The sequence below is a fragment of the Tubulanus polymorphus genome, chromosome 2, assembly GCF_964204645.1.
Source record: "Tubulanus polymorphus chromosome 2, tnTubPoly1.2, whole genome shotgun sequence".
NCBI lineage: Eukaryota > Metazoa > Nemertea > Palaeonemertea > Tubulaniformes > Tubulanidae > Tubulanus > Tubulanus polymorphus.
The window spans coordinates 28453991-28598169 of record NC_134026.1 but is presented as its reverse complement, the minus strand read 5'-3'; the positions used below and the strand labels follow the sequence as shown (position 1 = coordinate 28598169).

The window sequence follows — 144179 nt, the reverse complement described above, 5'->3', positions numbered from 1 at the left end:
AGGGCTACTTAACTTTACCCCTCTAGACACGGAATAAACGATAAAAGAACGATGATAATTTTTAATCTTTTCGTTGTTCAGAAAATAATCTATAGAAAAGTTTTGTTATTAGAGTTGTTCTATGGCTTTAGTTTGGTATAAGGATGCGGTTATTGACGAGCTGTTTGTCATGTCAAGAGTTTTACAAACCATATACATGTATCACACGATACTTGACGTCACTCAGTTCCACGCGATGGCTGATGGTTATCGCTATATATATGGCTACATACTGATCATAGTCTAATTACTTGTCCTGGTGACAAGTTTTTCACCACTCGAAAATTCATTTCGCCTAATTTGGCTGCGCTCAAGTGGCAGCGACTGAGCTTCGAGAGGATAGTAAATAGATGGAGCACTTTCAGGGTTCGTTCTGTCTATATCGACGAACAATATATGTTTACTCATCGCACTGGGAAGATATGTTAAATTCAATATATCCCGCTCCTTACCCAAGGCATCCTGACGTCATTTGTACTTCTGCATCTCCTTGGCTGTCGCTGATGTTGATGAAAGATTTAAGATCGCATTTTTAAAGCAAACAGTGAAGTGAAGAACTATATCGTTTATTCTTGGAAGAACTATAATCTATCCTCTTAAAAATCACTCGTATATGTCACAACCTTACGTGAGGTTTGGTGGACTTTAAAAGGCAATCGTAAGTAGATCAACACAGTTTTTCTATATTTGTGAAATGATAATTTTTCTTTCTGATTTTTTCAGGTAGTCTCCTGTTCAACCCAATAAATGCTTGGTTGGTGTCTACGTACGATTGGAGGGCAGCGTTTCGTGCTACTAGTGTACTTATCCTATTAGTAGGTGTAGTCACCTGTTCTACATTCGTCTCCAAAAACGCTCAAATGGAAGCGAACATTCAATCAGAGATAACACAGTCACAGACTGATATCAGTCAAAACGTAGAAACGGATGAAAACCCTAAAAAACCATTATTCAAACGAATACTTGGTTGCTGTGACCTACGGTTATTGTGTAATCGATTAGCTAGTGCCTGTAACCTACAGGCAGTAAGGCAGCGTCCTGAAATAGTTTTATGGCTATTCGGGAACTTTCTCGTGTATATAGGCTTCTTCATGCCATTCCTAAATCTGGTAAGTTCAAAAGTGTTATACGTATTCAATTTGCACGACAAGGTCATCGACAAAGACGTTATTTCTATATTTCTGATGAGAAATGAGATGAAAAGCTTGATTAATTATTTCGTCCAAGAAATCATATGATATAACTTTTGTTTGATAAAGATCACCGCTAGTAATGCGTGTGATTGAATGACGGTAACAGTGTTAATCTACTATACGAATCACAAATCACAAGCATTAGCCTGCCCTTCAAAGACTGCCTGATTACAAAATCAAAAGATATCCACCCCTACGGCGAGAAGTCTGGGTGTTTAATCAAGACATGGTTTTAGATCTAGACATAACAAGATCTATAGTGACTGTGATCTACGTGAAGTCTGATTTTATCCGCAGAAAGAAGAAGTATATCCGGTCGAATTCGTAAGCAGGACCATCACGGTTGAATTAACCTATAGTTTAATCATACGGAAAATATCAGAGATACTGTGCATGGTTTATTCGTTTTATATCTCTAAACACCGTCTTGATAATCTATAATCGGTAAATCATAAAGTCGACTTGATGCCAGCTACGATGCTCGGTGTCAAAACTGATCAGATTTTTTATCATTGATTTGTTAAGATCTCACGCTTGGTTATGCTTCAGAGAATGATCGATTCATCGGTTCGTCGATTGCAAATTTCCAATGCTCTGAACGTCATCGACCTACAATAAGTCCAAAAGCAAATAATCTAGTTTCTTCATTTATTAAAGTGTTTTAACCGACTTGTTTAGGATGACGTCATAAAAATCCATAATAAGAACATTTTTAATCAGATATTTCGTTTATATCACCGTAAATGATACGATTTTCGAAACGGAATTTATGAAAAACAGATCCAGGCTTGCCTATCCCTTTAACCTAATTATCTATTCGTTTCGGTCTGAATTGTGTTAGCTCATTAATATTGTTGCAGTTTCTCTCACGGTAACCGATCCAATTTCCGATTTTGCGTTCACGTCGATACTGATATTCAAAAGACCTCAGATAACTGTCAGAGTAACATATATTTCCAGAGTCGCTACTTTTAATCGACCATTGAGTAAATGCGCGTAAGTTAACTGATTATTTTTCGCATTGTTAAAGGAGGAAATGAAGATGTTTTTATATGAATCAAGAATGTATAGCCACTCGCGCTAAACATCAATCAACCATACAACATAATCCGTTTAGAAGATCTAGACGTTTACAGCGCCTACGTAAAATCTTCATCTTCAGTCTACAAACATTTTCAGGAATTTTTTTTCATGAAAAACTAGCACATTTGCCCGGAATGAGGGCGGAATCTGTATTCGAATGATGAAAACCAGTCTATAAATGTCGAATGAATGAGAAAATGTCTTTTTAAATTCTTGAAGCCGTCGGGATAAATGAACGGTCGATTTTGACGTGTAAATAAAGACTCTCCGAGCGCTTTATCCACTTTATCCCAGTCAGTCGAGGGAAGCCGAGTTAATTAAGATTTATTGTGTGCCCCAGTGATTATAAGGATAAGTAGTTTATCAGGAACAAACTGATAAGTTAACAAAACAAACTCGGTAGAAGAGATTTTTCCTACGGAAGCTCGAGTTCATTATTTTCACGTTAATACCATGCATTAATGCAACGCATTAATTCAAAAACGGGAAGTTGAAGTAATTAAGGAACTGGTAAAAATGAGATTTCCTCTTTAGACGATTACTATACGCGCGAAATTTATCATTTCCGTCACTAGTAAACGCCGTAAGAATGCGTACATTTTTGGTGGCGAGATTCTGCAAAACAATCTTTGAGGATCGTCATAAAACGCTACTGTTTCGGATGGATAGATGGTCAAATATAAACCAATGATTAATGTACTTGGCGGTCAGTGCTCATCGTCAATTCGGACGTTTGGCCGCGTTTGTTATTTTGGACGCTATCATGGACAGCGGTCATCAGTCCGAGAAAATCTTATCACTGCAGTAACTGCTACCGACATAATTACCATATCCATAACTAACCAACCGACAAACCATACACTAAGTCTTCACCGAGTAGCATTAAATCCCAGAAAGTAAACGAACTGAAAAATCGTTACAATCCCTTAGATTTGTTTGCCAGAAAGAAAACGCATCAAAGAATTGTAATCGACAAAACAAAAATCCCGATGGGTTTCTGATTATAAGCGTCGATATGGAGCTAGGTGTATGTTCATTCATTCTGCGTAGACTTGACGGGGCTATTTAGAAAACAAAACTTATCACCTTATACTCATCGAAGCAAATTGCCGCATTCATCGTCTGTTTATTCCTTCGAGATCGACTAGTTGTATAGAAATGTATGAAAATTATTTGATTTACACAAACGGGAATATTACTGAACTTGTCGACCTCGTAATTTACTGATTTACGAAAAAACAAATCATCTCACTTGAGGTTAGCTTCGAATTGTCACTGGTTTCACTTTGACTCTTTTGATCTGAAGATTGAGTTGCGAATAAATCAGAATCTTATAGAAAACCGATGCAAAATGACACAAGAAATATAAATGCAACTTCGTAACTTTGAAAATTTCGATGGCAAAGAAATATTCAACTATTTAAATATTTATCCCTAGGACAGGGAAAAAAAACTTTGCGGTATATATTCAGAAAAAATCTGGTAATTTGTTCACGTCTCTGTGGTAAATCGTATGACACATAATCAGGGATTTTTAACGGTCAAATCACGAGCTGATTAATCACGGAAAGTGCCTCCATTTAGATAATTATCGAAACATATGTAACAACGCATCCTATACTGCCCCGTACTGATCTCTCGTGATCTGCTTCATTTCGTGTTGTTTCTGCACACGAGGCGAAAAAAACGTCGTATGTGCAGGGAACTCGTGGAAACGTGAATATATACTAAGAGTGATAACATAATAGAATCGTAGAACAAATTATAGACCATCGCGCTATTGTGATTATAGTATAAAATCATTCACAATCATCCATTTTGATTAGTTCAAGGATAGATAACGTCAATATGTTTTTGAAACTTGGCTCATTAGGGAGATGAATAATTTCAATTGCATGTTAAGTACTGTATATTAATGTTTAGTATATGTTGAGTTTGGGATGATGATATTTTCAGCGATGTGTGATGTGACGGAACGCGTGTCGATGTGTAATCAGCACTGAAATGTGTATTGCGAATCCCCGATGAGATTATTGCGTGTTGAAACAACGTCTTGCACACCAATAATACACATCAACATTTCTGATTTCTAACTAAATTATCAGTATTTTATTGCTGTTTCCGACGATATCTGACGTTCATTCTCTTTTGAGTGGTTTCTTCTGAATTAAATCGCCGGATAAAATTTTCTGCAATCGATGTTTTGCATGTTTAATTTGTCCAAAATATGAATAATATTCGAAAAAATATTAACACAAGTTGCCGAAAGTGGATTTGAGAATGGTGAATTTTGCGAAACGTTTATTGTTTTATGCATTCATCATCGCAAAAATCCCACGATGAACTTTTCTTTATTTCTAGGCATCCTACATGCAACTGAAACGCATATCTGCTCAAGATGCGTCTTACGCCTTGACAGTTCTCAGCCTGCTAGAATGTATAAGCTATGTTATAGCGTCGTTCCTGGGCGATTATTTCAAAGGATATTTAGTGATTGCTAACTGCATCGCCTGCTCATTTTTGGCAGTTATCTGTTTCATATGGCCCGCAGTAGACATTACTTACACGTTGATAATGGTTATAGCTGGCGGTAAGTACCAAGCGCGTATATACATATTTTCCATCGCGTCCAATAGCGTTGAGTGAGAAAACTGCCCAAAGAAACTGGCTCGGAAATAAAACATAGCGATCGACATCGGGATGGACCGAGATTTATACCAAGGTTTTATTAGTTCTCTAGATAATGTGTGTATCTATTTAGCATCATGGCTCGGTTAATGACAGTTTCATAATAGGTCAGTCCGGATCGCGGTGATACATTTAGCTATCGGTATCAAAAAAAGGATATTTCCAGCGGCCAATCCATCACCTCGATTAATGAATAAAATATAACGAGTAGTGCCACTTGGTCTGACAACACCTCGGGGGCAATAGAAACCACCACACGTCACATAGAATTCTAATTATATCATTCCACTTATAAGCAAAATGACGTACAAAGCGGACATTAATGGCATGATCAAGCATCAGGAGTACGTGATTTATCATGAAATCTTGCTCTAAGTGGTAACAAGAGTATAGTTTCTAGCGCGTTATCTGCAATTACACCTGTCCCTGGTCAAAACCAACGTCAGTTTACACTAAAGAGTTATGGCAAAAAGTGGCATCACCGAAATTGCTTCGTCTATCTGTTGATTATGCTAACTGTGAAACCGTTTCTAAAAATACTTACAATAAACGATGCTTACGCGACTAAATAAATCATTGCTTTTTTTCAGCGATGGGTGCCTTTCTAGGCTTGAATATAGTATATACATATGCAGCATCGGGTGAGGTTACCAATCTACCGATTGATGTCGCATGGTCTGTAACTAACTTATGGTCAGGCATTGGAATACTCTCCGGACCCTTATTTTCGGGTAAAGTTTTTTAAAGTGCTACTTGAGAGTTGATCGTATTCATTATTCATTCTAACCATTGATAATGAATTCAAGCCGATTATGGAAGTAGTCGGCGCTAAAAGAACGATAATCCTATGCCATTACCCGTTAACATCACTACCACCAAATCCATCAATAAATGTCATTTATGACATGATATTGTTCGGTGATATGCTACGAAACTTCGGCTTAAAAAATACTTTGCATTCTTGAAATTTGCGAATAGTGCGAGAGGAGTCAGTCCTTCCTTGTCGATGACGTATTGATACCGATGGTATCCCCCCGACTTGTTCTCATTAAATATTCATAAAATCTCATTTGTTTCGTTGCGCGCGAACTTTGCGCTGAGACGTTGATCATTATTAGCCACATTGATACATGTGTCCCTCGTCGGCCTGGTTCATACTGGTCACAGTGTAATGAATTTTGATCTCGTCGAAATCTCTTTTTTCGAATCAGGCGGAATTTTTGTCACTTGTACAAGGGTAGATTTATGGAAATATTATGGCTAGGCCACCCCCTCACAATATATGTTCGTAGATCGTTTCCAAGTTGAAAAACACAGGAGATTGTTCAATTTCCGGACAGATGAACGGTCTGCAGTTTCTAGTGATTTATTGACTCTTGGCAATCTAGCAACTTATAACCACAGAGTGATTTGTAATCGTTGTATATCTTTTTCTTATTTTTCAGGTTTAGTGTATGATATGCGACGTAATTATGACGATGTGTTTTACGTCACTGGTGGTGTTTACACTGTAGGAACTATAGCATTTGCCATTATACCATTACTGCGTAGGTGGCGCCAGGGTCGCGGCCGTTTCGAATACGAGGACCTCGACGAATCCCCAGAAAAGGTGCTGCCCCCTAACGGTTTCCCACCTGCTCCAAATGAAACTACGAACATTTGCGAGTACGAACAAGAATTCCGCTCTGTTACGAAGTCACTTTCTAAGTCATCATTTAGTAGCGACAAGGCACTGGATCCACCATTACAAGATTTATCTGATCCACCTATCATCGGAGGCCGACCATTTTCCGATCCTCTTACAGATCCTTGGAAATAGATTCGTTGTCAATATGTTAGGATGTTGACGTTATGTCATATATATTTTTCAATGATAATTGGAATAAAATACTCATGACGTGCCATGATTGTAACTGACATTCGATATGAATTGGTCTCGGTTGACCTGGCCATTTAACCTATTTACTCAGATAAGAAAGAACTGGTTCGAACCCATGCCTTCTTGATCCGCCGAATAGTGTTCAGTCATTCCAGGGACAATTCCTAGTTATCTGATGTGTATTGAAAAATCTAGAATTATGCATAAGGGAATAGAAAGGTGGCATGTAATACACTGAAACAAATTATATAATTATAATAATACATATACAGGTGATTGCGTGATTAGGATAGTTTTAACTCTATTAAGATATTGTTCATATACGAATATATTCGATGTCGTGAAATACTTAGAAAAATGAGGGATTTTATAGAAACACGAATGAAATGTATTTGAGTCATTAGAAAATTCGTTTATTTTTAGTTCAGCGCGGTACGTAGAGACAAATAAATGAATTCTATATCATACCTCGTTCGAGTGCATATCTAGAAATCATGATCAAAGTTTGTGTTGGTCTGATGATCTCATCAATAAGTTACAATGATGATAGAGGTCGCGCTATTTGACACAAGGGTGCCCGTAAGAATGTATTACTTAGAATGATATGGGTTCTGTATCTTTGAATAGTGACTGAAATACATTAAATTCCATTAAATTAAAATCATTTTCTAATATTTCTGCACCTACAGGTATATTTCACTTGATCTCTTTAAATATATTTGTAACTTAAATTAGAACGGTACCGTATTTGAAGATTTTTGTGATATGGTATATATCTGACTGTTTTTTTGTTTTGTTATGTTAAGTTTATGTTTGTTCTCATTTCAAGTGTTATAAATGTGAATAGGGAATATGCTTTATTGTTGTAAATAATAAACTAGGTTTCTTCTTACTTTTTTTGTCATCGGGAATATCTTTAGATTGCCAGGCATCATCAGTGAGAATGGAATTTCGTTTTCGAGGACTTGATAGGAGGATGAGGCTTCGCTCCCTTATCTAAATGTTACAACGCTAGATATCAGAATCAAGGAATTTGGAAGATTAGACCCATATCGGAAACAAATATGACCACTAAATGTTCCTGATAAATGTAAACTTAGCCTGAAACTATAAACATAACTAAAATGGCATTATCAGCTACTACGTCGATGAAACGTATTTACACCAGGGAACATTTTCCTAAAAGACATCGCCCAAGATGACAACCCACCTCATACGTCATAACCCTTCCCTACTTTACAAAAAAAAATGCATTGACTACGAACGGGAATCTTCATCTCGGCCAATCATACCAGCAGAAAACTTGGGTGTAGATACAGATGACGAGATAAAAAATAATTTTTTCATTCAATTCATGCGTTCATATCATTTTACGACCGACATGATTAAAATTACCATCACGCGATGAGACCTTATTTTTGAAAATACACTGAAAAAATACTATTTGATTCTCATCTGGGAAAAATAGGCTCAACCATTATGGCACTATGTTTTTACGGCATCAAAAAGAAACGAATGTAAGACATCCAAAAAATGTTTACTTCACTGAGTTATTTCGATGATAAAGCATTTGGAAGGACAGTCACTGGCAATAAGGTTTGGAGTCCATCCTCATTTTCTATTTCTTATCGGAATGAACATCGTCAATTCATCACATATCAGTTTGCTGTAGGAATAGATGGTACAGTAAACCTTGAGTAAGTCGGATAATCGCTGATATCGGATGAATATTGATGGTCCCGATATTTCCGTCTCTTTTTCAAAGGCATTAATACATTTGTAAGTCGGAAATTCTCCTATCTCATAGAACTTCTCTTTGTCAAAAATTAAAATTCAGTAAAATCTCTCACCGAGAGTCAGAGGGCTATTTTCTGCCCATTGCAGATTGAATTTTAAAAAATGTCTTCCCTGTTCCTGGATCGAAATCGACGATACATGTCAATCAGTCGTTACTACATTAGTTGTGGTTAAACCCAAAATATTTCAGTAATTAAAATCATTTCTTGTAGATGTTGATTTAATTTTACTGTTTACAGAAAGTCGTGTTTTCGTGGAAAAAGGCTGAAAATCCGACTCATCATAAAAGTAGGACTTTTGCTAACTCGGGAGAAATTTTCTCGCTTCCAAAAGATCCGACTTGCGCATGGTTTACTGTAAACAAAAAAAACTTTGATTTCAGGTTTGCCAAGTGTCACTACACTATTATAGGAGGGTCACTGTATTGTGTTGCCACAGCCGCTTACTAGGTGGCAGCACCACTCGGTGACCTAGGGGAATCTTTGTGAACTAATAAATAATGCAAACCGGAGCCAATTTACGACCGGTACCGGTAGACCTACTGTCTTCTCTACATCCTCGCTTGCCAGGGGTCCGGTATCACTCCCGAACTCGCTTCCACCAGTTCGGCGAACAGCTTTAGCGTAGTGGGTTCGAATCCCTTGACGGGTGAAGATGTCTTCTCTAGTGCCGGCACCGGCAGGTACCATGGGCTGTAAACCATCAATATCCAAACTCTAAACTTGGAAAAAATCTACCAGGCTCAAGTTGCCTCCAAGAAGAAAGCTCCACCAATTCAGAAAACGCAGACACGTATAGAGCGCGCGTTCCGAGAAACACTGCCGCAACTAAGATTCAGAATAGGCCGATAAATAATACAATAAAAATTTCAATGTACTGTGCTGCATTTATTCATTCATTCGATAACATTAACTCGCGACTCCCGTTAATTTAGCTTGCAATCGAGCTAATTTTGCTTCTTTTTTCCGCTGTTTTGCTAATTTCGCTTCTTCTTTATCTTTGAGTTCTTGCAGTTGTTTGAATCTAGCATCTCTGGAATCGATCTCGTAACCGAAAAATTCGTGAGCCTCTTCTAATAATTTCTGTTTTTTCTCCTCTTGTTTCTTCATCTGTTCTTCTTTGGCTTTTAATCTTTGTTCATAACCTGCAATCAGTTCTGGCATCTTAGCCATAGCCTTCTCCACTTTTTGGATTCTGAAAATAAGACAATATCAAGACCTTGAAATACAAGAAAATGCGCTTGGTATTAACTTTTACTCAGTTTTAGATCATCTTATCCAGATATGATATAAAATGATAAAAAATCCACCAAAACAATACAAATACAATATATAAATGTATTCAAGATGTTTAAACCCAGATTTCTCATTCATAAACCGATTAAACTAATTTGTCCAAAATGATTGAAATTAAGTGGATTATACTGGAGATCTTATCCACTCCTATGCTTTTCGATTTCTTACCGTTCTTCGCGTATCATTCTTGCATTTTCTTCATCTTTTCTCACTTTCTCCACCAGCTGATCAAACGTCAGGTCCCATTCCATTTCATCGGCTTTCATATCGGCTAATTCTTGTTTCGTCGGCCACATTATAGCCGGATCAATTCCTGACTCTCGTCCGAACTGAGCATATTGTTGTCTCTTAAATTTCAGTGTTAGTTCATGTTCATATTTAGGTGGGAAAATTTTAGCCCGATGGTTGAGTTTTGCAGCTTGTCTTTCCGATAATCCGGAAACGTCCCTTTTTAACTCGATTTCATCGACGAATTCATCACTATTTGCAGCAGTTTCATTATTTCTAGCAGTTTCTGTAATAACTCCATCAGCTGAAACGCATCTCGTTGTTACTAGATTCCTGGTTTGAGATATTTGTATAATTTTTCGCCGGCAAAATTGTAAATTTCTCGCTAAGGCGGCCATATTGGAAGTTATGAACCGGCCAGTGGCGCCACCACGGTACCACTGATTGATGCTAGAATGTATAAACAAACAAGGAACTATAACAGTAAAACTTCTGGATTAATTTATGTTACTGCACTACATTTGCGCTTCGTCAACTGCGTTCGCTATCCGTTTAATCGTAATTGAACCTATCGAAACTTAAGGTTTTGGTTCTTAAGGTAAAATATATGTTTTTACAGAGGTTTTGGTTATATTTACTTAGTCTGGTTGGAAATCGCTTGAAGATTTTTTTCAAGTAGGTCTCGTTGATTCATTAAAAAAGCAAAATAGCAGATGGGGCCACCCACTTTCCACCAACACCAAGGGTAAGCGTTATGGTGAGGTCAGGGATTTCATCAATTGGGATGTTGCAATTGGGATGTTCCACGGCCTTCGGCTTCGATCCACATTAGCAGCTCTCAGTCTCTGTATGAAATGTCGAGAAACTATGAAACAGGAGCTGATATGCTTTAGTTGAACAAGGAGTACAAGCTGACTGTGTAGGCCGAACCCCAGATTTTGATGCATCGGTGAACGAGAGCTAGGTACTAAGTGTATGGATTCTAAATCTAATTGAATTGTTTGTAGGCCTAATGGGTTCTACTAATTCCCGGGTACTAGTTTGAATATCAGACTTGGTTTGAGTATCATGTTTTCTGTGATAGCCAGTTTCATTAATTCCCTTATTTGTCTCCCTCTAGGTAGTAGTAAATAATGTTGTTTTCATCAAACAATTTAGCCTATTTTGTCTCACTGATTACAGATGTTTAGTTATGATAATCAGGAATCTGCCTTGGTTATTAATAATTATAGACCTCATTCTTAATGAGCTGCAACAATTTCTTTGTAATTGAGGTTACCGGTAGTAGTCTTAAAAGTTTGCCTTAAAATCAACCTAGGCTTATTACACTTCAAAAAGAACAGATATTATGGGCTAATTTCAGAGTACAATCTGTACAAAGGTATTCTCAATAACCGATGATCTTATTGGTTACCTCTGTGTCTGAAACAACAGAGAGATAGCAGGTTAACTCTACCCTGTTTGGTCGACTTATCCCAGTTTTTGGCAAAGTACACGTGTTCTGTGAAAATGATTTTCCTGTCCGAATTTTCAATCAAAGATATATTTCCTGTTTGAAATTAAAGCAAGAAACTTGAATGGTTATTTTGTATCAGGAACGCGCTATGGAACAAATACTTGTCTTCCGCGAAATAACCGTGGAACCTCTTTGCCACGAACTTCAGGGAACAAGAAAATATGTTGATTATAGTTGATAGTTAGTTTTATCCAGTACGAAATTATTCCAATTGTACCTATTGGGAAGAAATTCAAACCAATATATCGTTTTAGTCTTGATTCATCTGTGGTATTGTTTTATTTCGAGCACTAGCAGTAACGTATGTAATGTCAAGAAATTCATGGTTTCCAAGTTGACTAGTTAGGTAGATTAAAACACCGATAAATTCATAGATTTAATGGGCAAAAAAAATTATGTACGAAACATCTCTAGGTAAGTGTTTAAAAGATGGAAAAGCTTAGGACAACTCGTTTATTAGATGTTTAACGTGTTTTGTGTTATTTCGGATTTTTTTTCAGACTGTAAATTGTTATATATATATATATATATATATATATATAAATATATTAAAACTTTAAACATGTTGTCCAGGAATAGATTGCCTCTAAATCTTGTAGAAGGGGTCAAATTTCTTTAAGACTTCTTGGATGAATATATTGTTACAATTTGTATCATTCTTAGAATCAGTTTCTGAATATCATCGTAATACCGTAGTCTACCAGTAGAGGGCCACCATGATCTGCTTTTCATGTATTAAGCTTACTTTTAATATGAAACAGTTTCCATGGCAACGGCGGTGCTGCTGCGTTCCGGAGTGCAGGTCGGGTTGGTTGATTTTTAATACTGAACGCTAGGAGTAAATCGTCGTCATAGTGCGATATTATTTATTATATCAGAAACGCGAGAGAGGTCCGTACTGAAAACTACAGGTTGTTTATTACTAACTAGCTGGTTATCGTGTTGTACAACGTAAATACCCTTTAGAAGGTAAGAAATAGAGAATTGATTTTAATTCTATAGGAAATAATTACATTTGTTGATGTATCGACGACAAGATGCATCGGCGTGCATCTCTCTTGATACTTACAAGCCTCGCATTAACTACTATCAATTAAACATGCTGTCTTCACGTCGTCTAGGCCTCGCTGTATTAGACATTGCAGTTTCAATTGTATCGAAATATTTCAATCTACAGCAGTTTCTATGGTGATTACGGTTTTTCTATTTAGCCGGTATTGATGACGATAACGTCCGTTCGCGCGATAGCGTTTTATATCCGATGAACTTCTTCGCGTCGATGAAAAAAAAAAAGCGCCGTTGTTTACGACGGTCTTTGCGGGAATAATTGATGAACTTGTTTTAGAAAACGTTCGCTCAACGTCCGGCCTTAATGAATGAAAGTTTGATTTTTTTTTTGATTGAATAGTTTAATCGGTGGCTAGGGAGATCATGAATACGATATTTTTTTTTTTCTACTCCGAAAGATATTAGCGTAATTTCGCAGATGTGTTTCTCACAAGTCTGATATCATTAATCCTCTTTTATGGTTGAGTTAAGCGGCTTATTCACAGCATGCAATATTGTGTTCGTAGCTCGGTTGATACACAAGATTGCCCGGGATATACGGGGTTCGCAGGATCTAGCTACGATAAGTTCTTTTCAAAAATGACATCGCCGCCTCCCGCTCCATCGGGGTAACAATCATGAGTTGAACTACGCTAAATTTTTAGTCAAAATCACATTCACAAGTACCAGTACAATAAACCTCACCTAATTCGGACTAACTGGGATTGGAAAAATTGGTCCGGAGTTAAAGATCAGAAAGAATGAGACAAAAGTCTGACTTAGGCATGGCTGAAAAGGCAAGGTTTATATGGGTATAAATCATTAAAATATAGTTATATCGTGTATATTGATTGTGAATTTCGCATTCAAAGTCCACTTGTTCCTCTGTTCCATTATATCGTGTTAATGCGTGCTATGCACTTGAAATTGATCGCAGACGTATTTTCTGTTGTTTTATATTCTATGCGTTGTAAGGACTTTTCCAATATTTCGGAATGATTTTTTCATTTGAATAGCAAATAATAGTCGATGCATTCAGCTGTATATTCAACATACGCCTGTTGGAACTATCAGTGTTTGGTATGAAATCATGAGAAAAAAGTATGATCTCAGTCCTCAATGAATCGGGTCCCAAAGGCATTTTTTTTCAAAAGCGACACAATCTTGTCAAAAGAATCTATGAAGGGCAATTTCTGTGAAACAAAGGGTAGATTTTGTATGAAATTCTGTTGGAAAGGGGGGTCGTAGAAGCACTGTCTGAATGCCTATTCGCCCTAAAATACTTGATGCGATTCTCAGATTGTACCCCTGGATCGGCCCCTGGAACTCAGTATTGAATTCACGGAGAGTTTCCATGTTCCGCCTTTTCCGGAGCCGATATAGGATGTGAATTGTTATTATCGGTAATGTTACTGTTCGCATTGACCTTTCTAGAAATCCGCTGAAGATGATGATAATGTTCTATTATTGATTTGATGACGGTCTCTATTTCTGTTTTTTTTTTTCAACTTAATTGTCGAATTCGTGATGTTAGGTTTTGATCTTCTATCAATGACGACCAATTTCATGCGACTTCTTAAAGTTTAGATTTGAAAAATCAACATAATGTAAGCGCGTATGAGAAATCCTACTCGGTACAATGCTCAACTAGAACGCAATTTCCATAAAGTGTCGGGATGCAGGCTATGTTTGTATATTTGCCGTGCTTCCAATTTCCTGATCATATCCCATAAATCGCTTTATCAATTCGAATTTAATTCACATCCTCAATAAACGTTTTATAAATCATTCGCGTAACCGATGTATTCAGTGAAAAACCAATTTCAGTTTTAATCGGCGAGACCCGGTTTTTTGGAGATAAAAAGTAGCAAACGAATACAAAAGAATGTCGGTAGACCAGGAAATCTGTTCGCGGTGAAAAATAGTTCGTTTTCCAGTATGAAATTATTCAAATCTTCCTTTTTGGGATGAAATTCTAGAAACTGATAAATGGTTAATAACGAGGTTACGCTGTATTGCGGTGAAACAGGGGTTAAAATCATGGAATTGATTGAGCTGGCAGCTAATCTATAAACACAACGACGTAAAAACTGCCAACTTAAATGCCAAAGGTGAATCGGAGAGAAAAGCGTTTCAGCGACAGGAGTGCGCGTATGCAGCTATCTGCTGCATAGACGTGACAACAATTGTACTTTATCTGAACGGTTGCCACGATATTAGACAGTGTATAGTTATAGTTATATCATCTTCCTATAATTACTCTCATTGAATGTGGTGTAACTATTCGTTTATTAGTATTGATCGCACTGTCTGGTTGGGTGTGGCCGGTGGATAATTTGCTAACCAATGCGATGATGAAAATGACCCCTTATCACGCCAATACCGAACTGGTTGAAGAATAACCAGAATGAGGAAATAATTACGCGAGTATTTCACGTTTTTGAAATTGAATCAGACAGACTCTTGTCTATAGAAATCAACCAAACCAAACTAATGAACATATCATCGCTGATGAACTGTTGATAAATACATCAAAATTATAAGCTTTATTAATTCTAAATTAGGCTAATCGGTTTATGACTTCGTCGCTCATATTTTAGCCGCGTATGAAAAACCGACTTTAGATCTTTATCAGACTTGTATAGTTTTGGACGAAAGAATTATTAGTTGGGTAATGGTAAACATCGGGATAGCAGCCCGGGGATGCCAGACATCAATACACAATGAAACATAGCGTCTCGTGTCTCTCCTTCCCGTTAACTGGTGGTTACCATGGTAGTTTGTTAACAATGGTTTATCGCCCAGTCGAAACTATTTGTTCGACAATTATTGGCGGCCAACTTAAAATAAATAAGGTCGGGCATTATTTCACTAGGGACTAATGGCGAATATGCGTTAGTCTCAGTTGCGCAGGAGTAGTTCCTAGCTGGTTGAGAATTTACTGCGGTTTTGTTTAAAACATTTAGAGAACTTAGAACCATTTGTCACGATAAGAAAGAAAAACGTCCTTTACTTCAGGGCTATTTGTATAGATTAACACGTGAAGAATTGTCGAGAGCCGATTCCATTTCATTTTGTTGGTATACCCCTACCAGTTTACACGCAGACATATACACAGGTGGTGAATTTATTCAAATTGCAAAAATCTACATCTTTTGCATTATTAATAAGTAATGAGCGCATTTTTATTTTGTAGGATGGATTGAAGTGGTGAACCTCGAGTTAGTTGTGTGTGTGAACTATCCCGTCACCATGTTGGTGAAGGAATATAGGATAGGTCTACCGATGACTGTAGATGAATACAGGATCGCACAACTATATATGATACAGGTACGATTTATGCTGTAATGCGTAAAACAGTTAACGGATGAACACCTTTAATCACCATCTATTCATTAATCAGATGGAAGAAATGTGTTTAAATGTGGTTAAAGCTGATTTCAATATTCTTTTGGATTGAAAATTTGATAATTTGTAATCAGTATGCAGGCTATAACATTGTGTGTATATCAGGAGCGTACCTATAGGGGGTTTCGAACCCCCTTTTTCTGACCAAGTGTCCTTTTGAAAATCACTGTGAAAAATTCCACCTGACATTGGTTTATGACGAAATTCCCAGTCTAGGCTGTATCAATAAAGACATGCCCGGGAAAAGTATAAAAGAGTAATTTAATTTACTTATAATTATGATGCATAATAGAGCAATGTTAGAAATGCGTTATGTATGGAAAACACTAGAAAGATAGATATACAAAAATAAAATCGAATGAAATTATTTTATAGTAACGAAGATCTCCTTTAGTCTCGCAACCATATGTCATATAGGCCTACAGAGAATCGCCATCATCATTTCCATTAGACGGACAGAGAGAGAGAGAGAGGAGTAAGAGGAGGGAGAAAGATATCTGGATATAAGGAGCTGGATGAATACATTTCATCGCTTCATATGTTACGTCTCTCATCTCTCCAGATCGATACCGATATAAATATTTCCTGACTAGCAGACTTTGTCACGAGAGAGAGAGAGAAGACTGATAAATCAACAAGTGTTCAGCTTGCAGGGGTTTGCTAAATATAAAACCACGCTATATCTCACTTAATATCAGATATAGATTGTAATGCATTCTCTCTGTATTCAGCGTGCATAAGAAAGTGGAAATCGTTTTACTGAGTTTCTGTCAACGTGTCACGCTACGATGATTATTTTCGGCTCCGTTCAGTCGTCGGATCATCGACGTTTATAAAGCTGTTATGCATGCGGCTGATACTTACGCGGGACCTGCGTAGAATCTACAGATAATCGCAGCCTGACGCTGCCTTCGTCGTTTTATCATTGAATTGATCGAAAATGATTTATATTTTTGCGTAGGCGGGATACACAGATATAACGGATAGATTGGCTGCATATTAGCGATAATAATAAATATTCTACTGCAACCATTGAAGGCATTTCCGTGCTTGCTTGCTTTCCTTGTTGTTGTTTTTTTTTTTGAAGCTGTAAAAACTGTGTAATAAATGAGTATTACCTGGTATGCATTATTTAAGGTTTTCTGTATGAGTCGATGTGCACTACTTTGTACATATGGTGTTTATCTCTTAATTAATCAAATTTCATTACTCTTATTTTGTATTCAATTTTCATTTCATTATGATATCGAATTTTAACGGCAACGAACTTTCGAGTTCTGGTTTTTATTCACTAACTAGATTCATACAATTTACGTAATTATTGAGTAGTATATTATAATTCTTCATCCAGTGTTAATACTGTCCACATGCATTGAACTTGATTGAGGCATTTTAGCCAATATCGCAATTGATGAATAATGCCGCGCATTATCATCATCTGTGTTTCAGATGATATTTTTATTGAATTATGAGCATGTTGATTACTATTCTATTGACAAATCATATCGACAACAGATATTTGATGCACTGTGGCTGCGTCGTAGAAAATTAGATAGGTCGATTATATGATTGTAATTCGTAAGTCAGGGGATGAATTCTTAATGAAAAGCCTCCGATGCTTTAGGCTAAACAAAAATGATACCTTGTTTCTCCGCAGCGGCCGGGTCATTTTTATAAAATATGATAAATTTTGTAAACAGTTCATTTCTATGGCGGCCGGGTCTGTTATGGTAAAATTGATCACGATTTTTAAAAAAAGTAATGTATAGGGTAGATAAGCGGCCGGCCGGGTCAACTTTTAAGCTCAGCAGAGCGGAGAAACAAGGTATCAATTTTTTTTAGCCTTACATCCTGCAATATCTATTGAAGTCGTGTAAATAAATGATGAGACGAGTAATTTTGAATACAGATATATTTCTAGAGCTGATATAGAGCTGTCAATACTTGTATGAATTAGTGTTCCGTAGAATCAAGTGTTACATTTCACGTTCTTTATAGAGAATGTCAACAGTTTTGTTCCAAGCAACGCGTTGGATTGTACCGCAAGCACTCGCGGAATGTACGTCTGACAAAACTGTCCTTCAAAAAATGTCATCAGCTTTCAATGTTGTTTCTAGCCGAGGACTCTCGCTGCAGTGAATGCTAAATTCATTCAATTGACTGTGTTATATGTGTCTCGTGAGACTCTTCGCTCGAGGTACTTGACTGATATTCAGAGGCTTGTTTTCTTTCTTTGCAGAAAAAGAGTAGGGAGGAAAGTTCCGGGGCTGGTAGCGGTGTTGAGATATTGGTTAATGAGCCGTATAAAGATGGACCGGGAGGTGACGGCCAGTACACGTATAAAATATACCATATCGGCAGCCATCTACCAGGTAATTTGACTAGAGAACGATGAATAGTTGAACAACCGCTGAAATAAACCCATATTCAGTTAATGCTCGGGAATATCTTCCCATCTTTGTCGGACCGATATACCAGGATCCCTACGACAGCTTGATTCCTTAAAAACTAAATGGAAAATGTTTCTAAATGGAAAATGCTTTTAAAGATGCTTGAAACTCCTTTAATTTGAGCAAAATGCCTGAAACTCCTTTAAAACTCCTTCAATTTTGAAAAACAGGCAACTAGAAATTTTTATCTATGTAGTTTTATAGTTGTACAGTGGACTAAGCCTAGAAATCGGTAAAATTGAGACCAGGAATTTTTTCGCCCCATTTTGGGTCGTTACAAAATTAAAAACCGAGTTTAGTTAGTGTGTATGATCAAAATTTGCTTATAATACGACCGAATGAGATAAACAGTACTGATTTGGAAGTAGTGTACTGTAATTGGGATATGGAAGTGATGAGAGATGCTTCCTCGATAATTTGAAATTTCTCCTATAAAATCCTTGAAAACTCCTTACATCCAGGATATGACGTAGGGACCCTGAATAGGTCATTTATGTATGAAAGCGTTTGCTGGGGGGTTTTGCTTATATAAAAGATATTTTCTATGATGTCATAAATCAGGTTTACAACTTCTGACTGCATTTCCTTTGCACCAATTGTTTGAGATAAACCCCTGTGTAAATATAAATAGCACTATAAAGCAGCAATTGATCTAGTGATGCGGTAACTTATACGCTATCCTTCGAATACCAGCGGCAAAGGTTAAACAAAATAAAATCCGATAGTTGCAGGTAGATTAACTAGCTGTTGGATGGTATTACATGTACACATCATCGCGCTGCGAATGCTAATTTCAATTTATTATCAATTCTGAATTATAGAACGTAGTTACACGGTTCAAACATGTTTATGTTGATTTCACGCTCGCATTTTACATACATTTAAATTGGAAAATTATGTCGATTGATGACGAGAACGCGTTCGAGAGAGCGTCTCATTCCCGTATCGTGGAATTATCCATAAATGTAATGATTACTTAAGGTTAAACTGGAAGGTTTCTGTTGAAGATAACCTTGTAGTATATCGGCTCTGGTCTTGTTAAGTTTATCGATCAGATTATCAAGACCATCTGCAGTTAGATCGCATTCCTTTACATGTATATTGATCTCTCTCTCTCTCTCTCTTTGTTGGTCTCTTGGGAGTTTAGAATTGGTCAGTATTATAATGCAACTAAATACTTTTATGAAGCACCTGCTGTTGCGGTACCACGTTTCACCAGAGTTTCCATTTCATTATGTTTCGTTAATCATTAATCAATGTGCGGCGAGTTTTTTTTGTTCGCTCCTAAACAGGCACATAATTAAAGGCATTTGATATAAATTGAAAAATGACTGAGTCCCGATGAAATTGTTGCGTATTCACCGAGCTTTCAACATTGCGATCAATCATTTAAGAAAAACTACAATTGGAAACCGACTCGAAGCAAGTTGTCCATCTTATGTGTGACAGTGGTATTGGCAGTATGGCGTTGTCTGGTAGGAAACGCTCTATGCCGGCCAGAAATTGGTCATCAATTCCTTCATTTTACTAATCGGTGATTGAGATTCTCGGTAAACAGTGTAAAAAGAGCTAACCCACTGTATCAGATTCAATCTAGGGTTAGTTAGGGCAAAGCAGGGTTTACTCATCCAGAAAATCCTGGTTACAGTTTTATCGAAAGGCATTTCAATTTGCTTATCATTTCTTCATATTTCAATATTTTTGATGTGAGCAGTACATGAACAGTAAACCTTCAATTGATATACCGTTTATTTCTCAATTCAGGCTGGTTGAAAGCAATATTGCCGAAGAATGCATTGCGAGTGGAAGAAGAAGCCTGGAATGCTTACCCATACACAAAAACCCGTTATAGGTGTCCATTCATTGAGAGATTTACATTAGAGATTGAAACTAGATATATCAACGACGGAGGTGAAATAGAAAACGTTTTTGAATTATCAGATACAGATTTAAGGAACAGAACTGTAGGTAAGCGAGCGTTCTAAATAGCTCCGTTCAACTAGAATCGACCGATCTGGTCCGGCCCCAAAAAAACTGATCTACTGTTCTAGATTTCGCAACAAACCATTTCTCCGTGTGTGAATAGAAACTGTGCTTCTCAATCACAATATTGCATCTCTCGGGACCAGGAATGATAGCTAATTTCAGTGTATGAACGCGCAGCATTGATTTGGTCCGTTCTAAAAATCTAGGTACAGGCCAAATAAGAAGGGACTAACTAGCGATTGTGTGCACGCGGCTATGATATCATCTACCCATAGTTTGAGTTGTGCCATTAATTGTTACTGGGCATATTTTCATGCTACCTCATAAATATTGACTGAGCTGAATTACTATGGAGACACTGTCGTTGCTTTCAATAATTATGAACCATTAATGTACTGGTCGACTATGAAACGATTGCAGGATGTCCGATAGATTGATTGAAATGCTCTAGCAATGCAAGCACTTAATGTTTCACGTACCGGTACATGAAAAATCGGTAAATGTGAAGACAGATAGTACTTCAAAGTTTAACTAGATATTATTAAAAGTTCAAGCTTTCACTGTTAGTGTATATAGTAGTTGTGTTATGCTACTAGTGTATAGACTAGACTATATACTCGTAGGGAAAGCTTATACTAAAAATCTAGTTAACCCTCGAAGTAGTATCTGTCATCACATCGATTGATTTGATACCAGAATAACACGGTTTCTCCACAACTCGTTATATGAAAAGTCACTGTAATTTCAGATTTTCTGGATATCGTACTCGACCCAATTTCGAGTGGCGACTATCGCAGAGAAGAGGACCCAAAGATATTCTTTTCGGACAAAACCGGCCGCGGTCCTTTGACCGAGACGTGGCGACTCGATTACGTGAAAGAAATCAATGAAAATCCATCGACAACGAAAAAAATAATGACCGCTTATAAGCTTTGCCGAGTGGAGTTTAAATATTGGGGCATGCAAACAAAAATAGAGAAATTTATTCATGATATTGGTAAGCACGCTGAAGTACCGGGGTTATACTTATATTGTGCAATGTTAATCGTAGCAAAACTGAAATAAGTGTTTACATTAACAGCTGCAGATCCAACATCTATATTTAAAAAAATACAGAGCTATAACTCAACATGCATTTTCAACTCGATTTAAGAATCGTCAAAACCATTACATGTGTTATGTGAATGTTTTAGGCTTGAGAAAGACAATGTTGCGAGCTCACAGGCAGGCCTGGGCTTGGCAAGATGAATATTATGGCTTAACAATCGACGACATTCGTGAATTGGAAAGACAAACTCAGGAAGCTTTAAAGGAGAAAATGAGTCAATTCTTAGAGAATGGAGAAGTGCCCGAGGATCAGCTACCGAACACAGATGAAGAGCTGGTGAATCACAGTAGCGCCAGTCCGTCTGCGCTAAAATCATCCGAAGAAAAAGTTCGAAAACTCTCCGAATCAGGATCGACGAAGAAAATATCATGGGGAACGAATCGAATGAGAAAAGCAGGTAAGTAGTTCATCGCGGTTGAAAACTTACATTGAATACGGACAATGATGATTGTATCATTGTTTTACCGAAAAGTGCTGGGGCAAGTTCCATAATTCTTAAAATTTGATTCCCCTGTTTCATTCCTGGCAGACGCTGTGGGTTCGCTTTGTAAGTGGCACCAAATTAAATCAACCATCGAATAGATAAGAGGAATAATCCCAATTTTGAGTTTTCAAAAAGAAATTGAAAATTTACTTATTTCAACTATGGTAGTAGTGTACAGTTACTTAATTGTGTGGTTGTTATATATTTCAGGATCAAATAGAAATGTAGCTCAAACGATGGACAGAGATTGGAGAGTTGATAGTATCGAGAAGCTACAAGATTCAAGTTCTGATGATGAATTCTTTGATGCTGAAGGTACAGTAAACCGATTGATGACGATGTATTACGAGTTTAATCTAATTGCGAAAGGATTTGTTTGAATAACGTATTTGCCCGAATGTTTTAGATGTGGAAGATGCCGGTCTACATCGTACAGCTTCTAAACTGTATCGAACTTCGTCTATGGAAATGGTTAATGAAGCGTTCAGTGATTGTTCACCGGCAGATCAAGTTAAAGATTCTAGTGAGTCGTCACTTTTAATACTAGTCTTGCTAAATTTCGTTGTCATCTTTAGTGGTCTGCTCAGGGCCCAATGTCCAAAAATTAATTGCTGATTTTGCGGGTCATTTTTCAGTGGATTTACAATGTTTTCAACCATGGAAATCTTAATCATTGGCAAACATGCTTAAGGCATGAAAAGACTTAGATGAATTCCATTATCATTTGAAATCACTGATATTTGGTACAGGTAGCAAAAAAGCCTAGTTTTTAACAAACCACCAGCAATCTTGGCTATCTTGTTTATCAATCGCATCGATGAATCCTAATGGCAACTATTTGTAGTCATATTGTGAGTTATTTCGGATATAATTTATTTGCTGCGTAGTATTTCACTTGTCAGCAATCAATGGTCGATGTTGTATATAAAAGACACCTAACGCACATGAACTAATTGAGTCATATACAGCTGTGTTATAATCAGTCATCTGTTACAGTGTCACTGTATCTATCTATCACCGCAGTCTGTTGTTCATGAAAGTCATTAATTAATGAGTTCAACATTTCATCAGCTGTGTCCAATTATTCTATAGGTCATTCAGTGTATTTTCAAACACATCGATGCTCATTTCAGATATTTTTCACTTGAAATCTAATAGATTAATTCCTAATGAAGCCTGATATTTTCTACACGTATATCTATGTGTCTCAAAGCAACTTCGAGGTTCGTATGTCAATCCAGGGTTGATATGGGTTCAATTCCTGGTGACGGCAAAGTTTCATCTCAAGTCTCTTCCCACTTAATCGAGAAAAAGAGACTTCAAACCTGCTCACAGTACGCTAAGCAGGGATGGAAACTAAAACTTTTTAATACATTGTTATATTTCAAATTGAGAACTGGGCTCTTTTTAGGTATCATCTAACTTCACCAGTTGTCCTGTGTTTTTTTTTTTGTATTTGATTCTACTTCTTATTTCATATAGATTTTTTCACTTCATCGTTTGATCGGAAACTGGAATATTACCGACATCTTCATGGTCCGGCGTCGCAGAGCATCGATATGGGTCCTCCGCAGACCCCGTCGAATACGACGTTTCAGTGTAAAACTTCAGTTCTGTTTCTCGTACTTCACGGAGGTAAGGATGAATTTACGGGTACGTACACTATTTCACTATGGCCACTGTTTGGATGTTTTGGTGGCTGTCACAAAACTCAGTTCCACTGGCAAATCCGTTGCCAATTTTTGTCTTCTCTCACTGTTCACTGATTTGAACACATGTGTTGATGTGTAGATTTTATTGATTTTAGATTAAAATATTTGTTGTTTACGCGTATATCACAGACTCGGAGTGATGTCATAAACCAGTGGATCTGTAGTTTACATGTAAAGCTGGCGTCTCAGCTTTGAGAAAAAAATTACGGACTACAAAGACTTTGATTGAATATTGTAGAATCCATAGTTTAATCATGGATGTATAAACTAGATTATACGTCCATGGTTTAATCGATGTCTAATCTTGGAAATAGTGAAATCAGGGCTAAACCTTTTGAAATAGACTGTTGGCTTACTAGAAGTACAATGTATTTATTTCTTAATGTATTTTCTATCGTGGATTTCTGCTCGGCTAAAAATTTAGATTTCTAGAATCTTCAATTCCCGTAGCTGATAGCGATTTGAATAGAAATGTTGTCAGAAATTCAGTTTTTATGTTGTAACGGTAAATGATAATTCACTGAAATAATTGATTTATATTTTTTGAGTTTCACATTTGATATTTGAAATCGATATATGTTGTATATAGTATGGAAACATACTTCAGATTTTTTGGTCGATAAGACAAAGGTACTTTCTTAGATTAACGATATATTAAACACTGTCTGAAAACTTGCAATTATTATCAAAATCATTTGAAGCAATGCGTTTTACATTTATTTCTTCATACAATTTTGTAGGAAGTATTTTAGAAACTGGCCAGGAACAGACCTCCAAACGCACTGACATCGGCACATTTCGAACTACATTCGATGCTATTACTCGCGCTCATTATCCATCAGCTCACAGTCACATCGCCTTGAGATTGGTGCCCTGTCCTCCCGTCTGTACTGAGGCTCTCTCAGTTCTATCCAGGTGAATAAATGAATCTATCCAGTAGTTCATTCCTCGTAAATCTGCAGTAGATTCATTTTGCTAATTTCAGCACTAAATCTACAATAACATCTGGATTGCTATCTACGATTCAAAATAATACAGACATTGAACAAACTTTTGGTTCAATGGTGGATTTTAGACTTAATGTTTAAATCGTCTTTGACTTTTATTCAGAATCAGAACTGCAACTATTATGACCTGATTGCCTTTGAAATCACTTTTACCCAAAATTTATTGCTGAACAATTGTTCTCTTATTTTCAGTCTTAGTCCGTATAGTTTTGATGCTCAATCACCTGGTTTAACAACAGACAGCAGTGCGACTCACGTAACTAATGATTATATTCCTCTTGGTGCTATTCCTCTATTAACCACATCTGCTCATGATTATAGAGAATGTCTGTCAAAAGTTATTGTCAAAGCCAACCACGTGTATCATGAGTTTTTACGATCAGAAGAGGGCAGAGGATTCAGTGGACAGGTATGTACCGCAATCTTTCAATTTATTAGATAAAATCCACAATTGAATGAAAACTATAAATGTTATCTTAATATCTCAACTCTATTGCTACAAGTCAGTTTAAAAAGCTTTTTGTTATGATTTTTGATGGCTCATTGCAATTGAGATGTAACATTATACTTTTGATTGTGGGTTTTTCTCTAGTATATAGATGGACAGTGTTTCTATTGAAACTGATCTTTATCTCTAATCTATAAATTACTTTTTTTTAAATTTCAAGGTGTGTTTTGTCGGTGATTCAGTTGGTTCGATATTTGGTTACGACGCTTTGTGTCAGGCGATTAGTTTCAGTCGCGCAAACAGTCACAACAGCAGCCACGGTAGCATTCACGAGAGCGACCACGAAGACGGCGAAAATCAACCGGTATTCAAGAAATCGAACCTAGAGACGATTAAACAATTAAGCGTCAGCAATCCAGACCTTACGCCTACCGAGGAAGTGAAGGATATTACTAGTGACCATAGTAGAAGATTTCGAAGCGAGACTGTAGACTGTGAACGAACCCGTCATCAATCAGTGCCAAATTCACCGTATACTCGACATTTATCTTTACCGACATCTCGCGGTTTAGTTTATCCAGAAATCGAAAGGTTGGACTTCGAGGTTATGGACTTTTTCATGTTCGGCGCCCCGTTGGGATTAGTGTTAGCGTTCAGAAGAATTTTATCCGAAGACAAACATAGTAAGTTGTACCACGTTAAACAAAAATATGAAAAAAGAACCGAAATCACAGAAATCAAAATTCGAATTTGTCATCTATTGAGGTCTGGTAAGTCTGCAAGCTCACAATTCATCTTCGATTCTATTTTCAGCTCCTACGCGACCGCACTGTCATCAGATATACAATTTGTTTCATCCGACCGATCCTTCGGCATCTCGTATTGAACCGCTTCTGAATGAACGTTTTAAATACGTTTCTCCTCTGAAAACGGCTCGGTATAACCGTTATCCTCTCGGCGACGGTGAATCTATTCACGTCGGTAAGTTATCTAAGGCCATTCGATTTGATTTTGGTTCAGTATTTGTATGGTTGGAGATAATACGTTGTATCTACTGGAATCATATGATTTTGGCCTCTATCGGTATTCTAAACAGCAGATATCGGCTTTAGTTTAGCTTCGATTATTCTTAATGGTCGTTACGTGATTCGAGCAAATTGATTTTGTTAGCTTTTATTGTTTATTGAGATTAAGTTTCTTACTATGCATATCGTTGTTGTCATTTTATCAGTTGCCAGTTTGACTTAAGCAGGTTTCGATTGAACTTATTCCAGTTTAGGAGAAGCAATCCCGGATTATACAAACTCTATACCAGTCGCTTCTGTCCAGTTTACAGATTATGCTATTTCAGAATAGGTAGAGCATATTCTGGTCGAAACGAACGCGCCAGAAGAGAATTTGGTTGCAACCAATCAAAACCTGCCTGATCATAGTAAAAAACATTCATGGAAACTTTTTTTCAATGTGAAGATACATTTACATGTATTACAGATCTAGATTTTGACGTACTTGTGGAAGCTGAGAGCAAATACTTTTCTTGTACGTTAGTAAGTCAAAGCCCTAAATTGGCTTGAACCTGCTTCGCACCCTCTTCTGATTGGATAACTTTGTGAACTGCTGTAATTTGATATTTGAATCTTTTGCCTGAAAGAGCAATGAATGAAGTTTTCCAATATTTATATATTCATCTCACTAGCTTGCTACGGTCAGAACTATTCTAATCTATACTTTGCAAGTTGTGCTATGCATCATTTGGAAAAACTATGCATTAGTTTCAGCAAAATCTTCAAGAGTGTTTTTGTATAGGCCTAGTTCTGAAGAAATAATTTTCATTTGTTATGCGTGGGAAGTTGGTTTCTGGTATATACAGCTTTTGGATATCAGTGTGAATATAAAAACATGCATAGAAATAGAAGCATATTATGTTTATATATTTGATATGTGGAATGAGCCAAAACTTCTCTATTATATTCCAGTATGATGATGAGATTGTAGTGCTGCATGCTGTTAATCTGTATACAGCTGCTAGGCTTGTCCTGAAAATCTTGTCTTATCACCTGTTACCATACATCTGCCATCCGACGTATTATATATATATATATATATATGTCATCAATCTTTTTAATCAATTATGCATGGAATATTTAGAACTATGTAACCGGATATAGTAAAAAAAACCTATCATGTAAACTGAAATGATGAAAAATAAATTGCGAGATTTCATTGTTTGAGAAAATATACGGTATCTATTTGCAGTGGAGACCATTCAGAGTAATGCGGAGATGTTGTTCGAGCACAATCAAGATAAACCGACGTTAGAGAGAAGAACAAGCAATATGAGTATCGTAAGTCAGATCTCGGGACATGGTGAAATAAACCTGTCAAGTATAGCAGCTAGTAAGTAGTGTACTGTGTAATCATCCTGTCTGCCGGTTGTTATTTCAGTAATGGCTGTTTCAGTAATTGATGTATCTCTGTTTCAGTAACTAAGTGTTGGTGGGGTACTAAGCGTATTGACTATGCATTGTACTGTCCGGAGGCACTACATACATTCCCGACCAATGCTTTGCCACATTTATTTCATGCTAGTTACTGGGAATCAAGCGATGTCGTGGCATTCATTCTCAGACAGGTCAGTGTCTCGAAATATTAACCCTTCACTGCCTCTACGCCTCGGTAAAATAAAATTTTTGATTAATTAAAGTCTTTATTGAAAGACAGCAGCACCAGTCAAACATTGTGAAATCTTGGACATTGAATGTATCATTTACTGTAATGCGTTTGTAGGTTGTAAGACATGAAAGTGCCAGTGTTAGTCATGGTGGTAAAGAAGTGGCTGTTTTTACTCCTTCACAGCCGCGTGAGAAATGGATCAAGCGTAGAACTACAATCAAATTGAGGGTACGTAGAAGGGGAGGAATTGCAATCAACAAATGATAAAATCGAAATTGTGGTGCAGTTTCGCAGACTGGGTATCAAAGTTACCACTAGGGGTAAATCCTCAACCTGGGTTACACCCACCATAGTAACGATGTGAAACCATGGTAGTAACCGATAGATTTGGAAATGTTTCAAATTTTTCAAAATTATTTTGCCCCTACATCTCTGAAACTCGGCCTTAGATATTTGATCACTGGAATTCAAGTCCAAATCATCAGGGTAATGCCTGTATAGTGCAGAATTGCTATCATCTATTGACACAAACCTGAAGATTTGATTTGATCATGATAACATACATATATATTACAGAATGTTGGCCCGAATCATCGAGCTAATGACTGTATAGTGGTAGAGGATGCTCCTCAGATTTTGACCGCCAGGTTTATGTATGGACCGTTGGATATGGTGTCATTATCGGGTGAAAAGGTCGATATTCACGTAATGACCCAACCGCCGATGGGTGATTGGCAATATTTCGGTACTGAAGTCACTGATAGTAACGGACGTATAACATATCAAATACCCGATGATAAAAAACTCAGTCTCGGCATGTACCCTATCAAAATAGTCGTCAGGTTTGTATTATCAATCTGATTTTGTTGGTATATGGTACCTTATATGATGGAATGAATGACATAACTACTATCGGATGTTGTTTATTTCAGGGGAGATCACACATCAGTGGATTTCTATTTGTCAGTTCTGCCTCCTAAGACAGAGTCTATCGTATTTAGTATTGATGGTTCCTTTACCGCGAGTATGTCAATTATGGGTAAAGACCCAAAAGTTCGGGCCGGAGCTGTCGACGTTGTCAGGTAAAACATTGTTGTTCATTAGGTAAAACGCTCTTATCCATTTCAACTGTAGATGAATGAAAATTTTGAAGATCTGATGAAATGAAACCAAAACGTTTTGGCTATTAACTAACAGGCATCATCTGCTGATTATGGCTGTTAGTAATCGTTATGGTTTTGTCATAGATAATCTCTGATATTCGACAAGATCTTATAGTTTTAGTTGATTGTTTTAACTTTTTCAGACATTGGCAGGAACTCGGGTATCTTATTTTGTATATAACAGCAAGACCAGACATGCAACACAAGAAAGTTGTAGCTTGGCTGGCCCAGCATAACTTCCCGCATGGCATGGTTTCGTTCATGGATGGATTGTCTGCAGATCCACTCAGACAAAAAGGAAACTTCTTACGTGGATTAATCAATGAGGTTAATTCAAACGCTTTGAATTTTGCCTGCCGAATGTGAATAAATCTGGAATTAATTATGCAATGTTTGTTTCTTACAGGGTAAAATTGAGATTTGTGGAGCGTATGGGTCGGCTAAAGATATATCTGTTTACCAGGCACTCGGGTTACAACCTAATCAAATATATATAGTTGGTAAAGCGTCAAAGAAACAGCACAATCAGGCAGAGGTAAGATACGTGGTCATAATATTAGTAGAATAGCCACTCTCAGACATGGTTGATAGATAATATACTATATACAAAATTAGAATTCGTAAAGACAGTAAATTTTGTGAGGTATTTATAATTCTTATTATAAATGCCCAATATTTCAATGCCCAATAACCACAAAAAATTGTGATCAGTGACACTCGTAACATTGGCAATCTCCCCTAGCCTCTATCTCGAAACCTGAACCTGAAAATCTGAAAGTTTTTTAATAAGATAAAATACCACTATTTACAGATTAAAAGAATTTAAAAACCAGAATTTATTTATTAAATCTAAAATATATAAAAGACACGACGTTTCGATCTCACCCTAGAGATCATCGTCAGGTGTGACGAAAGTTTCTGAAAGTTTTTTCTCGAAGTACCAGGTGCATTAATATTCTAATTTCCAGATACTGTCTGAAGGTTACGCCTCACACCTCAGCGACCTAACTGCACCGGGAGGTTCACGACCCGCCATCGGCAACGCTAGGATGGTCATAAGGAAAGGATGTTTCGGGCTTCCCGGGCAGGAGAGACTAAAACGTGGTAAAAGCTCGAAGAAATCGGCAAAACGGACGACTTCACTTCCACCGGTTGTTTCTGAACCGTACGATGGCATTATCCGCAATGATCCAGCTTCAGCCGGTCCGGGTATATGTGTCAGTGAAGCAGGTAATACTGTTATAGATGCCGGTTTATTAGATAGCGGTAAAGCTGTCAGACAACGTGGAACATCTCCACGCGCAAAGATGCCCGAATTTCGTTACGAATCACGTGTGTGATGAGAGAATTAAAGGACCCCGCGAAATGGATCAGTGTTTCGAATTTTGAATTACAGCAGTCAAACTCGCTTATGGCATCTCAGTTGGGTCAATCATTATGTTAATGACTAATCCAAACAGCTGAATCCAAGTAATAACTTACACAAAATAGTTTGAATACAAAATACAATTTGGGAATAAAAAAAGTGACGATTTAAGCAACGCGACAACTTATCTGATGACAACATAAGAGAGTTTGAGTGTATTGACATTCATAGTGATCTAGATTCCTGAAGGATGTGCCAACAAAAATTATTGAAATATTTGTTACTTACGAAAACCAAGTGAAAAGTAATGGTTATCAATCAATGAATGTTTTTAACTTTTCATATCAACTTAATATCAGAATTAAGTGTAGATAGGGTTGTATCATTATACGCTTTCGACGAAGATTGTTTTTTTTAAACTACAGACAGATTTGAGTTTATCAAAACATCACTATGATAGTATTTGCTTTCAACAACGACATCTTACATCTAGTCAATATCCCCAGAATACAATTCACTATCAGGGTATATATGAATGTGCAGACTTATATTTTTAGTTTCATATCTGTAAATATTTTATATACCTACGTAATGAAAATGTGAGGTTTTTTTGAAGGCCACAGTCGAAATTAAGTTTCTTCCTTACAAAGTGCATTTGCAACATTTATTAGTTGTTTTTTTAAGTTATTACACAAAGTAAGAGTATAACATGCCTAATGATGACAATTCCTAGTCATATTCATAAGTACGTGTATCAGGGTTGTCTTTGCACTACAGAATGAACTCTTTACCTTTTATCTACAATTAGTTTTTCCTTATTTCTGGAATTATCACAACTTCAAATTTGCCATCATTCTGTCCAAGTAATGTAAAGATAGACTCGATGCTTGTTTTGTGATACATGATGTGCTGACAAAGTTTGTTTATTTGTTATTCTTTTTTACTTTCTTGTTCTTGCCTGTATCCCCCGAAATATCAACGGGCTAAATTTTAGTTAACGTATACTGAATATTTGTTGTTTATTCGATTGTTTTATAGTGATCTCAGTGTTATGTAGTTATACCATACATTTAGCGATTGTGGGCAACAATCAATCGTCATATGTATATGATCTATAAATGAATATATATGTAATCGTGCATCGACCCTCGAGGCAGGAATTTTTTCTTTCTATTATTATAGTTTAAATGATACACGCCGTTCACGAAGAATGGAATCCATAGAGATTGTTATAATATCCATCTTGTAAAGGTCCAGATACACGTACGAATATAATTTCCTTGTATGTTAGATGTATTATATCCTTTAAGGTTGTCTTTGAAGATCTTGGAAAGTGAGCTGGTAGGCCAAATGCCTTTTTCCAACGAATTTATGCTTTTCCCAATATAGTAAATAATACACTATTTATCTGATATTGAAATCTGGCCTGTGAAGATGGTACATGTACAAGAAAAATGTGTATCGCCTGTTTAGAATCATACTTGTGTATTTTATATATGTATTATTTATGTGTATAGTGTATATTCGTGATGACATGGTGCTGTTTGCTTTCACCCATATCAGCCTAAATAACTAGTGAAGTCTCGTTTAAAACCTGGAGTTACACTGCAATACATCTCCACTAGATACATATGACTGCTTGTAACAGGTATGACTCTCGGAAACCAAAGAGTCCAGAGTTTCCATCCCCATGGGGCGAACTGTTTTTAACTTTTATGCATGGTTGGTTTAGTTCGCGCTAGTACCAGTATTTTTGGCTGAGCTCAAATTTAGAAATTCCACCTCCAATTCTATCTAATGAATAACCGAAACTACAATTCGACCTCTTCACAAAGCGAACTTGAAAATTTGTGAACTCTGAGCCAAGTACGCATTTGTTTCTACGGAAGTTATAAACATTGTATGTAAATTGTAATTAATATTGTACAGATCGTTGTGGTTCCACAGTCAGCTTAAGTAATCATTTAAACTTTTATCGTTATCGTAATGTGATCTCCATCTGTAAAATCGCAAAAAAATGTTTATCTGAAACTCTGCGTGGAAACCTCAATTTTTGGCGTATAAAACGTATATTTTATTCGATATCGTGCGTCTCATGGTTATAATGCCTAAAAGAAATATATGATATATAACTGTATGATGAATTAAGTCTTAAACTAGTTTTGCAAGAAATATGCTTGGAAAAATTGTACAAAAGTAGATCTAGAAATATGTATATTTATCTCATGAAAATGAGCTATAATTATAAATCAGTTTTATTTTCCTACATTACTCGTAAAACGTCTTTGGAAATGTGATTGTATATGTTGGTGCTTTTGACTGTTAAGTTTATAGCATTAGGAATTGTTAATGAATAATCCGAGAAGAATTGGATAAAACCTGTCGTTGTCTTGAAATTGGGCATTAACATTTTGAAATAACCGGTACGTGATGAATGGTGAAATGGATAGTAAACAATTTGACAGGTAATATTCCAATTCTATAATACTGGTGTATGAAGTGGTGTACATGTATTATTGATTAGGTAGTCATTATCCAGTGTTAAAAGCTTCAACAATTATTGATACTAATCATGTTCTTATTTATTGAAATCATAATTGATTATTAATTATTGATATTCGTTATTTATATGATCAATATTATGACGTATGTATTAAAAGTTTATGTACATAAAACAATGTTATTACAGCATCCTCTGTTATTGTTATAAGCTTAATCCTAATGTAAATAAGACTTGCTTACCAGTACTACCGGTACTCAGACCTGTGTCATACCCAGTTACATCAGAATTATCATTTTTTTCAAGATAAAGACGCTTTATGCAAATCAACTCGAATTTAGTCTTAAGTAATAATTTGAATGCAGATTCATCGATAAAGCTTTCTATATATATATGTATATATTTATATGGCAGAGCTTGGAAACGTTCATATAAATTGCATTCATTACATTTTCATAAGAAAATATAATTATGTACAAAAACATAAACTACAGGTAATAATACTGATTGTATGGTATAATTGTCTAGATAATCATCAGCTTCATCTGAAATACTAATGTCAGCCAGAGTAGCCAGCAGTGTTCTATTAAAACTGCTTCTGTTATCCCTTGAAATCGTGTGTAAAAATGATGTGAAACTATTGTGCAACTGAGTCAAACGGATAAGTAAAAATTCTGTTTTCCTATTAAAAAAGTGTCTCTTCATTTTATTCTGCTGATTCTCGATTATGATATCACAGAGGTTAAAGCATATAATGACAATTGAAGTCTAAACCCATTATCCAACAATGAGTAATTTAGTCCATCAAGTTGTCACTCGATTTACAATCCATACTATCCACCGTATCATTACAGTCGCTAATTTCTGATTTGAATACATCTGACAAATTGCTTGTGTTTATAGAAGATCCATTGAAAAAATCTTCTCGTTCTTGTTCGTTACAAGATTCGATTCCGAAATCATCGTCGCTGTTTGTAGAATTATCCGTATTTGTGACCGCTATGATTTTGTTGTGAACCTTTGAGTGTCCGCCGTCTATCGTCACGCGCTGGCGGATATTCTGGAAACAACAGCTGCATTGTTTTTCAGGTTTTTTGTAAAGTTTATCTAATTCACTTTTCTTGCGCATTAAACGTCGTCTTTTTAGGGATGGTCCGTGTACAGACCGCTCTGAATCGGACTGCTCCGCGGCCTCTGAATCTGAAGACAGTTCAATTGTGATCGGACGTTTTTTATGAGTTGTATTTATCTCAACGTCTTCGAAATCTGGACTAAATTCGAAACGATTGCTAGTCGCTTTTCGCGAAGACAGTGATCGATGTATCCGAGTCCGTTTACCCATACTTATCATATCTCTGATTTCCCGCTTGGACATCTTGTCGGTTGAGCTCATTCTGACGAAGATGCCACCTATTAATAAAAAAGAATATGAAAATTCTATAAGAAAAAAATGAAATTGAAACTCATACGTTACGATCCGTTACGATAAGCCATGTCAAATACTTCGTGAAGACATGAAATTAAACTAATAGTATATAATTATGTTTTGAAGGGATAGCCGTGTTAACCATGAGTCAAATAAACGCGAAGACAGCTGATTCCATCTTAGATAAAGCTACTATATCATATGAAGCATATCATATATACTTGTATTTTTATTCTAGTAGCTCGTACTGTTGACCTCTACGACTATCTGTCTTTCGGAAACATTTAATGCATTGAATGAACGAAGGTGAGCCTAGCTACATTTCAAAGGAAAAATGTATATTTACCTTAGTTCTATTTCAAAATTCGTTTTCTCGTTGCGTGCTCGTAACATCCGTGGTGTCGTTAAAAATACTAAAAACATCTCATAAAACTCCCTTGCTTTATGTTTACTTCTAAGTGGCAAACTAAGGGTTATTAGGGATGAATTAGTTTAGGTTGTTTTAACTGGCCAAGTTGGGCTAATTTCGAACACTAGTGCCGGTAATTACGTAGGCTGATTACAGCATTCTTTCAGGTAGGATTAGTCTTCGGTCCAGTGATTTAATATGTTTAAAAGATGGAAAAACTTCAGTAAGAGTTATTTTTCTGGATAAATCTTTATCAATGTCGATGATTTGTCCAATGTTGCTTTGAAAATGCAGAATCAAAGTGCGGTGATGTTGTTTTGAGATTTAATTATAAGTTTCATATGAGTGCTGTTGTTCTGTGGTTCTATGGCTTGTATGTATCTTTTTCAGAAATGATTTATTTCATTCAATTAGTAGAAAATAACAGAAATTCCCTTGTTCACTTGCCAACAAAACTAAATAAATTGTGACATTTTTGCAATTCATGGCCTAATGCGCGATTAAAATTTAGACCGTCAAGTGCTGCCTCTATGTATATCATAAGCGGAAAACGTGTAAACTAACTCGATTCACAATAATCCTACTGCGGCATGCGAATAATAAATTAGTTCTTCTATTCACCGTCAACGATGCGTATAGGGGCACCACCTAACGATAAAGATTTTACGCAGATCGAGATTCCTACTTCGGCAAGCGAGTAATGAATTTACTTTCATTTCAAACAGCTTTATACGGATTCCCGAATATGACGTGGTGAAATGTTTAAGTACATACATTTTTTCTTACGCGAGGAAATATCTGGGTTGGAGTTCGAATAATGATACAATGATAATGTTATGTTCTTTATTCAAGTATTTACAAAATACGTTTTTACTGGACCCGCCGTGGTCAATTCTATCAGCCGAGGACGGAATATACATCATATCAGACGTCTTCATCTTGTGAAATATTCGCGTTGTTTTAAATCGTTGTTGAAGTTGTTACTGTTGAGCTTACTTCAGTTACATTTTTCAGCATCCATGGCGGTAATGTGCCTAAATCGAAATACTGATATCCCCACGTGTTAACAGCCAGTGTCACACATATAATTGCTGCTAGATTCATTAAAAATCCGGCTTTGGCCTGAAATGAAAGCGTATAAAGACATTCATATATCTACCGCGACTAAACCGATGATTTGAAAAGATACGATATTAACAGACCATATCTTTGATCCGTAGATGTCCCGACGAAAAGACAATCGCGTTTGGTGGTGTAGCAACGGGTAACATGAAGGCAAATGAAGCCGAAACGGCTGCAGGAAACATTAGATAGATAGGATGCACATTCACAAATATTGCCTAAAATACAATGATTGAAACGTGTCCATCAATTGTGCAAATGTTCATCATCGTTGACATACCCGGTACTAGAAATATCAGAACGTACCAGATCGGAAAGTATTGGCATCATTAGAGTGGCAGTTGCTGTATTACTGGTGATTTCAGTTAATGTTGCAATTAAAGCACATATGACTAATACGATAAACCAAGGTGGGAGAGCACCTAGTCCTGATAATCTTCTTCCTATCAATTCTGATAATCCCGATTTCTGTACAGAACAAGACAAAGTTGTTACTACTTTTGATTAAGTATATTTTCATTGAGAAATGCGCAATGCTCAATTTTGATCTTTGACGTACCTGTGATGCTGCTGCTAAGGCAAAACCTCCACCCAGTAGTAGAACTATATCCCAAGGTAATCGTAGAGATACAGTTTCCCAGTCTAACAATGGTTGTGGTGGAGATGAACCTTTACCTTCTGAAAACAGATGGAATGCGTTGCGATTCATTGTTTAATCAGTTACCTCCGATGAAGCCGATAATGAATTTGATTATGAAACTGTACTCACTGGTGCATGGAAGAAATGCCGGTACGCAGAACAGTAACACAGCTACAAAAATAGCTGCAGTTGCGTCATCAACGTAACTACAAATGCAAAATAGAACGATATCCGTAAGAAATGGGCGTAATGATATTGAATTGGGTTCTAATTTATTAGATTATTTCATACAGACCCTTCCGGAAACATATCTCCCCATCCAGTGTAGAATTCTGGACTTCGCGTGAACCACAAAATCGCTAGAAATGTGAACATTGCCAAACTTGCAATTTGAGGCCACCTAAAATGGTACAGAAATACATTGATTCATAAAGTCTCATACGAATCTATCGATAACTTCTTTTAAGTATTTTATGCTGTCGTTTACTTACGTCATTGAACCGAGTTCATCGTATTCTCTTTGTACAATGCCATGGACTGCTGGGTCCGAATGTCTGGGGTCACAGAAACCTGTGAAGGTACTGGATATATATAAACATTACGTCAATAATCTCTTTTACATTAATATCATACTCAACTTTTGATATGAAAAAAAGTTATAATCAACTTATCAATCAGACCATCCTACCGTTTGAATCCCATAAACAAAACCTGAAGCCACAACCAACAAAACGTAAACATGAGAACCGAGATGGGTAAACAGAAAGCCATCCATGAAGCGAATGTTATCCCGGAATCGCCGTCAAATAATCTGAAAAAAATATAATGATTTGCAAAACAACAAATTCCGCGAATTTTGATTTGTATAACCCCTTGACGATAGAACTTACTGGTCTAACTGTCCTTTCAAAACAAGATTCGGACCAGTTCCAGTTAATGTTGCTATACCACCAGTATTCGCAGCGTATGCGATCGACAGTAACATAGATTTGTAAAGTCGTTCCATTTCTGGGTCTTTGATGTCATTCATATCAACCTGATCGAAATCTGATGGAGGCTCATCCGATTCGTTTTTACTGAAAATACATCGATTCATTACTAACGATTATGAATGAATATATATTTCGAAGTGTTTGTGCACGTACGCTCTTTCAGTGGGATTTTTATCATCATCACATACATCGATATCTGTTTCTGCAAAAGGGAAGTATAAACGTCATGAAAGAGGCTTGAAGACTTCGATGAAGGATATTATTTTTCTTTTTTTCGCATCTATCGTGACATTTTGGATTTGAAGTCAGCGATGCAGTTTAATTGAAATGTTTCATTTTTAGATCACCTTTGATGCTACTACAGGGTTTTCTCTTCGTTGCAAGTTGCAGTTTCGTTTTTTGCATTTGTTCGAGTACGGCATAGGCCATCGGGGACATCATGGCTGTAGTTGCAGTATTGCTTATCCACATAGATAAAAACCAAGTCGGTAACATGAAACCTAACATCAACCTTAACGAAAACAAAATGCACAAACACTCAACTCACCTCAACTCAACAATGGATTCATTTCATAATTAGGCTTATACAATCATATCAATCAAATTATTCGAGCTTACCATCTCGCCGAGGTACCGACCAGAAGTAACACCCTCAATGCAATCCGTTTGTGCAACTTCCATTTCTCTATGCAAACCGCCATTATCAGGCCACCGATAAACAACATATTAACTGACTAAAATGTAAGATAGTGAGTAGGCTTACGAACAAAGCGCTAAGGATCCTTACATAGGTTTCATCAGTCACTTGTTAGTGACGTTTTCCGGGGAATTAGGTATTGTTACGCAAATCAGAACACATGCATTAAAACATTCAGTAGTTCAGAATGGTGTAAACCTTGTGTAGAATCAGTAAATGTAAGGACACATAAAGGTGAACTTATTCGAAAAATGCCAGTTGATCCATGCGCATATTCGCGTCGATGTATGTTGGTTGGTTCGCTCGCTCAGTTCGGCTTGCCGTCCACTGGGCCACGGCACACAGACGTGAAAGAACCTCGAATTTGCACGTTGAAACATGGCATGGGTATCACCTATCATGCATCTATTGAATTATCCATTACGAGCTCCCCTAATTTTTGAAATGATACCCCGGAATATCTCGCTGAAGATTTGCATGTCCTTGCGACTCGGATAAAAGGTCATAGCCATTTATTTCATGGCCAGATGGATTTCCTCGCAAATATTTACCTTGAAATAATACGGGCAAATTATCTTCGACTGCATTATTCCTAGTGCAGGTGCGAGTACGACAGGTATGAGTGCAGTAACACCGAGAGGAAGAGCTTCTGTCACCCAATAAATAGCCATCAGAATCATCATGTACGCGCATCTTGACTCCTGAAATCGTAGAATAATGGTTGCGCCGTATGTTAAGAGTGTAGATTTGGTGTTGATAAATCGGAATGAAAAAGATTTCACTAGTACATTGACGGGTTATTTGCGAATGGCGAATTAAAATCAGTAGACTTCCTTCAAATTCTTAGTGGTTAGTCCTTTGGATTGACTCTTAAAATTCCCCGAGATCTGATTGTACTTCACCCTTAGATTAATGATATATATATATATATATATATATATATATATATATATATATATATATATATATATATATATGGCAATAAAAATGTATCAAATTTTTTAACAGTTACGAAAACAAACATTAAAAACATAATCACTTCTGGTGGGCCGCTAGACTGCAATGAGATAATGTAAATTATCATGTTGTTATTTGAGATAATTCTATTCTTAATAGAACATCGAGTACGATATTTATCTTTCTAAAAAGACAGCACCGTTTTCTAGCCCCTGTGAATGTTTCGAAAATTCCCATCGCGCACAAAGGCCCATTATAACTTACGGCTACATTTCTTACTTACCGAGGAATTAAGAAAAATTGGCAGTGGTAGTAAAACTATAGGAGTCACAAGTAACACAAGATATCGCCACCAAATTAAAACAAACTTCAGTTCTTGTCGCATCCTGTGATAAAATGAAAATGAAATAGAACTACAACATTTGGATAGAAGCTGAGAACGATATATTTCATGAAACCTAACAAACTATATCAGTTGGGGGGGGGGGGATTTCGTGGTGAACTTAAGGTGATTTTTCGAAAATGCCTTAGTCCTTTAATTACTTCTGTCATAATACTATTGAATCTTTACCGTTTCTCCATAATATGGTCTAGGAAATGTCATGGTAATTTGTTCCAATGAAACAAAGGGATTCTTACCTGAATACTCGGAATATATTCACAAAGACAAAACTGAATTTCATACGTCCATATTTTGATTTAGATAGGCATTGAGATACTTGATTATCATTGACCCGTTTAACGTGAAATACGTTAAATCTCTTGACAGTTCAAATTCCAGCTATCTATGAAGGTCATAGTAAGAACAAAAACAAAAGGTTGTAGTAGAATTTTCTAAAATCCTATCGATGTCTGGGCTGTAAAAGAAGTATATCTGAAAGAAGTATCTACACTTTCGAGTGTGTCTTATCTGTAAACACTTTCCTTAGAAAAGTAATTAGACTATCTTCGCCCCTTGATTGATATCAAAATGAAACGATTGTTTGCTATCAAATCGCGGCTGATAACAAGAAAAATCGTTATTGTTGTTTTAATGTATCTCAACTTGTATCTCAAATTTGCTCACATTCTTGAAACGTTTTAACCAAAATAGACGGAGAGGGTTCGTCTAAGAAACTGGATCTACGGTCTCGTAATATCTCACCATTCTTTGCTCCATAAGTGCAATGATTTATCTTCACCATCATCGTCGTCATCATCAAATAATTCATTATTATTTGTGCTGCTGTGTCCAATCTTTACGTAACGAATTGGCATAATAATTCATAGTTACAACATTTCATGAAATACGGAATTCATGATTTGGGCCATGATTTGTTATATATACGATCAATGAGAATATATGCATAATGAAAGTATGAACACAGCACACGGAATAGACATATGTTTATATACGTGCAGATGTTTTATTTCAACATCAGGAATTGATATCTCAATGAATCAATATCAGAAATAGCAATATACCACTGCAAAAATATCTAAATATATATCTGCATGTTTACAGCTACTGAACCTTTCAGAAAAATATGCTGAAACGAATCAGTAGTATTCGCACATGGAATAAAAATGGAGTCCATGTTCAACAGAATATATGGTGGTTACCTGTTGAAAGTGTCAGGAATTTTGAGTCGTTAATCCAAGAATATCAAAGAATTTAACTTCTTAACATTATCTTACATTATAGATGCCACCATTTACCTTCTATGTGACTGGATTTCTAACCGAATTAACAAACAATGTACGTCCGTCAGTGCCAAATATGGGACATTTATAATGAAAGAACAATAATTAGCAAGTAAAAACGTTCTTGTTTTGAATATATGATTTATTCATTATCGTTTTATAATGATTTGTCGTGAAGTAACAGATTTTTAGCATAATGAATATTATATCATATACAGATATTCTACGAATATCTAATATAAATACTAGTCATTTATTTCATGTTATTTGGCTCAACATTTTCTTGAAAATATTACAATTGAATTAGGTTTATCTGTTGTGAATTGTCAATCGGTCGCTGATAAGCTTTTATCTTATAATATATGACATAGAAAATACAGTTTTAAAATGGTGACTGCGATAGTTGACAACAATTTAGAATTTCGGCCCAAGGACATACATGATTGCAAAGATCTTCAGCCGTTTTCTACTATTACATTAACGTTTGTATCCAGGTCTCGGTAAGTATTCTATGATGATGTGGGTTAATTATGTTACTCATCCTAAGCAAAATATTATCATACGTAAAACCAAGGTTCCGAACTTTCCGTCGTATAAAAATTATGCGAATCCCACGTCGCAAACACCTGCTGGCTATGACCTATTTTTATATGACTTCGGAATATCAGGCGATGAGCGGAGGCTCTATTTACTTTTTATCCGTCACTTTTGCATCATAGTCAACCTAGTAAACAGTAAGAGGCCTTTATTTCGGTGTTCTACTTTTTGTATGAACTATCACAAAGAGATCAAGGCCATCCATCGCATTCGTAGTCTTCAGCGGCCAGGAGTTACATGTATATATATACATGTGATCTGAAACGTGGATTTTCGTGCATTCGATTATATCTGATTTTTTAGCATATCTACATTATATATAAGTTTATTTATTCCGCAGTGGGAAGGAAGATGATTCTCGTTAAGCGGATTTTCAATTGGTGGAAATTATACGTGTTAATCTTGGCACCTCTGCTATTGCTTCCGATTCCGATATTGCAACCGTCTTCGGTACGTATGACCCTCCGACTTTCGTGGGGATTGCATGTTTGAATATCTCTTACCAAATATCATTCAAATGATCAATTTTTATAAGATTTTATTTTCCGTAATTAGTTATGGGTTTCCGTCATGACGCTCAGCATAATAAACATGCGAACTGTCGAAAGATACGCCAATAACTCTTGACAATTCATTCTGGCGACTGATTCATACTTATCCCATGAAATGAGATTTAGTGCTCTGTCGTGCGTGCATAGAGAAAATTATGACTTTGTCGTAATAAAATCTTTAATTCCGTTGTAGAAGCATTGTTTTCAGTTATATAGTCTGAAGTTGTATTCAGCCTGTGATAGTGATGCGTAGGTCTCCTCTTACTTCTTTTTCTACATGTCGATCGTAATTCCCAGGGTCTTTATAAATATAGAGTGTTATACCGACTTACGGCTGTTATTATACGAAATTATACGGTTGAGAGTCTGGTTTATCTGTTACATCGTTTTGATAGTAGTTATTTGCATTCTTATCCCGTGCGACAGAAACTTTCCTTTATTGACCTTTCCAAAGATTCTGAGGACACACTTTGATGTAAGGGCCAGTCGTAAGTCTATATGGAAGAAGGAAAGGAACATTCAAATATGGTTTAATCCTTATATAAAATGGATTATAATTCGAATTTATTAGGTGTCAAAATGTGCTTATTTGATGTTGTTGATGGCCGTGTACTGGGTGACGGAAGCCCTACCACTAGGAGTTACTGCCTTGATTCCAGTATTTCTATGTCCAACCCTGGGACTAATGAAATCAAAGGATATATGTCCAAACTATATGAAGGTAATGTACTTGTCACTGATTGTTACAGATTGAAAAAATACTATTAGCGAGGTCTCTAAAATCTAGGACTGCAATTTGACTATTAATTTCATAAAAAGTACATCTACTGCATCGAAAAAAAACTCGACAGACTATAGAATACCTAATCCGTCACACAAAATACTAGTCCTCGATCATATTAAGTAAATAATGATCTAAACCAGAACATCATAGAATAATTGTATTTGATTTTAGGATACTTGTTTGTTGTTTATGGGAGGTTTGATGGTAGCTGTCGCTGTCGAAAAATGGAACCTGCACAAACGAATTGCCCTTCGAGTACTGATGATATTTGGTACAAAACCGAAGTGGTGAGTTGTTGGCCGATCGTTTCTTATAGATATACAATTCATAAAACGTCTATAGAGAAAAGTCTCGTTCAACGATCGTATTGGTGATTCTGTTGAAATAAACCCTCCTGATATGCATTTACTGAATCTATATCACTCATTTTATCGATGAAGATATCTAACACTAGTAGCGAAAGCTCATACGTTTACTATATACACGTATATCATATCTAATTAATAGGTTGATGTTAGGTTTTATGATTCCAACTTGGTTTTTATCAATGTGGATCAGTAATACCGCAACTACACCGATGATGGTGTCAATAGTTATTGCAGTACTAGAACAAATGAAACATTCAAAGAGTAAAAATGGTCGAAAGTCTTCAATTGATCACCAGGATGGTAAATAAACATCTATTGATTTGAGAACTTACTGAAATTTATGCAATGAATTTTCCTCCTTTCATCAATATCTGTCATTCATTAGATCTATGAGTGATCGATTCAATGTTCTTATAAAACATGTTCTAAAGAACCTTTTTCAGCAGATGTGGCGCGTAATGAAACTGAAATAACCCTTTTATCCGTATCGCACTCTAACAGTAAGTTTAAGCAGCAGGATGATGAAAAATGCCATTCGCCCGCAGATGATAGGTACATTTCGTTGCAAATGAAAATTTGGAAATGAAGCAGAAAAGCTTTCAGTCGTTATTTTGGTTTGGTTATTTTCATTTAGTGAACCTACCGAGGGATCGCCGTTACTACCGCTGTTCGCCGATGCTGACCCCGAATTCAAAAACCTGTGCAAGGCGATGTTATTGAGTATCGCGTTTGCAGCGAACACCGGAGGAATCGCCACTTTAACGGGAACGCCACCAAATCTGGTCCTCAAGGGAATTCTGGATTTGTAAGTAGAAATCATTGTTTTTGGCTCTTGGTACTTTTCTAGTCTAAGATGATACCGTTTCTTCGTTCGTTAGATTATTTCCGGGTGAAAATGGAATAAGTTTCACTACGTGGATTGTCCTAGCTCTGCCATTATCAATCATCAATATGTTACTATGTTGGTTGTGGTTGCAATGTTTCTATATGGGATTTGCGAGGTATGTATAAAGTGTGGATCATGGTCACTTGTGTTTTGAGGTCACCGAAGTCAAACGCCAGTTAAATTATTTACTTTTCAGAACCTTTTGTGGAAAGGGTGATGCAGAGGATTCATCGGTGAAGAAAATAATGCGAGATGCCTACAAAGCTTTGGGTCCGATGAAGTACGGTAAATCGAATTAGAAACCTGAATAATCAATAAGAAACAACTAAACAATAAGAAATAATGCATCAATTCATCTTTAGGTGGCCGGAAATTAGTTGTTTGGTAATATTCATTCTACTGGCATTATTATGGTTGACGAGAGAACCTGAATTCATTCCTGGCTGGGCAGTTTTATTCCCCAAAGGGTAAAAGTCGATATACATATAGAAACAACTCATCTATACTGATAATGATTAAATGATTGAATGAGAAGTTTGTATTTTTCTATAGATACGTAACAGACGCGTCTGCCGGCATTTTCATTACAGTCGTCCTTTTCATGTTTCCATCTAAACTTCCGTCTTGCAGTAAGTCTGTCATTTTGATCATTGATTGTACATTTCTGTGTATATAACCTTGGAGTAATCATTTGTCAATTGATTACTCCAAGACATAACGTTGTATGCCCTATGTCCTATGTCCTGTTTTAGTCAATTGATGAATAATCCATCGAACTGAAAAATTGAGCATTCACACTCGCATTTGTCTGTTTTGTATTTAGAAGCGAAGACCTCTGCTCCACCTCTACTGGACTGGGAGACAGCTAATAGTAAAATACCATGGCATATTATATTACTGTTGGGTGGCGGTTTTGCACTCGCTGATGTATCTCAGGTACATAAATGGATAATCACGATAATCATCTCCTACTAGTTAATGTACACGCCGTATACACAATATTCAGTAAATGTATCAAAACACATTTCAGGCATCTGGACTTTCGAAATGGCTGGGAACGGTTTTGTCTGGTTTGAAGAATCTTGAACCGTCAGTTGTTATATTCATCTTGACAATAGTTATCGCCTTAGTGACGAATTTATTCAGTAATACGGCTACAGCTACACTTATGTTGCCCATTCTTGCAGATCTTGTAAGTTCTAATAGACCGAACGAATCGAAACGTATTGAAAAAAAACTCAAAACTTGTATTCGTAATAAAACCATTGAACTTGAATCATTGATTTATTTTTCAGGCTGTTATTATAGAAGTTAATCCGTTATACCTCATGTTGCCGGCCGCTATTTCTGCATCATTTGCCTTCATGCTACCCGTAGCAACACCTCCGAACGCTATGGTCTATGCTTCGGGTTACGTCTCCATAAAAGACATGGTAAGCATTTGAGTCGAATATAATTTAATATTTTCCAAAAAAATAAAGATAAAATCAGCGTTTATATATTTACTATATTTAGGTTGTTGCTGGATCCGTCGTGAATATTATATGTGTATTTACTATCAATTTTGCCGTTAACACGTATGGTTACGTATTCTTCGACTTGGGAACTTATCCGTCATGGGCGCAGCCAATCAATTCTACAGCAATCACACCCACTATAAACACGACCACTTTCCCAACAGTTCCGTAGATTTACCAAAAACATCAAATCAAATGGAGTTGTGCAGTATATATCGAAATTGTTGCTATTGCGTTACTTTATCATGGTTTCCGGATCAAACTGAGTTGTGAATATAATGGACGCGCGCATAAATCGTCGAACGGTGTCCTTTCGTAACAAAAACCACATTGAATATCATTATATTCAAATTAGCATGTAATTATTTTTATTGCTACCATGAAATGTACAATTCGATTGGTTTATGGTTTACCGAAGATAATGATTATTAACGTTTTTGTATATAGATATTTGTAAATTTGCAAAAATATGCTGTGAAAATGAAGTGTGAAGATTAAGGTTTTATCTATATGCTTTCAAGATTAGATGAAAGCTTATTAGGTAATTTAATGAATACCTTATATCATGCTATACACGTGTAGATGTTTAAAGAATACTAATAAACTCTTTTCTAAACTTATTATTTCATTGGTTAAAACGTAGAATAAAGGAATTCTCCCTCCATTGCACTATTTGAGGCAAAAATGTGCCCCCTAATGCGTGAGGACTACTCTCCCACTCTGCGCGGTGTCTTCCAATGCGTGGGGACTACTCTCCCAGTCCGCACGGTGTCTTCTAATGCGCGGGGACTACTCTCCCAGTCTGGACGGCGTCTGCTGCTAATGCACGGGGTAAACAAAAAATACGACAGCGTGGATTTTGAGGATAGTTCACGACGTAAGATTTATTCAATCATTTTAATAGAATCTTGAATCTGGAATCTGTCTCCAACTCGTCCGAACTGATCACATGACTGATAAGCGGTATCGTATGTCGCTAACCCGCAACATCCAGTGGTTCGATTACGTTCCGAAATCTTATAATTGCAGCAGATATGTGTTTCTCTGTTGTAGGCTTCTAATCCACAACATCGAACTTGATGTTTTTTGAAATCGACTTTATGCCTGACCCATCCTCCGCAACAGATACTTGTCAGTTCGTTGTACGCTTTATCACCGCAGCACCTGATAATATACAAAATCATTTTCATATAGGTCTAAATACATTCTATTCCCAAAACGTCGTCATTTTTCTGAACTTACCGACGAGATGCTGCATCTTTTCCTGGATTCTCGTTACAGCAAGCGTGATTGTAGGGTATATATGCATTTCCACAACATCGGAAGTTCTTGCGTAACATGTGTGTCTTTACCCCACAACAAGTGTGGGTACTTCTATTCATGTATTCTGAATCGCAACAGGAGTGCCTTTCTTTTCTTACGTATGATTCTACATTCTTACAACAAATTCGTTCCATTGAGTCGAACGGCTTGTTCCCTATTGGTTAATAAGAGAATTTGGAATACAGGGCTGATATTTTGAGGTGATGGGATATCACCTAAGTAATATTTCTTTACTCACCACAACAACTGTCTGAAATGCTCGATGTATTCTTTTTGTACACGTGTCCGTTACCACAGCAAAACTCAGTTTTGCGGTTGAAAGGTGTACGCCCACAACAAGAAGATTTGTCATCAACTCTAGGAGTAAGGGTCCCGGCACAACAGATGAAATTTTCCGTGGAGTAGGCCCTCGATCCACAACACCCGTCATTCTTTCCTTCTCGTCTAGAAATTAAGCTTCCATCCGTACAACATAGTTTGTCGTTACCGTAAGCTCGGTTTTTACAACACTTGAGACCATTCGTTTTTGCTAGAATAGTTGCTCCGCAGCAAAATTGACTTTCTTTATTGTAACCTGTTTTGCCTCCGCAACAGTTCTGCAGCGTTTTATTGAGCACAGTTTTTCCACAACAGATCTCCGTGTGCACGTTATAAGTTTTCAAGCCACAACACGAGCGACCATTCACTTTACCATGTACCGTATAAACATTCTGATTCGGGCAACAAATTTCTTTCATTACGTCAAATGTTTGGGATCCACAACACAACCTCCATTTTACCCTTCTATGGATAACGTTGTTGCAACAAATAGAGTATCGGCTATCGAATACATCTGACCCACAGCATTCCTTCCTTGGAGCGTAAATTAACTTCCCATTACAACATTTACTATGGTGGCTTTGAATCTTCTCAATCCTATTGCCGCAACACGATTCTTTATTGATGTCGTATAGAACTGAACCACAACATTCAAAACTGACGCCTGGTTTAGGAACAATCTGTTCTTCACAGCAGGCTTCGTGAAGAGCATCGTAAGATTTGCCACCACAACAGGCGTGCCATACGCCTGTTCTTCTCGTCAAATTTTGGCCATTGCAACAATTCAATTCTGATGGATTGAAAAGGGCTTGGTCACAGCATGCCGCTCCTGGTATGCGTACGTGACGCCTTTCCTTACAACAAATAGACCCTTCATCAGTCGTATTATCCAGACACATGGAGTCGCCTTCCAAATGTTCGTTACGGGTGGAGTATGCTCTTTCTCTTTTCACCCAAGGCCCCAAAAACTTTGACAGTTGACTCGTTGTAGCATGGCCATTTACAGGCAATGGTGTATCATACAGTCGGGCGGGATGATGGGTCGGTCGGGCGTGAAGATGGGTTGGTCGGGCGGGATGATGGGTTGGGCCTAGTCGGGGGGGATGATGGGTTGGTCTGGTGGGATGATGGGTAAGGCCTAGTCGGGCGGGAGGATGGGTTGGTCGGGAGGGATGATGGGTTAGTCGGGAGGGATGATGGTGATGGGTTGGTCGGGAGGGACGATGGGTTAGTCTTGATACCCGATGTGCGCTGCAAATAACCAATGAAATGGTGTTCAACAACTAATATAACTAGTACATCGATGAATATATGAAATCTTACCCAAAGAACTGGAAACACAATGAAAACAGGAACAACCGCAGAAAGACATCCGACATTATGAGAGAATCCGGAATGAATCCGACATTTCGTCTCTCGTATACATGTATATATGTATCAACCTTCGGTCAATATTTATCTTGAGTCATCTCAGTTAGATTAATTGAAGTCGTTAGGCGAAAAATTCCAGAAAATGTTTTTTTAATCTTCATGTTATGCGTAATGTTTTCTAAAAGAAATAACAAAATCATTTCTATATCATTTAAACTTATTATCTTTTAATTCAATACCAAAACATTTAGAAAAATGTGAGAAAAATGATAGATGACACAATAACATGAGAATCTAAGGGTTGTTTTTACTGGAAGGACGAGTTGTTGGTGTAACTAATTGAAAATATTAGAGGGAGAGGGAGAGGGAGAGGGAGAGGGAGAGGGAGAGGGAGAGGGAGAAGGAGAGGGAGAGGGAGAGGGAGAGGGAGAGGGAGAGGGAGAGGGAGAGGGAGAGGGAGAGGGAGAGGGAGAGGGAGAGGGAGAGGGAGAGGGAGAGGGAGAGGGAGAGGGAGAGGGAGAGGGAGAGGGAGAGGGAGAGGGAGAGGGAGAGGGAGAGGGAGAGGGAGAGGGAGAGGGAGAGGGAGAGGGAGAGGGAGAGGGAGAGGGAGAGGGAGAGGATGAGGGAGAGGGAGAGGGAGAGGGAGAGGGAGAGGGAGAGGGAGAGGGAGAGGGAGAGGGAGAGGGAGAGGGAGAGGGAGAGGGAGAGGGAGAGGGAGAGGGAGAGGGAGAGGGAGAGGGAGAGGGAGAGGGAGAGGGAGAGGGAGAGGGAGAGGGAGAGGGTATATTACTGCGGTATATTTCATATTAAATCAAACTTCTAATCCTGTCTCGACATAATAGAACCACATTGTTGATTGATGTTTGCAATTGATATATTCTCTAATCCACTAGATTAAAATTGTTATTCAATATTTGGCATCAACCAGAAGCCTAACACGGTTAACAGACGATACATGGGTCTGGAGTCAGCCGCCATCTCAAAATACGATTAACGCCACTTCAATGGACCATGCCGCACAATCAAAACACGAAATTCTCCGACATTCATCTGCAAACCCTGACAGGATTAAGAAGTGAACAATCCTTCGAAGTTGATACATCGCAATAAAGCAGCAGTACATCCTTCATTCATATCGTAATTGGTTTTTTGCCCGGTAAATGACCTTCTTACTGATTGTTACGACAATACGAGTCCGTTGCTTTTATTACCGGACGATTGAAGGGCAAGATCTTTTTTGAATCTACATCGAAACATTTTAGTCATATCCGATGAGGCTTTTATCCCCTGCATTGGAATAATATGCATCTGATTGTAAAAAGTAAAGGTTTTCATTTAAAATAAGTTTTATTGTGTCTTTAGCGGCACAGACAGACAAAAAGATGACATCAGATATGACGGTATACTGTGTTAGTTATTTGCCTAATCCGTTTGAGCGTTTGGTCCTGATCATTCCGGTTTGACCGATCACAGGGGATCGAATCGGATAGCTTTCAGCCACTCTCTCTCTGCCACGGCAGGAAACAATTTATGACTGCAGACGACATGTAATTTATGATCGAGATTATCGTGTTTCCAGATAACTTGATCACAAGTGAAGGACAGTGGGCTTTACGTCAACCTGGAATCACCTCGTTTATTCATGTCTTTACTGCTTTTAAAAGCCCAATTCATCTGGACGAGTATGCAGCTTACCGATACAAACTGCAGGATGAAAATGACCATCAACATATTCTATTCAGTTTCATACTTTATCCAAATTCATCGACGAATCCCGTTTTTGATCTCAGCAAAATATCTTAATTATCGAACTAAACATATTCCATTTCTCTCGATTGCCAGCAGCTATATCCTAATCGTGATAATTGCTGACATCGGATTTCATGACCAACGAATTAATTTGACAGTATCTACAAGGACAGTTAATGACCTTGGGTATATACATATCGATAAACTTTCATTGAAAACATGTTGATGTAATTCATTTATACTATAATTTGCCAATATGCCCATCTACACTTCATCCAGTGCATAGCCACTGGTCAGACTTGTGCCTTGATCAAACAAGTTGAGGTGAGTTGTGGTGAGGTTGACGAAAAGTTTTATCCTGCTTATTTGCAAATATTGCACCACAAACCATCATTTTACCCCTGGATCCATCCCTGTTAATTCTTATGATGGTTGGCCATATCAGAATTTCTTCCATGGACTATAGATACTAAAACTCATTCTTATATTTTCCTTCGAATATCAATTTTCGACTGAACACGCAGATATCGCGATGACTGGTCTGCCACCCAACACGAACAATAAGCTTTAATTAAATTTTTCGAACGGATCTGAGAAAGTTATTTCAGAAACCGTGATGCTTCGTAATTTGTGATGGGTATCATCAAGATTTCAGATTTAATAGCTACTGTTACTTTTCAACATGTTGCGTGTGTTACGAGTTCTATCGACATATCGCAACATGGTGACAGACAGACGCGCTGATTTTGCGCGTAGCTCGGTCAGTTTTCAGCGCGCTGATAGCCGTCCCGGAGCCATCCGTTGCTGCTTCTTGTCAGTAGCGCGCACACCTGTATCATAAGTACATGTTTAAATCGAAAGTCATCTGATTGAACCAGCTTCACCAATTATTGAAACTCATCGACTCGCAAGTCAAGTGTATTGGTTTTAGGAGCAACATTTCACGTGCGGATAAAGTAATCCGGTAAGTTGAACGATTTTCTTAAATGAAAGAAAGTAACTCGATTTCATAATTTCGAAAAGAGATACATAATTATCAAGAGATCCATTTATGAATGTATGACCATCAGATAATCGTTCGGGAGTTGCGTGATATTTTCTCATAAATCTAGGATAGAACGAAGAACAGATCTGACTGTAACATTGAGTTTGGTTGAGAATTAGAATTGCAAATAATGTAGACGATGTGTAGAAAATCGTTTTCTTATTGCGCGAATAATGCTTATGAATTAGATTACATAAGAAGTTTTTAATTTGGAATATCTGCATACGTATATATACATATATATCAATATGGCAATAGAACGATAACCACACTCAAACGTGGTGAACGGATAATAAGATAAAAACCCACTATCTACAGATTAAAAGAATTTAAAAACAAGAATTTATTTATTAAATCTAAAATATATATAAGACACGACGTTTCGATCTCACCCTAGAGATCATCGTCAGGTGTGAGATATAGACTAGTCTATATCTCAGCGCATAGTCTATATCCAGGAGATATATACTAGTCTATATCTCACACCTGACGATGATCTCTAGGGTGAGATCGAAACGTCGTGTCTTATATATATTTTAGATTTAATAAATAAATTCTTGTTTTTAAATTCTTTTAATCTGTAGATAGTGGGTTTTTATCTTAATATGGCAATAATTGAAAAAAATGTTCTTACATCTATCTTTAAAGTAAAACATTGTGAAACCGACCGATCGTGTTCTTTGAAAGCAATCAAGCACAAATCGCACCTTCACCGAAACATCGTGAGAAAGGTTGTAATTATTTTATGTCATAAATAATTCTTTATTTAGGTTTGGCGCGTTCGCGTGCGCTGATGTCATCAAGCCTATACCTACTAAAACCGTATAAATAATTTAGCCCTTTTGTTTTGCGTTAACACATTGTTAATTATAGCTAGGAAACGTGCAAATTGAAATACTTTTAATACCATTGACTGATTTCATAACATGATAAATCGATTATACGCCCTGCGGTATGTATCCGTAGTAGCGTTTGACTGTTCAAGGGAGTGACTTTCATCTTTATTATTTTGATCTATATATATATATATATATATATATATATATATATATATGAATGTGTATATATATCATACGCGGACTGAATCTCGTTGGGTTAGTCATTTTCAGAAGAGAAATCAAGGATCTATTTGAAATTCAAAAGAAAAATGCGTTGTATTTTGAAATCGTGGTTGGTCACGAACTGAAGCTATTTTGAACATTTTCAAAAAACCGGTGCTGGATAATTCTAGCTACGATCGCATTCCCGAATATGACGATTAACTGCAATCACTAATTTCTCCGCAACCTTCTGCTGCTATAAAAATGTAAACCAGTCAGACATTAATGTTTACATATCTCGGTGTAACAGATGGCTCTTACACTACGAGTGGTAGTTCAATCTAATCACAGTACAAATCAATCCCCAATACCATTCATTTTGAACAAATTCGCTTTGGCAAATATTTACCGACTGCATCAAAGATTCTTGACGAAATTGCATTCAATTTTTGCGAATTGTCCGATGCGCCTGTGATGTCAGTACAAGATCTTCGATAATCGTTTTCTCTGAAGAGCGTACGCGGAAATCAATTGCATATGAAACATTATTACTGGTTACGAGAAAAGAAGAGGTAGGAATAATTGGCTTGTCTTTCAACTTCGAATAGATATATAAACTAGACAGAAATTGGGACATATCCATGGTCAGAGAGCATACGTAACCTATTAGATAGGCTCGAAGGATCAAAGGCTCATTAAGGATATTTCTAGTAGTTACAGCGTTCAGTAATCAGCCACAGACAATTATTCCCGTTGAGTTTCACAGGTCCCTTATAAACCACTTTAACTCAACATAATAGCAATTCGTAATAAAACTAGCGAAATCACAATAATGAAGCATAACTATTAGGGATTCATCCATCATGGCCCTAATTGACATGTCAATAAAGACACTGACCGAATACCTTTCACTGATATTTATCAAAGCATACCGTTTATGCGTGGAAAGTTCCATTCCAAGTAGAATCGAAGAAATAATTTTGTTGAAATCAATTTGGACCGTACTGATTCAAAAACAAAACAACAGGTCAACAGTTACAACTGCTTCATTTCCAAACACTTACACTGCACGTAGAGTCAAGGTCAGGACAATAATACTGTAGCACTGGCCATATTTGAAAGACTATTCGATATGTTTGATCTATCAGTTCTCAATCTTAAAAACTAAATAGAACAAATCAATCTTATATAATTCATGGATTAATTTCCCAAAAGACACTGAATATGGGATTGATAATGTCGAGCAATTCGTTTTATTTGACAACGAACTATTACGAACAACGGAAAACCTATTTCCACAGGTCTTTCTCAGCGATCATTCCGTGTTGTCCTTTGGTAAAGCTCTTCGAATCCATTGCCTTATCGTCGTCATTAATCTTTATCAATCTTACCATATATTTGTTATATGAACGATTTTACGATACTTCTACAACATTATTCCGTCGTAAGAAATGTAACCAACGGCAAAGCACAGTGACGGTAAAAAAACCGACCTGGCTCCTGATTCGAATAATCAAATCCTTAAATGGAGTCAAATACGTGCCATAAGAGTGGTATCCATTGTTAACCAATGTGCTTTTGGTCAATTGCGCTATGATGTCAATCACAATTAGGTTGACGGTGCTAGCTGATAATTTTTTTTTTTGGGGGGGGGGGGGGAATCGCTGGCATTATATTCGGCTAAATAACCCATCATGATGTACTAAGCCTCAAGCGCCCGTTACGCGCATGCTAGTTAACAAAGACTTTTTTATACTTCCTTCAACCGACAGCAAAACCATGCTAATCTTAAAAATTCCAAAATAATCCAAGTCCGAAAAATTTAGTCCTGGTGTGGCTTTAAGACGTCATTCCTGCGGATATCGAGTCCGGGTCCACGTCCGGCTTTCAGTCACACCGCAGGATGGGAGGTACTTATTTTCTCATTTAACTTTATCGATCAGTTTCACGAGACAATTTCTAGGTTTGTGAACATTTGAATTTATACAACTGTGGGCTACAGACCCCTTTATTCATGTAATAAATTGAGATGATCCATGATGCTATTCACCCGCAATTTCATTATAGACTACATTTGCTTGATTACTTATCGGGAAAAGCTCCAAATATACTGGATTCAAAATAAATGGCCTTTAAAAAACTATTCCCATATGGATTCAGTCAAAGTTGTCATCGTAGGGTTAATGGATATGTCTGCCCATATTTTCTGATGTTGATTTTTGTCGTGACGTGACTGACTGCTCCGGCAAAACGTCAAACGAACGAAAATGGAATCTCGTGGACATAAGCAATCTTATAGACAATCTAAGGTAGAACATTGAGTGTATGGTTTATGAGTCGGTTTACTGCGGGAGGCCGTTCTAATCAAACGGACTGGATGGATGGAACTGGAGAGAAGCGGCCTTGAATTTAGAATGAACGAATGATACAGAGTTAAAACGAATTCTGATTCTTTTCTCGCAGGCGGATATTACCTGCATGTCGTGCAGAATGACTACACAAACAAATACGCAATAGAAAGTCTTAAAAATCCAAAACATTTAGTAATTTTGTAAAGTAGATAAAATACCGGATCATTTGAAGTAAAAAACCCACAATAATACAAAAAAAACTAAAGGAGCGTTTGACGTTTCGACTCAATTCTATGGGCCATATTAAAAAATATTTTTAAAAATGTATTAGATTGGGTCGAAACGTCAAATGTTCATTTAGTTTATCTTAAAAAGTGATGGTTTTTAACTTCAAATAGTATTAGACAGCCGACCACTTGTCTATGGGAACTAGAAAAGTGGATCATCATTGAAAAAAATTCAATATTACCCGGAAGCTAAATGTTCTAATTGCAGCTATCATCAGACCACTGAAAATACCAATTTACCAATACCATACCAACGCACGCCTTAAATTACATAACACCTAACCAGATATATTTAAAAATTCATATTACGAATCGGAAAAAATATTGTGTTATTCGATCAATATCAACAGCAGCAATTTTAGCTGTTTTAAGAACATTTCTAATCGTTATTTGATGAACAATTTGTCCATTTAACAAGAGCAATTAAGAGCTCGTATCCTATTACACGTGTATTTCATTAATTGATATCGAACTTAGATTTATCCTTAACATGTATTTCTATCAATTATTTTACCACGGGGGAAGGTTTGAAATGGTGGTTTCATGACAAGGAAGGTTATTCTTGGCTAAATTGAAACTTTTGGACATAAAGTCACGCTCGGTTGCTTGTTTTAAAGAAGAATAAAAAGGCCTAATTATCGACATGTAGTATCAAAACGAAACAGCCATTTTACATACAGATATACTACATATTATAAACCATGACTGTCGACACTGATTCGTTGAATGTGGATCTGATTTATTGAATATCATCACAAACAGATAACGGTTGTTGTTGAATCTTATCATGAAATATTTCGATTGTCAGCGTACATTATCGAATGTTTAGATTTTCAAATAGTTACAAAACTACACGCCAATGGTCGGTTTCGACTGCAGCTTTCCCAGTTAATCCAAGTACATGTAGATCAAGGAGAAGCATCCCATCATCCATCATCACAATCTCTAATTGAAATTTAATTTCAGGATAATTATCTTTCGCTTGATAAATGAATATACCTGATGGAACTTACATCGTTATATAGACATAATTCAAAAATATGTAATGTTTAGATAGGTACGTTTAGCCAAATATGCACAGTCTTGCGTGGAAAAACCATTATCGCCACCGATATTCAGATGGAATTGCTAGACATTCCCAAAGTCCTGACCGGGGCTTGATATTTCCGACATATGTGACGTAAATGGATTGATGGAATATCCTCTACCGGTCGTCACACGGATTGTAAACCTGCCGAGAATGTCTGTAAACGTATTACCCAAGCTCGATAAAGGACGTTAACCTTTACGTTGTAGATAACGAAAGAATTTAGACATTTTGTATTTGAGATACCACGAGTGATATCTGATCGTTAGAAAGTGTAACTGATTAAGGTATCTACAGAATCAACACGATTTCACCATCAAGGAATCCGCTGCACTTCATCGCAAGCCCTTCAAACATAATCAAAACTTCCCCCGAAACTTGATCTTGTTGAAATATTCTCCAACCACATTTTGAGCTAATATTTTCCAAAATGCCGCTCGCAAAATTCTAGAATATCCCGATCACATCGCAGCTAACGGAATGACTACGCTCTTATATAATGAATTTAGTTGTAGTTTTCCCGTGTGCAATTCAATTGTAAGGACTATTCTACACTTCAAGAAGTGTATCTCCATCAGTAAATTAAATCAATTTAGCTTTTGCTAATGGCATTACTGATGAGATGAAACAGTCCTACGTATGCACACAAGGTATGACCCTTTCGGCTGTGTAAAAACTTACCGGATCTATCCGTTAGGAATGATTAGAATGAAAAGTGCAGACAGGACTATACATCGTCGTGTATATTGTTCTCAGCGGTGACTGGCATTGGGGCGTTTATTTCGAATTTGAAAAGTGCCGAAGGTTAGATGGCAAATCTCAAATAACATGTTTCGTCAAACAATACAGATGGAAAGTTTATGAAACCCGTGAGGTTCTGTTTCGTGTCTGTGACGTATATCTAAAATCGAGACTATCTCTACCAATCGGTTTCTCACATTCTGAACATCATTAATTTGAAATGAAGCCTTTTAAATTGCGGCGTATAGTACCGATATCTTCATTTCTGATCAGCAGAATTACCGTCTGATTATTATACAGATGTGTGAGGAATATCTCGTACGGTAGCGAGATCTGATACGTGGCGACATGTTTCCTTCTGTGCTTGTTAAAAAAACTTTTCTATGTGGTATTGAATTTTCACAACCAAAGAAATTTCATGTCACTTTGGCAAACATAGACTTACATGTTTAAACGATCGGGTAGAAACATGTCATTTACATCTGGACGTCATCAGGTAGCATTTTTATCATGTATATATTTCTTCCTCGAATGGGAACCCATAAATCACGATTCTTTTTATTTCGCTTAGCGATTGATTTTCAGAATACGCTTTTGCGCTGTGTACGAACAGACAAAACATTTTAGAAATTTATAAGTTCTTCGAATATGAACGCTTACCGATTCACGCGATAAGGGCTTTAAGTAAAAATCGTTGTTTTCAATAAAGTTTACAACACAATCCCCCATATCACGTGCAACAAAAAGCAGTATCGAACTTTCTAATAATCTTTGGAATGCGAGCTTCTAGCGAGTTTTCTCACGAAACAAATCCCCGAGCCATCTAAGCCTCCTTAGGTTCAGATGTGGACCGTGAAAACCCTTCACTGTTGTTAATCGATTCGGTGGATATTCGTAGGCAAGTGGTTGCAAGTAAGGTACGTAATCATAGAACGGTGACGTAGTTAGGTATACAGAATTCCAATACATCTAATAACTATCCACCAAAGACATTTAGACATCAAATATATTAGCAAGAAATACCATTCCAAATGCGATATATTTAATGAAAAGGAGTTATTTCTGATTGGAGATCGCCTTGAAAAGACAAAAGGATATTTCATAAGACCATCAACAGACTTTTCTCGCTAAAAGCAATTAATTACGTAGGAAGTCGCTGGTATTCCTGAGCACTTATACCCACCTACATCGATACAACTGTTGGATTATTACCAGGTGCTAAAATCATTTCGATGATCAGGGTGAGCATGTATATGCGGTGAGGATGTGTTTGACTCGTTTAGCCAACAGGAGTAAATGATGTTGGGCTGACGCACATGACGCGAGTTGTAATGGATTTGTCGCCCGAAATCTAACTATATCAGCGAGAGATGGTGGGTGGATATCTGGGGTAGATCCATCCGTCAAAGTCGTGATAGTCGCGGGGTCGTTTTCGGTCAAAATGTTATCCCATTAGTACTGCACTCGTAGCCCAAAGCCGTTACGATTAAATGGAACGAAGAACGTTGAAAAGATTTTGACGTAAACCCATTTTGACAAACCGTGGAAAGATGAGTAACGAGCCGCGGAGAAAATTTGACCAAACCCGTGGAAAATGATGTATATGCCTCATTGTATGATTGACATGATTACTTCCATTTTGCCGCGGAGATGTGTTAGGCCAAGTGAAATTCAATAAGACTTAGCCCAACGAAGGGGAAAGATGCGTGTGTCGTTGGAGGCAATTATATGAAAGGGCCTGTCTCGTCGATGAATCAAATAGCAATTACATCTTAGATCTTGGAGAGAGAAAATACAAGGGATGAATAGTTAGATGGGCGAATGATGAATTCATTTATGGCTACTACGAGGACAAGAAATAATTGAGATTGAAAATTTGTTCGGTCAACTGAAAGTTAGTGAGTCTCAGATTCTGAAGATACAAAAACGATCATCCGGGCTTTACAGCTGCCACTAAGTCCAAAACTGATGCGTGGTTCAAGGTGTTAGATTAGATAAAGGGCTTAACAGTTTCTTAAATATGAGCCTTAGATGACAGCATCTGCATCATTCTACATCTTACATATGGAGTTTTGCAGCGATCAGATCAAGAACTCGGCCTGTCATCCGTTTGTATTCTCTAAAACAAACAGATAGCGGGAGCCTAACCTAGAGGTGAAGGATGTGAAACCCACTGTTTTCTTGACACGACCCCTATATACGACAAGTGACCACGAGTATAGCAGTGACTAATGCAATTCATTAAGCTGTCAACACTTGGAGATGTCCACAGAAAATACGCCACAAGGAATCTCTATCGAGATCAGAATACTCAACAGCGAATGACGCAATGTGTGTTAGGTGTTTTAAAACTAAACTATTGGGAACGCATCGGCACCCAATCCCCTTGCATCTTATTATGTTACTGACGATTCTTACAGCCGCGTATTATCATATTTGTAGCCTATAAATGCCATAATTAGTATCAGGAGTTATTTTCTATACGCGATGAATCGGATCCAAAAAATCCCTTGTGTCAAATTGGCATTACATTCAAAAAGCTACAGGAGAAGCGAATGGGAAGAAACCTTGCTTTAATTCTTTGTAAACTTTTAAAGATTGATTGCGCTTTAATTTTTCGTCGTGGTCTCCGTTCAGAAATTACGGTTCACGAATGTCGAGTCCTCGGAGGGTGTAAAATGTCACACGTATGGAGATAAAATGATTGATGGCCCGAAGGTGACATCTTCAAACAAAGATTAGATTCTACGGCATGAAGATCATCTAAATTCAATTTTCTGGTTCAACATGCAGCGGAAATTTCAGCCCGACTCGAAAGAACTGCAATTTGTGTCGCACTGGCGATTACATATTCACAGTTTAGATTCGCATCGAGATGTCACATGGTTGGGGATTTCGACGCGTTTTGCTCTCGCCGTTTCAGTGACTCTGACAGCATGTCATTTGACTTAACGTATGCATTGCAATTGATAACGACGATAACATGATGTAGCGATCCCCTATAGACTGACTCAGTGTCAATACCACCCGCAGGTTGAATTTCATAAGCATACTCGACAACTGCAATTACAAATGTCCGACTGGCAATTTCGTGTAGACGGTACGCTGATAGTAAAAAAAGAAATATATACAAAATATGTTGATGTTACTCGCCGAGCGGTTTCCCATTATCAACTGCGTCGATTTGTCAAACGTTTGACCCGTGGGATGTGAATTCGGATGCATGAACTCACGTCTGTACTTACTATCGTAAACAAGCATATCCATCAAGTTGACTTCATTGACCAACGGGGGCCGTTTGGCTGGCTAGTTTTCTATGCATGTTAATAGGATGTAAGTGTACTATGATAAATAGAATGACAGGTTTATATTATATTCTAGAACCCTCTAGTGAGCAATAAGTAACTAATCATTTTTCTTCATTGAACAATGCAGTGCAGGCCATTGTACTGATACTGATTTCCTTTTGAACTGTAGAATTGTAGAATTTGGCTTTTCATTTACGAAGCTATTCATATAAACTGCATTTTCCCGTTATTGTGAACGAAAATCTTTCCCGTACGGTCTGAAATAGAAGATATTGTTAGCCACATTCCTAAAGCGAAGCGCATCAGCCTTTTTCGTTTTGATAAGATTAATCACTCCTACGTTTGGAAGCATTAAGACGATGATTGCGTGGTTGCACGCGATATGGTTGCAAATTTACCTCCGTGACCGAAACCCTACAAAAACACCGTTGAAAACACTGGCGTCGTCAAATTGTGTAGAATCAAATGTTGTGTGGGATTCTCTATTAATTGTCATTAATTTGCCGTAGTATCATCAAAGAGAAAAATATAATTAATTTCTATTGAAGGATGGAGCGTTTCAAAGCCAGAAGATTAAAATGTAGCTGCTTTATCAGACATACCTGTATACCACTTCCCGTATAGTTGATGTAGATAATAAGCCATAAAAGTAATAGCGACAGGATTCGAACCCGATCTTGCAAATCAACACCAAATAATGACGTTAAACACGGATCCGACTTCGCATATTTTTCGAAGCGCTTTCTTATCGGAGAGGTCTTGCTCCGATTTTCATCGCTTTTATGTCGCAACCCATTAAATAGTAATTTTCTTTCATATGCGATAACTATATGAACGCAAAGAAGACCGACGAAGTGCTGGTTATTCGGAGATCAAAGTCTTAACGTTTTTCAAATATTTCACACCTCAGGGAATGTTTTCACATCAAAAGTGTCTTCTCCTTCAACTCACGTCAAGTGGTCTTGTGTTAGCTAATGGGTATTCCTCGTAAAACACGCACGTGTTCCCGACTTCCAGAAAAAAAACCCACTAGATTAGTCGAGATTATAATTGAAATTTTCTATCAAACTCGTTTGATATTTCGTGTAATCCAATTTCTTAGATAAAAGACCATATTTCCGAACTTTGTTTCATCACCAAATTCTAAAATTATCAGGTTAATTGTATTCTTGAATTGACATATTTTTCAGATGAAACGTACATATTCAAACGATGAATTCGTTTAACGTAACAATCAACAATTCTATTTAACGTAAACGTTGTTTTCTTATTTCATCATATTGTTCACGTTTCGTACAATGTATACTGTCTTATAACCCAGCGCTAGAAAAGCGTGTACAAACATAAAGTAAGTAGAATAAATGGGACGACACTGACGTAAGAAGGGGAAATAGACTTGGTCACTATTCCCCACACACAGTAAAGGTTGGGTTTAGTTGATGCCATTGTTCATCATGGTAGACACGTCACAAATCCATCATACGCCCGTTTCGCGTCAGCGGAAATCACTGCAACAAAAAAAAAACACTTTATTTTTGTCACGATCTGTGTACATTAACTCAACATCATCTCATGTAACCTCTGCCGATGCATCTTTTTCATATTTCACATGTTTGTCACTGTGTGTGTCTGATTTATCAATTCATAAATCTACAAGGAGATGAAAGAAATAACTTTGATTCTGCTACAATTGAATACTCAACATTTTGTGAACCAAACACAACATACACAAGACGGCATGATAGTGCAACACGCGACCTCAAAACGGATGCGTTAAACTATATTTGGGGGTATCTTTTACTCATCCTCCCTCTGCACGGACTCGAACCTGATGGCATCGCTACATTCAGCCACGGCACGAACCCCTGCATCAGTAGACCGGGTGCGCAGGTACATGCGCAGCTTTTCGAACGAAAACTGGCGGCACCAATCAGATTGCTCGTTGTATAATCGTTGAGGCAAATTTCAAGGAAGAACTATAAATGGGAAAACCCGGGCTAAAATAAAACGGGATTTCTGATTGGCTAAAAATCACATCATCTGAACTGCGCATGTATCTGCGCACACGGTCGATTATGGCAGGGTTTCGTACCGTGGCAATCTCGATGCCATCAGGTTCGAATCCCTGCCGGGGGAGGATGCTTTTACTTAGCTGGAGTTATATCTGATTTGTACCCCCTTCGCGTTCATACGTCTATAGTTATTTACCGTTACCTTACGGAACATCAATTACAACACGATTACACGCTGCATACACCACGAAGGCAAGCGCCCGGTATACGGACTAAATTACGGCTAGAGCCGGTGTTGATGAATACGACTCAGAAGAATAGAAATCGCAAATTTATTGGTATGAAGCGTCGATTGAAGGCGAAGAAACGACAATGAATGACGATAGCGTGAAATCATTGGTTTCCGTATGCCACACCAGTTATAAGCGCTTATTACTTGTCGTAATTAGTACGTATAATTGAGCTGTAGGCGCCGGATAGGGAACTGGTACTGCAGGCCAAATGAAGCTGCATCCGCTAGTCTTCATATGTAGATAGACGTTCATGTTATTCTCGGTTGTGAACGTCTGCGCCTGTAATTAAATATAACCGAATGCTAAAGAAATTGGTCAGACCTTCGACAGGGGTCGACACGCGCTTCAGATTCGCCAACGGGATACCGAGTTCAATCTCAGTGCAGCTATTGTCAAGAAAGACAACAGATTTGTACCACTGTGCTCCGGCGTGAGTTAGTGTCCAGTCTTCAAATACAGAAAAAAAAAGATTCTACCGAACATACAATATACAAATCTCGCACCCAAATTGAAAAAAGCCTGAAAAGTTTCCTTGAGCTAGTAGTTTAATTAACGTTTCGAGTATATCCTAATAGTCATCGTCAGGACTATCCCATTATTCTTCTTTTGGACTATTTCCGAAAATGACTATCGGGATAAACGTCGAAACGTTGATTACGAGTGGAAAGAAACATTTCGGTCTTTTCATTCATTCACAGTGTGGGATTTTTTATATCGTCGCTACAACACGGGCAGAGTGCTTTATCAATGGTTATCTACCAAACAATGATACGAACATCAATTTTCTTTCTCCGGCGCAGATTTCTCCCGCCGTAAAGTATTTTTAGAATTCCTTGAAGGTTTGAAAACACTTTGAAATTCATTCAGGTCAAGGTCTATTCAATTGTTGTAGTAATTTGGAAATGACAGTACGTTTGTTTAAGTGAACGCAATGCGCGGTGAGTAAGATGTTTCGTGATAAACAAAACCGTGAGACAGATTACTGAAATAAAGTGTCCATGCGGTGCGTACGATTAATCTTCTCACAACAACATCTAACTGCTCAATTCCGTTTTTCACGCTTTTCAGGGGAAATCTGCACGAACACTGAGGGATACATTATTTTATGTGAACTGTTTCATAAAGCCATCGTGTACTTAGTATAGGAGACTAATACCTTTGACGAGAAACATATTTACAGGAATCACTCTCACTCTCATAGTTACATTCATCCATTCAATCCATTGGCAGCAACTTGGAGAGATGTTACATCCTTTCAAAAAGTTTTGAATAAACTCTTAATTTCTGCGATCTGCTTCCGATTCTATATGTGACTCTGGTTCGGCGCTTTTACCGATGGTCTCGTTAAGTATTCATGGAACCCTCAATACCCGCGAGGTACTTTCTCTCTCTCTACCATCTATTGCTACTAAGAAACTAATGTGTTGATATTACTAACTCGAGGCTAGTGCGACGGATTCTGACAAAGATTAGAAAAACGCACGGTACATAATAATTTTCAACTACATGTATAAGTTTCCCGGTGAAATTCAAAGCCACTTATCAGTAAAGAGGATTTGCATTTGAAAGTAGACGAATACACGGTTTTTGATATATATATAAACAACATAGTGAATCGGCGCATTCTTACACCTATTGAACTGAGAAATCAAATAATACCACGCTGTTTTATGTGGGTGGATTATAAATGTTTTTTGTTGTTCCAGTAGGGATACGTATCAATTCTCGTCACAAATAACCCCAACCGACTCGGCAGACCTACTCCATCCTTGAGAGAATTGTAAACATCCTTCAGATTGAGCGTATCACCATCGGTAAATCAAGTTAATTTATACTCCTACAATTCAAACACTAAATTAAGCCTTCGTTCATCCTAAATGAGAGCACTGATAATCATTGCAGAAAAAATTGCACTCGCCCTTGGTTAAGTTAGTCATCCGTACGAATTTATATCTCGCAATTCTTTTTGGAATGTTTTTTTCGCGTTTATCCGCTCGAGATGTATTTTATCGAAAATGTAATCGAGGTTGTTTTGATCTCAGATAAATCGGTTGAATCGTTAAGGGGAACGCTTGGTTTCATCAGGGCATGTCAAATGATATTTATTGTCTCTTATTGTACGGTTTCCTGTCCATTCGTTGATTGGACGGTATACATGTATGGCTGCAAGAACTTTTATATAAAGTTCTGAAATTGTGTGCCCCGTGGGCGCATTTTGCGCTGCAGGTATAGACGACTAGTATAAAAGGTTAAATCCCATTCACCGCGGAGAATTACCGGCGTTTTCTGAGCCAATAGCTGAGACAAATTCTGATTGAAATTTGAAAGACGCAAGGAGGACATTAGTCCCGTAACGAACATTTTATCGCCGCAATAACGATCAAGTTAGGTTTTTCTATCTCGGAATTTGTCGCCTCGCAGTGATCGTCATTTGCTGGCGAATATTCCGCTAGGCGACAAGTTTTGGTCCCAATAGGCGGTTGTATTAGCCTGCGACTCGATGACGAATTAAATTGTTCTATGGCGCTCCTATTCGCGTTTCTATTACCTACGTTCGCTGGTCGATGGATTGCCGAGAGCAAACACCTATAAGTCGTACGAGATGAAGGGAATTGTTGAGGTAATTGCGACTTGTTGTTCGCGTTATCTGCTGAGGGGTGCGAAAGAAGAGTCTGCGCTGAAGTGCTGATGAGAGCTTCATTCTGCTTCAACGCTCGCTTCCTTTTGACATTTCATAATCTGACATTCTCTGGTTTGGTACCGCTAGTATATTGGTAGCTTATATGTATAATTCCATATTCTCAGAAATCTGTGGTTATTTTTTATCGTATATGTTTTTTTCATGATAGATTCAATCCTATGATGTTTTTAATGTTAATATCTTGTAATTTGCAGGTCTTGAATGAAGTATATTGTGCATGAATGCGAGAGTGGGCATCTGGACTTTTAAGACCATAAGTTATTCACCTTCACCATTTGAACAGCATTGTATTTGACAATATCTTGTGTTTCCTTCTCCCTAGATCTATTCGTAAATGAACTATATTTTAGAATGGTTATATCGACCACAACTTATATATTTCCAGAAATGTTTAAAAAGTGATAGATTCTTTTTTTTTTTTTTTTTTTTAATCGAAGTACATAATTGGAAATTCGGTTCCGGTTCATCCAAACAATCTTCCATTCAGTCTGAACCGGCAAGCGACTGATTGGGATGAATTTTTCTGGCTGCCTAATTTAATACAATGAGATTTTGGAAATAGCTATATTACAAGATCATTTTGTCCATTTTTATATTTTATCGATTTTAATGAGTTGCGCAAAGCTTTTGATTTGTCACTGTTGCTGTATTACTGCAGTTTATTTCTGCGGAAACTGCTTAATCCAAAATTGCTTTCCGAGTAACAATCGTTAAAACTCTATTATAGAATAAAATTGACTTCCTGTAATTATTCATTCTCGACACGATTGTAGATCCCACAAACGTGGTTTATGCACCCGTTTCAAACTAAGAATTATGATCCGCTCGACGACATTACTGCCATAAAGACAAGTTGCAATCATATGTTACAGTGCACACCGCTTTCGTTGACGGTTTGAAAATACAAATGAATCTTGCATCTTTGACGGAAATGAAATCAACTGATGCATACGCATATCGACTATGAACAGATATTCTCGCCAGCAGATTGCTTTCGCACGCAAAATACTAGCTTTTATAAATCCTCAAAAGAGCATTTTACCCGTTTTGGTACATTGGTTATTAGGTTAGCCGCATATAATGTCAACTAACCAACAATAAACTAGTTCTACCGACTGCCATTTCTGGTAATAGAAATCAATATTTCGATATAAATATCGCTGCATATCTGATGACGACCCGGTGTTGCGTTTTTGCAACCAGTAACGTTCAGACGGTTGATTTTATCTAGCAATCTGGTGGTCTCACCCAGGCGCTGATGGCGAGAATCCTATTTGCAACCATTTACATGTTGGTCGAAATGATAGATAGATTCGTATCGTAAATTTTCTTTTCAATCAAGATGAAGTGTTCGGCTACAAATCGGAAAGTTCACGCTGTCAGTATATCTAATAGAAGTCACGTAATGCGCTGATATTGGCCGATTTCCATGCAGTTCTCGCCGCTGTCATTCAATTTTCACCAAAGCCCGTATCTCTGCACTTCGCACACGTTGAGATAGATCGCTGTAAACTCGTGTGACCAAGCCATCCTGGGTGCGGTGTTTACTCCAGAAACTTTTTTACTAAAATCTTAAAATGAATAGATAACATCAAGAATACGAGAACGTTTACAATATTTTGTTCACCAGACGCAATGATTTCCAATAGCGAATCAAATCTTTTTCCACTTGTCTTGTAAGTCGTGTTCGGTACAATGATGAATCGGTCGATCTACATGTCTAGTTTCGTTTGTCCGCCGGCGGTCGAGAGTTTATTCGAACGGTCAGAAAACTGCAAAACTGGTCGCACCTGTGTGTTTCAATCCGGCTTCTCTCCGTGATCTGTAAAACACTCGAAACGTCTTCTACGTACCTTGATATTTAGTTATTGATGGCCTTTTCCGCGTATGTAAAAAATACTCGGTATTCTCTATCGAGCTGTATATAGAGATTTGATTGCCTCGTAAATAAGGACAGAGCAGTTTTGTGTTTCTATTCTTACCACAATAATATCTCTTTCACAGTCACCGCGAGAGAATTCATTGGGCGTCTTTTTAAATGCATAAAATCCAAGCCTTTTTATTGTACTGAACTTAAATTGGATACATTAGAACGAACCACGGGCGTTTAAGAAAATGATGTGTTCTTTAGTAGTTTTTGTTTCTTACACGCGTAGACAGCAGGTGTACAAAGAAACGATTTTCCACGAAAGTGCGGCTTGTCTATCGTAAACAGTCGTCGTGATCTAACAGGGTCCACAGGGGGCCGTAATAAATTGACGCTTCTACGAGAAGCAAAAAGAGAAATGGAAATAAATCTATTTCGTCTTTAAAAACGTTAAAATCAGTATTGGAATCAGTTTTAAGTACAGAGACTGAACGTAAATTACTATCTACGTACAACGTTGGAACTTGTTCCTGTACGATTTACACGTATAACATCTTAACAGAGCCAGCACTTAAGTGTAAATGTACACAGAACGTTACACCTGTGGATTACGATCCGACAACACGATACCCCCGACCCGTATCAGAGATGAAATACCCCCTTAGATTTGTATTTCATCTAGTATTCACTGTTACAATAGGATAAGTTAACTTATTTTTAGAATTTATTAAGAGACTTGTAAGAAGGCAGCGTACCACCAACGATGCTATTTCGTTGAAAAATAGATGTTAGACAAAGGTTAATCTTCTAATGCTTTTTCTAATAAAATATGTATCTTTATGGACCATATCATCAAGGTAAAATGTGAAACATATCCCGCTACGGTGTTTACTTAGTAACATTGCTTTTTGCGTTGCTACGTTTTGCTACGTTCTTCGATTAATAACGTTAAATGATTTTCCACTGTAGTGCTTGAGCAAATTTCAACACGCAAATTAATCAATTCAGTGACTCAACTCAGTTTTTATCATATCAATCGTTGGTTAGTTTTGGTACAGTTGGCATCAGGACCCAGTTTTCGGCCAGGTTTGACTCTAATCATAGCTCTTTTCCAATGTTTTTTTTGAACTTTAGTGCAACGGGATCCAGATATATTCCAGAGCAATTTTGGTAAATTCGAAAATTGTAACAACTTCAATTTTCCGATCTGTAAATTGCGGTTGCATATCGCATTCATATAAGTCAGTTTGTGGTTTATTTATTCAATTAGCCTTGCCTCATCGAGCTGTATGGAGCTCAGATAAACCGAGATCAAGAGACGAAGATTCATTCTTTCATCGTCTTCCCAAATCGGTATCGGGGGAGTGTGGGAGATTATGGACGGGGATTTGCTCAGTGTTTGCTAAAACAATCAAAACAACCCGTACCGCATTTGTTCATTCTAGCAGATTAGTGCTGCGCTGGCTTCGGTGCGTCTCGTTCGTAATATTCCACATTGTATAATGGTTAGTTACACAAGAAATGACCACTGATCGTCACAGGGCAAATATACAGAATGCAAACAAGTCTGAGGCATCCAGTGCAGGTCAAGTCACCCACTCCCCTTTCTTAACAGAACCACTCTACAAACCGTCTACATACCCTTGACTTGTCCGTAACTACGAAAACAGTAGACCCAACAAGAATCTAACAGATACGAATTTGGATGTAGGAATTTATGATAAAAGAAAACTCATAAAAGGCTACGCGGGGACTATGAAACATACGAGACAACAACCAGTATCACCAGCCGTTAGTCTTTTACACGAACTATCCAAACAGCGGCTAATTGGGAATGTGTGCATGCGATGCGATTTCCCTTGATCAAAAACAACGATATGAACTTTGCATTTTGCTTCTACTCCCTCGGCTTTTCAGAAATATCACAACCTGTTGTTTTTAACTGAATAGTTCGGCGATATAAAAAGCCTCAGCATCGGATAGCGGACCGTCATATCATTTGAAACAATAATGCTCAATCAGAAACGTCGGAAAAAACCTATTTCAGGAAATGAAATTTTAATGTATTGTTCACTGGGTTTTAAACATTCTCGTTCAATCGACTGTGCTTCAGTTAATAATAACGTCTGACTAGTGCAGTGAACAATCAAACTCAGGCCCTATTTTCCAATAAGAAATTATGAATATTTGATGCACCAAAAATTACAAACTGTTCACTCATGCACTTATTGCATTCCATGAATATTTTCGATCCGATGCTATCTAGCTAATTGTAAACGATTTAGGAAGCAATAAATTGCACGTTTCTATTCCATTTGAGACTCTACTTTTTGAAACTGGAGCCACTGGAAATCAATTCGTTGATCGAGAGATAGGGACTGATTGGGATATGCAGTCGAAAGCAGCGATTACACGGCCGATCAGACTAAGGTCAAATTTGGCCCGTGCCTGATTAAAAGTGCGCATTCACACGTAAATCACTCTTTCTACTAAACTGCTATCAGAATGAGGCTTTGGCAGGTGAGGTGAGTAGCTTAAATAGCATTCACACGGTATGATTAGACCCATTTTGCACCGACTAAAGGCCGTCAAAATTTAGCCCGCGTCAAACAGGCACCAACCCATTTGGAACCACTGGGAACGGTTTCGTCTGGATCAAAATTTATTCGCAAATTTTCCTCCGTAGTCTAAACTAGGTACTGTATATTGCCTTGAAAAAATGTTGTTGATTCACGCGGCGTATATTCACCGATAAACTGCAATCAGCCGATTCGGTGCGCAAATACTTTAAGAGATCGCTGAATAGAGAACGTCGTTCGACCAAATAATCTCCATCGATAATTCTTCATCGCTTCTTCTACTCTAAATAAATAAATACATTGATTCAAAAAACCTAATCATATCAGAATTAGATCTCATTTCACGTTTCGACGTTTCACAGATGTAATACTAATTTCCTATCATCGATGCGATTCATCTGCCAATGATTCCGAGTATCGAGCCCATTACTCCTCAATCGAACGCGTCGCTGAACAAAAAATACTTGATATCTATCGAGGAAAGACAATTTACATGGAATATTTTATCATAATGCGGGGAATTCAAGGTTGTTCTATACAATGTAGCTATAACCTCATTTTTAAACCTTTTAAGAATACAGCTGTAAAAGGTAACAAATGCTCCACCGCGTGGCTTTTTTCGTTTCTTCATAGGGATGCTACTGGTCAGTCCGTACCCGGCTGACTTTAATTGGGGATAATTTGTCCTAATATCCCGTTTGTTAAACTAATATAGAACGTTGTGATCGATTGCTGCAATTAGAAATTTGTGTCATTTGAATCGTAGTGTGAGTACGTGACCGTCGTTTCCTCGTAGCTATTATCTCACTTCTCCACGTGCTGTGAGTTAACCTTCCGCCTACTGGTCTAATTTGAAAAACGGAACTCTAATCAAATGCACCCAGACTTCAAAAATCACGAGGATGGATAGGTATTCAATACATCATGTGGTCGAAACTTAATTAAGACCGATCGGCTCTAGATTTACAGACCACATATAAAATGACAGATTCGTGTACTGGAACAAAACGTAGCTCAATCTTGACATATTTCGACTTCTAGTTTGCATCTCCGTATATCGATTGCAGCAGCCAATTCGTTACAAATGGGACCTAAACTCTATACGGAAATTACATGCCAATCTTTGTTAAGCTTATAAATTCTGCTAGTTGCGTCTGAAGTTTCTTTTTTCCGCGACGAAAACAAATAATTTAGTTGAGTGTTAAGTGCCGTCACTAACATCGCCACATCAATATTTCACAATCCATATACCTTGAAATTCTGTAAGGACAGACGTTTTAAGGCATTAAAGTAGAAACTAACAAAATCACGCGACTATGACGAATATTTGATTAAGCATCCAGTATTTTTCACACGGAATCCAAATGGACAATTGCTTCGGTTATTTGCAACATCTTACATGGCGGAACAAAACTTCAATTTAGAAAATTACAGCTGGGAGATACATATACCCGACTGAATGAAGAATACATGTATTCGTTATGATGTGTCGTTTAAAGTTTCATGTGTCCATGCGTGACCTCATGTGAGGCTTTGGACTTGTTTCCTTTTGTTTATAATGATTGATACTGAACTAACATAACCAATGATACTGTTCTGATAACTATATATTATGATTTGATGTGGAAATGGTGTAAATAAACGATCGATGGGTCTGGAAACTAATATTCTATTTGTTCAGCGCATACTTTACTAATATGGTTAGGAACATTGTACCTATATAACATATCGAACAAATCATTACTCAATCTACACGAGAGGTTTTTATTGTTCGCGCCATCTTAAAAAGAAAATAAATTCGCTAAAAAAGCCTCAAAATGCTTGTCGAAATAATCATCGTTCGATTCTGACATCGTGAATGGTTTTCCAGGCCTCCACACGTATACGTATAATCAGTGCAACGAACGACCCCAGAAATAGCATATGTATCTCAAGAATCTTCACATCAGCTTCCCTAGGAAGAGGTGGCAATGATTTGACACTTGAGGTGTCGGAAAGGAATTCAGATCAATCATTTCTATTTACGCGCCACACCTTTAATGACCTTTCAGGGCCCTTTCCATGCGATATTCATGTCACACATCCCCAAATGTTCTGAAAAATAGGATAGAGGTTGTTATCATTGATATACCATTATGACAGCGTAATTAACGACGAAAAACAAACTTGATATTCTACGATGTTCTACGATGTCATTTCAAGCCGCCTCATCTAACACGGACGCATCGAACTAACATATGTTACGAGCTTCCCTCAAGCTTTAAATGAAGATACATTACCATCTACATTATTGTCTTATCTAATCTGACGTGACTCCTTATTAGAAATATGATGAAGAGGATCATCAATTTCAAGAGCGCCTATATGCAGATGTCGCATGCACGGAATGAAATCCATTTGTCCCTGTCAATTTCATTCTATAGGATTTCGAAAAGTAGGTTCAGATTTCATTGCATAATGCTTCAACACTTTGCAGAAATATGTTGCCGGATTTAATGCGAATGGATTTTTTTTTAATTAATGTTCGGGCAAAATTGCTGTCAATATCTTGAAATAAGTCTCAGTTGAGGCGTGTCAGTGGGACACCTGGCGCTTCTATAACCAGCTAGAGAATATTGCTATTGAGATTAGATAAGGGTTGGTTTTGTTTTTATACGCGTTTACTTGTGAATAATATGACAAATGATCGAGGGCCGCAAAAAATGTACATTCAACGCAGTTCCGTGCACAATTTGCAGGAAAGACAGGACAATCAGTCATTCAAGCAGGCAAACACAGATTACCAGCAATCAGGCCGTCATACACATCACACTAGTTTGGCACCTTCCGGTTACGCTATATGCATATTTTTACGGCCATCATAAAGCAAATGAACCCGATATCTAACACTCGCCCAAGGAACTCTATTTCGTTGACTTGTCCTTCTATTAATGAGGTGATCTCGGTTTTCGGTCGACGTCCATTCCCGCTGTTGGTCATCAATCTGAGGAAGTATTGCCTTCCAAGCGAACAATAGTCTAATATTCCTATTCGTACGATTTCATTCGTGTCTTGTTTCAGTAATTGTGCGATGCACCTCTTAGAGTTTTCAATAGATAGATATAAAATGATGAAAGTTTACCAGTTATTTTCCTTGGACGGGATGGTGTTCATAAAATGCGTGTGACCTTTATCAACCATCATTCCCCAAGACGTCTGCACTAATTTCATCGGTGAAAATATTATAGAATCTCAGGAGTCTTTTATTTGAATTTTTCATAGTTCTTGAAAGTTGCATTGTCTAAAGTGTCATTGTTTCAAGCAGACAATATACGCGGAACTGTATTGTAGTCAACCGCGCGACATAAGCAAATATCAGTGTTTTCAATAAATAGCTTCTTTTCAACTGTACCATCCTCTTTTCCAGACTTTGGTGACACGAAGCACGAGAAAAGCCGTGAGCTGACGCATAGAGATTGTTGATTACAGTTGCAGATTGTAAGTAGGATGGACGGACGCGTGTGTCCCACAATAGAGGCTACACGGTAAATCACAGCAGCAGTAAAATGTGCAAATCTCAAAGGACTTCGTTTCGGCGATGTCCGTTACGCTGGCTGTGACCCGGACTGAATCTATGAATAAAGTCAAGACACCATGTCATCGATGAAGATGACGATGATGATGATAAAGATAATGCGACACTTGTTGCGGGATCGGAATTCACGTCTACTAATCGCGGTATAGTATATCACCGGTGAGTCGAATCGAAGAAACTATATTTCGTTACTAGCACCTTGTGAAGTGTGGAGTCGGTGAGATTCTTTACACCGGAGGGTGTATTTCTGTCGAGGCAGAATAATTATATCTGAAAATATTGACGGCAGCGGCGGCAGCGGCGGCACCGATCACCTGATGAGCGGGTTTAAATCGACGCTACACTAAGCTCCAGGCGTCATACGTGAATCTCACTACGAACGAAAAGCATTAGCCACCGATTGACCAAAAACTACAGCTACGTCGGTTTCTTCATCGTGAACTTTCTTATGAAAATTCCCCGAAATTCTAACCGTTTAGAATCGGTGCTTTCTTACATTAACCACTGCAGCTAATTTACAATAGTCTGTGACCGAGTTCGGATAACGGAAGTTTGCGGGACTGTTTGTGCCGATCTGATTTGCATAGACCGATTGCAATTACATTCGGCAAACAGTTACGGATGTTGACGTAGATACAGAATCGGGCAGGTGGTGTTCCTTATAACGATCGGACAATGCCGTACACCACAGCGGGCTCTAATAGCACTGGTGGACTGCACTCCTTAGTTTTAGACATATATGATGTGATTGCAGATAACAGTAGCAATGAAACCGACTATCATTACAACAGACAGGACGCACTTGCTTATTATAATTTGGCGGAATACATCCCATCAGGGATCGTGTATGCGGCGACATTTTTATTGGGGGTTGTCGGTAACGCATTGGTGATATTTTCAATTTGTCGGTTCAGGCGAATGCAAAATGTGACGAATACATTTCTGACGAGTTTGGCTTCGGCGGACTTGATACTGATTCTGATATGCGTCCCAATAAAGGTAAGAAAATGCTTTATTGATTTTAAATATGAACAAAAAATCAAACATGCGATGTTGACTTCAGCAAATGCTTATATATATATATATATATATATATATATATATATATATATATATATATATATATATATATATATATATATATATATATATATATATATATATATATATATATATATATATATATATATATATATATATATATATATAGTGATAAATGAAGTGTAATTTCGCTTAAGAAACGATGTTTTTTACTCATAAAAAAGAATGTATAATTAAGTACTACGATTATCATAATCAAACCCGAACTGCGAACTAAACCCTGGATTTTATCGAATTTTTAACGGTTGCAATTAGATATTCATAATTTAATCTATATAACACTTTTACGCGAAAGGGGCTTATGATTATGAATGGTAAAGGTATTGTACTCGACAGTTAAAAGCCATTCTCTTCGTAAACATGTGCGTATAAGTCATTGAGTATGTATTGTATGTCTACACTCACTCGTACTTGATACTGATGGTTTATCATGTGAATATTATATGACAAATTGATGCAGATCAGCAATCTTAATGGTCGTATTTGAAGGAGGTCGCAAATGCTCGCTGTCATTGGAATGAACATACGAATCTTGGAGAATATGAATAAGTCATTTTTCACGAACGGTTCTTGTATATATTTGCATTTAAAACGTTTGAAGCGGTTTAGGTTGACGTAATCATTATCGTTTTCATACGAATAGTGTTGCTGCGCTATGAAGTAAGATCTTCTTACTTCATTCGTTTCGAATCCCGACGTTATATATCTTTACACAATATATACGCGTCGAAGTGTAAGCAATAACGCACTTCCCAACCACCTATATCGCTGAGTAAGTTATTTAGACGATTTTCTCGTTCGCGAAACTTGATTCCAAACTATTAGCATTTGTAAGTAAATCTGCGGTGAGGAAAATGCGAAACAATGAATCTAACGTGGTAAACCGATTTACCGATATCTACAAATAGCGGCACCTCGGTAAAAGTACGGGTATCTTTAAACATTGATAAGACCACTCCTATAACACTTGCATCTTGGTGAATCTTTGATTTTACGCATCTTGATGAAAATCTGGATAATAGAATCATTAGTTTTCGCTCGGTATCGATGTTTATCAACTGATTATCACCGAATCATGAGCTGAAAAAATATGCGGAGAGAAAAAATGTTTAGATAAACCCATCTCATTTTCCGGCCGTTAATCGAGTAAAGTTTGTCGATAACGAGAGGGTAATTGGGGGTAAAACTTGCGGCTTGAACTATACGATTTTTATTATCGTTTTAAAGCGTTGGTCCATATATTCTCGACGGAGGTATTTAAACAGCGGGCAATGATCGAATAAATTGAGATATATCGGTAATCGATGGGCTACTTAATAGACTTCGTGATATTTATCAGTGCTAATCTTTTCTCCTTGGGAAGAAATCCCTGGAGGTAAAATATCGTAGCGTGTCAATTTCGTCGATCAGATAAAGCCATGGCGAACAGTTAAATCGAGATAGCGGCGGTTAATTTAGCACTCGTAACGCCGTCTTGTAGTACTCACCGAGAGTCGAATATATGCCAATACTTTCTCAGTCGGAAAACAACAAATGTATGTTGATAAAACGAGGGGTAGTTTACGTGAACGATAAAACGTTAAAGTGATTTATTTGGTCGTTAGTTAAGTTAACGCTTCGAACGGCGTTATATACAGTCGATTCGGCTTACAACGAAAATCTCAGTAATACGAGGAATCTAAGAATTCTCGGCTTTTCTTTAAGCATTTTCCTATAAAAATGAGTACGATCGCACGTTAATGCGGAATTCCCGGTAATACGATATAGAATTTACGATCTCCTAAGCTATTCATTTCTACAGTAAATAAACACGTTTCGTACGATGGTCCATAATCAGTTCCCCATTTTTCTAAGATGGACTCGTGCGCATCATTTATACGTAGTCTGAATCTATTAATTGCACGCCAAGCACGAGGGTATTGTCCGACAGTTGACGTAAATAGCAACCGGACGGTATTTTCAGGTAATTATGGAATTCAGGTAATCATGGATTAGTTTTTATCAAGTGGTTTACACGAAATTCGGTTAGTGCGATGATTTTTCATTTTCCCACAGACATCGTACTAACGAGGCTCGATTGTATTATGACCACGATGTAAGAATCCGTATTGATACAATACATGCGTAAAATGCAGACGAAAAAACCGCCAAGAATAGATCCACCTTTAATAATGAGTCTGCATTTCAGCTCTGAAATTCTATATCAGGTGATAAGTATACTCCAAAATGGCTTCGCTGACGTCATCAAAAGCAGACAGTATAAAAAGCTGTCAGATTTCAATATAACTGTCTGGTTGACGTCCGTAAACATTTTGCTTTGATGCGTATTTAGTGTTCCTTACAAAGCCACCACGCCTACCGTCAACGAAGCAGGCAATCCAAGTACAAATATGGTCGGATGGTTGGTGAATTAACAGCTGATTTGTTTTAAACCGAGGTGTACAAAATAGGGAAATTCATGTAAACAATTCGTGTAAACAATCACCCATCCAGCCTGAACCGACAAGTGACTGGGTGGAGTAGGTCATGCCAAAACCTCGATCTTTTTCGTTTGGCTAAGAATTTAGATTTCCTACTAAAAGATTGGTTCTCGTGGGGTGATGAATACTGAAGTCCCTGTTCATTTGTAGCAAATCCAGTCGCATAAGGTTTCATGCGTTGAAGTCACTCGTTTCGTTATCAGCCAACACCAGCCTGCTTCATTGTTTACGCGTGTTCTTCCTTGTATTTTCAATTCCGTATCATTTGCTGCTCGAAGATATTCAACATAATTTATTTGATGAAAATTTTCACGCAGACAAAAATTCAAATATTGTTCAGTTTCGTATCGGACGAGCCCGTTCGCATTTTCGTTCTAATTAATCAAAGAAACCCGTTTGAGCGTTACTAAATGAAATTCTCTGAGGATCTGCGCTGACTCGCACCGGGTTACGAGCTCTGAATTGTTAACGGAAAGACGTATGTGCTTGTCGTAAACGATATGTCCGATACCTACCGTCTGAGCCGATCAAAGCATTTAGCGATCTTCATGTCGCGTTTATATCAAACCGCTGTAGATACTTTTAAGTCAGTGACGTTTATCCGCAGTAGAAGACTGGAACTTGTGATACTTAATCATTTGATTTCTGCGAGATTTTATGAGTGAAAGTATTTCGTTCAGGCGGATAAAACAATAGATATATATTTTAGATGTCGTAAAAGCGATGCTTCCTCTTCTTCGACCTTTCCCGCAGTGAAATTCTATTCCACCTGGATTGATTATTGATATAGCAGCAAGTCGAATGCAAAACTCTCCACGGTGAAAGTCGCAAAGAGCGTCTTTGAATATTGTGATTTAGATAGGAAAGCTGTGTTACCGGTATCTTTTGCTTGTACGCGTCGCAGCGATCAATTCACCAGAATAAATCCGACACGTCCACAAATCTCGACTTTAATTCATTTACCCGATGACTTATTTTGTATTCCGATTGTAAGTAATTCAGCTAAAAGACAAATATGTATCATGAACCTTACATATTTCTTTCAGCCCATTTTCCCATTTGTCTTTTTCGCAGACGATGCCAACGTTTAATTGGAAATATGCCTAGTGAGCGAATATCTAGAAAATCCGTATATAAAAAGAATATCAAATATACATGTTTTATGCACGTGGATTCCTCTTTATTCCGTTCAGTTTCCGGATTAATCGCACCTGACAGTAATGAATTCTAATTTAGCAAATCCAATTATAAATTGCAAACTTGATTATTTATTTAATCGGCGAAACGACGAAGAATATGACATTAACAAGTCAAACAGATGAATTGACGAGCTTATATTGTTCTTGTAGTGTTAAGTGTAGGGATTTGATTACTGTTGAGCAGTCGACAAACGGATTATTCGCTGGTTTATGGAGAGTAATGCAGCCATTCAATTTCCATTTTATTTTTGTACGTTCGCATCTTCAGTTTGGATGTTGCTTACCAGCACGAAGCTGTACGCCGTAATTTGATGGCTACGCGTCGTAATTGGTTCTGGCGAGTTTGCTGCGTACGCGGACACAGGGCGCTTGCTGGTCATGCATTTTTAACCCGCGTATTAAGTATAGTATTCACGCTGGTGCACAGTGCGGTCATAGAATCCTGTTTTCATTTCTCGGCATTAATGAAAACAATTAGTTAGATAATTGGCCTTGCCGAAGCGAATAAATCTGGTGGTCGGATGCATGAAGCAGCTGCCGCTGTTTGCCTGCGTAAATGCAATACATATTAAATGCTTGTCGCTTCGTGATAGTTTGAATAGATGAAGAATAATAACTGGGTATACCTGATACACGGGTGAATAAAATACTCACACGTGTCGATGGTTGGAGATCTCTTTAGTAGCAAAATTAGAAAAAAAAACAACGCAATATTTAGAGATTTAGGGGTTTATTGATGGCACCGATATAATGTGGTACCGGCACCGCGACTTTGGCAGGCGAGGATTCAGCGATTAACCGCCAGATGTCGCGATTTCAGTTGCTTAGCCTAATTAGTTACTCTTGTTTATTTCTGTTTAATCGTTTAAACGTGTGTATTTTAGTATATTGTGTATATTGTTAAATCTACGAATAGATACCTGTAAAATGGTGTAAATGAGATGGAAATTGAAAGTGAAATTCAATTTCTTTTACATTTCAATTAAATTCTAATCGACTTTTCTTATCAGTTAATCAATCTTTCAGTGAAATACATAAACACGCGCAGAGTGAGAAAGCGAAGTTTATATCTATCCAATTTTCAGTTTTGGAAGCCTTAAGATAAAGTTCAAATTTCATTTTCAAATGAAATAATTTTGACTACGAATAACTGTTGCGCGAGTGTAGGAACCCCTTCGTCGAGCGATAGTCGGCGGATATATTGATAATAACGCGTCATGTCGTTGAAGTTGAGTTGGACGATTTCAGATTTATACCGATATCGGTATCACGTTTGAATTAGCGCTCAGTTATTCTCGCAGCTGACTTCCGTTAGCTGTAGGGGTTCGAATTCTCGCCAGACGAGTAACGGCGTCTGACTCGTGGTTAATGGCTTCCGACCGCTTCAGGTAGAGTCTAAGATTACATTTGGCGGTGGCATCGTAGCGTTAGCCAAACGAAATTATCAGCTCGTTCGAAAGGATAATATTCTTTACATTCGTTTTTATTCGTGTCCAGAAGGAAGTCACAAAGATGGCTCAGTTACTGATGTACAAAAGCATCGACGCCGATTGATCAGATTTACGATCGTCGATCGATGAATATCTTAACGGCTTTACTGCCCTTTCAGACGGTGAGAACAGAATACGTAAGGACTATTGACGACTCATATCTATTAGAGAATGTTTAAACCGTTTATGGCCAGCGGTAAAAATAATGTTTATTTTATTTATCATTGATAGCGAGAAGCGCAGTAGTTATTCGGAATTGTACGATGTCGATGACACTTGCAGTACATTTTCACACATAAATCCTATGAATTAACATATACTTGTTGATTGCTTCTATATTGAATTTTACTGATTGAATCGACCCGAGACGAGCATTTGGTATTTCTCGATGGATAACTGAAACAAAAGAAAGTGTCTCTTAACTATCAGAAAATACTTAGCTATGCGTGACAATGGTAGTCGTGGTGGTTACTATCAATGAGCAGCGAATGGAAAGTCATTTACCCACATGTAACGGGACAACTGAAGATTAAAATGATGCCATCACTTCATGAATAAAATCAAAGATTGCAAATTCATACGTTCTACAAGTGCCGGCAAATCGCAACGCTTCACCTTGGAGTTATCATTCAGATGATTACTCCAAGGCCTCGCCAACGATTTAAACTGATCTTCAGCGTAATCCGCGCAGCAATTGGCTTAAGTCACGTTACAAAGTCATATTTGCATATAGATGAATACTGATTCGCATGACAGATTCCAAAATTCGAAATCCCTATTCTTTGTTGTCATATTGCTAAGTCGGGACAGTCAAACACACGATGACGTCACGAGCACGGCCGTCTATTCAATGGTTAAGCTGTTTCAGTATGGCGCCCACGTAGTCGACAACGCGTCCATCTTCTCAACAGATCTTCCCTGATTCCTCGAACCTCTTTCGATATTCCACGAGGGTTCGGCCTGACGTTTGCGAGACGCATTAAAAAGAGCATAGAAAAACAACGTGTTGTCGCGTAAATCGAGTTCCATTACAAATATCTCACTAATTGGTACACGATGGTTCTATATCTAGCTACGACTTTTAAGAATTGAATGCACGGCTTACCGATTTGAAAGGCTATCTATCTCGCGGGAATTTTGTTGATATATCAATCCCCATTCCCACAGGGAAAAAACGCCGTCTTTTCAAATTCGAGCACAAAAGAAAATCGTAATGACTGATCTTTCAAATCTGGCACGCAACCCTTATCACCTTGTAGTGTGAGACGAACGGATGACGTGTGCTGTATACGGTTACTCTCAAGATTTCAGTCTAAACCTTTTTGTTCCCTGAATTAATCCGAACTTAACCGTGTTCGATATGTCATGCTATCTATTGCTAAAAATAAGAACAACCTTGCCTCACCTTAAATGCTTTCTCGCTGATTTTGAACATGAACAAGGAAGGAGACAGATATTCCTCCTCGTTAATTCAAAGGTTGAAAAGTCGAAAACGTTAAAACGGTTGCAAATAGTGTGGCCTACTTGATAATCCATTTCTTGTCACGGAAATTAGGCCCACCTACGCCGCTGAGTTTAACCGAGGCTAATCATTCAGACTTAACAGTCGGATTATTATTAGTGATGTCGTAAAACGAAGAAGAACGCCTCGTGTTTCCTGTCAATTAGACTGTCTATCAGACAATTTAACTTTGATGAGAGTCGTTATTTCTACGTATTTTCAATTCTGAGGACTTTGGTTAATCGAGTCACCGATATACTCTGGGTAAAGAGAGGGTCTTAGCATTGATTTTCCAAGTTTGTACCTCGACGTCTCCTGTCTTCCAATTGTCTTGGTTTTTAAATTTCGATAGACAGCATTGACTTTTAATTCAATTATGCTGTTTTGATGCGTCTAGAGCCGCTTGGTTTCGGGAAGCATATAATTTTCAAATGAAATCTTTCGCCGATACATACTAAAACGTCTATCTTTAAAGATATTGAATTTCCCTCACTGGTGCCGGTCGCATTACGGCACAAAGCTTCCCGAGCAGTTCGTCTGCAGTTTCGCCACTTAAGACGTGGATCAGGCCTACAAACATGTTCGTCGGAGTTCTCTTTGATTAAAAATCAAAGCCGATTCCGGGCTACAGTGTCTCCGGGAAAGTTACAATCACGACAGACATACTTCACAAATCCTATCTTCATTTCAATGATTCGTCATTTTTGATACGTATAGATATATACGTGTATTAGTTAATCTAGTCGAATCAATTCTTAAGAAGATGTTGATGAACACATCTCAAACCCGCTGATGTCTCATAACATATCGTTGGTGGTTTTGATGATCGGCCACATGTGATGATTGATGTGTGTGTCCTCTCTTTGCTAATAATCTCACAGATATTCTTCGACAGGGAATACAGGAAACGTATTTGATTTGATCGTTCTCCGCTGCTGCCGCTATTCGACAAAATCCATGTAACGAAATCTCATTCGTTTCGGTTTGGTTGGATTGTCACAAAAATCAGTGCATCCGCGTTCATTGGCAATTTCAAAGCCCATCCCTGTACCTACTTCTGAAGCTCGTCGTTCGATTTTTTAAAAGTTACCATCAACATCTAAAGCCAGCTTATTTTGCTGAAGAACCGGAAATCAATTTTCTGCTTCTTTTGTTTCATTTCGCCATGAGATCCCAATGATAACGTGGATAAACAGTAAAACACGTTATATTTACCAATCTATCATCTTTACGCAAAATATCAAAGGCAATTATAGTGAATAGAAATAGTAGCTGAATATCTCAGATTATTATATCTTGATGATTGTCGTCGACAAAGTGAAATTGAATCGGATTGTAAGAGTGTATTATAACTAACTCCACAAAATACATTTGATGTATGTGAGACGTTAATGGCTCATCAAAAATAAATCGACTTCGAACGTCAAGAATCGTTATTCACCATTAGACTAATTGAATCGGTTACGAGAAAATCATCGTGAAAATCATCCATTTCCCCGTTTTTGATATTCTTCATCGTAATTGATTGACGTGTGGGTTGAGATTGATTATTAAAACGTTGACTTGAAATATCGGGAGAAAGAACAAATTGATTTAAGTCGTAGTCGTCATTCATATTGAAATCGTTTTGATTGAACTAGACAATACATTCGCTCTGGAATTAATTTCATGAATTGTAAAACCAGTGCGACTACGTCGTGGCCAATATTAACCCCTCTCAAAGGAAGAAAACTTGTTGAAAGCTAAAATCCTAACGCACCTTCTCGCCGGACTGACTCCACGGAACACGGTAGAGTAAATCTTCAATGGAGAAATAATGTCATTAGGAAATTAATCTGCTCACCATATTTCTTGTAAATGACCTTTCTATTAAATAAGTTCCGTGATTACATGACAACTAAATGACAAATGTCAAAGTAGCAATGCTTTTTAACATCTTGATTTTTTGTTTTTGTTTTTAAAGAAAGTATTAGTAAGGAATGTGTACATCAAATGCGCTTTACGTTGTGAATAAGATTTTTCAATGTATTCATTGATTTCATAACGATCAATTGATTATGACTTTTATGATTCAGAGTAAAAGGTTTATACAATTTCTAAGCATATGGAATATTTTGAAGATCCGTTTTTTAAAAGAATATATTCACACGATTTATAATACAGTATCGTGGTTTGGTCGATGCACAAAATCATCCTTGACGCATTATTTTACCACTAGTTATCCTACAAAGTGTTTAAAGTACCCTTAACTAACCGATTTCAATCAATTCGAGACGAACAAACTTAAATTAAACACACAGAAAGAAATGTGTGATTTCACGCAATCAGACAAGTGACTGTAAAGTAACCCTGAGCACACAGTAAGCCCGCAGTCAATCGTCGTCACTCTTATCAATTATTTACTGAGATTTCTAGAATTTCTTTGCTTTGCAAATAATGTGTGGCAAATTAAAAACCTCGTGGGACTAGCGAGCACGAATTGTTGTTATTTTACACACCGAGGGTTGGCCCTTGAAAAAGATTCCCGAGATTCAACATGACCTCGTTAATCCGATTACCAACACCAGACGTCTTTTTAACATCGAAGTTCCATAGTCATGACTTAGAATCAAAACCAGTCTCAAAACCGCCTTAGTGATGTCAAAGCCACTTTGACAACTTAAGGCAAGTCTTAAAATGAAAGACCATTTTGGTCTCGACTATGGAACCTGCCCCAGTCTCATTTCAAAGCCTTTGACACATGCATGAGGAACAAACCATTTTTCTTAATTTGGACTAAGTTCTTTCGAATCTCCTATGGTAGAATAGAAATCGTCGTAACGTTTGTACGGAAAAAAATAGTAGAGCAACATCTTTCAGATTGCCACTACTGATTTATTATCCGTTCGTTATTTCGAATATTAGGAATCTTCTTCAGTTGTTAATAGCACGTTCCGCGCACCTGTTTCTTTCGGTTTAGAAAGTGGAAATTGGTGTTTTTTTTACCGTTGAATAATTTGACATCAAACGTATCATCCACGGTGTTGTGTAGCGAATTTTCATTAACCGAACCAGAAGCATTTTCAAGACCGTACGACCAAAATATCACCACAAAATGAATCCTGAAGAATTCTTCGAGATAGAATTGATAGAAACAGAGGATTTATACATTCTAACGTCGTTTAGCATCGGGGCAAATGGAAACACTCTTCGTCGATCTTACTCAATCGGGAGATGAGACATTCATCCCTAAAATGGATATTGATTTGAATTGCCTCCGGAAATATGAAAGCAGCTTCGAATGTTGCGAGTGTTGTTCATTTTAAGTGCAATCTTCATTCAATCTGTTTATCAGATTAGTTCAGCCTTTCACGGAATTTTTACGGAATCCTACGTATTATTCAATTTGTCGAAATTGATGTATTGCAAGATTTCGATTTTAACTTCTTGAAACGTAATGATTTATTTCGGAGTCAATTAAGTTTGAATGAATAACAGTTTGTCGGGTATTTGCGAAAGCACTGGCGTAGAATGTCAGTGGAAAAACTGATAACATGAATTTTCGTTTTTTGATTTGCGATTTTCAGCAACTGAAAATTCTTCTCAAATGTATCTTTCAATTGTATTCGATATTTTATTGTATTTGATATTTTGATGTGATATTTACACGGTAAGTTACTGCAACGAAAGCCGAACGAACAATTCCTCATCACAAAACTCAAAACGATGTAGCAATGTATGTGTGTATTGAAAATCGTACACTAATATAACGAAAGATGAAGTCCAAAAAGTTTCCTTATTAGCTTAAAGGAAAGAATTAATCTTTCGTTGTATTAGTGTGAGATTTTCTATACATCGTCACAACGCGGAATAGTGTTTTACCAATGGTTAACGATGTAGTGATATCATTGACCGCTCGATTAGATTTTGAATGCTACCATACATAGAGTACATTTGATATTTTCTCATATTTTCCAGTTCGCCAAGTTTTTAACGTACACTTGGGAATTCGGCGAATTTCTCTGTAAGTTCGTTCACTATATGATGAACGTATCGGCCATTTGTTCTGTCCTCACATTGACATCTATGAGCGTAGAAAGGTGAGTTTTATTTCATCAAATAATATTCGTAATAACAAATCATTAAAAGGACAATATGATGATCATGCTATATTTTACACCGTATATAATAACATGATTCTATTTAACTTCGTTGATTGAATGGACGAATTATCTTTCTTACGAGCGTTTCGTATTTGTAAATTGAAGAGTCACGAGGCACTTTGGGAGCCTTTCCTTCATTAATTACGAAATAATTACGCTTAAAACCATTTGCCGTTTGCTAAGTATGATAGTTTTGATACCCGTGGGGAGTCAGAAATTAATCAAGAATTCACTCGAAGAGCTTATAGATATTTGTCTTGTGCGGGTATTGGCAATTGGTTATAGCAATCTGAAAACGATTTACTTACCAAAACTCGTAAAGCGAATATTACATTGATCGTTCTTTTAATTATGAAATAACAAAATGTGCGATGAAGTGAAGAGAGCCCGCATGATGTTTGTCTAGGTAAATGGACATAAGTGCCATCTATGGGTAGGTGGTCCTATTGAGTTTACCTTCGTCGCATCGCTTCGCAAACAGTCACACGCGAATAGAAAGTTGTTGGAGCCGTGTAAATGAGAAATCGAGTAGTTTACGTCTCTCGGAAACGGAAATTCGATCTGCGGTCGCGCTGATGATTGTAGACTAATTTCTATGACGCTGAACGCTAGGTACCGCGTGCGTTAGAAGACACATCGTCTTCGGGTGACAATAAGTTCAATTTCGACCTAGTCGAAAATGCGTATCAATTTCCTATTTAGCCACATTTCCAAGACCTTGAGTTTTATAAACTCGGCTTCTATTCATTGGGGGCTGGGGTGAAATAGCCTCACACAATATGCGGGAGAGGATAGGCATCTATTGTATTTCACGAATGTACTGTGTTGCCGTAAACGCCTCACATATCATAATTGGGATTTTTTTTTTTTGCTTAATTGTAGATATTATGCCATATTGCATCCGATGAAAGCCAAATATACGTGTACACCTAGTAGAGCTCGCCGAGTCGTCCTAGCAGTATGGGTTTTGTCATTTATTCTATCAGCGCCGATTTTAATTGGGCAGGTAAGTGCGGATCATATCACAAAAAAAATATCATTCCGGTCTAGGGTATCAATACAGTAACCGACACTAATTGGCGCCTAGTTTTCTTACTAGATCCATCTTTATGTACGACATCTAAAAACTATAAGCGTTTTAGCGAAAATCGATGCGTATCGCGAGCCGAAAAAAAACTGTCCCTGGTCTGTTCGAAAGAACTGTTGTTTGCAGATGACAAGCCTCTTATGAATAAATGGACCTGGAAATCCACTCTCCATCTCTTTCCGACGTCGAGTAATGCGCGCTGAAACGATATCCCCCGCACATAAGCGTGTAGCGGACAATAATTGCGCAAAGATTTACGGCAATTAGCGTTGTCTCAATTTGTGTAAAACAAGAAATTCCATTACAGACAGTGTCGGCATGATAAAGGATGAGTTGAAGACTTATGTTTTACATAAAAGACTATAAGAATTTTGCATTTCTTCGAAGTGCCGGCACACACCAGATGACGAAACGACACTCATTTTCAATGAATTTTGAAAGAATAATCCAAATATTATCAAACGAATGATTAAATAGATATATTCATAGGAAATTGATTTTCCCACCTACCCACCCAGTGTATCGCGTATATTTCACTGAAAATTGGTTCACTTAAAAGAAAATTGAATTCAAACGGAGGAAATTGATGTAGAACCTGGAGGATCCTTGCAAAATGCTCGTTTGCCACGGTAGAATAGGGATGCAGTACCTCATTGTTGATTTATTGGGACACTTAGCAAAAATGGATATCTATTCATTCAACTTTTGAAGGTCAAACTCTCATTCGCCTCGAAAGGCAGTATTTCATTTAAATGATTATCGAAAACATCTTCGATTAGGAGATTTAATTTTCATAATCTAAGAGAAGCTATATGTTACCTATGTTATATTTTTCTAGATTATGTCACGCGTTGGACCCGGACTCATGTTTTACTGGTGCGAGAAAAGTTTTTCAAAAAAGTTATATTCACAACTATACGAGATATACATGTTACTGTTGGTGTTGATAATTCCGTTGATTGTGATGTCAACGTCTTATTGCTGCATATGCCGTGAACTATGGATAGTCACTTCGAAACGTGTATCAATGACAGCTGGCAAGTGAGTATCGCAAACAAAATCATTTTCCAGATTTAGTAGATTTCGTATCATCATATGTCACATAAAAGCATCTCAGCAGTTACCCACAAACAGTTACAGATTCTGTAATAGCACTTATATTCCGACCACGAGTTCATACAACTGCTCGTCAATGTAACGAGATTGTGACAGGTATAGGTGATTGATAGGGAACTTACGAATCCGCTTTAATTCTTCTAACCCAGAGAACTACCTGATTACCGACAAACACTACTTATGGTAACGATGAAATGAATTGAAAAACGAAAAAGCTATTTGTTACTGAATCCCTTCGAAAACACAATTGAAATGCCCGGATTGGACGCTATCTGAAATAGGTCACGCGTGACAGTTAAACAAACCATGCTTTGCTCAATAAAAAATCATGATCTGGGTAGATAATTTAAGATTTAAAGATTCCGTGATTGCGGACAATAATTCTGTTTCTCCGCATCACATGTAGCGGAAATTGATCTCATACATCAATAGAGTTATAACCAATAAATCAGAAATGATATTCCGCGCTTATGACTTAACCGGTCGTTTTTGAGAGGTTTCTTGTTGAGCGACACAGACGCAATCCAGTTATACTATATTTGATAAATAGATACATCATAATATGTGACGTGTGTCACGTCCGCATAGAAAAAATAAGTACGTCACTTGAAACGGGGAAGGTCTACTAATCTATGGAGTTAGATATAAGTAGAATGTTCTTTTAATCTGATGCGCGTTGCTGGGGTGGCATTCATCTTCTGTTCTATGGCAAATCTAGTCCCAATTAAACGTCCGGGACATCTTCCTAAACGGTTCCATTATCTTGTGTCTGAGAGCAGTTACACTAAGTGCCCGTGAAATTAATCAATTATGGTAGCATCGTGTACGGTATCCTGTGTGTTAAAACTCGTACGAGTAGAATGCAATGAGATGTTGTTGTCATACTAAACGCCTTCTACGAGAACAAGATAAATTGCCCCATTTAGAAGGATCATCATCTCATATATAGATGGGTATAGTTTTACACGGTAGTCCAATGATAGGTTTGTGGTGAGCCTGGCCTCTTCGCTACTAAAAATACAAATTTGATAGCCAATTCAATGATTGAAATAGTAAACGTGTGGATATACTCTTGTACTAACTCGAATATGCGTTGGACATGTTCACTACGAATATTCATTTAAAAAGATTGACTTTCACGTGCTGGTTTCCTCCGAGTCACGAAAGAACGCACAGAAATATCGATGTCGTACGTTACGGTTCTGATGTTGTCGGTTATTTTTTCAGCGGAAGTGTAAAAAACGAAGCCGAAACAAGTTTCTCCAACAACAAAAAGCAGTATTCATTGAGTCAAAGTGGCAGAAAACCGATGCTAAAGAAAAGCCGCAGCGCAGTTGAAGACGATAAAACTAGAAAACAGGTAAACTATACACAGCGCGCTATATTTACTGTTCAAGAGGCCCCAGGTGACAGTAAAACGAATAAACTTTTTTTTAACTTCCTGATATACATTAGCACTTCCGTCGAGAACGATATAGCCTTTGTCAGAAAACTATAATTCCGATGTCGACGAATCCATTGTGCGCGGCAGATACAGTTGCGCTATTGAAGATGTATCACATCACGATATCACGTCATCAATGACACATAATAAAATCATTACTGTTATTTATCACGATAAACGAATATGTTTTTTTGAAAATGAGTGCTCATATTAATATCAATTCAACTTTAATTTTTAAAAGTATGGCGAATAAAGAATCATTTTTGTCTCTTCGTAGGTTATTAAAATGTTAGCGACAGTGGTGATTCTATTTGCTCTGTGTTGGGCACCATTTCTAGTGGATAACGTAATGACAGCTTTCGAACTCCTCGATCAAGTACATTACGACCATCTGAAGGTCATGCGAATGTGGTTTTCTCTGATGACCTATATGAACAGCTGTGTTAACCCTGTCGTGTATGCATTCATGTCGAAAAACTTCCGAGAAAGTTTCAAATATGCATTGTGTTCTTGCATACAGGGAAAAAACTACGGACATCGGCATCGTTATGGGCACACGCCATCATTTCAAACAAGGACTACGTCTCTCAGCCGAGGCGTGTCGCTGAAGACAGAGTTTGAGATGGACAAGTCACAATTTTCTGAATCTATCGATATGGATAGCGTCTAATCTTCTAAAAAGACGGCAATACACCTCAATAACACCCACGCATACACACTGGAGGAATTACCTTTTACTTTTAAAACACGATAAATGATTCAACTACAAAGATTAATTAAGAAATACGTCATAAGAATCTCGTAGATCGATTTATTTTTCATACAATGATTTCTCTTTATCAAACAAATATATTCAAATTTTAATCTTATAATACATTCAATTATGAAAGGTAATTGTAAAATTGTTAGTCGCTGCACAATAGATGTAAATCTAGCTATTGCACTTCTGCACAATTTCTTCTATACTGATAGAATTTGTCAATTATAGTTTAAACATTCGATAGCCTCGTCTAAATAGTGAACAAATACATTTCCCACTTTGCTAAACAAATCCCCTTTGATTTGAGAAGGAATTTGCACAGATTTTAGATGATTTAAACTGATTTGAAATTCACTTCACTGGTGTCTTGCAGATTGCGATAGAATGATGAAAAAATGTCCAAAGTTCGCTGTGGTTCCACGTGGAACAACGACTAATATTTACCCGACGGTGCCGTGGTCAAATAAACAAATAAATTAAAAAACAATGCTCTGTACTATGATTGGCAGAATATGCTATGAACTGATTGTTATAGTTTTTATTGCATTCCACGTTATACGGGGGTGACTGTTTTTGTCCATGATTTTAAAACTGTACTTAAATAATGCGAAATGTTTCTATCTGACGATAAACGCAACAAATGTATGTATAAAATAATGAATAAACCCTTGATTGAACTGGAAAATCCTTCGGTATTTCCGGAACTATCGCATAACGTTGAATACGTTGTATAACCAATTTTAATCTGTTATTGGTTTTCAAAAATTTGAAATTCTTGATGTTCTCTTTCAGCACTTAATCTCGCGCTGCTTTTCGCAACCTTTTCTATAATATTCTGTTACTCAAATTAGAGTAGAGGACTTCGTACATAGAGGTATATACGAAGCGAAGAAACTTTCAAATAAATTGCTACTACTGGATTACCAAGCCACACGGTAATTCAATCATGGGCAACGTTATTGCAGGGTGCCTGTAATAGATCGTGCTAATGTTATAAAAGTGTTCAATCGTTTGTTATGTTCGTTGAATGATAAACATATAATTTTATTTCTTAATTTTAGCTATAAATTATCTGTTTGTAATTTGTAAAGAAATTCATAGTAATCGTGTTATCTTTAAACTCATGAAAGATAAGAAATAAATGGTTTTAGAGTGAATTCACGAGAACTCATTGAACTACGTATCGTTATTCATTGAATGTAAATTCAAAACACTATTAATGTAAAACTTGTTCATAAATATCGTTATATATTTTAAGATGTTTTCTTGCAGGTTAGAAATGAAAATTGATTCATCGTATCATGTGTCATAGAGTTAAACAACACCTAGATAATTTTTAATGAAAAAATAAAGATATACGCAAATAAATGTTTTTTTAATGTTTGAGACTTTCTATCATTTCAATCGATATTTCAGTCGTGGAATCTCGTGTGGTATCAAAGACACAAAAACTATAATATTATAACCTAAATGTAGGCAATATCTGATACACGTTTGCTTGATATATCTGTATTATCACCATCATTCCTTGTGTTTCCATCATTAACAGATGATTACGTTATTTGTGTTTATTTTACGAGATGCTATTAACGAATTACTATCGACGTGCGTTCATCATCTCCGAATAGCCGTTTAGCGTTTCGAATGAGGGAAAACGCGAGATTTGGGAAATCATAGCGGACTTCAGATTATTCGCAGCGTTAATGATGAGACCGCCCACGTCCATCCATTAGAGAATTTGCGAAACCAAAACACAGACACGGGTCTTTATATCTACGTAGGTCGCGAGATGACGTGAGTCTTCTTCAATCCGTTCTACTTTTTTCCGAATGATTATCAAGCCAAATGCCAATTCCGAGAACGACGATTTTCACTCGCGCGAAGCAAACAATGGCTTCTGTATGTACGGCTTCGGTTGACGTGAGATAGAGGAAAAAAAACGGCGAGATATCATATCATTTTCTCAAACGACGAAAAGCTTAGTACGAATAAAATCTAATTTGTTTCATGTTTAGTAAAAAACTTGAAACAAGCTTTCTTCTTACTCCGAGTAGTTCAGTTTTAATACTCTTACTTTTTACGGATACAGATTGCATGAGGAAGCGTACCTTGCTTTTGATGCACGTAGCAGAACAGGGCCGGATCCAGGGCTTAAAGATGTTCTTACTTAAATTTTCATAAGTCTTCATACATTAGATTATGATGGCTAAAAGCTCGGAAATCGCTTCTCCATCAATCTAATTTTGAAATTTAGACCCTCAGAACACTTAAACTGTCGCCTTCTTTTTCTTAATTCTACATATAAGAAAACCACCTACAAAATATCCTGGTAGCGCCAGTGCAGGAGTTGGCCACATATCCTAAATTCGCTCCCATTTTACCACATTTTCTCCAAACCCCGGAATGAATCGTACATTCCTGAAAACATGATATTGTCGCTGTTATCAATGCATCAATCGAAAGGCTTACAGAAAATACCCGATCAAAATGGCGACTGGCAAACGTGAAATTGTTTGAAAGGCCATTTTCTAAATTGCCAAACAATTCTTAGAATATGGTTATATATGATAGTCGTTTCTTTCGACTCTGAATTTGGAAATATTCACCCCAGGCCCAAAGATTGACAAAAACGAACGGATTATTTAATATGGAATAGTAATTTTATTTGGACAAGACGCTGATAAAACGTAACGCTTAAATACCATATACATTTTTTTTTCTGGCGTACATAAAATAAAAAGGATCACAACCATGCCTGCGAATTACCAAGATTTAGAAGGTTGAATGATACAATGCCCATGACGTACAAGTCACCTACCGTTCCATAAGCGAAAATCTAACGGTCGTTTCTTTGATTTGGAGCTAGAACATTTGGTTGTGAAAAGTGTTAAAAATTTCAAATAGCTTTTCCAATGACTAAGATATGTTCTTTTCAACTCGTCTTTTCTGGTAAGAAAAGTTCTAAGTATTAGCAGATGTATAAACTACAACACAGATTGACAAAGTGCCAAACGCATTGGAAATTCATAACAATTTTAGGTTTTCAACGTCGATTACAAAAGACATGTTTAACAGTTACAAATCACGAAATACAAAGCAACATCTTTATTTGAAACAAGAAAGGCACCGTGTTCTATTTCCATTCTAGTTCAATGAACACAGGACATATTCGAAAAACTACAAATTGATTTAGAAATATTAGATATAAGATTTGGGCGATCCCTCGTCCGCCGTAAGTTACAATTGCGATTTTTCTCATGTCCAGACTTTGATAGTTTTACCCATGCGAGGAATGACTTTTCTTCTTGAGGCGGTGAGCGAGCATTTTGGTTTGTAAGAAAGATTTGTGAAGCTTTCGTGAGTGCTGAACTACTCAAAAAATGAAGCTTGGATAATTTGCGATCATCATGCATTAATTTACACATATAATGGATATCTAGAAGCAAGCAATTATAATGTTCCAGAGAGAACCATTTACAAAAGCTCTCGCATTAAATCCGAATATATACACTGTGAAACACACAGCGAAGTTTACGGGGCTCTATTTACAGTTATTCAAAAAGCTTTAATTGACGTGTGCACATTTTAATCCGCACACTTACACAGATGATTTTCATACGTTGCAGGTGGTCCCTTTGTCAAATTAATATCTTCGTTCGTTGAAATAACACGTGAATTTGTTCTTTAATTCAATCAAGATACAAACAATTTGATTATCAAAATAGTCTTTGAACGCAATGATTCTTAAAAAGCAACAGAACGAAAGTAATTCACAGTTCAAATTGTCCATTGATTTCACCTCGGTTTACGGCTATATTGCTGTTTCTCTAAAACCTCTTAGCATCGAAAAATATTTGAAGAAATATTTCTTAATCGTGACAATTGTAACAAATTATGACGAAGTTTCTTTTTGTGGCCTTAAACAACATACAGAGCTCGCAATCATCGGCGTTACAGCTTTGGAAATCTATGGAATACATTTGTGTTGAGGCAGTATACAACCGCAATATAGACCAAAATGGATATATTAATAAATGATTGACTAATTTCTAGTTGCAGTGTACCAGCGGTTCAACAACTATCAGTCGATATCATCACCGGATAACAACGCAAATTTTGTGCCCGTGCAACAACTATTCAGGGAAGAATTGATAAACCTATATGCCATCGGATTTTGATAAGAGCAAACTCAATAATCGACGCAATAATCATTAATGTAACATTTACTATCAGTTGCCGATTAGCTTATTTAATGCAAGCAGAATTTCAGTAGATAAGTGGTCAACTACGATCATTCGCTTCAATAGCAATAGTTAGCGATATAGTTCACGAGAAACGAGGATATCATAAACGAATCACTGAATTATCAATAACCAGCTGGCGTCGTCTAGAAAACAGTATACAATGGATTATCACTGTATTAACCAGTTCGATATTATAACGAATGTTGAACAACAGCCGTCAAAATCCATGTATAATTCCATCAATAATAATACCGGACGTTCTCACTCTATTCTATATTCTGTATCAAGAAATACACGATTTATGAAATAGTTATATCATAATAAACATTTCTCATAATCCGGATATAATACGAAGAGATCACATTATTAATTAGTTTTTGTTTCTTTCCAAGAAATGTTGTTCATTCTTCTCCGACCTCCTCGGGAGCTTCATCTGCCAGTAAGATAGAATAGAGCTGCTTGTCCGCTAAACATCCGTTTACGAATTCCTCTTTCGTTAGCACGCCATCTTTATTCTTGTCCATTTTATCAAAGATCTCATTCGTTCGTTTCTGCGGAGACATTTCTTCAGCTGATATAACGGTTCCAATCATCATGTAGATTGCCTTTAAAAATTCAAACATTCAAGTATTCAAAAAACGGTTACAAACAAAGATTCTTTACACATTGCTAACATAACTACTATCCGTTATCTAAAGGATTTTAGTGTGCTACGTCATTTACAATTATATTATTACAATTGTATATATTGGCGTACTTTCAGTTAGTTTTCTTATTTGAAATATTAAATGATTATCAGATACAATACAGGAGTATATTGTTAATTGGTGGAGGTACTTAGGAATGATTTTGAGTTCATGGTGAGTTTACGTACTTTGATAATCTCCTCCATCTCACTGCGTTCGATTGAACCATTGCCGTCAATGTCGTACATTTGGAATGCCCAGTTGAGTTTCTCCTCTGGTTTGCCAGACGATGTAATGTTTATAGCTAGTAGGAATTCATTGAAGTCGATCTTTCCGCTGTTATCCTTGTCGAACGTTCGGAATACGTGTGTACAGAACTCTTCGGCATTGCCATCCGGAAAGAATCCAGAGTAAACTTCGATAAACTTCTTCCGGCTAAGCTGTCCACACGGACAATCTTTCTGCAAGAAAAGATACCAAAGAGCATTATTAATAACATTGATGCCTAGGTAGAGGTTAAGTCAGCTGATTCTCTCGGATATACGAAAGTCTACTCACTATGAAACCCTTGTACCATTTCTTAATCTGTTTTTTGGTGAATTGCGTGTTAGTCATCAGGAAATTCAAGTCCTCCTGTGGAAGCTTTTTATTGCTGTTGCTGTTCCCCATATTCTTCCGTTGATATCTGCAACGATAGAAAGCATTAGTTGACTGCAATACGTGTTTCTGCACAATATACTTAAATGCTATTTCGTGTAGATAAATAGCTCTTACATAATTCATAATTCTCTGTTCTAATGCGAGTAATAAAGATACTCCCTTAAGGGTACAGGGTGCCTGGATTCCTTTATCAGTACAATCATACCTACCCTTCGCAACTGTTCCGTTATATGATCTCCAGTTATTATTTATGTCTCTATCTGAAAAGATATCGGAAATATTCCATGAACACTGCATCTTATGGAGATTTCTTGTAGTATATCAACGAGGAAGCGAGGCGAACTGGCAGAAAAGAAGCTGAAATAACTAGAAACATGAAACGTAAAGAGATGAAAGACGGATGAAAGGACGAAACAAGTAAATATAAGGTTTTTGCGCTCGTACGCTGAGGGCAATGATGATAGGGCTATTTGTCTAGTCAATCAGCGTGTAATGAGGCCGAAATACCAGCGGGTTAACGATCGATCCGCACGACAGAAATCCATCAAATAAACAGCGTTTATTTTCCAACTTCTTTATTGCCAATATCCTTCACTTCATCAGAGCATGGATTGTGATTTTTTATATCCTTCTAATAAGACCGGAGACGATCACATTCACATAAATACGTGTCTCTACATCGCATTTTCGGCCCCCTGTAAAAACATAGTTCGAAAGCGACTCATAATGAGTTTGTCAATGGTCACGTATTACGTTACGGACATTCATTACAGGCATTCTTAGCACGTGATACCGGAGGCTATAATTTGCTTTTTATTTTGTTCACACATTAGTGGGAAATACACAAAAACCTATACAAACTACGTACGAAGTGTAAACGTATATGAAATACATAAATTATAATAAACCGTATTCAGACATCGTAAGCCAGTCGTCTGCGTTGTTTTTGATTCAACTGCCGCGTCTCCTTATGATTTCAAAACTCTGCGATTGGCGATTCTGTTGCGGGACGTTCCTCATTAATCTGGCGGGGATTGAGATTCGATAGAGCTCCCTCGTGTCTTGTTGACAAGAAACCGTCGAGTACTATAGCAGCATGGCGTTAATGGACGATGTATGCCGGGACACATACAGTTGATTTGTCATTCGTTAGAGCCATTTACACTGACGATGAGACAAGAATATATAATCCCAGACACATTCTCACAGCGACTAATGCCTAATTGGTATGACGACAACGAACCAACATCCAACGAACACGTAAATTGGACGATATATGTATATATCGTCGTGTATGCTAGTATCGCCAGGAAACTTCTGGATATTGAATGATAGCGGTTGCCAGTAAACATCGTCTTGAGAGGTTCATTCACAGAAAATATCCATCTTTCATATGGAAAATATCACCCACAACAGCAAACAAATCTAATTCGCGAAACGTCTTGTTTATCGCGATATCGTTCTTTCAAATATCAGTTATATTCATTTGTATCGAATCTTCAGAAGAAAGAACACGCAAAGAATTACTGAATCTTTGAAAACGATAAGAAAATGTATAGATGTATAGGTGCAATAAATAAAGGTTTCACTTAATTTCATTGTATCCGATTTGAGTATTTGCAATAAGTATAATTCAGGGTTAACGGACAGTATTAGACCTTGAACCATTCATTTTCAAATCTCGATGTGTGATGACTTTGTAAGGGGCACCAAATCAATTCAAATCAATAATAAGAGCCGCAATTCCCCTATTTCAAAAAAAAATTATGGCTTGCAAAAATGTACAATACATCGTTATTCCACGTAGTCGTTCTGGTACATATTGCTTTTTAAGAGAACCTCTCTATGCTGGATCTGGCAACTTGAAAAATACGTATCTCATCTGCTTGAGAAGGCGACGGTTGTTTTCAATTAATGTTCTACTGTACCGTTGTGCTATTTTGTCCCGAATAATTACTCAACGGTAGACGAAAAGATAATTCCGTCTTGCGATGTTATAAAACTGTTATGTTCCCACGAGGATAGATCGGCAATGTACCGCGCATTTTCATTTTATCGGTAGCAGTAACAAAAACCATGCAGCATCCAGTAAATCCATATGAAGTGCGCAAAACACGAAAATTGGCAGAACCTTGCTTTTTGAGATATACCTTTCACAATTTGACAAAGTTTCCGCGCAAGGACAAGCTGTAAGCGGAGTAGAACAGGAAAACCGATGATACATCGTACCTAAACTAATGGACGAATTGTTCATATACATTACTCCTGATGAGAGTTATAGTGTTGTTGTTGATGGTGTTCATTAAACGCTGTTGACAATGACGGAGTAAATTAACGGAAATGTAATGTAATGGCGGAATCAATGATGAACATGTTGACGACACCCACAGGGTACACATTATATACACAATGCATATTAACTGACTTTCCAAGCAAAAATAGCTCACCTCGCCGGATAATTGCTGTCTCTGCAGGTTTTTTTTTCTAAAACCCACGAGACTCGTACAAACGGTTCGAAGAAAGTTGGATTAAATTACATCACGTTTCGTGCAGGCGAGAACAGTACGTCCATATGTTACCACCGTCACAGCCTTACATAATCGACTATAGATTCGATTTGGTCAATATTTCCCCCAAAAAAATTTGTTTTCGTGCGGCATCTGTTTTTAATACGGCGCTTTCGCTGTTTACTGATACAGCACGCTCATATTTCTATACCATTCACGCAAATGACAAATGGATATGAAATGTGAGCAATTCAATGAAAATCGGACCTATCCCCAAAGTTGATCGTCCGTGTGATGGTAATGATAATGCCGGATCACTCGGGATCCAATAGATTCGATTTGCCCATGAGACAGATGCGTTGTGTACACATCGTCGAATAATTAATTTAGTCTATATGCCACAATTTAAAAGCGCTTGTGGGAAATTAAATTTCAGATTCATCATTGACAGTCTTTTGATCGATTATTTCACCGTTTACGAAATTTATCCGATAAAAATGTAATTATCTGTGAGGCTATAAACTTAAAAATAGTCTGGAATGTGCGTCGGGAAGATTTTTGCATAGTTAATAGGCAATGGTCGTCACCAAACCAATAATTTTCTTCAAGCTTCTCCATGGCAATATCGAATGCATCAACGCTCAGAGGGTTCTGATATAATGTACATAATTGTTTTGAAATGCTTAATGTTCCGTTGCTAAGTTGATATTTGAAGTTCCATATTTTTCAAAATATGAAACATCAGGCTAGTTCAGTCACATGTCAGTGAAAGACGTCACCGTATATTCAGAGATAACGGTGAAATAGATAACGGTTAGTTATGCACCGGCCAGCATGGCCAAACTGCTTTTTTGTTGTTATAAAAATAAAAACGTAATTACGAAATCAAAGTTTGAGAGAAATACTTTACTATTTCCTTCTTTTTGGTGAGGTTTATGTTTAGAAATTTTAGTCCAACAAAGTAAGAAAACAATTCCTCGGCATTACTACACGTGGTCCTGTGTATAATACAATAACGATAAACAAGACATAAAACGTCCAAGAAACATCTGGTCTAGCGAATTTTGTCGAGAGATGATAAAATATAGATGGCTGTTTCACCTGCTATGGGACAAAAATAGCCGACATAATTATACCGTGTACTAACGCAGGTGAAGCTATCAAGAATCGAGTATACGTTTTAAATTGCAAAGTTGTTTGATATTGTTTCAAAGAATTTTTCAGACCATCGACGTGATAGTTACGTACCTTACTGACGATGTTATTACACGCAATATCTACATCTTAAAGCACGTGGATACGATATATGATATGATAATTCTCAAAAAGTCTGATATCTGGCATCCGTCCCGTATCAATGGTTGTAGACGTAGACGCCTCACGTTATGAAGTTATTTTGAAGTACCGTGAGAGAGTATGATTGTACTTTACTGTGTAGATTTGTGTAATCGTAAAAACGTAGATGAACAATAACAACTGTTTTCCAAACAACACAGTAACAGGTATTCTTTAACAGTATAAGATTCTGCACATTTTTGCCTTATATTTCTCTCAGCAATTTGCCTACACTGTGAGAATGTTCATACATAAATACATACACACAAACACACGAGGTAAACTGAATACAAATACAGTTTGTGTAAAGAGACAGGACGATGCTCCATTGACGGCCTATTCATATTTGCAATCCAGAAGTTAAATCAGCTGATTAAATTCTAATCACTTGTTGAATTAGTTTTGGAGCAAATTGTACAAAGCAGGAAGTGATAGCAGCGTTCACTGCACTATCGCTACGAAGTCCGTTCCAATTTGGCCCGTACTTTGAATGAACCACTTTCGAACGAACGAAATCAATGCTACGGTATGAAATTTAGAACAGACCTGGATCGTCTTCCTTGGTCCGTTCTAAAATGAGACGGACTAATTTAGAACGGACTTTTCGCGAGCTTGAACGCCGCTATGTACTAACACATATAATTTTCCAAATCAATGGATCATCGTATGAATCTATCTATACTTTGATGTATTTCAATGATTTAAAACTTAAGTTGCTGGCTGAATTCAGCTGATTTCATACACAAAAAATGATTTCTTGTTTATTTACCTTCAGTTGCTCTTGCTGTAGATATCCATTTCAACGCCACATCTTCACAACTAGAATTAGAAAATTCGTTGTTCTAATTACTCCTCACTCGGTGAAAAAGCTGTGTCTATTTTTAACGTATGAAAATCTGTCGAAATAGTCACATTCTATGAATCTGTATTGTGTACAATGCTAGTGATGCGGTACATCAACTCATATACGCGTGTTAATCCACTTTTGTTCTATAAAAACGGTATAAATTTGCGACATCACAAATAGCGTGGCAAGCTTATTGTGTGTCAGTCCAGCTGTCGTCCCAACATCAATACATAAATGTAGACATACAGTTAGTTTCGAAACTTGCACAGCTTGCATTTGCATTCATAACTTCCTTGTTGGAGCGTGAATAACGAGATAGACACACGCGAGGAGTACTGATATTGCAGAATCATTATTCTCCTGAAAAAGTTCCCCAACCAACATGTAAATACCAAGGTCGCTTAGTCTTCCAATATTTATTGAAGATCAAGAAGAAATATGATGATCGATCTCGTTGGACTCTATTTGTCTAATCATCTCTCCGTGTATTGCTTTCATTCGATGATCATCACGACTAGGGCTACTACTAATTGACCGAAAAATTGATGGTATGGCTCTTCATCGTCTGCTGGTCGCTTCAAATGTCGAATGACGTCACACCAGCCGACATACAAGAAAGATTTCACAATTTGATAGTTGAACGTGCTACCACTATAGCCCTTAGAACTTTCGTCGTACGATGATTATTCATTTCATAGATATCTTTACACGTTACCTTTTTCTACCAGAAAGTGTCGTTTAAAAAGGTAGTCGTTAAGTTTTGGACATGAAATGTCATTGTCAACATCGACATTGTCATCATCAACATTCGGTAAACCACATACTATCCTAAATGATCCCCTACAAAAATAGCTTTCGTAGCGTTAGTGGACTTTTAAACTGAATTTCAACTATATTAGGAAGTTAAGTTTCTCAAGAGAATCCGACGGTTTTGATAAGAGACGTTTTGACTAAAAACGGAGACAGAAAAACAACAGGTGGTTGCTACGGCAACTAGACTCTACTTCGGTTGCAACTGCTCAAATCGGCCGCCAGAGCGACTCGTAACACGAAGAATCCATCAGGAATGTCATGTTTTCTTTTATGCACCGTCGTTGGATTTTTGTATTATAGAAAACATTTCGCATCATTGTTATTCCCAGAAAATATAGGAGTGTTGACGCGACGCCGTTGAGATTCTAATGCTATTACAGTCGACGGCAAAATACTCGCGAACCTTTCACTTAGTCTCTTGCATCTAGACGTATCAATTGCATCGATGCACCATTAGGCTGGCGCTACTCATCTGTAGACGGTATTTAAAGGAGATTTGGATTAAGAAGAGATGTTTCGGATATCAATAATATATATCCACCACTTTGCTCCACGTATAACCTTGATGAATATATGAGAACTGCAAGTACGTAATGCGGAAAATATTGTTTATGTCATAAGTTCCCAAAGGATTCCACGATGCGTCCAGCTGCATACGTATATTAACTATTGAATTATCTCCATTCTCGTTATCTGATTTGGCATATCAGCTGGGGCACCCAGAGTCTCGTGTGAATGCTTTGACGAGATAACAGTTATCATCCGAAATTCGTAATGGCAAAAGTTGCTTCACGATAAAATGATATTCAAGATGCTTGATAATACGTATATAAAGGATGTTCCCCCATTTCTTTATACTTTGTTCGCACAAGACACAAAACAACACTATTTTGAAGATGTGTTCTTGATAGGAATCTAATGGCCATGGTGTGAGTTATGAGAAAATTGAGATCATACTAATAACGGACAAACTTAGACGAATCCTTTCTCATCGACTGTTTTAACGTACATAATGTGCATTTTAGAATGATTGCTAACTAAATCATTTGCGATCGAAAAACATCACCTGCTATGAAGTATAGCTTAAAGCATCAAAGATTCTGTTTAGAAAGATAATATCAGTAGGACTTTTTCTTCGCTTGCCTTCACAGGTGAAACACGATGCAAGGTACACGGTTGAGTTATACACACGCTAATGGGTAAAGCCAATGTAACAGCGTATTGAATGAGAAGCTTGCGAAGAAACGGTATTTGTCGGTGGCTGTGCATTTTCGGTTTCAATATGCGCAGTCGTTTCCCGACAATTATCCTCGCATTTAATACCTGGTTTGTCCGATACCAGTCAGCTACGATTACCGGCGAATCTTTTACTGCCGCTAAATTGCACAGGTTAAAAGGTGCAGACCGTGCTTAAATTACGTATTATCGTGACCACGAATTTACGACCACTTGTCTCTAATCTTTATACGACCGAAGAAAAAATTGGATTTTTTTTCTATTCGCGATTTAAACACCTTTAGTCTTACGTAAGAATGTCTCCGACAAGGATGGAGTGTATGTAGGTGATGCTATATAATTGAATATGTGGCCTTGCTCTGCCTTTCTCATGTTACCCCTACTTTATGTAAATAGAGCAGTAATGAGTGTATTTGTATTCTCCTCTCCGGTCGTACCGTGAAATTGTCCAGATTTTCGAGACATCATCATGGCAACCTTCTGCACTTGTAGGTTCGTTCTACCTGAGATTGAAGTGGAAGAGAATTCTGCCCGATTTTAAATACGTAGATCAATAGGCCTACCAGGAGCATATTTTCATTGCGTGTGAACGAAACAGTTCACGCGGATTAACATGGTAGAACATCGATAGAATCATGAGTTAAAAGAGAACTTCCACCTTTCAAGATGTTAGAATGATAGATCAAGTTTTTTTTCATTTCTTATGATATCTCTATTTCAATCGAGGTGGCTCATTTTCCAGCCACGGATTACTAAATGTTTTCATTTTTACGAAGACTGTGAGATTGAAGAACGAGCCGAACGTCTTCAATCTCACTTCAGTCGGATGATGAGTGCTCGTGTCCGACGGGATATTCCCCCGAGTGGCAGTGCAAGAGTTTCCCGTAAAACCAATCGTTGAGAAGTCTGGCAATCAGATATCAGGTACCCTTAACGTTGTACTGTGCTATTTTATCGTTCGTCAATCGGAAATAACATTATCTCCTTACAACAATGTGACGTTCACTGGAAATGCTAATCAACCGCTATTGCCAATGCCGCCATTCAATATACGCGTCTGACAGTTCCATTTGTAATATGACAGCGGTCAGCGTTGATACAATTGACGGTTTTTCTTTATTTATTCCTTTGTCGATCAGAGGCCGCGTTCGCATTCGACGATCGAAAAGGACTGCAGGGAATTACCGTCTCCGGGATTCAGGTTTAACTAAAATGGAAAATCGATAAACTAATCCCATTTTCGAAAGTCGAGTATCGAATATCGAATAGAACGGAGACGTCTTGTAATGAACTGGAGGAAACTGTAACGAACTGTCTTAATCACTGCAACCATCAGGTGCTGCAGCTCACCCGAAACACTATCAATTTAACAAACTTTAGATTTGATTATCGGTATATGATTCATTTAGAAAAAATCAATACCTCCATCGTCATCGAATACATTAAACTGTATATACATTTTCCGCATTGCTCCACGATCGCGTTCAGCGTTGTTGTCGTTCGGTGTTAACGGAAATTTCAAAATGGTTTTATACATGATTGTCAATCCTCTTATATACTTCAAACGAGTAGTAAAAAGTTAATGGACAAAATTTCCCAATTACTAGATAAGGATATATAGTCCAGAGAACGTGGGATATTTCAAACTAACGAGATGAGAGATTCTGCGCTGTCAAGGGGTCTAATATATGTACGCTTTAGCCATGAGTCGTAAAGAGAAAATTAGTTTTTGTATACTGTACATTACACACATGTTGGGAATCTAATCAGCGGATTCGACGGAAAAGAAAATTAAAACGTCACAGAAAAAAACAGATTGTGGTAAATGGATTGAATTGACATTTGGCAAAAAAACAAATCCACAGGCCAAAACAAAATTACTTTCCTTTAGTTGCCATTGCGGTACTTCTGCAGTGACGTAGCACTACGTCACAAACACAGCGCCACTTCGTGCTTTTCCGCAATAATGATCAACAATATTCCATATAGATCGAACAAATCAAAGGAATAATTTTGATTCGATTCTGTTCCGTCTGATTCATTTAGCAAAGAAATAATTATAATTCATTAATTATATATCTCGCGTAAAAATAGAAGATTTTGTTGATTGTGACTTTGGCGTCTGACGGATAGAAGGAATCTCCAACTCGACGGACAACTTAACATGTATTACAAAATGTTCACATCGTTAATAAACTGAATTAACGTGGGAACGATTTCCAATTACCAGATTCTAAGTGTGATGCAATATGTATATGTGGCTATCATTTTTCAATATACATATGTAATGCAGTTAACCACAGTTTATTCAACTATTGGGTTCATTAAACCCCTGTTTCGTTCCCGGCAGGTGTGGTGAGTTTGTAAATGACACCAAATCAAATCAATCAATCATACGAATAAGACCGAAAATTCCCTCTTTCAATGTCAATAGTAAGTAGATTGTTAGGAACCACATATTTCCAACTGGTGGCTTGAATTGATGTCGAAATGAGATCGTTTTCAGTCAATCAAAAAAATCACGAATGTTAACCCACAATTTATGAAAACTTTTACGAGGAATTCGGTGTTTTTATTAGAATATTTAGTAACTTTACCCACCTGCTGTGTCTAACTGCTAATCCAGTGTTTATTACGGAGACTGGTGATGACTGTATCCAGAAATATAGTATTCACAGTTGCAGTTACGCGAACAGCTCGATTGCGAAGGTGAAGAGAACAGTTACAAACCGACGATGGTGTTACTATCGACAAAACACTGAAAATCGACAGCATGCAAACGACTGATGTCGCTCACAGTCGTGGCGTTAGCGCAAGGCCTAAAGCGCTGCAGTTATTAATAATAGAACAATGAGCAATTACTGACACTCCAGTAGCCCACACTCCAGAATTAGTTAAATCTTAAAAGTTAAAAGTTAACTGAATTAAATCCAACAACAAAACAGCTGTACTGTATTAAGATATAGTGTAGCAGTGTGAGCTGGGTTTTACCGGACAGGAAATATTCCGAAACGTTTCTACGAGAGGTAATTAAGAAAGGCCGCTCGGAATGATAACTATCCGCCAAGTGTTATCTAAACGATTATGGACAATGAACTACGTAGGTTTGAGAGTCTTGATGGATAGCGTGGCAGCAAAGCAAAAATTGATAATGAATCATCGTTGAGTATCTGTAATGCTTAACCCCCCAAGGAAAAGCATATTTACCGCACTAGATAAACATTGAAATAATATTTCTTTATAATCTCAATATCTATCCTGTATCAACTGTAGTTATGGAGAAATTGTGTTGAATCGTTTCGTTGAATGTTCAGGTGCATAACGTTTAAGCTATGGGGTTTGATAACTGTGTAGCAATCCTAACGAGTCCCATCCATCACAGGACCAGCAGCACAAGCGTGTAATTAATTTACTAAATAATTCCAACGCAAAATGTAGTAAGAGAAACAGCGGGAACATCAATTTTGATAAAAAACTATTATGATATCATTCGAAAAACGTTACATTCCCTTGACGAAAACTATATGGAGTCGCTGGCGTAACAAGTAATATTTTGACATAGACTAACAATCGTGTATCATAATGCATGCTGCATTGATAAAATACAAAGGTAATTGCAAGCAGTGTACTTAATGTTTATGTCATATAGATGATGCTATTAACCTGAAAATCAGTGGAATATTGAGGTATTGTATTCATGATTTCGTAAAACAGGATCCGAGGTTTTAAGTTGATGGCGGTTGATGTTAACAACTGTTAATTCGAAAGTTGTAAACCCAGTTATTAATAAGTTGTCATTAGTTTGAAGCTTCATCAATGATGGTGATTAACTAATTCCCAGTGGGCAATAGTTCAAACTATCTTTGTGTCGGTGTAATTGAATTAAATCAATTTTGCTTTACATACTATCCACTGGTAATAAGATAAACCGAATTCAGTGTCATGATTCGGTAATTTACTAGTCCTCCTCTCCGTGACTTCGACGGTAAAGTTTGCATCCATGTTGGGGCGGTGTGTGAATGGAGCGAACTAGCGATCATTAGAATGGATAATACTCGATCGTGACGCTTCACATGCTAATCTGTTATTCTATTTGCTTGTACTGGTATATATTTGGAAACCCGTTGTTAGATGATCCTTTTTGAAGTAGTTCTCTCAATAACTCGGCACTTAATCTATAAAATGGTGACAAGCGGAATGGATAAATGATGTCAAAAAGCACTTCAAACTGTTGACAGTGACAACTTGGGATAGTTAGTAACTGAGTGTCGAGTGACTCTGGAAATCGTTCTTGTACAGCGTTAATCATTTTAACTTATCCAGTAATAAGTATATCTAAGAACTCTGAAGCATCCCCCAGGAAAGGACCAACTGTTCACAGCACGGAAGAGTTAGGTTTTTTGGTTAGGCTCCTCATGAGATATAACCAAAAGTTCTTTTAGGCTATGACAATGTAAAAATGTGGCGTTACAATTATTTTCGTTAATACAGCCAGCTTTCAGGATTAAGACAATAGATAATTTAATGAATATGGTGACTTATGCCAGACATCGTATGTCAAATGCCGCATGCAATTTTCATATTTACATTCAGAATTAACCAGCGTACTGAAAAGATAAGAATAAAGACAGCCGATAGGCACATAAAGCAAAAACCTAATCCGTTGCTGTGGTGATAATATTTCAACAATATACGCTCGCTTTGCGTTTCGTTGATAGGTTGTTTTTATTTTATTTTAGAGATATCAATATGCTTCCTCCTGCCGGCCGATTTTCTATTCTCTCGTGTATAATCGTACACGATGCTGGTGGGCTTGTGTGTAGAATTTCACGGTTGAAGAATCTGAAGTATCGCTGTTCTTACCAGCGCATAATCTCAACACTAAAACCTTAGAAATTCACGCTACTGGGAAACGAAACAAGTCGTACGGCGCTTGTAAAAATATTTTCTTCAAACCGAATCTCGTGTTTTCTCTGAAATCAACCCATTTGATGTCCCAAAGGCAAAAAAGGTGTTTGGAGAAACCTGACAATATTCATGGTGGCAATAAGCAACACACGTCATTTTGCTGTACATTACTGACATATCAGATGATGGCGAGCAGCGGGGAATTCTATATTCCAAACGGGTTCTTTTTGTGAGGGGAAATACGCGCATTCACGTCGACGAAAATCTCCGTGGTGTAGATTGCAAATGGGGCATATGAAATGATTAACGTCTGACAGGAACCTGGCGAGCTAGTGTTGACGTAAAATGAACACCGAGCCATCAGTTGCACAGTCGTATTAACGTTATTTTATGTCTTTATAGCTGAAATTCTGATGACACCACGTGAAGACTATTGAGGCCATTTTCAGCGCATAAAACCCCCGCGGTAACAAAGATGCCATCTTTAAACTCGTAAACGTTAGTTCTATCGATTAGTCATATTTTACCGAATTTGTGCTCAAGCTTTATTCGCTAACCGAACTTATTCGTTGCCACAACTTAATGGTCGATCATTATCAAGGTTTCGAGATGATTTTGTTTGCCTTTCTTCTTGTAAAATCATTACCAATTTGCGGGGCCCAGAGTCTTTCATTTCCGTGCACTCGGTGCCGCGGTATCGTTTAGAATTTCATGGTGAAATTGATGGAAAATAAACGGCGGATTTAGATGAATCGAGATGAGATCCCTGCACGCACTCTCAACAGAGGGAGAGAGGGGGAGGAAAGAGAGAGAGAGAGAGAGATGGGGAGAGAGAGGGGGAGAGGTTTGATAAAGCAATTCGGAAACATCATCAATAGTATCATTTAGAGTGACGGTATTCACGTATTGATATCCGTAAAAGCTTTCAGTTTATATACAATTTTCTAAATAATTTAATAAAATTCCATCAACCGATGAAGAAATGTATCATTAACTTCTGCGAATGTCGTACAGTAGGCGTGGATTGAGGCATTAAATCAAAATCGATTCGAAGGCGGAATGAGGTAGAACGAGGTAGAATGGACCATTCTACGAATCGAGTTAAATCTTTAGCGATTTGTTGTAACGATTGCTGCTGATTCGGTTGTATAATGAAAGGTTTGAATTCGTTGAGAATGATTGAAAACGCGCCAGATCACAATCGTTACCGAAGATAAGCGACTAGGCTGACAGCTGAAAAAACCGAATCGACAGTCATAAAAATACTATCTATTTAGCAAGAGTTGATGATTTGTAAATCGATCTATCAACTGTCGCGCTATCATCTGATGGGTATAGATCGTTTTTCTAAAGAAAAATTAGTTAATGATGTCCCGAAGGGAAAGGGCATCCACGTCGGCGTGTCGGAGTTTTAGACTATTCAGAGATTGATTGATATGTAGGAATTTATGAGGGTAGTAGTTTGACCTTTTAATACTGATAGATCCGTCACGATATTTTAATTGCTTTGAAGATTAGATGACGAATTGCCGACAATTCAGACAATCCTCTTTGACGTTCGTCGATATCCAACCGCTAACGACCAAAAGTACTGCACATGAAAAATTCATCGAATGCTCCCACGAACATTAAGACCACGGATTGAAGGGGATGGCTGATATGTAACCCGAATACCCTACTAGAAGATTCATATCTCGATAAAAAAAAAGATTTCAACCGAATCATGAATCATCGGAGTCGATATCGCTATCAACTGAACATCGCATTCGAGGTGAGCAACCAATAACTTAGCCATTTCCCAGTAGGCGGCCTTCACCTTGAATCGGTCCAATGTCAACGTTGAAGATGATAAGGTCACGAGGTCAATGGAATTAGCCGCCATTACGCGCATTAATACACCCTGTTTTACCTCATCAGCGATGATGTCATGAAATGCTATTTAATGGTTGACTTGTCGAGATTGTCCCTGGCTATCTATCGCAGACGATATCCAAGTAATGATCGACGGTGCATCCTCGCCTCACCAGTTACACTGTAGATATCGAGTATAGATTAAGAACAATTTACTTCGGAATCGGGTGGATAAAAATAGCTACCGATAAGCGCTCTGTCTAATGAAGCGTGACTGAAATGGTTATCAGTGCAAATATGGGACCATAGAAGCGAGCGTCTTGGCGTTTAGTAGTTTTGGAATTCACTGGTATTGAGTATGTTCCATGGTCGGAGACCGCTGTCACTCAGTATCATAAAACATCAAATTGAAAGTATTCAGTCACTTGACGTGGATGCATACGCGATGCCAGTATATCCTTAGGCCTACTCGTTCTGTCTCGTCTAGAGTCAATCAATGAATAAACCGATTATTTTATATTTATGCTTGTTAAAGTCCAATAATCAATATCGAATATCGATGTTTGTATAGACTTTATTTAGAAAGATCATTCGTTATATTGCTGATCGTGTCACGAGGAACATTTCCAGTTGATTCCAATCTATAGTGAATAATGCCGGAAACTGGCGGATGAAAGTACTTTCGATATTGTGATCTGATATTCCCGATTAGCCTCCGCAGGTCGTGGTAAAAAAATCAAAACAGCTTCCAATCAAAAGTGATGTTTACTCTTGCAACTTTCATCGGCGATCAAAATATTGTTTCGAATCTCGCAGTTCGTAATTTGCACTAAAAATAGAACTAGATCATCGTCCTCGGCCATTTGGGACGATTGCTGATTTAGAATCCAGACAATATTTCTTATCTATAGATTTATGGTGAAGTACGCACGTCTTCAGACAGCAGAAAAAATGGATTATTTGCATATTCGGAATATTCTCTTTATCCGACTTGATCTGTTGCCGATAAATTAACCGCCATTATCTAAAATCCATTAGCTAAGGATCGTCTTATGTAAGAGCATGAATACCCAAAGGTTTTTTCTCCGACATTTACGATTTTTGATTTACGTTACGATATGATGAATGCAGTGTCACGGCGCTGGGATTTTCACTTCGTAGGTTTCTGCTCCGTCTGAAAATAATTTCCAAATCATAAACTATATCCAATTAATTAATGTGCGCGAAACGAATTTTCGATGCGACGATCGGAAATTTACAACACTACTTGTAAAAACATTCTAGAATGGAACTGAATTGAACGTTAAAACCTTTAAACGGGACATTTTGTCAGAGATAATGAACCATCGGGATGTAGAAAATGTATTCGGCTCACTAAACAACGTCCAATGAAACTAGTAAAACATTTCGGTAGCTAAATCCTATCTAGATTTTTGAAGATTTATGAAAGTCATAAAAACCGCCCGCCTCGTAATTTGACATCGATCTATAAACGATCACGCAGTTGATCAAAGTTACTGCGACCTCAAAAATGATTACGATTTTAGATCGATAAGTTAGGAGATCGCTAACTCGGAGTTTATGAAAAGCGATATCGGTGATTTGATCGTTAAAGCGCTACCACATGGAATGGTTTTGTTCATACTTAAGGATAATGATTTAGAATGAATTTTCTCTCTGAAATACCTTTAAACTCCTTCCTCTATTGTATCGTCTGATAATTACCAACTTAAACTCTTGGCCTACCCGGTCAAATATATTCACGATATATCTTGGAACGTTAATTACCAAGTAACTATAGGCTGCTGATAATCAACACCTCAATTTCTCAGCGCTTTAACCTTTGTAACAGAATGGATATTGAGAAATCTTGATAACGAAAATATTAAGGTTTAAATAGAATCGAAAAATCTTGTTTCGTTAACAAATCAGAATTTTGTAAATGACCCATTGCGCCAGAGTTGCAGACACTTCTTTACATAATTCTTTGTAGCAAACAAGTAGAATTTGTTCTAGTTTTTCTTTTTTAAGATGAATTCCCACATATATGGATAATACAGCACATCTGAGCGTAAACTTCAGAAGCAACATGTATTTTCTTTCTATTTTTATCGAACTGAAACAAAGGTTTGCAGTCAGCCTTGCTTCGTATAGATTGAAAATGGTTGTAGCTGGAGATGCGAAGCTTGTGGATACTAACAAAAGTGGGTAAGTGACCATTAGGGCTAGCATGATTAAACATCGACACCCAAGGGCCAGTGTTGAACCGTGGACGTATAGACTAATTTATACGTCGATAACGGTTAAACTAAACGCGGGAATATGCACAGTTCGCAGTGTAAATAATGACGGCTATTTTTTCGAATTCTTTACGATCAGTTACGTGTGCAATGACGTTTTGCTGCGTGGGTGTCATTTGTTTCTATTTGTTTTTGAGATTTATTTTGCTCTCGAAGACGACGGAGACTTGCCGCGATGACTTTAGCATTACAAGTTACGTAATGAACAAATCGTCGATAGGCGTTCACTTAAAAATAGAAGGAGAGCAGCGCTAATTTGCGTTCATGCATGTTGAGATCGGGGAAGTTGCATGTTACAAGATATGCGAGATGTATCTACGCGATTGAAGTATGTTAAATCATCAACTTTATAAGATTACTAAACTGTATGGAATCAGTGGGCTGAGATGGGACGTTAGGTTAAGGACTATGACAGGTCTCTTCGGGAATATCCGTTAACGCAATTATGTATCATTGATCAAGATTTTTGAGATGGCCAGGTCATCGGGCTCCCAAGGTTATACAGGATAAGAGCTGGATTTGTGATAAGTGAAATTAAACACTTCTAAAGTTAGGATTAGGTATCGGGATTACGTGATTGACCATCGATATGCAATATTCGCTGCCTATATTTGGACTATTTGACTCTATTCATGCAACATTTTATAATGGATTGATTGAGAAATTTTCAATATGTATCATTATTCTAATCGACCATTCTAATTCGCTTAATTCATTTGGAATTCAATTAGAAACGTCGGTTCACGAATTCATCCAATCGATTTCATTTCAATGTCGTTACAGCTATTTGAAGCTAATATATCACATGGGGAGCGCTTTTAAATTGAAATTTTCAGTGTTTGCAAGCACTTAATAATTTATACCATACGACTATAAATCATGTACCGCAGCCCCGAGGAGACTAAGGCTCCTGTCCATAGTATATGCATAATGTATGACGTTCGTCGGAAGCAAGAGACTTGACCTTTTTATATGATATATGAAACGCTATTTTCATAAATAATCGGTTACTCTAAGCTTCGTATGAGGAATAAAACGATAAATAGGGATATTATAGGACACCAGTGTGAGATACGGGTGCGTCAAATACGGGCGGACATTTCATGGAATATTGGATAAAAAGCATTCGACTAGATTCCTGTCCCAATTTCCACCCAAGCAGTCCAATTATAAAAATGGCTTTGCGAATTGAATTCTCTGAGTAACTTCCGGGATATAGATTCAATAAAAGCAAACGAAATTACTTCACCGATGCCCTGTATATCTGCTGTCGACCCGGGACGTGAATTAGTTCATAAAAAAAACATATCTATATGCGATGTATAAATGACTAAATTGAGTCCATTTCGTTGATGACACGATCGCCAATCCAATCAGTTGGTACCTCGCGTCCAAGTGACTTCCTGTGCTAGGTGGATCTTGACATCGATTAGTTTTTGATGTCGACGCATCGAATTAATTAGTTTAAACTTGCCGTTGGCGGCAATAAGGAATCGAATCAATTAAGATGCGCAGTTCATTTTGCATCGTGTCTACGGGGCTGAAATACCACGAAGTAACTGTCGAAATAATGAAGAATACTGAAACAGATCACGAAGCTGAATCAACCCAACATTCGAAGTCGGTGAACGCGTTCACGACCATCGCAGTAATGTGAATGAATTCATTCCCTATATCCAAACGTATGATACCATTCGTCTCTGTTCACAATAATCGAATAACTGAAATTACCACCGACAGTTATTTGAAACGCCCTTCGGTGCATCGTGGTACAGTTCGGTTATTCTGCGGACACTGAGCCAAATTTGAAAGAGAATGAGACATATTGATCGTATTCCCAACACGGGACTGACACCATTATCTATACAAACTCATCTCTTACGCGTAAAGAGAATTAACAATCATGAATATCATTCATTTCTCATCTGCCTATACCTTTTTCAAATGTGTAAACGTTGACTAGTATTGAATGTCACCTTTGTTCTACACTATTCAGTATTCAGGGTTTTAATGCTGATGATAATGTGTGTGTAGTGCGTAAATTCATGTTGTATTCTAATGAAATATTCAATCCAAATCACAAGAGGAAAAAGAAAAATGACAGCCAATTTCATCAAGGTTCCCTCGCAAATATATCTATTCCCCGGGTACCGAAAAGTTCTGAATAAGGTCACGTCGGTAAATTTATAATTAATTCCGACAAAAAGAGATTCCTCATCGCTGGGTGTTCAGTGAGTCCCTGAAGAGTTGCCGATAGCGTTTCGATGATGTTTCTAATTAACAGGATAGCTGTGACATTCTTCCTTTCCTTCGACAAAATCTCTTAATACGCCAAGCGAATTGGTTTAGGAGCATCTTTTAATTTCTAAATATCGAATTAAGAATCTAATTATCCGTCCGGCGTGTTTTTCCGTCGTATCCGTGAAATAGTGTTGGGCGGAAGTTTAATCGCGATATTTCCGTGAAGATGAGCTCCCTCGTGGAAAAGAATCATCTGTATGCATGATTACCTGTGACTCGAGAAATTCCCATAAGAATGGCTTAGACGTGTTACACTGTCGACCTCAGACTTACGCAAGAATTTCAAGATAAACTAAGATTCGTAACACACAAATCGGTCAGGTTTGTTTAAGAACGGAAAGTCCACGCTGATGATGGATCTCTCCCGCAGTTGTTAGTGTTTCACCTGACTAGATCATATAGCGCGTTTTGGGAATTACAGATAATAACCCATTAATGTGTCATACTAAGTCACTTGGTACCGCCAGTTTCAACTATAATATCATTCAGATTCTGTCTCAGATTCAGATTCAATCCGACATCGCGTAATTCACTATTTCGCAGCATATCTTTGATATTTCCATAGGCTATTCTATTTCCAAGTAAGATGGGTATTTCAGGGTCACATAGCAAACTTTTCTCGTTCGTCGTCGCCATCACAAATAAGTACAAATCTATGATCTTTTCAAGGCTGATTTTAGTTTTGATTTCGTTCCCATGTATGTAACCATGGAAACATTTTATCACAGTAATACGTGTGTGATTAGCAGTAGATTTCCTGCATTAATTTTACTAAACTAATCACATATCATAGATTTCTACGAGGTTCATTGAACCAAACGATTCAGAGAATTCGCCCGATACAGTTCTCCGCGCACGCATCAGTTCACATTCAATCGAGGAAATAAATTGTTCGAAATACTGTTGTCATAAATTATTAAATCTAATATACTATTTCTGCAGACGTTGTTACATTGCCGAAGGGCCAGAAATCGCTGCTATTTAGAGAATACAGATATATTTAATGTGGCAATCTATAACTCGTGGCAGAATATCAATATTTGAACATAGTTTATCATAGTTTCAGTGTGGAAAGCGAATTTCTTGTTGAGAGTTGTGATCGAGAATTTTCCTTTTTATTTTGGAAATAACGCCTCGATGTTATCTCCAAAGTTACCCGTTGTCCATGCTTCAAAATAGGAGATTTTCATAACCAGCATTTAGTTTCGATTCCTCGATATATATATACATATATACTGAGCGAAGAATGACTAAAAGATCCAAACGGTCCTGTTGGGTACAATTAGCCATCAACTCGTGGGAAGCAACAGTTTCTGAAACACGCGTTGATCAACTCAAATTCGGTATCCAGGGATAAATGAGAAACATGATTGAGTTGTTGGAATGTTATACTCCGCTATACGGTTATATCCCTGAAGACACTGGAGAGTTATTGAGTTACCACTGATCTATGGGGTCTTAATTGAACCGCGAATGGCATGACTAGCGCCTGAAACATCCTGAAGTTAAAGTTAACTTCGACAAAGATCAATTATGTCATCGATTAGGAAGAGGATGCAAAGTTTTCAGGATACTATGAAATATTATCTATATATGCGCCGGTTAAAAGCGAAATGTAAGGTTTGGAGATGTTGCTGTATTTTATCATATAGGTTTCCCGTCTGTCGGTTCAAATCGCCTTCTGCTACAATCGAAGTTCTTATCGCATCATCGATGAAATGGTGTAGATCTTGATGCAGCAAGTATATAGATAACTTAAGCCAGTCACTAATTAATCACTTATTGCTACAAACATTAGACTAATTGAAATGATCCACTCGTTCAGGTTAGATAGATTGCATACATTTTTATGCTCTAGGTTATATACCTAGCCATCCTTCGAAACTGTAACTTTATGTACCGCACTTGTGTATAAGGCTGAAAGACTGCATATAATTTCCCAACATGCCAATGGCAGGTGACAGTGGTCGTGTCAGTCCGTGTCTGGAGACGAATATATTTTCTCGGCTTCCTACCTCCTCGTAATAACCACGTTATTTCCGTGGAGAAAAGAAAACATTCGCCAACGCAGCAAACCTTAACGAAGCTAGGACCTATTATGGTCTTACACTGAACAATTATCGGTCTCGGAAGAGTAATAAAAGAACGGTTGTACACCATCCTTCAGCTGCGCACATTTCGGACAGAAATTGACGAAAATGTCGCAGTCTGTATTGCACATACAACGTCTTAGACACAAAGAAGGTTTGTCTTTAGTCCTTGTATCGACAAGATGGAAACATACGACAATCTGATATACGCCCAAAAGGCCGATTAATGGCCAAAGAGATAAAAATTACATAATTACGGATAGAAATGAAAAATGAAGTTCTACTCTAGACTGGCGATAACCAACCGAACATTGACACTGAGACGCGATCCACGCGTAAGACCTATTTCTTCTAAGGAGTCAAACTCAATAGCGACGACATTCGATTTTCTCATCATTCAATACGCGACGAAAGTGTGGAATGAGACCATACCGCCTGTTTACCCTGTGTCCCGATATGATTGATTAACTTATAGAACAAACTATTCGCATCATCAACCACGATATATGGCAAAGAAGATCAGCACAGCAAATTACCAAGCAATTCTGTAACCAGGAAATCGGACTAAAATTGACTGGTCTGGACAGGCGCAAATGAGCCGTTGCCGTCAGATCTCTACCGGTACCTATCAATCGACAACCGTTATTTTCTAACGTGAATACGTGTTGGGACTGTGTGATATGCCCGGTTAACTGGGATTTCTCAAGCGCTCCATACTCTTATGTCAGTCAAAAACAGTTCGTGTATAAAGTCTTGACAAAAGAGGTTATTAGATCTCGAAGCAGGAGTTGAGTGGCAAAGTTCTTTGATCAATACAAAAATCGTACTTCCCCGATAGGAATTCAAAGTATAACGATCTTTCAGATCTAAACTATATACATATCCGAACAACCGCGAAATCATCTCAAGCAGCGTCACATGACGTTCGAAGCGTAGAAATCTAATTATTTTCTCCTAGTTACTTGCACAGCTGATTTTACAGATTCTACTCATCAAATATTTACTTTGACAAATTGTCTTTAGTAACGCGACTTTCAAATCAATACAGTTTGTTGTCGCATCACGTTCGCACAAGAACCTACACAGAGAATTTTGATTGAAGGAGTTTCAACCCGAGAACTCGTAAAAATACGAGTATTTCCAGAGAAGGGGCTCATCTAGCGATGAGATGCACGTCAACTTTGAGAAAAAGTCCATCGAAAACTTTTAAATACCGAGATGACGCTTCAGAGTCAATTCATACCGTTCAAATGTTCAATTAAATTTGTAACACAAAGACATTTGTTACGTCTAGCCAAGAATATTCGGTTTAAAACACTTCTGTCATTTCCATCAGAAACCGTAGCAAGGTCGAGAGACTTGTTTGTGTGGGATAAGTACACACGCTAGTACCGAGTATGTTGAAATTCTATGCAGTGAATATTTGATATCTATCTTTTTAAGAGAGCTATACATTAATAAAAAGAACTGCTTGTGCGATGATAAAACAGGTACAAATGCTTGTTTATATTGCTGTGCACAGGTAACAAGTAACAACTAAATAGATAGACGCGCAGTTTGATGAAACTAAACAGAACAGAGTGAAGTAATATATGCTCTTTGCCTAGTTGCATTAGTCCGAGCCGATGGGATGACTTTACTGTGCTCATTGGGGGAAAATTGAAAGATGTCATGGAAACGACGGACGTTGTTTGGAAGTTCTTTGATCTGGTTGGACGAGAATTTACCATTTCGATTCTTCAATGTGGTGAAGATGATTTTTTCGTTTGTCAGTATCAAAGTGATTATAACTCCTACCTTTGCACATGCAGACTTTGATATCGGAGAGCTGGCTCTCGCACCGAATCTTCATATGTGAACAATAGAAGAAATGCGAAATTCGATAAATTATTGAAAGATTTTCTCACGTAGAGAAGTTGCGCGCACCTACAGATAAATAAGAACCTTCTTCGTCTGTTACAAATTCAATACAACGGTATCTTTTATCATGCTTCACCGGAGAAGACGCGATTCCCATACCTCATGTTACTTGATTCGATTTTCATACATTCCAGAAACAAGACGCGGAATATCAAAACAAATTTATTCATAATTTTCTTACATGGTTAGATGGGGATTGTCTAGCATTAGTTGTTTACGGATAGAGGCTTTACGTCTTATTGTTACATTTCTCAGATTGGTAGCTTTAAAGGTAACTACGTACTCCCACATAAAAACCATTCTAGGGATTGGTTTACAGAGCTTCGCCCCGTGATCAAACAAATAAAAGATGTCTGCGGAAGAAAATCTTCGACGGGAACTTCATCAGATTACAAGTAAATAACTCGGGCTCCGACTGTAAAGCACGGGGAATTTGCACGGAGCTTTGTGCACCTATAATTGTGGATTTCACGAATAGAAATAAAACTGTTGTAGTCAAAGTCACCGAGGAACTGCGAGCTCTGCACGCTTGCCGTGAAACACGACGCCGATGTCTGAGACAAGCAAGAAATTTTATGTTTCTTATTAAACTTCAGAATACATTTCAACATGACGTTTGCCAGAGATATGCTCGCTTGTGCCTTTCTTCACGTAAGCAACTTGTGAAAGACTGTTCCCAAGGCACCGACATTCGCGTGTGATTGAATCTTTACCCGCAGGGGCTCTTTCCAATCTTCTGCGTAATTGCTGGCCTATTTTTTCCTTCTGACGTCTTTTCCGCCGTACATCATTATCGGTAAGGTTCCTTCAATGCTGCGATTCGTAATAAGTCTCGAACCCAAATCTCTCGCTCACGTTTCACTGTCAATGTCTTTTAGTCTCTGCTCGTCTTCGTCATAATGCGACTTCCTCGCATATTCCCTAATTTCAGACAGATACTGTGGGTGTGTTTATCCGGTATCAGCGCACTATTACTTACAGGTAATAATTCAAGAAAAACAGTAAGTATGTCCCGACATAACCAGTGTCTACATTTACCCCGTGATTGGAATTGGTCCGTCTTGTCCTGAATATGAATTGTTGCTATGTAATACCCACATACCGTCAACAAACGACGAAAGAGGAATGTAGTTTGATTAAATCTAGGGAGGAATGAGGCGACAACGCTTCATGTACTACAAGGTGTGCGATGCGTTGCCTTCTTGATTGGTTTCGTCCATATTTACATTGACTCGCCTGACAACGTTCAATATCGCGAAAAAGCCAACGTAATCAAGTAAATGATTTTTCGTCTTGAAAGCAACTGTAGAAGAAACGCGAGAAAACACCCCGCATCAATTCTCGCGAGCTATTATTGTACATTGAATATTCACCACTCAAATATTTATGAGAGATCATATAAACAGGTCAAAAGCAGCACGTTGTTGTAGACTCATTGTTATCAACGAGTGTCTTTTAAAATTAAAGAGGGACTTTTCTGATATTTGATCGATGTGTGTAGGACCGTGAGAGAACGCAGTACATGTAACTGGGGTATTGTCAAAGAGTGCTCTTATTCTACATAGTACGTGGACTTTCATTTACTGGAATCATACTTAAACTACTTTCCATAATGAGAAAGTTCATATTTACCCTGTCGTTTCGAAGTCCTCTTCGAATATCTCAAACAGACAAGTTTAAGTATTTTACGTTTGCATAAAAAATGCTAGCGCTAGAAATAACTATTTAAACAGATTTAGATGATTGTGTGTGTTCTAACATATGAAATCATTCATTATTGAATGGCTAAGGACAGAAATTGCAATCTATCCTTCCAACTTATCACTCGATTTATGAACGTGTCATACAGACTTGTTACCAATTCTCGTTAGTTGGCAACTGACCTTCATGCAGACAGTGTCAATTAGCAGCCAAGATTAACGGATGTAATGCTACATAAGTGTTTCGGGTGACAGTGGTCTCCCGCCTCCTTTGGATACATAAAAGTAAATTGAACATTTACACCGAATTAACCCCTTTTTTCATCGTACGATATTACCAGCTCCGCTCGCCTTTTGTTTTTCCTGGTTTCTGATCTGATATTGAAACTTTCACTTTAAATATCTTAGCATTGTCCGGGTGAAAATTAAGCGCAACCACCAAATTTCTTTTTCGTGGATTGTATCAATAAAGTTAGTTTGTACTTATGTTATTGTTCATTGTACAGATATCGTATTTTCCTATTTATTACTAGATGGATATCCAAGGTTGTCATGAATTCTTCAGACATTAACACAAACGAATGCAATATCGAAATGAAAAATTACTATTCTTTGAAATATCTGTTCACAATAACAAGACTTTATGACATGAGCCAGTGGCGGCATTTTAACATCAGTCAACGTGAAGTGAAAAGTGGATGCAGCAGATTTTGGAAATTCTTTTCTAGGTTAAAATGACACCACATACATAAATAATGAACTGAAGACAGATCTTCATTTGGAAAAATATCTAACTTACGACAGTTTTTCGAAGATAAGATCGTATCCGATAAACACGGCCGTGTTCGTCTGGAGGTAATCGCGAGTAGGATCAGTACTGACGAGTTGTCTACCGATATAAACAGCGCTCTCTGTAGCTTCATTTGTAAACCAGTACTTAACATGCAGCAATATTTGGAACAGTAAATCAACAAATTGGCAACAAATGTACGAGACAAATGAAGGGTTGAAATACGATTCATATATGATTCATTATCATTAACAACATTGATATGAAATATATATTCAGCATCTGAGGACATTCAACAACGGAGCATAACTCTAATAACTCTAAAGCTATATCTAATCTATCAAATAGAAATGATCAAGTGAGGATATGATTAACTAATTGATTACATCTTATCTAAGAGTTTCATTAATTGTCTCTCGGTACACTTATTTAAGATCGTGACTCGTTAAACGTCGAGGACACGATCTGGCGTATAGAGACGACCGGGTTCGAAACGAACAAACCACGACCGATAGACAACGCGTGTCTTCCGTATAATGTCGCAAACAAAAATTATCATTTTTTTTACTTTTCTTATTTTTGTTTGTTTTAGTCGAAGTCCATATATCTATATATGATTTCGATGGACTTTATGTTGTTTTTTGTGTAATTGATACGTAATTATCAAACTCTAGTTAAAATGTATCAAATTGAATGTTAAATATGAAAACGTATTATCGTGAAAATGATGTACTGGTGGCTATTTTCTCAGATGGCGCATTTGAATATTGATGGATTGAATTACGTGATTGAAATATTGTCGTATTTTCTATCCTCTCTGTGAAAGTAGTTATAGTAAACATAGGAGGCTATGTGGCATAAGGCAATAATATCACACTTTACATACTTATTATTTTTCGCTGAAAAAGGAGATATTTTAGCCAGTATTTTGTTCATGGTGTATTCGACGATGTGTAATCATTCAAACCGGTTTGAAACTTGTGCGACTACTTAATCCAGATAAAAGACATTTTCTAACTCAGTGTGTTAATTTACTATCTAGTTGAATAGGAGTATTTCGAATGAACGAATGAAATTTCAATTTCAAACGATTCTTAATCAGATGTTAAGCTAATACTTGTCATCATTATAAAACCGATACATCTTTCTGGCCGTAAAAACCGTTACGATGATGTTTTTATACATCGCTTATTACAATGCGTTATTTGGGGTACTGTATGAGTCGATGTGCACTACGGCATCAATTTTTGCACTTGAAAATAACAATTGTGAATATTGGCGTTTATTTTGTCATTCAGTACAATGATTTGATGACTATTTTTGAGCGGATGTACACTATACGTCATCAATATTGTGACTAGACTGGTTGCTAGTCAATTCAATCGTCGATGTTTTCGAATTCAAATTAACTTTTATCCTTGATTATCTCATTCATTATCGACAATATATTAAGCAATACATTGTATATCTCATTTTTTTAAAGCGTAAATATACTCTCACATTAGTTTTCTTGTTTTCAGTCATTCTTCAAAAGAATTGCAAAAAGTACACATAATCGTTACGAGAGTAAACACAAATTTATTGTTTTATACATGTAGTACCTCGTTGTCCTTAGTGCCATCTGGGAGTAATCAAATGATTACTCCAAGGTACCATATAAACATATACACACATGAACACGTAAACGCAAAGATTATGATATTATCAAATATTCAATCAGTTAATCGGACACCTGCTGAATATACAGCCACGTGCGTAGCAGCCGCTGTATATATATAACATTGAGCTCAGTACACTAGCACTGAACGAACATTTTTTCTCACCTAGTAATTGCAAAAATAAGTCAACCACTTTTGACGAACGATATTGCATCATTATTTAACCAGTTTAGATGACATTATTTTGCCTTTCGGGCTAATTCGGTACAATTGAGGAATCACGAGTGTGTTTTTCTGTTCCACGAAACAGTTAATTGTTTCATTATATATCATTTTATTGAAAATCTATTTTCGTTGATTGGAAGTGTATAGATTTCATAATCTTAAGAAGATTTGAGGCAATAGCACAATCATTATGAATAGATATTTAACAGTCTGATAGCCACGTTTTATTTCTTAATCAACATTTCAAAATTAATAGGATTTTGGCCCGGAATGTTTACCGTTATTGTTTAGAAAGCGCCAATGCAAAATAAATGAATATATAAACGAATTCCTTAATTCAATACCGCACATAGGGCTCAATATATTATAACCAAAAACAGTATTAAAGTACGACTGCGGCCGTCATGAGGTGAACCGGGACTATATGCACCGGATGTAAACAATCTTATGATTTCTGATTTCGACTAAAGGTCATCAGCGAATGAATTATAAATCCACACGACACGGGAACTGTGAATAGAATCACATTTTACAGTATTCAATAGTTTCCGTAGCAGATGAACTATGTTATGTTATATATAATGATGTGAAAATAATCATATCGAAAATGGAAATATACGATTAAATCTATATAACAAGAACATTGCCCAAATATCAATACGGTCCCCACTGAATAAAATGATGATGATCTGATGATGATGATGTATTGTAACTACGTTGCGTATGATTCGTTCGTCCATTTCCCAGTAATAACCATTTTAACGCCTCTGCAGTTATTACTGCGGCCTCGCAGATGTTTGTTCGATTTCTCAGAAAATGTTATCATCCCGGGTAATCCCTCTTCGTCAGTATAATTAGGTCTTGTTGTTTTCAATTATATCATAATTCTAATTTTCAATCTAAAAAGCTCTCTGATAAAAATTATGGTCATTCTGTAAGAAACCAGTATGCAAACTGTCTTCTAGATTGCGTCTGGACTTGATTTTATGACGCGACAAGCCCCATAAAAAATGACTGGGACCCGCTGATTGTTCAATTCTTTGTATTCGAAAAGATTGTGAAAGGCAATCAGCCATTTTAAAAATACGAATGATTCCTTGTACATAAGATTGATAGTTAGTCTCGACACAAAAACCACAAATTAAGATTATTTTTATCTTACACTTGAGTTCTCTCTAGTACATTTTAAAAAGTCGTGCACAATTGAAATCACAAGATTCATATTTTAATCAATGTGACCTATTTTAGAGTGAATTTTGAAATGTCTTTAGAATGAACAATGCCCCCTGTAGTCAAGGAAGTCATTACAAACTTCAAAATAAGTATGAATGGTAGAAAGTAGATCGTACAAAACAAGTTTGAAAGGTAGTTTAGTGTCAGAAAAGTTTCAGTTTATTTGCATATCGATTGTGCAACGAAACCCCGGTATTCAAATATTCGCAATCGTAAATACCTCACGACATTTTTGTTCGGGCCGTACAGACAGAAATCTGACATTTCTAGCGGGTTAAGTACTAAATATGGTCAGGACATATGCACTGAAATGTTTTCATGTACTAGAATCTATTCATTGTTCTCGGGTATCCCTCTAACTAGAGGATCGTGAAGGGAACGTATTCCACGCATACGCGTTAGTTTCACCAAGTTTCACATCAAAACTTATCCCCAGAAACACCAGAAAGTTACAGTATGATTTGTTTGATTGCCTAAAAGACTAGCGAAACCGGCGGAATCCACAGGTGTTTGATGGTATTGATGTTTTACATACATGAAGCTACGAATAAAGAGATCCAAATAAACAATATTTTTTCATAGTACAATTTTTTCTTTGTCCACATATGTGTACTCTTTTAAAAGCAAGGTAAATCTGTTATCACCCCTCCCCCATGTTTTATAGCCTACGTCACGCGATCTGCTGATGTCATACGGGTCCAGGGGTCAAGTAGGGTAATCTTAATCACTGACCCACCATTGTTCTTAGGTTTTAGTTCTTCGCGATTATTCGATCTTTACGGTGGCGTGTTGTCGACCAGGTAAGACCATAATAAAGTTCCCGTTGGAAGCGATACAGAAATAAAACTTTTCTGTTTCCAAAATCCATCCCCAATTATCGACTTGTTTTTTCTAGTATTATCTCAATCTTTTCCAGTAGGCATGAAAAGCCGCTGTGTTGCAATATTTCTTGGACAAACATTTAGAGTTATTATCGGGATTTTTCTGAACTCAGCAGCGAGGTTGTTTTAATGATATATTGGTTATGTTTATAGGCCTACTCAGAAAAAAAAAACGCTTGCTAATATTTCACATCCGTTGAATTAGAACTCACTCTATACCGTACTATTTTCTCGGAAACAGTGTGTTTATATATTGAAGAGTAAACTATCGTTGAACCTGTTTCCCGGTGAAACCCTCCCAACTGTACACACCGAGAACAGTCATGTGACTTGACTGCGTGTGCACGCGTTCCATGTGCGTCGATGTAGATTTAGTACATTATTAATTCACACTATTGTCATCATTGCCAAATTGGTGCCTGGAATTTTCGCTTATAAAACTTTTCGCTGTGAAAAAGTTGAACCATTATAACCGAGGACATCGTAACGTTGAAGACAATCATTTTATCCTTTCATTCGATCTCTCGTCTGGTCTCAACAGTTTATCGTCTGCTATTTTACTCCTCGCTCTAGTTTCACTTCTCAAGATATAAGTAAGTACCAGTATTATTCTTATCGTGTAGTAATGTTAGACGTCAGATTGAATTCTCCATATCAAATGTTATAATCATGTCAGTTTTTGGTACAAATCCTGTTAATTTTTTCTAAACTGATATGTGAACAAATCAGGATTATTTTTACAACTACGTAATGTTGAACTGTAGTCAAATTCTTGCATCTTTCAAAAATGTCGAATTCGACGTTCATGTGAGTGGTTGATTTAAGTTTTTAATGAATGAATTATTCATACAATACAATATATATACTACATTTCTAGAGAAGGTTAAACTACCAGCTGTTTTTGGAAAAAATATCACAAAACATGCAATCATGACTGAGCGCGAATTACAAGACCTCAACTATCTAAATATGATATCATTTCCAGACACAGTAAAATGTCCCATTTTTAAGTTGTCGGGAAACTTTGACATTCGTCTTTCATTTCAATTACTGACATATGAAATAAAGTCGACTAAAAACTAGAGATCTTTTTTGAACAGTGTCTCTACCATGCCTGTCCGGGCGAGCAGGGAGACGTAGTATTATTGAAGAACTAAACATTTGCATGTCATCCTCAAGTATTCATTTGAATTCTATGTGGGTATTATTTGTGAAGGGTAGTTGAATGACACGGTAAACTAGAATCCCAGTTTTGGATCAGCTGATTTCCGTGACACTATTTCGTGTAATCGCGTTATGGGTTAACTTGTTTATTAATAGATTATTGTTTATAAATGACGTATTTATGCCAAGTTTCTTTCCAGTTTTAAATGCATAATTGCTGCCTTTCACTAAAAATACATTTGTCCTGGAAAGGCACCGTCCTGTTTTCTATTTATCGCGAAGAACAAATTTACGTAGCTTTATAGTTCAATGAAAATTAAAGCCTTGCACGACACAGATCTAACGGGTCTAGATTTTATAGTTCTCGCGAAAATATTCTGTTTTGATACCAATTGATTCATTATCTATAATGTTCAGTGTCATCTAAGTTCAGTTATTAGGTCTATACCTCCCCTCCATTTGGTTGAACCATGTTTAATGAACTTCTCGGCTGAACTTTACGATAATAGAGTCTCGTGCGGTTAATTCTTTGTTCTCGTCAATTAATGACATCAAGAAACCTGTGGTATACGGGCGGTTTTACTGCCTGTGGCTCAATATCTTTGGCAGACATCCAATACGATTGAGATTCTTTTTATTCTGAAATCGCATTTATTCATTTTTTTCTGTAGTCATTCTTCGAACGACGGAATGAGTTCCGATCCCCTTACACAACTGTTCCAGAATTAGGATAACAATGATATATATACTTGATCTTTTAGATAAGAAACCAGTTTCAATTCAAGTCGTGTTCGGTTTGAAAGCGATTTACGTTTAAAAAAGGAAGGAATTGATCTATACATAATCATAAATTTGGTTGATGAAATTGTCATGTAAATAAGAATTTTCATTGATGAATCTATAAGGAGAGTTTTCGTGTTCATGCGTGCAACAAGGAAAAAATTCTTTGGAGTATCGCACCAGCAATTTTTAATCATTTTCGGGGCATACGAATATATATTCTTATGATATAGATAATTTGTAGGTCGATGATATCGGTGATCACGACAATGTGAACAATGATAAAAATTTGGTCTTGATTTTTTGTACCCCTTTCTGAAGTGTGTGATGATAGAGTGAAGAACCTGTGTACGGTCGCACAGGTTTGTCATATCACCCAAATACGACAGAGGATTGGGAGTTTGCCGTGTGGAAAGACCCTATATTCATCATACTAAATTATCCTCTTTTTGTCTGACCTTGTTGTTGTAAAGTAAAAAGTTGTCTATCGTACGCGCTAGTGAGAAAAGGCGTTTGTCTGTAATAGAAAAACAGCATATCGACAGCGTGAATATTTGTGGGATTATTGCGAAGGAAGGAAACCTAGCTGAAGATACAGCTGTGTGTATCATGACGTCAAAAGACTTTAGTACAACTGTCCTGAACGCTATAGAATACTGATAATACTGCAAGCTGTTGGATCACTTGCTATTGTGTCCAGTGGACTACATGGTGCTTTATCAACTCTATTGAAGGGTAGCCAGTTTTCAGGACATCTGTACGAGTCCATGACGTCCGTTTATTTCTTCATTATTCAAAATAACAATGACATCGTCTCAACTTAATCGATTTTGAATCGATCTAATTTCGTCTTGAATGTTTGATCACACAGGCAAAAGATCGTATTTTTATATATATACGTATCGTTAAAAAGTTTTCTGGATTTTTAGCCATCAATTTTTAAGGTTGACATTCATTATATAGGTTTAGGTGGTGATTACAATAAAATGAAAATAAAACTAACACGTAGTCAATCATTGATTATGAAGTCAGCTGCTGGTGTCACATATTTTTATCCTTTTATGAACTGCAACTCGTTCAGTAGTTTTGGATTGAGTCTATCTTCGCTGTGATTAAGTCCTGAAAGTTTTGCAAGGACACGTATCACATCGACCTGGCTTTCTCTTTTCACGTAGTTACCGATGTCCTTATGTATATATTTTCGCTATTATTCATTCAAGTACATGTTTTTACCATATTCATCATTACCACATTTTGTCTCTTTCAGAATGAAGGCCTCAGAAATGGCGTCAGAAAAACATGAAATGCTCGTGGACAGCCACGAGAACCCACACGGCCATATAACAGCCCAACACGAAAATTCTAACGCAGCCCTACACATTCAAATTACATCCTCTGAATTCGGAGACGCCCGTATTACAAGTAAACCCATAAACGGTGAAGGTGAGTAAATTAGAATTGGACTTGAACGAAAATGTGTCGTCTATCAACCTTATATTTCCTCCTTTCTGTTTTTACATGGAATATTCTACGGGATATGCCGCTTGCTTTGTTACGTTAACCTTTGTTTCGTCAGATGATATTGAAGCAACTATATATTTCTAGGAAACTGGGAAGCTGTTTCAAATTTCTTCCGAAAATCGATCATCATCGGCACTTTACAGTTGGTATGCGGTGTCGTTTTGCTAATAATCGACGGTGTCTACATGTCCGGAGATGCTAAAGACAGAAAATCAGACACATCTATCGTATTCGGAGAGACTCTGCTTTGTTTTCTGGCGGCCATTTTCACATTTGTGGCTGGACGATTCTCGCGTATGGCCCTGCACGTTACGTGTTTGGTTTTCTGCGTAATCTGTGCAATGGGTTCGGCTTCAGTAGCGATGCTCATCGCTATGACTGACGTCACACGGGAACTCGGTGACGCGTGGAATCACGTCGGAGAATACGTCACCGATGACACGGGCATGATGTCGTACATCAAAACCCCTGAAGAGGAATTCCTTGCCATCAAAAATCACCACGCTACACTATTCATTGCTCGGTGCGTGTTTCTATCCATCAACGCCGTAGTATGTATCGTACAAGCCGCGTTTTGCTGCCGACTCACTTGTTGCCGCCCGAAAATCCAAGTTAAGATCGTGTACAACGTTAGCGATGAAGTTAATCAGCAACTCATCGCTGACAAGAAATTGATACCTTGACTTATAAACCATCATTACATTTGAATCATGTAAACTCGGTTTAGTATATTATACATATATTATTAGAGCATCGAATGCTTATTTATAACAAAAATGTAGCAGTTTGAAAATATATATGTACTTTTATATGTATATTTGAGACAACGCCTTGTTAAAGCTACAGGCGGCTGACCAATATGAATGTTTGAAAAAAAAATCATCAAATCATGGCGTTAAAATATTTTCCATTTGAACATCCCGTAATAGAGCGAAACTGCTGTAGACATCAGATCTATAACGACGAGGTCGATAGATATTCCGTCTTTTTATCAATGCAAATGTTTGAGCTGGGAAGTTGAATAGTATGTATTATATATATATATATATATTTTACTAGTAAAATAGTATCGTTTATTATTTTGAATATTTGGAGAGGATTATGGGTTGCGGTGCTTGGCTTTCTCAGTGCGTTAGTAAACTAAAGATTGTCCAGCACTGAATGAGAATGTTTGCGCGGGTTGATTTCGATCTTCGCCAATCTGTATTTGTCCATGGTATGTTTTAAACAACGAAAGTTGATTATCCGTTCCGTCTAATGTATTCAATGAATATTTGTTAAGAGCTTCATAGAGCCTACTAATCTTTGAATAAATTGTTGATACGTGGAATTCGTATCGCAATAACTCTTTTCGATATCGTTTCACCTTCAGTAATTCAGTAATGAGACTAATGTACTGATTCTATGGACCCGCGCCGCGTTCCAGACTTCTTGATAAGCGCACGAGGTGGAACCGATAGATGGCGCAGTTGCAAAGAAAGTGTGGACAACCCGTCCAAAAATAATTGATGGCTTTGTGATATGAATATGATAAATTAAAGTGTAATTATACATGTGCGTAAAAAAATCCATGTAACGAAAATATATGCGAATGAATTAAATTAACATTGTATAAATGAAATAGGGTTTTTTTGTGTTATCTTTGTTTCAGTCGTTTCTTCGGACGACAGTTCAAATTATCCATTGCCCGTTCCCAATCTCCTCAGTCAAACGATCCCCATTTGATAGTGAAGTCATACTTGCACGGCGATATGTCTGTTGGCCAGGGAAAAAACTGCAGTTTTCAAGTAAGAGTGCCTCGGGTCCAGGTAGGAGAATTGGCGATCAGTTTTTGAAGGGATAGCGATTGTGGAAATCCTTGAACTCAATACTGATTGTAAAGCATTAATTCAACAATCCCATAATCCAAAGTTTTGTGTAGAAGAAACGACCGCCAGTGATCTTGAAAATCCTGAAACGAAGTCTCCAAATTCGACACTCAAAATACAAAAATATGAAGAGCTATGTATAAATAAATGTATTATGCATATGAATGAATTTATTTCTCAAAATAATTCTGTCTGACTTAAAAATCCCGAGAGCATATCAAATATATATACATGCAAATACGAAAACGTTTCCGTGAGCTACGTCGCCTTGACCTTCGGCACCCGACGAGATTTCGCATTCTTCTTGACCTGATAAATAGATGAAATTAAATTTGAAAACATTATGAAAGGTACGATCGTATATTTCGCACGAAACATTTACTATCATAGATGAATATTCTGTTCCTGAAACATCGATAGGTTCGTAGGTTATGTAAAATCTCTATCATATAATGAAAACAATATTTCATCTATTACTGCCTCTAATGGTTATGTCGATAATGTGAAGACAGTACTCTTTGAACGTTGAATAGATTCTTATTGAAAGTACGCGCTTTCGTTACTAGTAGCTTCTTCGGGTAAATGAGTGAACTTCATGGAGAAACGACGGTATCTTCAAGGAAAGTGACACTATATAAATGTCTATTAGACCTTATTTACCGACATATAACCAATGAGCAAGTGCACGATGACGTCACGTGAGTATCTATTGCTATCGTTTAAGAAAATGCTTCAATTGGATTACCTTTTTGTGTTTTCTTGTTTTTTGACATAGCGCTAACTTCCCGCCTTCTGAATGCAGCTTTTTGTTCAAATAGTATTGTAAACTAAACTCTATACGTGTACCTGATAATTGAAATTCCAATCAAAACAATCAATATGTGGTTAGTGTTTATTGTATGCAGACTCGGGTGAAATGAACACACGAATTAACTATTCAATTTTTCAGTCTTTGCATTTGTTATTATTCCAGCTTTCGTTCACCATTTTGAAATTTGATACTTACTTTTGAACGTTGTTTTTAACACGAGTAAATTTGAAATTATCGAGAGGCCGTTCGTTGATTTTAACTCAGCCAAGGTTCCATTAATTCGTTCGCATGCAGTCGCCCCGGTTTCTGCGTCTTTGATTCTTATCGCCCTATAGCAGTGTAATTTGGAAACCGCTTTCGTTCCGATCCATCCTTTAGGGCAATCTACAAATAGAAAAAAAAAACATTTCTAAAAACAAAGTGAATGCAATTGTCCATTTAATGCTATATATTGCATCTAATCGATGGAAATGGGTCTCAGGATTGGGTCGATACGCCAATTTCTCCAGGCACTCCACGAACGGACACTGTTCTCAACCTACATCGTTTTCCGTTTGTTTTTTAATCCATCAAAAATCGAACGGCATAGATGCAAGATTTACGAGAAAATCGCCTAGAAATCCTTTAATAATAATCACCGAGACTCAGCAACTGCCGACCTGAAGACAAACTGTTGATTTGCATCCCAGGAGGAACGAACGAACCCCGAGTATTTTCAAAGTGCCCTCCAGTCGAGTCAGTCTCAAAAGATTCGGGTCAAGATATTTCTAAAAGTGGCCTTTTTCTCGAAGTATAATGCCAAATAGAGTACTGTCCCTCAAAAAAGCTCGGCACGGGCCTACATTCCCCTTAGAAACTAAGAAAAAAAAGCAGATTGCTGAAACTAACACTCACGAATTTTGAGCCGCTGGTATTGCGCCTCAACCATCATTCTGTTTATGCCGGACACGCTCTGTTGAATTATTTCCAGTACATTCAGCATGTTTTTCACAATGGTTTGGTTTCCTCCGCCAGCGCATAACACGAGGAGCGATGCCGCGATTAATCCGTTAAAATACATTGTCGCGTTTGAGTTGAACATCTGAGCAGAATCGAAATTTATACTAGATGGCCCACTCCTATTATGACACCGAACTCTTTGATGTGTCGGCTTAAGATTTATGTTGCAGCGCGTGGCGCGAGTCGTAGTGCCCCGGTTAGATAACGCTGACACCAAGGTGATCTCTTAAAAGTGGTATGTTAATTAACGACTTTAGTAGAAATTATAAGTTTCACCAAAATAAATAAACTCGATGATTTACGACGCAGAACAAACACGTAATCTTATCCGCTGATGAAAGCATTGGACTGTTTTTACAAAAAAAAACAAATGCACCGGTTCAAATTGTGCTAATTGAATTAAGAGCATACCCATCCCTAAATATATGTATAATTTCTCGAAATAACGTATTTTATGTACCAAGATATTATTTTGCATAAATCCTCAGATTCTGAACTTTACCCCATCACTCGGTAAACATGTGCTCACAGTTTTCTGATTCATCAATTCGTCTCGATCGAATAACGGTTGCAATTTTCCATTCATTCTACAATAGGTGACAGAGCGGCATTGGTACAAACAAATATCTCATTTTGACAGTTTTAGGATAAAGTTGGAATCATTTCAGAGTTAATGAACCCTGATAACATTAAACGTAAACATCCAAAACGCCAGCAACACAATGCTAAACCGGGAAAGAGTTACTAGCTTCATAGTACGCTCCATTTAATAAGCCGACAATGATTAATGTCTGGACTCAAGACTTTTCTATCGACGATTAAAACAATAAATCAAAAAGAATGTTCTTGAATTACATTCAACTTCAAGTTCAATGGTAATTCTAAGAATCGAACATTCAAAAGGCAGCCAGTTACTGATAAAACTTATAGTTCAGGAAGAAAAGGGGCAAACCAGTCGACTAGTTTTATCAACATAGAAATCCTTGTATCCCTTCATAGACGTAACTTTGAAACAATTATAACGAATCAAAATTACGAAGCTGTTCATCGTAAACAACTTGAAGCAAAAAGCCCCTACTAACATGTAGCTGTAACGAAAAGACCTTTATTGTCCGTGAAATTAACACACCAATTTCTACGTTTCTGCATTTCTATGTTTCTGCGTTTTGAAGAAACCGCTAGTTGCTCCCCATGCTCCACTGACATGTGATCAACAACATTTTATTTTTCCAAACTCCAAATAACAATCACTTAGTTGTAGGAAATCTGCAGCTTTTCATGTAATGTAAAGTGAAAACGATAAGTCAGTGATAAAACCGGTAAAATCTCACAATGTTTAATATTTACAATATCATTTCTATTTACATTATTTCAAATCTTAGATCTAGCATTTAATTCTAGTGTCCTATTTCTAGCCAATGAAGGTAGTCTTAGAATGGTTATGGCGGCTTGTATTGTGTAGATACCTAAGGGGTCGTGAGATTTGTAGGTAACGTTACTTTCGGTGCCAAGGTCGTGACGTTCGCGATCTGAGCAGCCCAGGGTGGATAAACGTCTAAAGTAAAAAGTGATCTGCCCCACGTGCACACTCCTAACGTCACTGTAAATATGGCGAATATATTCATCACAATACCTGCCAATGCCTAAACAAAAAATAATAACATCATCAAAAATGAATTGAAACCTATTTCATTCACAACATATTTCTCCGCCCATATCTGATGGATTTGAGCTATCTTCCAGCTGTTTGACATTAAGGGAATATCTTTTACGTATGTATATATATATATACCATATCTTTAATCCGCAGATGACCGGAAGCAAAAACTATAGCATTTGGAGGCGTCGCCACGGGTAACATAAACGCGAAGGATGCAGCGACAGTGGCGGGTAACATTAAATACAATGGGTTGAGTTGAATAGATTCTGCCTGTGGAATAAATGAAATCGATGTCTAATTGCATTTTTTCACGATCTTGAGAAAGCGCCAATGGTTAACAGCTTTAATCAATAGTTTACCATTTCAGCCAGAATAGGCAACATTAAAGTGGCCGTTGCCGTGTTACTGGTAACTTCAGTTAACATCGCTATTATCGTCGTGATGATCAGTACCATAACCCAAATTGGTAAAGCTGAAAGACCCGCTAGTTTGAGACCGATCCATTCTGACAAACCGGATTTCTGATAAGGAAAGAAAAATGTAATGTTAATGCGGGACTAGTCGCACACCGTCACGACGATCGCGTTGTATCGTAAACAGCCTGCGACCTACGCCCGCCGCTTTAGATGTTTTGAACGTAGGAATGAATACCTGTGAAGCGTCTGCAATAGCGAATCCGCCACCTAGCAGAATTAATATGTTCCATGGCATTTTGTGCGTCAGTGTCTCCCAGTCTAACAGAGAAGGTGGTACCGGTTTTGAAGGATCTGTATTTGAATATGGAGCGAAGCAATTAATCATAGTTTCTCCAATATTATTAAATGCTCCGAAGACAATATTGTTTTCAAGCTCCAGAATGCTTACCACACGACGGAACCTCGGACGGGATTATAAACAAGATGACTGAGATCAAAATGGCTGCGGTTGAATCGGAGACATAACTGAAAATATTCAAGCGAAAATGGGTTAGTTCATCACACTCCCTAAAATACAAATATCCAGTTTACATCTATTATTACCTTTTACCGTCAGCATTGAGAAATGCATCGCCCCAACCGGGCATGAATTTTGGGCTTCTAGTTAACCAAAGCGCTGCGAGAGTGATGAAAAATATCAGACTCGTTAACTGCGCCCACCTAGAGAAAAGAAAAATGAAAAATGAACATGCACGTGCAAAATTGTGAATTCTGTTCGCTATATTTAATCAAACTTTGTATTACGTCATTTTGCCCAAGCGTCGATATTCCTCTTGTATGACAGCTTTGACTTTCATGTCATTCTCTGTAGTTTTACAGTTGAAACAGCCAGTACATGTTCTACAATATCAAAACAAAAGAAGATGCTATTAATCTGAAAAACGGTATTTTTCTATCAGAAACTAAACACTCACGCTTTGCAGCCGATGAAGTAAATTTGCAGCCAGGTCCAGCACAGGATTAGCACGATGAAAGACACAGGTAATGCAAACGCCATCCATGTAGTGAAGTTTATTCCGGTATCACCTTTAAACAGTCTGGAAAATACCGAAAAAAACTGACGAAATATGCTATTATCAATCAGTAATAAAAAAAAGAAAAAAAAGCACTACACAATGCACACTTTTGTTACTTACACACCGAGTTGTCCAGTTAAAACCAAGTTAGGCGGGGTACCCGTCAAAGTCGAAATGCCACCAGCGTTCGCCGCATACGCGATACACAGAAACATTGCTTTACATAGACTTTTATATTCCGCATCTTCGGTATCTGAAGTGTTATCACTGGTCAGCGTGCTACGGAGAGAGATAATTCGCCTTTGTGAGGTTAACGAACCCGAAATATTGCAATTTGATCGCTTATCATTTGTCGTTGCAGTTGAACCTTGTTAATACGATTCTGTTTAACCCTTTCAGTGCTGACTAATTAGTACCCTATAGTGCTGGAGAAAATTTGAAAATTCTCAAAAATTTCACCCTAGTGTGTTGAACAATGGGCATACCACTATAGTGCGTCTACACCGCAGTGCGGTGTATCGTTAGTTACTATCATTTCACTATGTTTGACACTTGCTGCCATTTTTCAATAGAGATAATTACAAATTACTAATTACATCAATACACCGCAGTGCGGTGTACTAGCAAAATCCATCACTGATTTATACACCGCACTGCGGTGTAGACGCACTGAAAGGGTTAAGACGAAACCCGTTTATGACGATGATTTCCAGCATGTCCCAGCTATGATATCTATATCTATCAAACTGTGGATAAAACGAAAATTTCACTTTTGCCCACAAGATTCGTATCAACGAAGTTCTACTTTATATTTTTCCTTTATCTCCACATAAATTACGTACATTTCTTACCTGTGCATATCTAGAGCATTGTCTCTCTATACTTTTTTAATCGTTCAATCAATTTTCAACTTTTTAACACTTCACAAAGCTTGAAAGTTTGAAAATCATCGAATTAGAGAGAGTACTAAGATTGATAGTTCTAAGGCAGTACTAAGAGCGCTTGAAAATAAATTTGACACACAGGTTAATTAGGAAATGGTTGAGTTTCAGAAATTAAAACAGGGTAAATCATGAAAGATCACGTACATATATCTGATTAGAAGCTGTGTAATGATGCATTTAATTGTAAGACACTGGAGAAGTTTCTTCGAGTGTGTAAGGTAAGTGAAGGTTCGTACGGTCAAAAGATTTGATTAGTACTAGGCTTTGTCTATAATACACAGAAGAGGTAAACAAGCAGATCATACGTTTTACCTCTCAGTGACTATATTTGCTTGACTATTTGTCACCGAATGTCCGAGTGAGGGAGTACTGGCGTGAGTGTTGATTGAGTGACGACTTGTTGATAGCGACGGGGTGACAGATTCTGGTGATGAACTGTGCGTAATAAAAATTCCTTACATTCATAAACTTGTAAAGCAGATCACAGCCACCACTAGCAAGTGACATTTCAAAACTGAAAGAAATATTTTCTGGTGGCATATTCAATAAGAGGAAGGTAGACAACTTGGAAAGCAGAACTCCATTACCATTGGATCGAAGCAACCATAGACATGAACCATAGACATGGAAATGTACCAAAGATATCACGTGTACTGACACTGCAAAGCTATAATACAAAACGACCGATCCGACACCACCTTCGTGCAGAGTAATCGATCCTCACGATAGAAATCCGTTAAAACTTACGCTAATTCCTCTTTTGCAGTTTCTATCCGAGTCAGGCCTTCCGCCGGTACAACAGCCTCATTAATACACCCTGTATTCTCCGTACTTTCTGGAAAATCTGAAAATCCGTAGATTTTCAATATTCATTCAGGAAAAAATCATTGATTCATGCGTACGTATCTCAATTCATCGGCTTATGACGGACCTGATAAAACAACGCTATTCTGATACTTCAACGACCTTTTCTCGGACCCTATTTTTATTTGTTGTAGAACGGCACCGACTATCGGTACCATCATAGCAGTAGTTGCAGTGTTACTGATCCACATTGATAAAAACCAAGTCGGTAACATGAAACCTAACATCAACCTGGAATAGAACGTACAAATCCAAAAATCAATTCAGTACAGAATTCAATCGGAACCCAATAACAAAATAACATTATTATTTGATATCAGAACTGAGTTTAACCTACTTGTTCTACACTTTTCTTCAAATCAAGTTAGAACGAAAGATCAAATTACCCCAATTTTCCAGGGTCCCGAATATTAGCAAACAATGCAAGTATACACTTGATGAGACGACGAATAGTTTCATTACATATATTACATACCATCGGGGTTTAGTGCCGACGAGTTGAAGTACTTTCAGTGCTATACGTTTGTGAAGCGACCAGTTTTCTATACAAATTGCCATCATCAAACCCCCTAAAAACAACATGTTTGTGTCCTACAAGAATGATGAACGAGATCATATTACGCTTTTGATCAATTTGTGAATTTCAGAACTAGCTTGAGCATTAGGGCACATTGTTCGCAAAATGGAGAACTTAAATATTCATTTTCACTGATTCAATTCCAGGTTGAACTGACTCCCGTTATCAGATTCTGAATCAGATGCAACTAACTTTGCTAGAAAATGTATAGAATTAACCTTGAAATGCGATTATGGCAAATGGCTTTGGGCAGAAGCAAGTTTAGTAAGATCAGGATTTTTTTTTAAATCCATCTACTATAAAGGTTGCGTTTATGGAGTAATTATACTTACTGGGATTTATCGCCATCATAACAAACGTTAACAGTTTTATATCATAACTAATCAACCAACTATTTATGTAGCAAGATGGGGTTATATCGCAGTGTATATACGGGTGAAACGCAGCTGTTTACTATTTATGGTGTACAATATATGATTATATACTATATTGCATATATCTGAAATGCGAAATAAATGTAACCAAATGGAGAGAACTTGCCTTCATGTAATTAGGAGCGACTTTCTTCGCTTCAACTATGCCAAATAATGGCACTAGTACTATAGGCAATAATGCTGTCACTGCTAGTGGAAGTATCTCAAACATCCAAAAAACAGCCATCAATAACAAGATGTATGCACATTTTACTTCCTAGACAATTGAATAGAAATGAACATTTATTGGATTCAGCTAAAAAGCAGGTAGAAATAAGTTTATTTTTGAAATTCTTCATCACAAATCATCATGCTGGTCACTTACCGAGTATTGATATACAAGCGGTATCGGCAACAACAGGAAAGGAAGCAATACCGCCACATACAGCTTCCACCATTTCAACACGGCTCTCACCATCGACATGGTGACACCCTCACACAAAAACAATAACTCCCTAATGAAGATCGAATCGGTATTGGTGTCCTAGGTTGAATAAACGTATTTGGTGTTAGTATCGCATTTTGAATCTATTTAGACTGTTAAAATGAAGAGACCTTTGAACTTTTGGACGAAGTTTACACAAGGAACTGGACGCCGATAGTGCTAATAGAGCAAATAGAATCTCGATAGAGTTGATAAACAATGCCCAATAGCGACTGACGTACGGCAGATTGGATCTGGTTAACAATTTTCACGGTCAAAATCGGGATCTGATTGAATCGAGACGAGTTCATTTTTTTTTTTTTTTTGAAATCCACAATTATCATAAACATGTTATAGTCGGTATTTGTTTCCGCCTATAGCTGTATCTAAGAGATGAAACGTGGTGGAATAGATGGACATCAGAGGTGAACACAGAGGGCGTTGTAAATTTGATGAATTGATTTTAGCTTTTGTTTTTACAACAATATCTGAAAAGTACAATCGACTCTACCTAACCTTACCTATAGTATCTGGCATTAACGTATTATCCATACACCGATTTCAGCAAAATGATAGATATTTAAATCTACATAAATCCATCTCATTGGAATATCACCTTTAGCAGGCTGAACGTGGTGTGTACAAACACTAGTAAATCCCTATAATCGGATATAGGGCGAATACGAATCACATCTGTCGCATAAAAACACCATTGTCGTTGTATGTATCTGATAACTTACTACGATTTTATTTATGTGACAACTGATGACCTAAATTACCAATCAACGATATTTAAAAAAAAAGATTTTAGAAATTTTTCTGATGAATAACTGTTGCTCGCTGGCCACGAGAATATCTAGGATAGTCTGGATGAAATCCTAAATGATAATTTCCTAGCTTTGGATATTATGTACCTCACGTCAGCAATTGCATAAGATCGCGTATTTCAGTTTACAGTAAAATCAATTCATGAAGATCCACATCAAACCGAAACTTGATTTATATATGAATATAAAATGAATTGCAAACGCCATTATATCTGAATACTAGTATATACATTATTTCTACTTACTTATTGCCTTGTATTTCATAAACGTAAATGTTCGTTGGTAAAGTTTTTTCTGTCACTTGTCGCGATCATCAAACACGTTAAGAAAGTTTTCAATTCAAGTGTGGTCGCGTCAATAACAGTGACCTATATATCAGAATGGGTGATTATTATTCTCACGAGCAATAAAATTATCTGAAGAGGCATTCTCAATCGTGCAGCCTTTTTTGTTTGAAATGCATCCCTAGTCATAAAGCGCCCTATCGGTCGAATGGTAGTATTGATTAGTATTCAAACTTAAGCTATTTACTTGCAATGATAAGGAAACTAAATAAGATCAGCTACTAAGATGGAGTAATACATCTTACGATGGATACTATTTTCACCCAAAACGTTGTTCACTAAGAGATCGATTGATTACATTAAGTCCCAGAATAAGATTTCCATGGGAAATGTGTCCCAGGAAAAATGTCACAATTTGCAGTTTAAAAACCACGTATTATATCACAATTATCCAATCTATATAAAATTTGCACTGTTTGTTTTGTTTGTTAAAAAAAAATTCATCTTATTTCGCAACGCAAAAAGATTAGATCATTATCAGTTTTTATGGCTCACCATTTTGTGCGGTTTTGTAACAGCGAATATGCGCCAGATATCATTTAACCATTGATGACCTAGAACAAACAGGCCCCTCCATAAGGATCATTTTAGAGTCTATGATTTAACCAACATGTATATTGTGACCTATGCCTATCAGATATTTGTCTGTCTGATGTAATTATGGTGTGAAATTTACTAGATTACCAAGTAAGTAAGGCTGGGACATATTCCCTAATTTACAAATTAGGAGAATATTTCCGTGGAAATATTTTCGGACATTTTTCCTCGGGTGTTGTATCCTTGGACATTTTTTCCTACATTCGAAATATCTCTTATACGCCAGGACATTTTATTTCAGTAAACAAAGAAGCTCGTAGCTTTGTCGAGCAATCATCCTAAGTGTTTCAAGCGCAGTCTACGGAAACGAGTCGCGACCACGTCTATCGATGTATTTTGCGTCGCAGAAAAACACTGACTTCCTTACAGCGTAATACACGTGCAGGGTTAGCTTTCAGTCGATGTACTGTTATACTGTGTTCGGTCTAGTCAGAAATCAGCCGTCACGGTGATCGTCATATGCGTGCTGTGAACGATTTAATTACTACCATACCTGGGTCGTTTTAAAATGAAGGCTTCTAGGAAGAAAACGATCTCGACACGTCACACAATCGAGACATGAGATTCATTCTGGTTATATGTTATATTCTGGTTGGTATAAGATGTGCAGAAAGTCTACGGTTTTGTTTCAGACTGTGTTCTTGGTCGACTTGGAATTCCTGGAGTGAATGTTCCGCGTATGTATTTTTATCACTTCTTTTTTGATTTCCTTACCTTTCATTTTTCGGGTTGTTATCGCCAAACCCTTAAGTGTCAGTAACTTTATATAAATTGCAACTTAATGTACAATCTATACGTACGAAATCTTTTGCATATATTTTTGTTTAGATCATTAGAGTATAGAATGATAAGTAAATTTGAACACATGTTATAAGGCCTAATTTATATTGTTAACTCATTCTTTTCAATGTTCGCTTGGTCGACCCTATATCGAGAGGAAAAAATTATATATATGTTACTTCCGTGTTTCATCTATTTTCAAGATAAAGAATTACCCTTCTTATATGAATATTTATTTGATTGATCGATGTTACGTTCAATTTATGTGTCCTTTACAAAATTACCACATCTTCCGGGAAGAAAACGGGGGATTTGAGTAACATTTGAACTTTTTCTACTAAAAGAACATGCGGCGGAGGTACGCGGGTCCGATCACGTGGTATTTGCTCGTGGATGTGGCAGAGTCTTGACCAGAAGTTACGATATTGTCAACAATCGAAACTCGATTTGGATGAAAGCGAACCCTGTGGAAGTATTTGTCGATACGGTGACTGGTCAGTGTGGGAGCACAAATGTATTTGTCGAGCCGGTAAAACTGGTCCATGCTGTGATCAAGGTATGATTGGTCTGTTCGAAATGACAAAAAAATATGTTTAGAAATCACTTTGACTCTATAGGGCCATTTCGAAAATGGCCATATTGTAATTTTGTAGGAATCCTCTCTTGTCAGTTAATGTGTTTATGCGATCTCTCGAATGATTTTTTAGATGGAGCATTTTTGTCGGAATGGACCAAATGGTCGCCTTGCACCAGATCGTGCGGTCTCGGACAACAGAGCCGCACCAGAACCTGTTTATCTTCGGATGGTCTGACGCTCTCAAACCAGTGTGATTACGATGAAGTCACGTATCAAATAAGAGGCTGTAATTTTCTCAGATGCCCGAGTACGATATTCAAAATAACAGGATTTCCACATTAACAATCAATGTAACATTCTTCACGAATAAGGTATTTTTCCTTAATTAAGGTCATCTGCCAACTTTGCCACAAAGAAGAAAGACAAACGAACTCCGAAAACCAGTAATTGAAGGAAACGGTAGCCCTGCGTCAAGTCACTGGTTCATTCGTGAACCAAAGAATCAGACCGTACGAATTGGGGATGATGTCAATCTACAATGCCGAACACAATCATATAGTAGGATCAGCTGGTAAAATGACAACCATAAGCTGCATGCAATGTGTCCTTAATAAATTCAAAAAGTTCGTAGTCGGCAGGATTCGAACCTGCGCGGGAAGATCCCAATGGATTTCTAGTCCATCGCCTTAACCGCTCGGCCACGACTACTTGCTGTTTGCATTCTTAATTTATTATAAACCAATGCAATAAATTTACCATATGGCAATTTGTTGAGAAGTATTGGATCTTTATTTTGAAAACAGGCTACATAACGACACTCCAGTTGTGTTCCAAGCGAGGATGACGGGTGTGCATATTTTGCGCGGAGGTGTTTTGAGAATAACGGAAGTGAAAGCTGAAAACCTTGGAAAATATACATGTGTGGCACGTGATACTTCCGGTTCAAGCGCAATGACCCATGCCTGGTTGACAAGTGACGACATTGATACCCCCTGTAACATAGGTACCGTATTCTAATAATGTGATAACAACAAAAAATATTCTAATTTGTTAATTTAGATTTGGTATAGAGCATGTCTAGCAATTCCGCAACTACAAACGTGTACTGAATAAGACAAAACTCATTTACGGCCATTAACAGAAATTTAAATTTCTTATTGTTTTTTTTTTCAGAAATTCGGGAGGCCCCGATGAATAAAGCCGTCATGACTGGAAAGTCTTTGTTTCTCGAATGTTACGCGGATCATATCGACTCGGTTCGCTGGTATCATAACAATACCGAAATAGTAGCGGATAACCGAGTTCAGAAACTGGTCAATTCCTACATTTACATCACGAATATAACCGAAGAAGATGCCGGTGAATACAAATGCGTCCTTATCAAGAATCGCGGGAACTGCCAAAAAGCTGTCAAAGCCACCTTGACCGTTTATGGTCGATTAGGTCAGAGTAAGTATAACTCGAAAATCGTGAATACATTAGATTTGGTCTTCTATATTCAAATGATAATCAATATCAATTATCTACATCCTATAGTTTGTGGCACCGTTGCCATTCGCGAACAAACCGACAACGAACAAACTGGACTGATTGTCAGCGGTTCTGAGGCGGTAAGAGGGAGCATCCCGTGGCAGGCAATGTTACTAGATGACTTAGGGGACCAATTCTGTAGCGGGGTTATAATAAACGACCGTTGGGTTTTGACTGCAGCCCATTGTTTTGCCGGATACGCCGCTCTGTACGGGCGAAATCTGAAACCATCCGAATTGCGTATAGTTGTTGGGAGACACGCCTGGTCTTTGAGCGCGTTTGCGGACAAAGCTGAACAGACTTACGTCGCATCAAACTACATCATGCATCAATTTTTCGACGATGTTCCCTACAACAACGACATCGCTCTCATCAAACTAGCCACGTCTATTACTTACAACGATTATGTCAGGCCAGTTTGTTACGCGGCGGATCCCGTTGCTCTACGCCCGGGTCAACTAGGGACGGTCAGTGGATGGGGTAGACTCGGCCAAGACGGCCCGAGACCTAAGAATCTACATGTTGTAAAAGTTCCCATCGTTGAGCAGTCTGTGTGTATAAATGCCACGGATTCGGTGGTCACTGATGAAATGTTTTGCGCTGGCTATGGTATTCAGGGTGCAGCTGACGCCTGTAAAGGAGACAGTGGCGGACCACTTACGGTGAAATATAACAATACATTTTTTCTTGTGGGACTGGTCAGTTGGGGAGACGGGTGCTCGCAGTCTGGTCGTTATGGATTTTACGCAAACGTCTCGCAATTTCAGTCTTGGATTACGAGAAACATGAAGCTGTTCGGTGGTTACTGACAAAAGTACAATCACTAAAATAAATGTTTTTTGTTGTGAGGCTCACCGAATTTTTACCCTCAGATCAAAGATACTTGAAGTGTGAACGTAATCGAGTAAAGAGAGAAAATATTTTTGGAGAAAACGTCGAATTTTAATGAAAAGTGTCATATCGTTCGAAGTTGACGCGATGTCTGTGGTGATGAACTGACAGAGCGACGTTCGGAGGCATTAACTTAGACCATCGCACAGCACCCACCGCGGACAGGAGCCAGCCAGGTGGTAAGGTGGTTAGTCACATCGCATCGCTGTGTCGATGTTAAGCCCTTTTCTCTTTTTAGAATGTCATGTAGAACCCGAGCGGAGAGTGAAGTTTCAGTTTCGGCCCCCCTTGCTCCAAACGTAAAACTTTTAGAGGAATTTTATCCTCTTACAACAAGGCAATCGTTACTTTGCTTCCGCCTCATGAATTAATCATTTTTGGATTAGCTTCTGTTAACTTGTGTTTACGTTGTCATCCACGTGGACGTTATCGATTGAACCTTTTGTAACTCAACTTCTAATAATGATGGAAAAACTATACCACTAAATCATCTGGAGTATGTTTGAATGTCTGAAGAGTCAAAAAATAAATGTTTTAGTCATAATATCAGCCTTGTTGTTCATTATTTTGAAAGGAATAGAATATTAGAATAAGCGGTATGATAAACGATGAAGGTCGAACTTGGAGTACTTCGAAATCGGAAGTCCTAGTCCGGCGTTGGATGCGATGAGCAGTTGGTTGAGCAGTTGGCCTTTAGCAGTCTTTAGAACGTGAAGCTGTGAGCCATTTGAGCCTATTCAGGGATTTGGGCCAAGATCTTGATTCTGATAGATCATTTTTGTTGATACTTTACAAATGCAATTCTTCTTATGTATTTGCTCCTATTGTAGAACTGATGAAAGATCTGATACTTTATATTCAACATCAAAAGTAATTTGACAATCTCATTTGGGTTTGGAAATCACTTTCAATTTAGTTTAGAAATTTTACAAAATTAAATTCCACAAAGAATTCATTCAATTCACTTTCACAAAATTGAATTGTGAGATCAGATAATTTCACGTAACAAATGAATCCCGATTTGATGTATGAGAGTTTATTGTGACTGTGTTGATTGCTTTTGCCGTTAAAAAAATGTGTCAATATCTGAAACAGACAGTTTATTCCTCACAGTGTGACATCACTGTCACCAGTCAATTTCAAACGGTTAAAAGGTTTACAAAAGAAAATCGTGTTTAATGTTTTTCATTCAAAAATCGAACAAGG

The 144179-nt window shown here is 37.4% G+C and overlaps 11 protein-coding genes and 1 non-coding gene across 17 annotated transcripts in view; 6 read left to right on the top strand and 6 right to left on the bottom strand.

Moving 5' to 3' along the window:
• Positions 1-6822, top strand: part of LOC141899147 (monocarboxylate transporter 13-like) — a gene marked incomplete at its 5' end in the record, with an annotated part of 16542 nt that extends 9720 nt beyond the window's left edge. The window contains 5 exons of the mRNA XM_074785302.1: positions 763-931; positions 1046-1148; positions 4677-4905; positions 5594-5734; positions 6449-6822. Coding sequence (XP_074641403.1) covers positions 763-931; positions 1046-1148; positions 4677-4905; positions 5594-5734; positions 6449-6822 — 1016 coding nt within the window. The remainder of the gene's footprint in view (positions 1-762; positions 932-1045; positions 1149-4676; positions 4906-5593; positions 5735-6448) is intronic.
• A 2737-nt stretch (positions 6823-9559) lies between these two features.
• Positions 9560-10630, bottom strand: LOC141898245 (large ribosomal subunit protein mL64-like). The gene is made up of 2 exons (XM_074784072.1): positions 10143-10630; positions 9560-9873 (listed from the first exon to the last, which is right to left on the bottom strand). Exons 1-2 carry the CDS (start codon positions 10598-10600, stop codon positions 9588-9590), a joined length of 744 nt encoding a protein of 247 aa, XP_074640173.1. The 5' UTR covers positions 10601-10630; the 3' UTR covers positions 9560-9587.
• Positions 10631-10656: 26 nt separating this feature from the next.
• LOC141898244 (protein retinal degeneration B-like) lies at positions 10657-33727 on the top strand. Its single transcript, XM_074784070.1, has 22 exons — positions 10657-10800; positions 15962-16095; positions 18413-18545; positions 20388-20591; positions 21358-21606; positions 21803-22114; positions 22412-22516; positions 22608-22724; positions 23684-23836; positions 24654-24828; positions 25113-25329; positions 25589-26051; positions 26182-26349; positions 26860-26907; positions 27625-27765; positions 27852-28000; positions 28156-28269; positions 28618-28883; positions 28974-29123; positions 29348-29531; positions 29611-29739; positions 30173-33727. The coding sequence occupies exons 2-22, from the start codon at positions 16018-16020 to the stop codon at positions 30542-30544; spliced, it is 3927 nt and encodes a 1308-aa protein (XP_074640171.1). The 5' UTR covers positions 10657-10800; positions 15962-16017; the 3' UTR covers positions 30545-33727.
• A 1806-nt stretch (positions 33728-35533) lies between these two features.
• Positions 35534-40035, bottom strand: LOC141899361 (Na(+)/citrate cotransporter-like). The gene is made up of 15 exons (XM_074785616.1): positions 39953-40035; positions 39597-39699; positions 38908-39057; positions 38278-38393; positions 38007-38170; positions 37813-37861; positions 37558-37743; positions 37356-37478; positions 37159-37248; positions 36963-37067; positions 36797-36873; positions 36587-36705; positions 36334-36495; positions 36108-36245; positions 35534-36027 (listed from the first exon to the last, which is right to left on the bottom strand). The coding sequence occupies exons 1-15, from the start codon at positions 39994-39996 to the stop codon at positions 35866-35868; spliced, it is 1788 nt and encodes a 595-aa protein (XP_074641717.1). The 5' UTR covers positions 39997-40035; the 3' UTR covers positions 35534-35865.
• Positions 40036-41373: 1338 nt separating this feature from the next.
• Positions 41374-46277, top strand: LOC141899371 (Na(+)/citrate cotransporter-like). Of its 2 annotated transcripts, none has more exons than XM_074785627.1 (15): positions 41374-41496; positions 41934-42043; positions 42716-42865; positions 43100-43215; positions 43436-43596; positions 43743-43848; positions 43931-44101; positions 44175-44297; positions 44379-44462; positions 44545-44649; positions 44735-44811; positions 45006-45118; positions 45213-45374; positions 45478-45615; positions 45698-46277. In XM_074785627.1, the coding sequence occupies exons 2-15, from the start codon at positions 41945-41947 to the stop codon at positions 45869-45871; spliced, it is 1779 nt and encodes a 592-aa protein (XP_074641728.1). In that variant the 5' UTR covers positions 41374-41496; positions 41934-41944; the 3' UTR covers positions 45872-46277. The 2 variants fall into 2 exon arrangements, with proteins under 2 accessions (XP_074641728.1, XP_074641727.1); XM_074785626.1 differs by having other exon boundaries at positions 43740-43848.
• Positions 46278-73979: 27702 nt separating this feature from the next.
• LOC141900046 (QRFP-like peptide receptor) lies at positions 73980-90719 on the top strand. The gene is made up of 6 exons (XM_074786752.1): positions 73980-74344; positions 85074-85195; positions 86141-86264; positions 87184-87386; positions 88689-88821; positions 89183-90719. Exons 1-6 carry the CDS (start codon positions 74021-74023, stop codon positions 89573-89575), a joined length of 1299 nt encoding a protein of 432 aa, XP_074642853.1. The 5' UTR covers positions 73980-74020; the 3' UTR covers positions 89576-90719.
• A 1618-nt stretch (positions 90720-92337) lies between these two features.
• Positions 92338-119956, bottom strand: LOC141900302 (neurocalcin homolog). 4 transcript variants are annotated; one of them, XM_074787128.1, is made up of 7 exons: positions 119863-119911; positions 109823-109926; positions 99867-99916; positions 95465-95515; positions 95154-95280; positions 94784-95056; positions 92338-94514 (listed from the first exon to the last, which is right to left on the bottom strand). In XM_074787128.1, exons 5-7 carry the CDS (start codon positions 95262-95264, stop codon positions 94311-94313), a joined length of 588 nt encoding a protein of 195 aa, XP_074643229.1. In that variant the 5' UTR covers positions 95265-95280; positions 95465-95515; positions 99867-99916; positions 109823-109926; positions 119863-119911; the 3' UTR covers positions 92338-94310. The 4 variants fall into 4 exon arrangements, with proteins under 4 accessions (XP_074643229.1, XP_074643226.1, XP_074643227.1 ...); XM_074787125.1 differs by lacking the exon at positions 109823-109926 and having other exon boundaries at positions 119863-119956; XM_074787126.1 differs by lacking the exons at positions 109823-109926; positions 119863-119911 and adding an exon at positions 104595-104730.
• Positions 119957-123737: 3781 nt separating this feature from the next.
• On the top strand, positions 123738-128903 carry LOC141900786 (uncharacterized). Its single transcript, XM_074787822.1, has 3 exons — positions 123738-123769; positions 127062-127237; positions 127400-128903. The coding sequence occupies exons 2-3, from the start codon at positions 127063-127065 to the stop codon at positions 127996-127998; spliced, it is 774 nt and encodes a 257-aa protein (XP_074643923.1). The 5' UTR covers positions 123738-123769; position 127062; the 3' UTR covers positions 127999-128903.
• A 512-nt stretch (positions 128904-129415) lies between these two features.
• On the bottom strand, positions 129416-131207 carry LOC141900581 (uncharacterized). Its single transcript, XM_074787547.1, has 4 exons — positions 130889-131207; positions 130190-130378; positions 129929-130029; positions 129416-129492 (listed from the first exon to the last, which is right to left on the bottom strand). The coding sequence occupies exons 1-4, from the start codon at positions 131073-131075 to the stop codon at positions 129442-129444; spliced, it is 528 nt and encodes a 175-aa protein (XP_074643648.1). The 5' UTR covers positions 131076-131207; the 3' UTR covers positions 129416-129441.
• A 317-nt stretch (positions 131208-131524) lies between these two features.
• LOC141898630 (solute carrier family 13 member 2-like) lies at positions 131525-138916 on the bottom strand. Of its 2 annotated transcripts, XM_074784646.1 has the most exons (18): positions 138786-138916; positions 138500-138622; positions 137329-137487; positions 137071-137220; positions 136429-136544; positions 136021-136184; positions 135837-135933; positions 135402-135524; positions 134266-134424; positions 134044-134166; positions 133874-133969; positions 133673-133789; positions 133518-133594; positions 133305-133420; positions 133013-133174; positions 132786-132923; positions 132123-132636; positions 131529-131580 (listed from the first exon to the last, which is right to left on the bottom strand). In XM_074784646.1, the coding sequence occupies exons 3-17, from the start codon at positions 137425-137427 to the stop codon at positions 132460-132462; spliced, it is 1914 nt and encodes a 637-aa protein (XP_074640747.1). In that variant the 5' UTR covers positions 137428-137487; positions 138500-138622; positions 138786-138916; the 3' UTR covers positions 131529-131580; positions 132123-132459. The 2 variants fall into 2 exon arrangements, with proteins under 2 accessions (XP_074640748.1, XP_074640747.1); XM_074784647.1 differs by lacking the exon at positions 132786-132923 and having other exon boundaries at positions 131525-131580.
• A 241-nt stretch (positions 138917-139157) lies between these two features.
• On the top strand, positions 139158-143510 carry LOC141898777 (uncharacterized). The gene is made up of 8 exons (XM_074784869.1): positions 139158-139285; positions 139437-139872; positions 140320-140531; positions 140683-140859; positions 140943-141123; positions 141356-141555; positions 141726-142001; positions 142089-143510. The coding sequence occupies exons 2-8, from the start codon at positions 139754-139756 to the stop codon at positions 142889-142891; spliced, it is 1968 nt and encodes a 655-aa protein (XP_074640970.1). The 5' UTR covers positions 139158-139285; positions 139437-139753; the 3' UTR covers positions 142892-143510.
• On the bottom strand, positions 141179-141260 carry Trnas-aga (transfer RNA serine (anticodon AGA)). The gene has a single exon. It is a non-coding gene; the product is annotated as a tRNA-Ser (tRNA).
• Positions 143511-144179: the final 669 nt, after the last annotated feature.

Coding starts and splice junctions, on each gene's coding strand:
- LOC141898245 (XM_074784072.1), bottom strand. CDS start 10,600: ATGGCCGCCTTAGCGAGAAATTTACAATTTTGCCGGCGAAAAATTATA. Junction 9,874..10,142: donor AGAATGATACGCGAAGAACG/GTAAGAAATCGA, acceptor TCTTATTTTCAG/AATCCAAAAAGTGGAGAAGG.
- LOC141898244 (XM_074784070.1), top strand. CDS start 16,018: ATGTTGGTGAAGGAATATAGGATAGGTCTACCGATGACTGTAGATGAA. Junction 16,096..18,412: donor CACAACTATATATGATACAG/GTACGATTTATG, acceptor CTTTCTTTGCAG/AAAAAGAGTAGGGAGGAAAG. Junction 29,532..29,610: donor TACGTGGATTAATCAATGAG/GTTAATTCAAAC, acceptor TGTTTCTTACAG/GGTAAAATTGAGATTTGTGG.
- LOC141899361 (XM_074785616.1), bottom strand. CDS start 39,996: ATGAAATTCAGTTTTGTCTTTGTGAATATATTCCGAGTATTCAG. Junction 37,479..37,557: donor TTGAAAGGACAGTTAGACCA/GTAAGTTCTATC, acceptor TATTTTTTTCAG/ATTATTTGACGGCGATTCCG. Junction 36,706..36,796: donor GGCATTTCTTCCATGCACCA/GTGAGTACAGTT, acceptor ATCTGTTTTCAG/AAGGTAAAGGTTCATCTCCA.
- LOC141899371 (XM_074785626.1), top strand. CDS start 41,945: ATGATTCTCGTTAAGCGGATTTTCAATTGGTGGAAATTATACGTGTTA. Junction 43,597..43,739: donor TTCAATTGATCACCAGGATG/GTAAATAAACAT, acceptor AACCTTTTTCAG/CAGATGTGGCGCGTAATGAA. Junction 45,375..45,477: donor TGCCCATTCTTGCAGATCTT/GTAAGTTCTAAT, acceptor TTTATTTTTCAG/GCTGTTATTATAGAAGTTAA.
- LOC141900046 (XM_074786752.1), top strand. CDS start 74,021: ATGCCGTACACCACAGCGGGCTCTAATAGCACTGGTGGACTGCACTCC. Junction 74,345..85,073: donor TGATATGCGTCCCAATAAAG/GTAAGAAAATGC, acceptor CATATTTTCCAG/TTCGCCAAGTTTTTAACGTA. Junction 85,196..86,140: donor ACATCTATGAGCGTAGAAAG/GTGAGTTTTATT, acceptor GCTTAATTGTAG/ATATTATGCCATATTGCATC.
- LOC141900302 (XM_074787125.1), bottom strand. CDS start 95,264: ATGGGGAACAGCAACAGCAATAAAAAGCTTCCACAGGAGGACTTGAAT. Junction 95,057..95,153: donor AATGGTACAAGGGTTTCATA/GTGAGTAGACTT, acceptor CTTTTCTTGCAG/AAAGATTGTCCGTGTGGACA. Junction 94,515..94,783: donor AGATGGAGGAGATTATCAAA/GTACGTAAACTC, acceptor GAATTTTTAAAG/GCAATCTACATGATGATTGG.
- LOC141900786 (XM_074787822.1), top strand. CDS start 127,063: ATGAAGGCCTCAGAAATGGCGTCAGAAAAACATGAAATGCTCGTGGAC. Junction 127,238..127,399: donor TAAACCCATAAACGGTGAAG/GTGAGTAAATTA, acceptor ATATATTTCTAG/GAAACTGGGAAGCTGTTTCA.
- LOC141900581 (XM_074787547.1), bottom strand. CDS start 131,075: ATGTTCAACTCAAACGCGACAATGTATTTTAACGGATTAATCGCGGCA. Junction 130,379..130,888: donor ATACCAGCGGCTCAAAATTC/GTGAGTGTTAGT, acceptor TTCTATTTGTAG/ATTGCCCTAAAGGATGGATC. Junction 130,030..130,189: donor GTTAAAAACAACGTTCAAAA/GTAAGTATCAAA, acceptor TTCAATTATCAG/GTACACGTATAGAGTTTAGT.
- LOC141898630 (XM_074784646.1), bottom strand. CDS start 137,427: ATGTCGATGGTGAGAGCCGTGTTGAAATGGTGGAAGCTGTATGTGGCG. Junction 134,425..135,401: donor GCAAATATAGTCACTGAGAG/GTAAAACGTATG, acceptor CTCTCTCCGTAG/CACGCTGACCAGTGATAACA. Junction 132,637..132,785: donor ATCTGCGGATTAAAGATATG/GTATATATATAT, acceptor TTTTTTGTTTAG/GCATTGGCAGGTATTGTGAT.
- LOC141898777 (XM_074784869.1), top strand. CDS start 139,754: ATGAGATTCATTCTGGTTATATGTTATATTCTGGTTGGTATAAGATGT. Junction 140,860..140,942: donor TAATTTTCTCAGATGCCCGA/GTACGATATTCA, acceptor TCCTTAATTAAG/GTCATCTGCCAACTTTGCCA. Junction 141,124..141,355: donor TCATATAGTAGGATCAGCTG/GTAAAATGACAA, acceptor TTTTGAAAACAG/GCTACATAACGACACTCCAG.